General features: G+C 36.9%; 2 protein-coding genes, 3 long non-coding RNA genes and 1 pseudogene across 16 annotated transcripts; 4 read left to right on the plus strand and 2 right to left on the minus strand.

Moving 5' to 3' along the window:
- Positions 1-17,272: 17,272 nt before the first annotated feature.
- On the minus strand, positions 17,273-64,440 carry LOC114302175 (putative LRR receptor-like serine/threonine-protein kinase At1g53430; annotated as a pseudogene). Its single transcript, XR_014339221.1, has 23 exons — positions 64,269-64,440; positions 46,411-46,482; positions 46,041-46,109; positions 45,733-45,804; positions 45,557-45,628; positions 45,003-45,074; positions 44,815-44,886; positions 44,667-44,738; positions 44,465-44,539; positions 44,301-44,372; positions 43,615-43,686; positions 33,367-33,438; positions 31,611-31,685; positions 31,479-31,514; positions 27,116-27,148; positions 26,779-26,884; positions 26,437-26,488; positions 21,812-21,982; positions 21,163-21,280; positions 20,872-21,082; positions 20,506-20,760; positions 18,450-18,603; positions 17,273-18,009 (listed from the first exon to the last, which is right to left on the minus strand). The product of XR_014339221.1 is annotated as a putative LRR receptor-like serine/threonine-protein kinase At1g53430 (transcript).
- Positions 64,441-66,045: 1,605 nt separating this feature from the next.
- LOC114293620 (uncharacterized) lies at positions 66,046-69,802 on the plus strand. Of its 2 annotated transcripts, XR_014338713.1 has the most exons (5): positions 66,046-66,283; positions 66,491-66,545; positions 67,205-67,397; positions 67,466-67,536; positions 69,157-69,292. It is a non-coding gene; the product is annotated as an uncharacterized LOC114293620 (long non-coding RNA). The 2 variants fall into 2 exon arrangements; XR_014338712.1 differs by lacking the exons at positions 66,046-66,283; positions 66,491-66,545 and adding an exon at positions 69,429-69,802 and having other exon boundaries at positions 67,083-67,397; positions 69,157-69,261.
- Positions 69,803-74,353: 4,551 nt separating this feature from the next.
- On the plus strand, positions 74,354-77,601 carry LOC145797325 (uncharacterized). Its single transcript, XM_082884140.1, has 8 exons — positions 74,354-74,494; positions 75,151-75,916; positions 76,131-76,217; positions 76,316-76,618; positions 76,714-76,798; positions 76,887-76,976; positions 77,173-77,346; positions 77,462-77,601. The coding sequence occupies exons 2-4, from the start codon at positions 75,508-75,510 to the stop codon at positions 76,384-76,386; spliced, it is 567 nt and encodes a 188-aa protein (XP_082740266.1). The 5' UTR covers positions 74,354-74,494; positions 75,151-75,507; the 3' UTR covers positions 76,387-76,618; positions 76,714-76,798; positions 76,887-76,976; positions 77,173-77,346; positions 77,462-77,601.
- A 9,077-nt stretch (positions 77,602-86,678) lies between these two features.
- On the plus strand, positions 86,679-88,025 carry LOC145797326 (uncharacterized). Its single transcript, XR_014338714.1, has 4 exons — positions 86,679-86,786; positions 87,135-87,247; positions 87,340-87,419; positions 87,968-88,025. It is a non-coding gene; the product is annotated as an uncharacterized LOC145797326 (long non-coding RNA).
- Positions 88,026-110,035: 22,010 nt separating this feature from the next.
- Positions 110,036-121,349, plus strand: LOC114293612 (NAD-dependent protein deacetylase SRT1). Of its 10 annotated transcripts, none has more exons than XR_003640128.2 (7): positions 110,106-110,613; positions 113,438-113,546; positions 114,082-114,161; positions 114,478-114,556; positions 114,845-115,017; positions 115,626-115,700; positions 115,904-116,172. XR_003640128.2 is itself a non-coding variant. In XM_082884141.1 (6 exons), the coding sequence occupies exons 1-6, from the start codon at positions 110,576-110,578 to the stop codon at positions 115,962-115,964; spliced, it is 540 nt and encodes a 179-aa protein (XP_082740267.1). In that variant the 5' UTR covers positions 110,036-110,575; the 3' UTR covers positions 115,965-116,172. The 10 variants fall into 10 exon arrangements, 8 of the variants coding, with proteins under 8 accessions (XP_082740267.1, XP_028093531.2, XP_028093518.2 ...); XR_014338715.1 differs by having other exon boundaries at positions 115,607-115,700; positions 115,904-115,996; XM_082884141.1 differs by lacking the exon at positions 115,626-115,700 and having other exon boundaries at positions 110,036-110,613.
- On the minus strand, positions 116,927-118,348 carry LOC114293613 (uncharacterized). Its single transcript, XR_014338716.1, has 2 exons — positions 117,355-118,348; positions 116,927-117,259 (listed from the first exon to the last, which is right to left on the minus strand). It is a non-coding gene; the product is annotated as an uncharacterized LOC114293613 (long non-coding RNA).
- Positions 121,350-144,179: the final 22,830 nt, after the last annotated feature.

A 144,179-nucleotide genomic window follows, 5' to 3' on the forward strand; every position in this document is an offset into this window, starting at 1 on the left:
GAAGATTGATGGAAACAACAATGTCCCTACAAGCAATAAATGATCCTTAGAACGATAGTTATTTCACAGTGGACTGTCATTTAAAATTTGCAAGTAGTAAATGAAACAATACATTTCATTTTTGCTATCGTCAAATACATAGTGAAGAAGTTTTTGTTCCTCCGCCGATAACAACCCATCGCTGTCCAACATCGTCAACGAGTCCTACAAAAATAAACAGCCAACTAACAGTACACATTTCATAAAAATATTGAAGCTTACATTACAAGGTCGGTAGTCATAAAAAAGAACGTGAAATGATGTAAAAACTGTGAGCCTCAGAGTTTTCCTAACTTGTGATGTTTGGTGCGGAGTTTGTTAGAAATGTGTACTAACATATGGCAGCAGTCATAACTGCAAACATGCAATTCTTTGACAACTAGTACAATACAACACAGATGATTGTAAAATTACTAATTCACATTATTGATGTGGGCATGAATTGGGTATTCAGAACTTGTGGGGCATTAAAGGCAGTATTTGTACCTTGTTCACGTTGTCCACACCATCAACATCCACAGGTGAACTGCTGTCGTCAACTCCACTATCTGTTTTGCTATCGATGCACAATTGCATATCCCCGACCTCAGTGGCTTGAACTCCACTTCCGCGCATTTTTCCTTTTCTTTTTCCTTTTCGTCTTTCCTTTGCACTTTTTCTAACGATTCCAGTTGCTCCCAATGGTTTGCCAAGCTTAGCAGGAGAAGTATGCACATCACACGCCACGTTCTTCACGCCCACTGACTGAAGGTCAGGAGTGTATTTATCTTCAGTTTCATATGTTTCCCCTGACTGAAGGCCTCCCTTCTTGTTGTTGTCCCCACCTTCTTCGATGTTCAGCTTGTGCCCATCATGCAAATGACTTTTGTCCCTTGCCAAGGTTCCCTTCAAAATCTGTTGTTGGTGATCCACCCCTTGTACATCTGAAATATTACACTCCATTGGGTTAACTTCGTCAGATGGTTTGACCACGCCATCGTCATGTGACTCGACTCCAACAGCAGGGTCCACACCCTGTTTGGCCACGCCTGCCGGTTGCGGTGTAGAGAATATACCTTCGATGAGGTGGTGTAGCATTTGCTTCAGTTCACGTAAATTGGTTTGTTCAGTGAACGGTTCGTTGCAGCCCAAACTGAAACGTTGAAGCAGTTGCTTTAGCATTTCCTGCAGTTGAGCAACATTGGAGGAGAGGTTAATGATACACACATCATTGCCTTCCACCTAATCATACATACACATTCGTGAACTTAGTCTTACAAACCATCTTCAAATGATGTGGCTCAACTGTGTGAAAATTGCGTAATGCTTGGATGGATTACCTTGCCATTGCCAACAACTTGCTTGCCTTCGAAATGTCGTAACATCTCCATTAAATCTGTTTGGTTGTGGAGAACTTGCTTCATTATTTCCTTCAGTTCGCGAATGTCGGACTCCAAATTGCTCATACGGACTTCATTGTACTATCCTGTTTGTTGGTTCTCGACATGGCATGCATCCATGTCAGCATCATCGGCGTTACTGTAATCAAACTCCACCTAATCATAGAAACGCATAAATGAAGTCTGACATTGTATGTTGAAGACAAGTGGGTCGATGGTGTGAAATGTGCACAGTGGTAGGAGTGCTTACCGCAATTGTTGGGAAATTTTGCTTCCTTCTGATACGTCGCAGCATCTCCCGTATTTGGGTATCACCCCAATCATGAAGCCGCGGTGTGGACCGCGTCGTAGTCGAGCTTAGACAAACACAATCAAGGTACAACAGCTGTGGACATTAAGGGGCACACCATAATTAAGTTGTTCTTTCCACAAAAATGAACTATATTCAGTAACAATAACATTCATTATTCTCAATTTTGCAGTGGAACGTACATAGCACACCGATTTTGTTGAGGATGCTGTCAACTTTATAGGCACATATCATGCAATGTTTTTTGGGGAAAAAAATGTACATCACACCAAGGACTTTATTGATGAAACCAAGAAAAAAAATTTATGTACATGTTCCCCTCTTCGCAACGTAGTTTTAATTGGTTCCTCCATTGAGGTTCGACATACTTTTTGCCTTGTACTCTTTGTTGTTAAATTCATGACGGTAGTCACACAAAATATATTTTTGCAAGTACCATACATGGTCAGGAAGAGTGTTGTTTGTCGTACTCACAAAGCAGGTACCATTGTATGTCCCAATCAAGGCCAATTTGTTGAACCATGACAGAACAATGCATGAAACACATGAAGGGGGGAATGGAAAAAAAAATCAAGTTATTGGCATACCATTAGCAGGAAAACACATCCAGTTGCACCGAGATGACCTTTATACTTGCGAACACCGTTGTGAAGGAATTGCAGTGTCAACTTTGCCCAATTACAAGCTCGCATATGATTCACGTTCTGTACGGCATGAATGAACGATGGCTTCAAGCCGGTCATTGTGGTAGGACACAATATGGCCCCCAACACGTACAGCGCAAATTTTCGCCGAAACTCGTCCTCCACACCAGCAGTCTCGGTCAGATAAAGTCTTAACTTGTTCAAAGGAATGACCCCGTTAACAACTCCAACCTCATCGTAGATATTGGGATATGCTTCTAATGACCCAGCCAACTGCACGCATCGCCTTCACACCGTATTCTCAACAAAACATTAACTGCCTTACACGTGAGCCTGACTTGACAACCATGAACATTCAATGAACTACTGTCAGGATCGAAGTTCTATACCAACCATGCGCACAAGTCGTGATCTATACGTGTACACTTCATCCCCAGGAGGCCAGCAAACCCAATGTCAATGACTGCCTGCTTTTGTGCTTCGTTGAACCGGTTAACTAGCTCAACAATTGACTTCAATGATATGCGGAGTTGCCTTTTACCCTGCACATTTTTTACCCTTAAATTAATACAAAAATACAACCAACAATGTCAGCAAAGCAGGACCTAGCCAAATGCATTTACGAAAACATGAAGTACGTAATGACCTTTTCAGACTTCGGTGCACACGGTACTACTTTGGCGTGTTCCTCAGCGCTCGCCTTAGCCATTTCCGCAAACCACTTTTTCTCATCAGAGGGGAGTGCCTTCCACCTTTCCCCAATCTCCTTTCTGGTCTTTAACCAAGAAAATGACAGACGTACAAGACAAGTAACAACTATGAGTCCAAAATTACTGTAACTACAACTTTATGCCAAACGCAATCCGGGTGCATTGTTGGTAATTAAATAAGATTGCAAATACAAATAACAGTTGCAGCAAAAAGTCAGCGACAAAACGTAGCTGGACTTTTACAACGAATTGAAATTTACAAAAACAATAGGAAGGTGACATTATTACATGCTACAATCCTACAAACGCGAAAGAATCAGAAGCCCACTACGACCATTCAATACAACGTGTGGATAGCAACCCAGCGATGTGTTTCTATCATAGTGTATTATAGAGAATACAGATTTCGACACTCACCATTTTTTGTCGAGTGTTGTCTGGCCCTTGCATTTCCTTGAATTGTTGTTGGCTGCATGCAAGCATCGTGAAGCTTATCATCACTAAATGTTAAATATGAATACATATATATTTATATGCAAGTTTTTATGTCAAGCTGGCCCCGAAATCGGCATAAGACAGCTTTCGTACATCCGAGACTGAATCGACACCAATTTAAACATTTTCAGACATGCGGAACAAAACCAATTTGAAACATCACAAACTGAACTTTGACGAGGCGCGTAATTTCAGTACGAAAAATGTAATTCCAGATTGTCAAAATAAACAAATAGTACCTGTAACAAATGAATGGTGCAACTGGCCGCTTTCGACAAGAGCTAGCGATAGTGTCAGACATTTGGATATGTTGTTCGGCAATTGTCTTCAATCTTTTCCTTCCCCTTATGAAAGAGCAAATCATACAAATTAGATTGAAGGGAAAATTACAGGGGTGGTGTACACATTTTGTCCGTTGTCTAATTTGGATCGATGCACTTTAAACTACCTAAATTGTGACAGTCTATTTCAAATTTCGTGGACATTTTCGATCAAATTGCTAATGCTGTTTGTGATTTTTAAAACAAAGATTGTAATGTCAATTGATTGAGATTATGTAAGTTCAGTAAAGTTATAAGTTGACTACAACAAAAAGTACAGTTGCCACGTATATGCATATTTTCTGATACAAAACAGTGAAGAGTTGTAATCAAATGGACGTAATTGAAACAAAAGTTCAAAATTGATGCTGCAAAGTGAGGCCATTCAAAATTTGTGCAAAACAAATAACACAAACACAAAAGTACATGGGCTGCTGTAAGAATTGATCCGGAAAAAAATAGCGTATTCCTTGGTGATGGATTTCGTTTGTTTACAAACATATGTACGAAACCAACTGGTAGCAAGTCTTTAAGGAGAAAACTAACATTGTTGGTGCGAGGTGACCAATATCCATTAGATGCAATGACGACAACTCCTGCAAAGTATTCCAATCAATATTTACAAGAACACAAACAAACGGCTGCAACATGTGGCTGTTAACCTCAAAATTTTACGTAAACACAGACAACAACACGCAGAATTTCCCAACACATATACAGATTTTGAAACAGACAAAAGAAAGGACACACATCAAAATTTTGCATTTTGTTCACACAGCTTACAATTAAAATAATTATGTGTACAAGCGATAAATGCATAATTTCCCAAATATTGAAGAGGAAGGACTACATTATGTTTTTCATTTAGGGCTAAAGGACTACACGCACATACTTTTATGAAGGCCCGACTACAAAGGACAAAGAAGCAACTGAACTATTTCATGACGGGGTTAAACAATCAGGACACGATTCTACTGTCAGAGAAATTGGTGCTCATCCCAGGCACAAAAACCAGATGAAACACCATCCATCAAGTTGAGGGCTTCAATTTCCTACTGAGCAACTGGGCTGCAGAGAATCGAGGTGGCTGCATCCTGGCCCATGCTCCATTACCTTCGGGTGGTCAGATAGTGGGCAGATCAGAGAAGAATACTTTTCCGGGCGTACAAGCAAGTTTCATCAATTGTATGTCACAATGAAACAAGCAAGAAAATTGAAGCCCTCAACTTGATGGCTGGCCTTTCCAACAACTTAAGCGGCCGGAGACAATGGCTGAAAACCAATACCTTCTCCCCACCTGACTCGGACAAGCCTAACAGATTAAGGAAGAAGTTTGCCTTCAGTCCTTCTCTAATATCCAACTTTTCTAAGATGTGGTCCATCCGGGTATCGTCAATGCCCTCTGTTTCTGTGGTTGACGTGTCTGTAGGTGAACTCCTTAGGAGAGATCTCAACTGTGCGTGCACATACAGTGTGCTCCCATCTCAGGTGATGTTCAACTTCTTAACTACGTTGTTCAGTTCTTCAACTTCACGAACTGTTGTAAGGGTGAGGTGAAGAAATTCAGAAAAGTCAACAAGCCCAGGCAATTCACGAAGAAAATCTCATTCGTAGAAATGGACAACCTTGCCTGCCATTGCACGTAACTTTTGAATGACGGTTACCTTTCTCTTGAAGTTATCATCTTGCATATATATACAGCAGTTATATTTAAAGAGGAAGGTAGCTGTCATTCATGAGTTGCGGGCTGTCTGGACTTTATTGAGCGAGTTCATGAAATGCGTACTCTCATTTGTCTTTTTTTATGACCTTCGTGCAGAATGAGAATGGATGGGTACGTTAGTAATATTTGTTAGCAGGCAGTGGCAGTCTTGCTTGTTTCATTGTCACATACAATTGATAAAACTTGCTTGTGCGCCCGGAAAAGTATTCTTCTCTGATCTGCCCACTGTCTGAGCACCCGAAGGTAATGGAGCATGGGCTAGGATGCAGCCACCTCGATTCTCTGCAACCAAGTTGCTCAGTAGGAAATTGAAGCCCTCAACTTGATGGCTGGCCTTTCCAACAACTTAAGCGGCCGGAGACGATGGCTGAAAACCAATACCTTCTCCCCACCTGACTCGGACAAGCCTAACAGATTAAGGAAGAAGTTTGCCACTGCCTGTGAACAAATATTACTAACGTACCCATCCATTCTCATTCTGCACGAAGGTCATAAAAAAGACAAATGAGAGTACGTATTTCATTTCTACGCTGAATCAAGTCCAGACAGCCCGCAACTCATGAATGACAGCTACCTTTCTCTTAAAATGTAACTGCTGTATATATATGCAAGATGATAACTTCAAGAGAAAGGTAACCGTCATTCAAAAGTTGCGTGCAATGGCAGACAATGTTGTCCATTTCTATGAATGATATTTTCTTCGTGAATTGCCTGGGCTTGTTGACTTTTCTGAATTTCTTCACCTCACCCTTACGACAGTTCGTGAAGTTGAAGAACTGAACAACGTAGTTAAGAAGTTGAACATCACCTGGGATGGGAGCACACTGTATGTGCACGCACAGTTGAGATCCCTCCTAAAGAGTTCACCTACAGACACGTCAACGACAGAAATAGAGGGCATTGACGATGCCCGGATGGACCACATCTTAGAAAAGTTGGATATTAGAGAAGGACTGAAGGCAAACTTCTTCCTTAATCAGTTAGGCTTGTCTGAGTCAGGTGGGGAGAAGGTATTGGTTTTCAGTCATCGTCTCCGGCCGCTTAAGTTGTTAGAAAGGCCATCCATCAAGTTGAGGGCTTCAATTTCCTACTGAGCAACTTGGTTGCAGAGAATCGAGGTGGCTGCATCCTGGCCCATGCTCCATTACCTTCGGGTGCTCAGACAGTGGGCAGATCAGAGAAGAATACTTTTCCGGGCGTACAAGCAAGTTTCATCAATTGTATGTGACAATGAAACAAGCAAGACTGCCACTGCCTGCCAACAAATATTACTAACGTACCCATCCATTCTCATTCTGCACGAAGGTCATAAAAAAGACAAATGAGAGTACGCATTCATGAACTCGCTCAATAAAGTCCAGACAGCCCGCAACTCATGAATGACAGCTACCTTCCTCTTCAAATGTAACTGCTGTATATATATGCAAGATGATAACTTCAAGAGAAAGGTAACCGCCATTCAAAAGTTGCGTGCAATGACAGGCAAGGTTGTCCATTTCTATAAATGAGATTTTCTTCGTGAATTGCCTAGGCTTATTGACTTTTCTGAATTTCTTTACCTCACCCTTACAACAGTTCGTGAAGTTGAAGATCTGAACAACTTCGTTAAGTAGTTGAACATCACGTGGGATGGGAGCACACTGTATGTGCACACACAGTTGAGATCCCTCCTAAAGAGTTCACCTACAGACACATCAACCACAGAAACAGAGGGCATTGACGATGCCCGGATGGACCACATCTTAGAAAAGTTGGGTATTAAAGAAGGACTGAAGGCAAACTTCTTCCTTAATCTGTTAGGGTTGTCCGACTCAGGTGGGGAGAAGGTATTGGTTTTCAGCCATCGTCTCCGGCCGCTTAAGTTGTTGGAAAGGCTAGCCATGAAAGTGAACGCTTCAACTCTTGATTTAGAATTGGGTGTGGGAACGAATAGCTCTCTACAAAATTTGGAAATCGTCATCCTCATTTCAACTATTTCAATTGGCTTTCCTATGTTTTAAGTTGAATACCGTCAACTATGCATGAACTTCAGCACTGAAAGAAAGAGTTGTTTACTGTGTTACACGGACTTGGGTACGGGTGCCGGGTGCAGTATGTATGTATAGGTCCGACTCATTAAATCTTAACCCTACATTCAATGGTACGCGGTGTGGGGAAAAAATATCATATTTTTAATCTAATATGTGACATAAAATGGTACTATATGTAACTCACAGTGTCAAAATCACATTTATAGTAATTTCACAATAATTTGCACATATAATAATTGTGTTATATACAATTATATAAGAAGTGTCCGTTGAAAAGTATCCAACACATATCCCATACCCTTGTCCGACTCTCAGGTGTCCGACACAGGTATTTGATCTATTTTGAAGAGTCCGTGTACCACAGATTGTTTCTAAACATAAGTTCCGGCAATATAAAATCACCGAGTACTACAAAATTGAAAGCAGAATTCAACCGAGTGTGCTACCTGTTGCGGAAACAAGATTAGTCATTGTTTGTTTATCGAGTTTCTTATTTTTGCTTTTTTGGCTACTCGAAAAAAAAAATTGTTTTTCCCGTGCCAACATTACACAATTTTTTTTTAAAGTCTTCTTTCGTTATATATAACCCAACCTAACAAGTTCGCCATGTAAATGCAGAACACCTTTTATGCTTGTTGCTAACTACTATGATACCTATGTTCAACTTGCAGCATTGATAGCAGAGGGAAGACTTCCTATTCGAAAGGGAGAAAATACAAAAATCGAGTACAGAACAGTTCCTATTGGGTCCATTTCGGTTAGCAGAGGGAAGAGTTCCTATTCGAATAGCACAAAATACGAAAATGGAGTACAGAACAGTTCCTATTGGGTCGATTTCGGGTTGGGTGTGAAGGTTTATGCGAATGATAGAAGACAAACAAGGAGACAGATAATGTACCAGCACGAACTAAAGGAAATACCAACCGGATCAGACGAACCAACGGTGGTGCTCGATTAACCCTTGCGGTTGTGCTCCACCGACAAAAATCAACTTAAAAAAAGTATTTATGCATCCACTTCCATGGCTAGCCTTCCCAAGAACTTAAGCTCGGCCCTCAAATATTTTTCTCTGTAAAACCTTACAGCTACGGGGAAATGGAACAACGGAGAGACGGGCAGCGAGAAAGACAAACAAAGAGAGAGGTCCGAGATGGAAGAGAGACGGACGGGCCGACGGAACTTACACCTCTTCTGAACACTTCGGTATTTTTGAAAATTTTATACTTATTCTGACAACTTACACCTTTTAATGAAAACTGACATCATTTATAAATTAATTTTCTTCATAAAAGTTATACCTTGGAACTTATATCTTTACATTAATTTTCTTAATAAAAGTTACACCTTGGATCTTTTCTAAAAACGAAACATTCAGCTTTATTGGGATTGGTCTTCTTTAGGAACTTATATCTTTTGTAAAAACGAAACATTCAGCTTCGATGATTGGTCTTCTTCGAGAACTTATACCTTTTGTAAAAACTCACAAAGTTTACAACTATTCCTAAATTTTACACCTTTCCTAAAAATTTACACCTTCTCTCGGAAATATTTACAACTTCTTGAAAAATTACACATTTTGTGGAAAAACCTTTTTCATAAAATTTACACTTATTATTTCAAGTTACACCTTTAGTGAAAAACAAAACTTACATCTTTTCTATGGTCATTTACACCTTCTTCGGACAAACATGCAACATATTTGAAAAGGTTATACCTTTTGTCAAATAATTTCTTTTAACAAACTTTATCAAAAGCTTATTTTCCATAAAACGTGTAAATTTTCAAAAAAGGTCTAACTGTCTTCACCAAAGATATAACTCCTATTTAAAAGGTGTAAAAATTTTTTAACATGTTTGCTTCACAAAAGGAGTACCTTTTTAGAAGAGGTGTAAGCTTTTAAAATAAGGTATAAACTTGCTGAAAACATATTTTCCATAGAAGGTGTAAATTTTTTAAAAAGGTGTAAGTTTTGCTGGCAGAAAAGTTGTAATATCCCATAAAAGTATAAATTTTATGAAAAAAGTTATTCACAAAAGCAGTAACCATTCAGAAACGGTGTAAGCGTTCCCACAAAAAGGTGTAATCATTCAGAAAAGGTTTATGTTTTTAACAAAAGGTATAAATTTTATTCAAATACTCCTTCCATGCAAGGTGTATATTTTCAAAAACATGTATGTAGTTTTCACAAAACATGAAAGTTATGTCACAATGGTGTAACTTCCCATTGAAGGTTTAAATTTTAGGAAAATATAATTCAGATTTCCATAAAAGGTGTTAGCATGTTCAGAAAAGATGTAACTTATTTCAAAAAAGGTGTAAGTTCTATTCTCAGAAAAAGTGTAAGTTCCAATAAAACGTGTAAATTTTTTAATAGACATGATTTTTAATAAATTAGTAACTTCTCACAAAAAGTTTAAGTATTTCAATGAAAAGGTCTAAATTTTATAAAATAAATTATTTCACAAATGTGTAACCTTTCACAAATAGTGTAAGTTTTTTCACAAGGGATGTGAGTAACTTCGCAAAACGTGTAAGTTCCGTTTTTTCCCCCCAAAACCTGGAAGTTCCTAAAATCGAATCACACTGTATTTTTCTTGTTCAAATAATGGAAATGTGAGAGAGAAGGGCGTTTCGGAGGCCTTGGCCTTTCTCTCAGTAGAACTCCGTTTTAGAGACGACGAGTCTGGGAGGGCTTGGAATAGCGACTCCAAGTCCAAATCCAACCAAGTATGTCAATGTAAAAGAGAACCGTTTTTAATATAGAGCAACGGAGAGAGAGAGAGAGAGAGAGAGAGAGAGAGATAGACTGAGATCAACAGACATAGAGACCTAGATGGACACTGATCGACAGAGCAGCCACTCCGAGATCGACAGAGGGACCGAAATTGACAGAGATCGATGGAGAAGAGACCCACATGGACACAGACAAACCAAGATCGCTGGAGACAAACCGAGATAAACAGGGATCGACAGAGAGAGACTGACATCGACGGAGAATAGGTCGACATCGACACAGAGAGACCAAGATCGATAGCCAGAGAGAAAAAAACCTTTGATTTGCGGCGGCGGTGCCAGTGGAGGTACCGATCTCAGAAGGCTATGAGCACCGGAGGCCACCGACGCTTGGGTGGTCAGCGGGGGTCACGAACCCTTTGATTTGTTCAGTGGTTGTCCCAATTTGTTTATGAACACTTCGAAATGTTACTCCTTTTGTGTTTACTACGAATACTTTGAAATCAACACTTGATGTTACTCCTTCTGTGTTTACGAATATTTTGAAATGAACGCTTTATTACTCCATTTGTGGTTATGAACACTTTGAAATGTTACTCCTTCATACTTTTTGTGAAAATACTTACACAATTTTTGAAAAGTTATTCCTTTTGTTCAAGAATTTTTACCGTTTGTGAGCGGCAACTTAAAGCTTCGTCGAAAGTCACTTATACCATTTGTGAAAAAAAAAATTCATCAAATTTACACATTTTGCTTAAGCTTACACCTTTTCGTGGAAGGGCTTGCACCATTTTTGAAAAGTTACTCCTTTTGTGTAAGAATTTTTGGCATAACATTTATATTTTTTCTTCCAACTTACACCTTTTGTGAAAACCCAACTTAAAGCATCTTCGGAAGTCACTTATACCTTTTGTGAAAAAAAAAATTCATCAAATTTGCACCTTTTGCTTAAGCTTACACCTTTTCGTGGAAGTGATTACACCATTTTTGAAAAGTTACTCCTTTTGTGTAAGAATTTTTGGCATAACATTTATACTTTGTCTTCGAACTTACACATTTTGTGAAAGCCCAACTTAAAGCTTCGTCGAAAGTCACTTATACCTTTTGTGAAAATAAAAATTCATCAAATTTACACATTTTGCTTAAGCTTACACCTTTTCGTGGAAGTGCTTACACCATTTTTGAAAAGTTACTGCTTTTGTGTAAGAATTTTTGGCATAACATTTATACTTTTTCTTCGAACTTACACCTTCTATGAAACCCCAACTTAAAGCTTCTTCGGAAGTCACTTACACCTTTTGGGAAAAAAAAAATCATCAAATTTACACATTTTTCTTAAGCTTACACCTTTTCGTGAAAATACTTACACCATTTTTGAAAAGTTACTCCTTTTGTGTAAGAATTTTTGGCATAACATTTATACTTTTTATTCTAACTTATACCTTTTGTGAAAGAGTATATAAGCACAAAAGGAGTAAATGTTATGACAAAAATTCTTACACAAAAGGAGTATATTTTCAAAAATGGTGTAAATATGTTCCCGAAAAGGTGTAAGCTTAAGCAAAAGGTGTAAATTTCATTAATCTTTTTTTTCACAAAAGGTATAAGTGACTTCCGAAAATGCTTTAAGTTGGGCTTTCACAAAAGGTGTAAGTTGGAAGAAAAAGTATAAATGTTATGCCAAAAATTCTTACATAAAAGGAGTACCTTTTCAAAAATGGTGTAAATATGTTCCCGAAAAGGTGTAAGTTTAAGCAAAATGTGTAAATTTCATTAATTTTTTTTTTCACAAAAGGTATAAGTGACTTCCGAAGATGCTTTAAGTTGGGCTTTCACAAAAGGTGTAAGTTGGAAGAAAAAGCTTAAATGTTATGCCAAAAATTCTTACACAAAAGGAGTACCTTTTCAAAAATTGTGTAAGCACTTTCACGAAAAGGTGTAAGCTTAAGCAAAATGTGTAAATTTTATGAATTTTTTTTTTCACAAATGGTATAAGTGACTTCCGACGAAGCTTTAAGTTAGGCTTTCACAAAAGGTGTAAGTTCGAAGACAAAGTATAAATGTTATGCCAAAAGTTCTTACACCAAAGGAGTAACGTTTCAAAAATGGTGTAAGCACTTCCATGAAAAGGTGTAAGCTTAAGGAAAATGTGTAAATTTCATGAATTTTTTTTTCCACAAAAGGTGTAAGTTCGGAGAAAAAGTATAAATCTTATGACAAAAATTCTTACACAAAAGATTTAAGTTGGGCTTTCACAAACGGTGTAAGTTCGAAGAAAAAGTATAAATCTTATGCCACAAAGAGATGTAAGTAACTTCGCAAAACGTCTAAGTTCCGTTTTTTCTCCCGAAAACCTGTAAGTTCCTAAAATCTAATCACACTGTATTTGTCTTGTTCAGATAATGGCAATGTGAGAGAGAAGGGCATTTCGGAGGGCTTGGCCTTTCTCCCAGTAAAACTCCGTTTCAGAGAAGACGAGTCTGGGAGGGCTTCGAATAGCGACTCTGAGTCCAAATCCAACCAAGTATGTCAATGTAAAAGAGAACCATTTTTAATATAGAGCAACGGACAGAGAGAGAGAGAGAGATATAGACTGAGATCAACAGACATAGAGACCTAGATGGACACTGATCGACAGAGGGACCGAAATCGACAGAGATCGACAGAGAAGAGACCCACATGGACACAGACAGACCAAGATCGCTGGAGACAGACCGAGATAAACAGGGATCGACAGAGAGAGACCGATATCGACACAGAGAGACCAAGATCGATAGCCAATCTTTCAAAAAACCTTTGATTTGCGGCGGCGGTGCCAGTGGAGGTGCCGATCTCAGAAGGCTGTGAGCACCGGAGCCCACCGACGCTTGGGTGGTCAGCGGGGGTCACGAACTCTTTGATTTGTTCAGTGGTTGTCTCAATTGGTTTATGAACACTTCGAAATGTTACTCCTTTTGTGTTTACTACTTTGAGATGAACATATGTTACTCCTTCCGTGTTTACGAACATTTTGAAATGAACCCTTTGTTACTCCTTTTCTGGTTATCAACACTTTGAAATGTTACTCCTTCATACTTTTCGTGAAAATATTTACACCATTTTTGAAAAGTTACTCCTTTTGTGTAAGAATTGTTGGCATAAGATTTATACTTTTTCTTCAAACTTACACCTTTTGTGAAAGCCCAACTTAAAGCTATTTCGGAAGTCACTTATACCTTTTGTGAAAAAAAAAATTCATGAAATTTGCACATTTTGCTTAAGCTTACACATTTTCCTGAAAATACTTACACCGTTTTTGAAAAGTTACTCCTTTTGTGTAAGAATTTTTGGCATAACATTTATACTTTTGTACTTATATACTCTTTCACAAAAGGTGTAAGTTTGAAGAAAAAGTATAAATCTTATGACAAAAATTATTTCACAAAATGAGTAACTTTTCAAAAAAAATATAAGCACTTCCACGAAAAGGTATAAGCTGAAGCAAAATGTGTAAATTTGATGAATTTATTTTTTCACAAAAGGTATAAGTGACTTCCGAAAAGCTTTAAGTTGGGCTTCCACAAAAGGTGTAAGTTCGAAGCAAAATGTATAGATGTTATGCCAAAAATTCTTACACAAAATGAGTAACTTTTCAAAAAAAATATAAGTACTTCCACGAAAAGGTATAAGTTGAAGCAAAATGTGTAAATTTGATGAATTTATTTTTTCACAAAAGGTATAAGTGACTTCCGAAAAAGCTTTAAGTTGGACTTCCACAAAAGGTATAAGTGCGAAGAAAAGGTATTATAAATGTTATGCCAAAAATTCTTACGCAAAATGAGTAACTTTTCAAAAATGGTGTAAGTATTTTCACGAAAAGGTGTAAGCTTAAGCAAAATGTGTAAGTTTTCGTTTGTTTACACCTTTGTTAAGTCAACTCACAAAAGGAGTAAGTATTCATAAAAGGTGTAAATGATTTCACAGAAGGCGTAAGTTTTCAGAAAAAGGTGTAACTTTTCAGAAATCAGTTACGCCTTTTTCTGAAATTCCTTACGCCTTTCGTGAAAATATACCCCTTTTGTGAAAACTTATACATTTTTTGTGACCATTTACACCTTTAGTCATATAATATATTATTTTATTAATTTACCTGGAAGCAGGTCACCAAAGTGTAAGTTTTCAAATATTTTGATATAGCCCAATACATACAAATGTGTAAATGCAAAATAAAAAGATGTAAATGCCTTGCATACCATATGCAAGGCACACTTAAAAAAAGTCCTTTCATTAAATACGTTTACAATCAATATGGTAATTTCAAATTTGTCACTGATTATAAATGTGACAAAGAACTGCAATAATATGAGTTGGCTCATTTAATTGTATTTATAATTTTAAATTTTAAAATCCTTTATATAGAAAGAAAAAAAAAATTCTAGCCATATTTAATCTATATCTAATTTGAAATTTATTTTATTTTTTTTAAAAACAAATCCAACTATAATTGTAATCTTATATAATTTAAAATTTTAAAAATATTTATTTAAAGATATTAATCAAAATTTTATTTTTAAAAACTAAAAAATACATATAGCGTCCATACATAACATGGTATTATGCTAATAAATGAATATACTGTATATGAACAGACTTTTTACCAAAATCTTTTAGAATAATGCTATATTGTTGGCTTATTTTTCTTACGAAAGAAAATATCATAAATGCGAGCGTGCCAGTAAGGATTGAAAAACCCTTACAGATTAAATTTAAGCCAATTATCAAGTGATTGCGTTGATGGTTCTTTTGCCTCAACAAAAAGGACTTCAAAATTGCCAAGTGTAGAGAAAAGAAAAATTAAAAGAAGAATGAGGGACGGAGAAAGACGATTGAGTGAACAATTAAAGTAATAATTACTTATCTCTACTCCTATGCTTCGAAAAAGAAGTGCATAAAATGCTTTGAAAATGAAATGCTGAAAATAAATGCTTCGAAATATAAATCTATGTTAAACTACTCCTAAGATAAGGAAAATGACAAGAAATATTGAAATCAATTGTCTTTGATTTAAGTTCTGGCCCCTTTACAATGTAGCAATGAATGGCTATTTATAGGCAAATATTTGTAGAAAAAAACTTGCAGCAATAACCACCTAAAACTACTCACTCTTCCATCTTCATTCCCATAATGCCACATATCTCTCAATGTCTTTATAACTTCCTTTAACCTCCAATTCATGCTCCATATTCTTCGCTTTATTCTCCATCATCTTTTCACATTTCATAACTTCTCATAACCTCCAAATGAGTAGGAGGATGCCACATGTCCTGTAATTATATAAACAATAAATAATAATAAAAATTACAGATTTATGGTGCCAACATATATGTACTAACTAGTGTACTAACTTGTGTACTAATTGATGATGTGACATAATTTAAGAGGTTTTTGAAATTTGTAATAAGTATAATCAGTAGGATTAATAATAATGTCATAACTAGTGTTAAATTACACTGAACTCCCTTGATGCATAAAAAAATGCAATAAATTTCAAAATTTTGACATAATTATATTAGCCTCCTATTAGACTTTAATTCACAAAACATTCATAGCTCAATTTTATTAATAATTTATTAGTCAAATGAATCTAAAAACATAATAATATTGGTATTCTTTTTATATTTAAATGTATATTTTATCTCGATTATCTCAATCTTTACACTAATTATGTTGTGATATTTTTTTTAAATCTCATGAGAAGTCAATGTAATTTATCATTAATAAATGTGTGTAATTCATTTCTTTTGTATCTAATGATAAAAAATATCACCTAAAAAATATAATGTATTTCAAATGAATAAAGTTTTTAAAGATTGATTAGTAGAACCAATTATATATATATATATATATATTTCCAATGATTTATGGGTTCATAATAAAACTTAAAAGGAAAAAAATAATTCCGTTTTGCTGGAAAAGAAGGGATGGTTTAGCATGCTTCGCACGACACGTAGCGATGAATGCGATGGTACTGAAAAATGTATCACGCAGCATTTGTTTGCATTTTAGCTAAAAAGTTAAAAAAATTAAACTCCTATAAAAAAACTCAAAAAAATCATTTACAAACATATATCACCTTGTTTGGTTTATTCTTCTTTTTTGAAGATTAACTTTTTTTTATTTTTCATATTTTTATTTTGTTTTCATGAATTTTTTTAGTATTTTTAAAAAATAGCTTTTAGATACACATAATATAAATAAAATTAAAAAGTATTTATGAAAAAAAAATTTAAAAATTCACTAAATACCAAAAATATAAAAAAAAAATACAAAAAATATTATATTTCGTATTCTTGTGTATTTATTGATTTTTTAAAAATATTTTTCACAAATATTTTACTTTTTAAGCGCATATAAGTTAGGTACATCTAAAACGTAAAAAATTTACTTAAAATATTAAAATAATTTACTAAAAACATAAAAAATAAAATACTCAATTTTCAAAAAAATCAATCAAAACCAAATAAAGTTATATTGCCATAAGGTTAAATTTCTCCCAAGTTCAAATATAAATTTGAGAGAACTTGAGGAGCTTGCAAGACCAACCACAAGTCATGTTTCAATAGTCCGAATTGTTCATTTTATAAGACCATCCATGTATATCATTCATGAAAAAAATTAAATCAGTCCAATAATCCTAATATTTTTATTTTATTTTATTATGTTTATCTCTAAAAAAATGAAAAATTTACTTTTAAAAATATACTTATCGAAAAACAAGGAGCAGCACGTGATTTGTGTTTTTCAACAGATATTGAAGATTGTTTAAATTTTTATTTTTTGTAAATTACATGCACTTCATTATTATTATTATTGCCATTTGCTAAGAAAAGAACTTCAATAACCATAAAGATGATATAATAGTTTTTGATAATATAGCCATACAGATCAAGATTCATCACAAACACAAGACCATCTTCCAAATAAGCCTCAACTAAAACAAAAACAAACAGCCTACGACACAACAACAACAACACCAACCAAAAAAAAGAAAAAACTACATAACATATACTAATAAATAGATCATCGAACCAAAAACAAAGACTCTAACATAACCGACTCTTGCATTACAGAGTCTGACATGCATTCATATGGATTCATGCACTAAGAAAGTAAAGAGAAAAAAAAAAAATAGTAGTCAAAAAAACATAACCAAATGGACATACAACAGCAATGTCTATACATATGCAAAAACAATTGAGAGGATGTGTAACGAACACTTCAATCTCTCTTTTGCCACTGAGAACTCAATTTGAGTGGGTAAAGATCAGAGGCGGATGTGGTGTCAGTCCATGGCCCGTCAGTTGAGATACCGTGGCTATGGCTGTCACTCGTGCTCATTTCAGGGCTGTATTGGAACCGGTTATCTGTCTTCTCGGGCTCTATACCATCAATTGAAAACCTTTGAACCTCAGCTTTGCCTTCTAGCATGCTTACCACTGAAGACATTGTAGGCCTGATTGCTGCTGTGGCACTAGTGCATAGCAGAGCTACATTAAGCATCACCATCACTTGTTCTTTGTTGAAATCTGATTCCAACCTCGGATCCACTAGCTCCATCAAATTCCCTTTTTCCTTTAAGTCCAGTGCCTACAAACACAGAGGACAGTTTTGTTTTAATGAAAAATGAAAAGTTGCAAGCTTTTGATATAGAAATTCAATATCTAAAACACATTCTATTTTATTATTTCAAGAAAACCTAAAAATTTCCACACATGAAGAAATATGAGGAAGTCTCACATTTTATACTAAAGGAATTATTTATTAAAGCTAATTACTATATTAAAATGTTCTATAATTATGAACAGGACCACTCAAATACAAAGGAAATCCAAATAAGAATTAATTAACCAAATAAGTCAATTTTTCCCATCTTTAAGAATAAATATATTTCTTATTGATAAAGGATTGACCTCCTTTTTTATGCAAACACAAGCTTTTCAAAGAAAATTTTCCTTGATATACTTCTACCAATGCAAATAATTAAAACAACAAACAATATACAAAAGAAAGTAAGATTTACAAGTTACCAACTCAAGAAGATTAATGGAATCCTCCTTTCTCCTGGAACTACCAGTGGCACTCCTCCCAAAGACAATTTCTAAGGCCACAACTCCGAAACTATAAACATCTGCCTTGTCAGTTAAGTAACCCCACATTGCGTATTCAGGTGCCATATACCCACTGCAAAATACAAAATAAAACATCGCCATTGTTTTTGTGACATATTGTCATGTATATACCTCTATCAATGTAGTCAATAATATGCACTGCTTTATTTCCACAAGGGCATACCTAACATTTGGTCATTGCCTTTGAGGATTTCTGGGGAAACAAATTATGATACTAATTTTTTTTTTTTTTTTTGAAACTTTAGGCAGTGATTTCATTGGTTGCAACAACAATAATCATAATAATGATAATAACAAGAACATTATCAACCAAAAATATAATATAAATAATTCATTAACAAAAATAATTCAACTAAAACAAAAACAAACTGCCTACGACACAAAAAAAAAAAAAAAAAAAAAAACACACACACACAACATATACTAATAGATAGATCGTCGAACCAAAAACAAAGACTATAAAATATCGACTCTTGCATTACAGAGTGACATGCATTCATATGGATTCATGCACTACGAAAGTAAAGAGAAAAAAAAAAAAAATAGTAGTCAGAAAAACATAACCAAACGGACATACAGCAGCAATGTCTATACATACGCAAAACACAATACAGAGGATGTGTAACAAACACTTCAATCTCTCTTTTGCTATTGAGAACTCAATTTGAGTGGGTAAAGATCAGAGGCAGATTTGGAGTCAGTCCATGGCCTGTCAGTTGAGATACCGTGGCTATGGCTGTCACTCGTGCTCATTTCAGGGCTGTATTGGAACCGGTTATCTGTCTTCTCGGGCTCTATACCATCAATTGAAATACTTTGAACCTCGGCTTTGCCTTCGAGCATGCTTACCACTGAAGACATTGTAGGCCTGATTGCTGCTCTGGCATTAGTGCATAGCAGAGCTACATTAAGCATCATCATCACTTGTTCTTTGTTGAAATCTGATTCCAACCTCTGATCCACTAGCTCCATCAAATTCCCTTTCTCCTTTAAGTACAGTGCCTAAACACACAGAGGACAGTTTGTTTTAACGGAAAATGAAAAGTTGCAAGCTTTTGATATAGAAATTCAATATCTAAAACGCAATCAGGAGAATAGCCATTTATCGAAATTGATGTCGAAAAGATTCTATTTTATTATTTCAAGAAAACCTAAACATTTCCACACACGAAACATGAGAAAGTCTCACATTTTATGCTAAAGGAGATTATTTATGAAAGCTAATTACTATATTAAGATGTTCTATAATTATGAACAGGACCACTCAAATACAAAAGGACATCCAAATAACAATTAATTAACCAAGTCAGTCAATTTTTCCCATCTTTAATAATTAATATATTTCTTATTGATAAAAGGATTGACCTCCTTTTTATATGCAAACACGAGCTTTTCAAAGAAAATTTTCCTTGATATACTTCTACCAATGCAAATAATTACAACAACAAACAATATAAATAAGAAAGCAAGACTTATAAGTTACCAACTCAAGAAGATTAAAGGAATCCTCATTTCTCCTGTAACTACTAGTGGCACTCCTCCCGCAGACAATTTCTAAGGCCACAACTCCAAAACTATAAACATCCGCCTTGTCAGTTAAGTAACGCCACATTGCGTATTCCGGTGATATATACCCACTGCAAAATACAAAATAAAACATCACCATTGTTTTTGTGACATGTTGTTATGTATATACCTCTATCAATGTAGTCAATAATATGCACTGCTTTATTTCCACAAGGGCATATCTAAAATTAGGTCATTGCCTTTGAGGACTTCTGGGGAAAACAAATTATGATACTATTTTTTTTTGGGGGGGGAGGGGGGGAACTTTAGGCAGTGCATTCATTGGTTGCAACAACAATAATCATAATAATGATAATAACATGAACATTATCAACCAAAAATATAATATAAATAATTCGTTAACAACAATAAGAATTTGACAGCTTACGGAGTTCCCACAATCCTCCGAGTGCTTATGTGGGTATTCTCCTCTTCATCATCAAGCTTTGCAAGGCCAAAGTCAGATATCTTAGGATTAAGATTTTTATCAAGCAACACATTAGCAGCAACACATTAGCAGCCTTGATGTCTCTGTGGACAATCTTCAGTGTTGATTCATGTAGATAAGCCAAACCTTTTGCAATACCAATACAGATCCGGTGCCTAGTTGGCCAGTCTAGTGTTAACCGGTGTTCTTCAGGTCCTTCAGATTGCCAAATGATTAAAAACTCAAAAATATTAATACGCTAAAATATGTGTTTATTTTCTGATACCAAAAGCATGCAATGGAGAGAAGCATGAGGTTGAAATTTACCAAACAAAGCACGAGCAAGGTTGTTATTTTCCATGTACTCGTATACTAGCAACAGTTGATTTCCTTCAATGCAACATCCATAGAGCTTTACCAAATTAGGCTGTTGTAAGGCAGAAATCATGCCTATCTCATTCACAAACTCGCGATTTCCTTGCTTTGATTTGGAAGAAAGCTGCTTCGCAGCAATCACAGTGCCATCCAATAAAAGGCCCTTCATTTCAGAACAATGTCAATTACAAATAGTTGAATTACTATTAACACCAGGAAAAAAGTAAATCTACCACAAGATACCATGTACACCAAACCAAAACCACCCTCTCCAATCTTATTAGCAAAATCAAAATTCTTTGTGGCAGCTTTAATTTGCCTAAGGTAAATGAACCAGTATGTAGTTCTAGACCCTTCAGATCTGTGGAAGAAGCTCAACTAGATAAGTAAGCACATTCAATAAAGTCAAGAGGCTCATTCCTAATAATTTGCATTAAAAAAAAAAAAAAATCATCCTTATCTTCTATGCTCGGAGAAATCAACAAGTCCCACTTGACCTGGAGATAGTAATTTTGTCTAAATAAAGCACTCCCACAATGAGCAAACCAAACTTGTATTGCATCAATCCTAATTCCTAAGGCAGTGTTTGGTAGACTTGATGATTTTGGGCAGGCATGGAATGGCTATTCATCGACCTCCCAATGGAATGACCATTCTCCTAAATTGGTGAATGGTGAGTCAATTTGGAATGTACATTTCTTTCCTTTTTACCGAACCAAACATGGGAATGAATGTTCTAATCAAATGACAATTCCATTCCAACCTTAATTCTAGTGAACCAAACACTCGTTTGGATTCTAAAAAAAGTTCTGGACAATAAAAACTACTGAACCATGACATGTTTACACAATGTGCTTATTGGGGTAAATAACATAACAGACATTGAAAATACCATGTTCCATCGTATTATTGTGTTGTAGACATCCTTTCCACCAAAGAATATCCAGCATTAGGAAGATAGCAGATACTACTCCAGCCACAATTCCAACTATACTGCCTGCAGATATAGTATTTCCCTTTCCTGATACAGATGCATTACTCCCATTCTCTGATGGATCAAAACCTGCATGAACCGAAAACAGATACACCAACGAGATGAAATTGTTAAGGTGATTAATGAATGGGATCCAAGTGAACAAAAAACAATCAAAAGGGAAAAAGAACAATAATTTATTATCCCTTTTCTCTCTTTAAACTTCACATTTTAAATGTACAGAAAAACCTCATGCTTACATTTATTGGTTTTGCTAGTTTGCGTGACACTGTAGTAAAGGCTAAGACACAACTAAAATAATTCCATTACCATGTATGTAGTCACACGGTTACTCTTGTTCAAAAGTCAAAACTCAGGACTCCCAAAATTTGAATCACTTTTATTAACTAGCAATTGTAAATGAACATAAATGTAAAATCATTTTGCTTAGTTGGAATGTGGAATTATCCCAACAATAACCCAATCAAAGATGAGAAGGCCTGCAAAAAATGACCACATTTTGACATGAATAAAATCATTGAGATGTCAATTTCTATTTATAGGAGAATGATATCTTGCTGCCGGTAAGAAAATTTGTTCCATTGGCAATGTAATCAAAACAAACATAAAGAAGTGATAAAAGCAATTGCACTGTCCTCTTTTTCAACCTTTCACAGTTCAATATCATCAAAATCCATTTATCAGTATTATGATTTGCCTAACTATTTTAGAAGGCTCTCCAGAAACAGCATTGATATGAATGCATCTGATTTTGTGAATCATTAGACTTATAAAGGTAAAGGAGTAATCACCTAATACCGATAGTTGAAATCATAATTGTCATTATGGGAAATAAATACGGGAAACAGAAACGTGAAAAATGGTCAAAAAAATATTATAGGAAACTAGAAATGATAGGTCATATAGGATCGAGTAGAATATGTAAAAGCAAATATTTTAGAAGTCTTGAAATAACAATATAAAGCCTTTGACTACTTTCATACTCGATTAAAATACTAATGTTAAACAATATACGAAGAAACTTGCAACAATAGTTACATATTGTTGCTAAAAAATAAGCTTTGCATGCATGAAAAATAGAAAAAGTTAAGATAAAAGTGTGTCTAGGAAGTTTTTCCAACATTTCCTAAGAGCTTATGACAAGTTCTTTAAAATTCATGTTGGGTTTGTCTCCTTTCCAAAATCAAGTTTTCAAAGAACAAGTTCCTCCATCAAAGAGATTTCCTAGTAACTATGGTTGATACTTTAAAATGAGGTCATTTATTTACTAAACATTTAGTGAAAAGGAAGACTCATTATAATAAATATGTAATTCCATTTTCTGTGGTTTACTACAATCGATGCATGATGTAAGAAATAATGTGAAATTTGTTAAGATCGCAGTGGCCAGATGAGGTCAATCCCAAATCATTAACACAAGAAAAAACAAGGTAGTAGAAGTTGTACAACATACTACGAAATGGCTGAAATGAGAGGACCATATACTCCTTTAAAAGGGATACCAGTTGTCCCTCTTCCTTCCCAATGGAACCGTATATCTAATGTGCTTTTAGTCACTTTTGCAGTAAAATTTTGTTAAAATTTATCAATAAACCTACCACCACCACCACCTCACCTACTCCACTAAACCTAACCCACTACACCACTACCACCTCACCTACTCCACTAAACCTAACCCACTACACCTACACCTACATCTATATAAGGAACCATTTGTAATAGACAGAAAATATAAATACATCAATCAATAATATACATCAATTTTTCTTACATGGTATCAGAGCAAGGTTAAGCTCTTGGTATTCTTCGCCTTCCGGCGGGCGGCAACTTTGCCTTGACCGCCCGCCGGACCTCAACCAATTTGAGACCTCCATCAACTCGCAAGATCTCTCTCATACTTTCTCTTTCTAGAACAAGCCATGGCTCGAAACCATGCGGGTTGAAGCCAGATCTGTCATCAACTTTAACATGGTATCTGATCAGCTTTATCATGCAGCTCCAGATGGCGAAGCATCGTTACAGCACTCAACATTAGAGCTGTTGGGTTTGCCAGATTCTTTCCAGCAATATCAGGTGCAGAACCATGCACAGCCTCAGCAAGAGCAATGCCTCCCTCACCAATATTGCAGCTTGGTGTTAAGCCCAAGCCTCTAATCAACCCAGCACAAAGGCCACTGATAATGTCACCATACAGATTAGGCATCACTAGAAGGTCAAAAAGAGATGGATTTTTCACAAGCATCATACAGCAGTTGTCAATAACAACTTCCTCATATGTTATGTCAGGATACTTCTCGGCAACTTCGCAACAACACTTAAGAAAGAGACCGTCAGTTTTCTGCATGATGTTGGCTTTGTGGATTGCAGACACTCTCTCTCTACCATGGGCCTTAGCATAGTGAAAGGCATATTCAGCCACCCTCTTTTCCTTTCTTTTTCTCCACTAGCCGACATACACCTGCATAAAGAGCCCCTTTTCTTTTTTTTTTTTTATTTAATCCACCCCACTCCACTTTCTCTTATTTTAATATATCTCTATCTATATATATCTATGTTTCTTTTAATCTATTGCACAGCCCATTCTTATTAGTCTTATTATTATTCTTATTATTATTATTTTTTTGTTTCTTTTTTTATTTTTGCACAACCACAAAAAAAAAAAAAAAACAAACAAACAAACAAACAAAAAAAAAACAAAAAAAAAAAAACAACCAGGCATAAGACGACCTTGCACACCACACTCCTTTTATTCATGTCGGGGCTCCCCCCGTTCACCATTTTACATCAAAAACAAAAACAAAAAAAAAAAAAAAAAAAAAAAAAAAAAAAAAAAAAACACACACAAACAAAACCACCACACCCACAGTGGGATTTTTTCTTCTCTACTCAGCCGCCGGTCTTTTCTTTTTGCCTCCGTCCTGGGCGGCCCTTGCCGGTGTTGCCTCCGTGTTTCCCACTCCACTGGGCATGATCACTACTCCCGGCTCCTCCACTGCCGCATATGGCAGCCCTCCAAATCGGAACATCACGGTGGCCTTCCGCTTCAGCTCCTTGTTTTCCGCCTTTAGCACACTTATCTCTGCTCGTGCATCCTTATACATGCGTTGGAGCAGAGCTAGCTGGGAGTTTAACTGTTGCACCTCATTTGTCCTGCTCTGCAGCCGGTGCGACAAGTTTGTGACTGCCGTCATCGTCTCCACACAGGACTTCAAAGTATACTGATTGGCTTCAATGTCCGTTTGCACTGCCATTTTTTGCTCCACCGACCGCATCGAAAAGTCCAACGGAGCAAACACAGAGGTGTTTGGTTGCGGTTCACTGGCCACCGCACCAGTTACTTCTCTTGTGGGCTCGTTCAGTTCTGGAAAGAGCGTGAGCAGACCACGGGACGAGGAGGCCATGTTTTGGGTAGCTGGACGGGAAGAAGAGGCCATGTTGCTGAGTGTTTCAGAGACGGGTTGGTTACAGAGTGTTTACAGAGTGTTTCAGACTGCAAAGGTTCAGAGGTTTCAGACTGGTTTGTTATGCTTCCCAGCCTCAGCCTCCGCTTCGATTTATACAGACCCTGACGAAGCGGCAGACACGCGCATCATGCGCCGCTCGACGCTCGCCGACAACATGGGCGCGCCTTTTGATGGCCCGTCTTTTGATGGCACGCCTTTTGATGGCACGCCTTTTGATGAATTGGGCACGCCTTTTGATGGCACGCCTTTTGACAAAATTGGGCACACCTTTTGAGGGTGCAACTTTTTCAAGGGTCCGACAAGACTCTGTAAACTGTCCCGACATTGATTCCGGTTAGCTCCTTTATGGGTCCGACAAGACTCTGTAAACTGTCCCGATATTGATTCCGGTTAGTTTCTACAAGGGTCCGACAAGACTCTGTAAACTGTCCCGACATTGATTCCGGTTAGTTTCTACAAGGGTCCAGCAAGACTCCGTAAACTGTCACAACAACTGTCACAACATTGTCTACTACAACGGTCCGACATGACCCCATAAACTGTCTTCTACAACGGTCCGACATGACCCCATAAACTGTCTTCTACATCGGTCTGACACCGCCATCCAGTGTCCTCTACAACGTTATGACACCCCCATACAGTGTCCTCTACAACGTTTTGACACCACCATACAGTGTCCTCTACAACGTTATGACACCACCATCCAGTGTCTTCACCAATGGTCTGACACGACCATACAGTGTCTCCTATCCTCTTTTATTTTTATGTATTTTCTTGTTTTGTTCCTCTCTCCAAACTCAAGTTGGTTAGTTTCTATCCTTCTTGAGTTTGCGGGGGGCTGTTAAAATTTATCAATAAACCTACCACCACTACCACCTCACCTACTCCACTAAACCTAACCCACTACACCACTACCACCTCACCTACTCCACTAAACCTAACCCACTACACCTACACCTACATCTATATAAGGAACCATTTGTAATAGACAGAAAATATAAATACATCAATCAATAATATACATCAATTTTTCTTACAAATTTTGTATGGTTTCCTTACCAACCCCACCTGCTGCATGCTCAATATTAAAATCCTCCAGCACCCGCTTTCCCTGCAGCAATTTAATCCAATCACACATGAACTCCATATGCAGAAGGCAACTGTTTAAATTTCACTGTGGCAGGGATCTGTTATGTTAACCTTGCCAAAAAAAATTAATAATAATTCATTTCTTATAGCAATCGATGAAAAATCGAATGCTAAATACTTGGCTATAGCCATTAACACGGACATCACCTCCTTTAAGAGTACCACTTCAAAATGAGTTACCAACAAAAATATAATACGAGAAAAAGAAACCTTTCTACATCAAATTTTATGGGTGTGAAAGTATAATGTTACCTGAATGTAAACATCAAATATGCGTCTTCCTACACTGAAATATGTTTCATCATCAGTAAACGTGATATCTGCAAAGTGAAGGTTTACTGTGTAGTTTCCATTTAGTCAACAGAAACCATAAGGGATAGGGGAGAAAGCTGTGCATTCATGTACAACTCGGAATTCTTCATACAGAGGCTTGAAGTATTTGTCCAATGGTATGTCTTTAAAGGGCGATTATCTTCCACAAGGTCACCAGTGCTGCTAAATGCCCAATTAGTTGGGCTTATGAAAAGCCATGAAGACCCAGCTGAATCTGTATCTTTTTCATACGTTTTTCCATCAACAGCTACTTCACTTCCACCACAATTTATATGGAAAGAAGAGACATCTGAGACAAAAACATAACCAGATTATTTACCTCTGAAATAAAAAGAAAGATAGCAGACAAAGAGATCTAGGAAAGAATTACTCGATAACACCCTCCCCCTAACCCCCCAAAAAATAAACAATCAAGTACATTTTTATCCTTATTTGTGATTTTAATCTAAAAGAAGCTAAACATTTTTTTCTAAAAAAAATATTCTTTAAGCCACGATTTTTTATCCACTAGCTACACCTGGAAAGAAGACCAATGGAATCTCAACATCATATTTTCAGTTTCCAATCCCCAAGTGTGTAAGCCTTAAACTCAGGTAAATGCTTTACACGGAAATGATAAGAAGACGTAAAAAGGAGACGGAAAAAAAATAAAAAGAAGAATAGTATGACTGAGAGTTAACTGGTCAAAATATCAACACAAGGAAATAAATAATATTTAGACAACCAGGGAAGGTAAGAATTTCTGTCACGACCCCAAACCGCCCTTAGTAGTTTGGTGCCGTGATGGCCAATAATCCGAGATTACCGAAGGTCAACTTTCAAAATTCACACACAAACAGAGTATAATATATATATGGGGCTCACAAGTGCGGAAACAATAATTTAAAAAAAACAAGTGGTCCATAAGAGCAGTGCGTAAGTTACATGGGATGGCATACAACTTTACATAATAATACAACTTGGATACAAATACAATAAAGTACAAAATACATTTTACATCTTGATCAAAAGGCTTCTCCAGCCGACATGTGTAAATTACAAGCATTATAAGCCGAGAAGCATAATTTTCAAGACTGCAGACATGAATACAAGTTAGGCCGGCATAACAAAAACCCAAAACAAGCTTGCGAGTCACACCTAGGCGTCACCGCCTTCCTGCTCATCACCTACATATATATATAGAGAGGGTGAGCTTGGATACTCAGTGAATGGTATAAGAAATAAAGGGGTTTGCATGACTGGTATTCAAGTTCTTTATCAAACAATACATAACATAATTAGTGCAAGTCAAGGGATGAACCAAGTCCATCTTCCAAATCTGTCAAGTTTCAAAGGATGCTTACTAACATCATTAATACAAGTGATGACATCCGGGCAAACAACCCACGCGGTAAACCGTCGGTGGCAAACAAGACAAGACAAGCAAAACAAGGGAGATATCTCAATTTAATGGTGCCGTTGCATTATAGTCCCCTGACACTAAAGACTTGTGCTACTAATGCTTAGAGTCCCCTAGCACGTACGGACTTCCAAACTTTGTGCTACAAGTGCTTATAATCCCTTAGCACGTACGGACTTTCAAACTTTGTGCTACAAGTGCTTATAGTCCCTTAGCACGTACGGACTTCCAAGAATGCCATCAAAAGGCGTGCCCAATCCATAAAAAGGCGTGCCAGATATGATGGAGAGGCACGTGAGTGCCTTGGCTGGCGCGCCCGTTTGTTGTCTGGCGTCAAGTGGCGCGCGATACGCGTGGCTGCCTCGGCTATTTAACCAAGACGGAGGCTGAGGTTAAGGCAGAAGCTGAGACAGAAAAACTGAGAGAAACCTCTGAAAAATTCTTCCTTTGCTGAGAGAGAAACTCTGTAATACGCTGTAACACTCTGTTGCCCAGAAAATGGCTTCGTCTTCCCGTGGGCTGCTCACTCTCTTTCCCGACCTCAATGAGTCAACAAGAGAGAGAACTGGTGCGGTGGCCAGTGAACCTCAACCAAACACCTCTGTGTTTGCTCCGTTGAACTTTCCGATGCGGTCGGTGGAGCAAAAAATGGCGGTGCAAACTGATATTGAGGCCAATCAGTATACTCTGAAGTCATGTGTGGAAACCATGATTGCGGTCACAAACTTGTCGCACCGGCTGCAGAGCAGGACAAATGAGGTGCAGCAGCTAAACGCCCAACTGGCTCTGCTCCAACGCATGTATAAGGATGCGCGAGCAGAGATAAGTGTGCTAAAGGCGGAAAATAAGGAGCTGAAGCGGAAGGCCACCGTGATGTTCCGATTTGGAGGTCCGCCATATGCTGTAGTGGAGGAGCAGGGTGGAGTGAGCATGCCCAGTGGAGTGGGAAACACGGAGGCAACACCGGCAAGGGCCGTCCAGGACGGAGGCAAAAAGAAAAGACCGGTGGAATAGGCGAAGAAGTGAGGTCGGTTGGTGGCCGGTTGCAGAAAAGAAAACAAAGCTGTTGGTGTTTTTTTTTTTTTTTTTTTTTTTTTTTTGGTGTAAAATTGTGATCGGGGTGGATCCCTGAGATGAATAAAATATGGTTTGGTGTGCAAAGCTATATGGGATGAAAGGAATTGGAAAAAGATTAAAAATAATGTGAAAGAAAAATAAAGAAAAAATAATAAAAATATATTTGAAATCAAAAATGAAAGATGGGGGAAATAAGGAAAGTGGTTTGGAGAAAATAAATAAAAATAATGGAGTTGGAAATCAAACAGAGGAGAGATGATGTTTTTTTTTTTTTTTTTTTAAATATAATATAATAAAAAGATATATATATATATATATATATATAATAAAGAAAGTGGGGAACAAGAGTGTAATGAAAAGAAAAAGTGTAGGTGGGAACATCGTGGGTCACATGGGTGAGTAAAAGAAAAAAAAATAAAGAAATGAAAAGAGGGGGACAAAAGTTGGGTCACATCATCACATGGGTGAGAGAAAAGGGTAATGCAGTTTGCCCTTTCTTGTTGCTGGAGCCGACATGATTATTCCGACCATTGCATACAGAAGTAAGAGAATAAATCACATGGAGACTGGATTCTTGGCTTAAAGATCATCCTTAAACTGTGCATAAACACCTAAAAGCTTTGCTAGTTCTCCACTCTCATACGCTTCAACAGTATCATCTGAGCCTCCAATGTGTTTTCCATTAATGAACACCTGTGGTACAGTACGCCTGCCAACAATCTCACTCAGGGCATCCTGAATGTTCCACCCATCTTCTCTCTGATCAAGCTCAATAACATGTGGTGTTTGGTTCAACTCTTTGAAGACAGCTTTTGCCCTTTTACAATACGGGCAGTAGGACTTGGAGAAGATGACGATGGAGTGGGAAGAGATGGTCTTCTTGATAAAAGCACCTTCAGATTTAGATTCAGACGATGTTGTTGGTGTGCAGAGAAAGGGCACGATCAGCATCAAGGCAATGGAGATGATCATGAATTTGGATGAGTACAAAACTCCAGCAGCAAGAAATGTGGCAGCGGAGTGAAGGTATGTGTAGAGGTCCGGCGGACTAGGTTGAGGTCCGGCGGACGGCTAAGGTGAGATTGCCGCCCGCCGGGGAAGCAAAAATAGTAGGTTCTAAACCTGCTCTGATACCACGTTAAATAAATTGATGTATTATTGATTGATTTAATGTTCTATTTATTACAATGATTCATGATTCCTATATATAGAAGAGGGTGAGTGTGTAGTAGGTAAGGAGTAGGTGAAGTGGAGGTGGTAGTGGTGTAGTGGGTTAGGTTTAGTGGAGTAGGTGAGGTGGTAGTGGTGTAGTGGGTTAGGTTTAGTGGAGTAGGTTTAAGTGGGTGAAGTAGGTGATATGTTTTAACAAAGACATATAGCAAAATGATACATTTCTAGGTCTGCTGGCTGACTTAACCCTCTACAGGGGCACATGGCAGCGGCTGGTTGGTGCTACACAAAAAGGTGGCTGAGTGACAAGACAAAACTATGACAAAGTGTGTTCAACAAGCAAGATGGCATGGGCACTTCGGTAGGCAATGATCTCGGCTAAAAGCAAGGCATCGGCAAGTAAGGGAATAATGACCTCGGCTAGGAAGGACAACACTTGACTAAGCTGTGCCACACCTTGGCCTAGATGTGCCACACCTCGGTCTAGGTCATACCACTCCGGGACAAGATCACTTAGGTGCAAAGGTAACATCTCGGCCTAGATGATTCACACCTCGGCCTTGGTGATGAACACCTCGGCCTAGATAGTGACATCTCGGCCAACATGTTAGGGCGAAGGTGGAGGTCAAACAAAGGGGTTCCAAGATAATTCTAGACTGAAGACGACCTCGGCTAAACTCACACCAAGCAAGGCACTAAACATGCTGTAACACTTAAACGAACAAGGACAAGACTTGAAACGCAAGCTTACAAGACAGAATCACATGAATGCATATGAGTATGGTTAGGATAGCATGAGGGTTATTACAATTTCACTGACAGAACAACATGAGATTTTGAACCAGTCAACAACATATTATATTAGAATTTAGGTTACATAAGAAAGAAATAAACTGAAACACTGCCCAAATAATTTATGAAAACAACAAAAAATTATTATGAATGAACTTCTTCCAAAGTTTCAGAAATTTACGAAGCATTGTCCTCTGAAGAGCTTCCAAACAAGTTCCTGTAGAAAATAGAGAGTGAAAAGTTGAGCTGGATACACATAAATTTTTTGAGAGATTATGGTAGTAATTATTAAGTAGGACAAAAGCATTCTTACAATTTACTTTGTCGGCTTTGGCAAGATGAATTGACAGAATCAACTGATGAGCTTAAGTTGTTATAGGATAGATCGCTGCACACAGAATTCACATTAGGATTCTTCTTATCTTGAATGCAATATAAAAGTAAGAACTATGTTTCATGCATGCTGGTTGGAAGTGAAGTTATACTATTAAAAACAATTTACCTATCTTGGCCCCTTTTTTCCCCTCCACCAAACCCCAACCACCCCAAGTGTGTGTGGGTAAAAGCTGTAACCATCTGACAATCCAAAAAATGGGAGTTTTATTTCCACTCAGTTGTTAAGAGTCTTAAGGGATGCATCTAGTTGCTAATTTGTCCATCTGATTGTGGCATAATGTCTACATCTTCAACTCCAATCAAGGAAAATTTTATGATGCATCGATGCCTTCTAACATTGAGACAGCCAATTTTTCATTTGTTTTAGGTAATCGTGCAACAGAAAATGGAAGGTAGAATTTTTTCACCCCATGCTGGCAGGTGCCAACTCACAATTTTTGTGTGCATTTTGAAGATTAAGGAAATAAACTTGAAAGAAAAGTCTAAGTTCTAAATAAGAAGATCTGTTAGGGCTCTAAACTTATTACACATTAGATGTTTCAATAAAGTACACAAGATTTTGAGATATTTTCTTCTTCAATTTAAACATACAAATTGGCACAACACCCCTAACCTAGAAGAATATTTTAACCATCTATGCATTTAACCACTTATGTGGTCCAAAATTTTAATTTATTTTTGATAAATTACCATTTTGTGGTACAATATGCTATTGGAATTTGGAAATAGGTTTTTGGGCAAAATAGAAAACTGTTGTTTGCCCAAGGATCAAGGAATGAACTCCAGCAAGAAAGCTTCCATCTCGTTCTCATTCCTTTTTTCCATTCCCCCCCCCGATGGTGACATGAATGAACAATCTCGTCCCAAGTTCAAGGGCATTGGAAGTCAAATTGTTAATGAAGTTTTCTTTTTCTCCATGTGGAAAGTGCTCTAGCTTGCAAGACATCGTAATGACAAATTAAGAATTTACACTAACGGTGATACCACGAGGTGGTATCACCATCCAATCAGCAATCTTGATTTGCAGTAGGGACCATAGCATCGTTAGGTTAGTGGGAGACAAAGGTTGTCCACTTGGTGCAATTAGAATGGTTTGATCAATCTACAATTGAGCAGAATGTGAGAAAGAAGTTTCTAGCTATTAGTGGGATGGAACACTATATAAAGATGTCAAGTGGCAATAAGCAAAACGTCGAGCACCAACACAACTCAAGATCACCTCATATCATTTCAATTATCCAATTTATTTATTTTAATTCCCGTACTTATCTTTCAATTTCAATTCATGTTCAATTTCAATTGTATTTCATTACCAGTCTTCATTTTCCAGCACTTATTTCAATTCCATTTATTTTCACAGAGTTACAAAATTATAGCAGTCCTCTTCATTGAGACAACCCAAACCAAGGGGTCCATTCTCTTAATCACACACAATCAATCTTGATTAGAAGTCATGCTTTATTCCAATTGGATTGCATTCAGTCCTGGCATGCCTGGCACAAATTGCAATTCGGCCCAAGTGTTTCACACATCATGCAAACAAAAGCACACAAGAACCAACATGGAAAGAACTAATAATCAAAGTAGATTAATGATTTATTGCATGAGGAATGAGATTAGACAATTTTACATAACATTGACACCTTTATTAAGGGTTTGGAAGAGAAACTTACATTGACAACTTCAGTTTACTATCCAGCATCCAAGTAGGCACAGATCCATTGAGCAAGTTACCAGTTAAATAACTAAACAAAAGCGAAATCATCAATTAGTTCGGGCACTTAGATTTCTGCGCAACTGGAGCATTAGTATTGTGACAAGAAATACCGCCAAGAATCTCACACAAAGTATTGGGGGCCATACAAAATTTGAGCTTTTCAAAATGGATCACATGGCATTTGCACCCTCGAACGTTACAAAAGTGAATTTAAATCCAGATTTGATATTTTGAAGTGAAAATCCAATTTTTGGCCCGTAGAATCAAACTGTTACTAACATTTCCTCTCCTCTAGAGAGGAAGACATGCTTCAATTAATTAGAAGAGAATGAAGAAAAGGTCTATAGCTAGCAGCTAACTCATTTTAATGTGACCTTTTCAAGTTTAATTTTCAAAAAAAGAATGCATTCCTCCTCTTACATAACTCACACAAAAGAACAATCCATATTTTCATCAAAGTACGAATAAAGCCTAATTTTAGTCTCACACAGTCAAATACTTTGTTATTAGAATCGTATGATTCGTGATTCGATTCAATGGGTAATCGATACGAACAGGTTGTGTAAATCGCAAATAGCTATGAATCGTAGGTGAATCGGTGAGTCGTTGAACCGAATCAGTGAATCGTGAATCGATTCGATTTGCTAAAATCGACATTTGGTTTCTTTTTTGATTTCTTATTGTTGGAAAAGGGTTTACACAGCATTTTTAAGATCTTTAGGATTATTACATGCTATCTTTTGACTTTCTCCCTCCCTATTTACTCTCAAATACTAAAACCTTAGCGGAAAAAAATGAACTCTCTCTCTCTACAATATTCTAGTATTACATATTCAATTTTATCTAAACACTTGCATTTACAAAATGAATTTTTAGAAGTGAGATTTTTTTAAAAAGTCAGAAGATTTTAGTTTTTTAACCTTGTAAAAAGTTAAAAACACTGTTGTTGAGTTATTGTTACTTGGAAGTTAGAAATTGAAAGTTTGTCTTTGTTTGCTTTTTTTATTAAGAATTGTTGATAAGAAATATTATCTAAAAGGGAAAAGGGGAAGTGGTAAACATGGGAACCCGTGTTAATTTCTTACTTAGACCACTTGATCATCATTTAAAACAATTTTTTATTGATTTAAGTCTAAATATTTCATATTTATTAGATATTATACAATATAAGCAAAAACGTTCTACCCACTTTGAGCTTGAAACTCTCGACACAATTTTTTTTTTTATTTTTTGAATTTATAAAATACATAAATACGCATGTCATTCAATTATTGGTTATTGTATTTCAAATGTAATTAATAATTAATTATTTGGTTCATATGGTAATAATCATTAAATCACTTTAATTTGGAAAGTAAATCAATTTTTGAATCTATCTACATACTATCTATATACTATTATAATTGCAAAACTTTGTCATGTTATTCATTTGTCTATTACTTTTTTTTATCACTAAATTTTAAAAGCTAGCATTTTTAAGTACGCTTGAGTTCATTAATTTGTTTTATGAATTTCACGTTTTACCAATTCAATCACTTTGTTTGGTTTGCAAATTTCAAAATCCATATTTTTTTATTTTAATGATTTTTTAAAATATTTTAATTAATATTTTTATTTTTTAGATATATTTAATTTATGTACACTTAAAAAAATAATAAATAATTCATTTGTTTTCATCTCATATTTGGCCAAAATGCCACTAAAAAAGCCATTTCCCTAACAAATCAAATTAGTAAATATCATAATCCCATTGAAAAAAAAAAAAATTAAATGAAAATTTAAAAAATTTTAAATTAAGTTTAAAATAATAATTAACAAATATTTTTACAAAGTACCATATCACTACTCTTGAATAAATTCTTGGATAAAAGATAGTCCATGGGTCAACTTGATTTGATCCATAATAGGTTTTTCAAATGTAATTATATATTAATTAAAGTTTACAAATTTCATATAATCGATATTAATTGCTGGAAATTGTGTTCATGCATATAATATGATAGTGGTGTTAGTAGTAGATAGTGGCATGTATAGAATATGATAGTGGTGTGGGTGGTAGATAGTGGTATGTCTAGAATATGATAGTGGTGTTGGTTGTAGATAGTGGCATGTATAGAATATGATAGTGGTGTTGGTGGTAGATAGTGGCATGTATATAATATGATAGTGGTAGATAGTGGTAATATATAATATGTAAGTGGCATATAATGGGTTATGATGATGTTTGTAATATCTCCTATATAAGGAGTGTCATTTGGTCTTGTAAAATAAGAAGTTTTGAATATAACAGAAATATATTCCTTCTTCCTCATATTTTCGGAGTTCTTCTTCTTCATATTTTCTAAGTTGGTATCAGAGCAACAAAAAACACAGCAGCCCTAAAACCGTCATAGCCATGTCGGAAGTCACGTCCGGAACCACTTCAACCCCTGCCGCTGCCATTCTGGTGAAAATGTCCAACTCTCACTCTGTCCAAATCACCACCATCCGCCTAAATGGTGATAATTTTCTCCGCTGGTCACAATCTGTCCGGATGTATATCCGTGGGCAAGGAAAGATCGGTTACATCACTGGTGACAAGAAGGCTCCTGCTGTTAATGATCCACTGTTCGACAATTGGGACGCTGAAAACTCCATGGTTATGACATGGTTGGTCAATTCCATGGAGGATGATATAAGCTCTAATTACATGTGCTATACTACTGCACAAGAATTGTGGGATAATGTTAGTCAGATGTATTCTGACCTAGGAAATCAATCTCAAGTTTTCGAATTAACTTTGAAGTTGGGAGAGATTCGTCAAGGAGATGATTCCGTCACCAAATATTTCAATTCGTTGAAAAGGTTGTGGCAGGATCTTGACATCTTCAACACATACGAATGGAAATCGGTTAACGACTGCAACCACCACAAGAAAACTGTGGAAGACAGCCGTATTTACAAGTTTCTTGCCGGCCTCAACATTGAGTTCGATGAAGTGCGAGGAAGAATTATTGGCAGACCTCCTCTCCCATCCATTGGCGAAGTATTTGCCGAAGTCAGAAGGGAAGAGAGCCGAAGGAGCGTCATGCTTAAGAAAAAAGGTAATGGTGAATCAATTGAAATTTCTGCATTAATTAGCGATGCTGCGGCCAACAAGGCTGCAAATTACTAGCGCAGGTTTGATGATAAGCCACGGGTCTGGTGTGATTTTTGCAACAAGCCTCGCCATACACGCGAAACGTGTTGGAAGATTCCTGGCAAACCTGTCAACTGGAAAAGCAGCAAACAAGGAGAGAAGAATCATGGCTTTCCTACCGCTAATGAAGCCGATTCAAGTCCCTTCAACAAAGAGCAGATTGATCAACTCTTAAAGCTGATAAAATCCAACTCCTCAACCGGTACTCCTAGTGTTTTGTTGGCACAAACAGGTAGAAATCCTAAAGCCTTCTCTTGCCTAAACTTCTCTCCGTGGATCATAGATTCCGGTGCCTCCGATCACATGACTAGTTTTTCCCATTTATTTAGTACCTATTTCCCTTGTTCTGGTCATGACAAAATCAGAATAGTCGATGGTAGTTTTTCACCTATTGCAGGAAAAGGATTTATTAAACTAACTGAGAAAATTAATCTCAATGATGTTCTTCACGTCCCCAACTTAGCCTGTAACCTTTTGTCTGTCAGTAAACTATCTAAGGATTCTAATTGTCGTGTTACATTTTTTGAATCCCATTGTGAATTTCAGGACCAGAACTCGGGGATGATGATTAGGCGTGCTAGGATGCTTGAAGGTCTTTACTACTTTGATGAAGTACCTGTTAGTAATAAAAAAGCTCAGAGCTTTAATAGTACTAGTTCAATCTCTGTTCGAGAAAAAATAATGCTATGGCACTATAGGCTAGGACATCCTAGTTTTCTTTATCTGAAACATTTATTTCCAGAATTATTTAAAGGGATTGATTGTTCTTCTTTTCATTGTGAAAGTTGCATTTTTGCAAAATTTCATCGCTCTACTTATTTGCCAAAACCTTACCAGGCTTCAAAACCTTTTTATTTGATTCATAGTGATGTTTGGGGCCCTTCTAAAATCACTACTCTTTCTGGTAAAAGATGGTTTGTTACATTTATTGATGACCATACCCGCTTATGTTGGATTTATTTGATGAATAAAAAATCTGACGTGAAAAATTTATTCACAAATTTTTACAATATGATTGAAAACCAATTTCAAACCAAAATTGGTATTTTACATTCTGATAATGGAACAGAATATTTCAATGAGCAGTTGGGTGAGTTTTTGGAAAAAAAGGGGATTTTTCATCAATCTACATGTCGGGATACCCCTCAACAAAATGGCATTGCAGAACGAAAAAATAAACATCTACTTGAAGTAGCACGTGCTATAATGTTTTACATGCATGTTCCTAAATATTTATGGGGTGAAGCAATTTTAACAGCCTCTTATTTGATAAACAGGATGCCTACAAAGGTGTTAACATACAAAACACCTTTTGATTGTCTCAAAACTTTTTTTCCTGACACGAGGTTGTTTTCTGATTTACCCGCCAAAGTTTTTGGATGTACTGCCTATGTTCATGTTCCCAGTCAATTTCGTTCAAAACTTGACCCCCGTGCTATAAAATGTGTTTTTTTGGGTTATTCCTCAAACAAAAAGGGGTATAAGTGCTTCGATCCTCAAAACAAGAAATTTCATGTGAGTATGGATGTGTCATTTGTGGAAACAAAATCCTATTTCCCCAACACTTCTCTTCAGGGGGAGACAAGTGGAGTAGAAGACCGTTTTTGGGATATTTCTATCCCGCTCCCCAATGTCATTTATCCTACACAAAAACCACATCTGTCTGATAATGATCACTTAGGAGAACCAAGTTCTATGGTGCCTAGTCAAGAAGATTCTTGTTTAGGGGGAGAAGTACTACAAAATGATCTAAATCCTGAGCTTCAGGTTTATACTAGGAAGCGATTTCATCTGAGGAATAATGACCCGAACGTCCATCCTAATGACCCGAATGTCCACCCGAGTTCTGGCATCGAAATTTTAGGTAATCCTATTCCTTCTATTTCCGACCTTGATGTACCTATAGCAATTAGGAAAGGTGTCCGAAATTGCATTAAACATCCTATTGCAAATTACCTCTCCTATCAAAGACTGTCTAAAAACCATAGAGCTTTCACATCTAGGATTTCACACTTGTTTGTTCCAAGGAATATACAGGAAGCATTGGATGATCCGAATTGAAAATTAGCTGTCATGGAGGAGATGAATGCTTTAAGGAGAAGTGGTACTTGGGAGATAGTTGATCTACCCAAAGACAAGAAAACAATTGGGTGTAAATGGGTGTTTACGATAAAATGTAACACAGATGGAAGCGTTGGGAGATACAAGGCGAGACTGGTAGCTAAAGGCTTCACTCAAACTTATGGGATCGACTATCAGGAGACGTTTGCTCCTGTTGCTAAAATAAATTCCATCAGAGTACTGTTATCTCTTGCAGTAAATTCAGATTGGCCTCTACATCAACTTGACATTAAAAATGCATTTCTCAATGGTGATCTTGAAGAGGAGGTGTTCATGAGCCTACCGCCGGGATTTGAGCAGAGACTTGGAAGCGACAGAGTATGCAGATTGAACAAGTCATTATACGGACTCAAACAATCACCAAGAGCGTGGTTTGAACGCTTTGGGAAGGCAGTTATCAGTTGTGGCTTCTCGCAGAGTCAAGCAGATCACACAATATTTTATAAACATTCAAAAAACAGTAAAATTGCAATTTTGATTGTTTATGTTGATGACATCATTTTAACTGGTAATGATGAAGCAGAGTTAGCAGCCCTCAAAGAGAAACTCGCAAAAGAATTTCACATTAAGGATCTAGGAGCCCTCAAGTATTTCCTCGGAATGGAATTTGCAAGATCCAAGGAAGGTATATTCGTTAATCAGAGAAAATATGTTCTTGATCTCCTTGGAGAAACAGGTATGCTTGGTTGTAAGATGGCGGAGACTCCGATCGAGCCTAACTTGAAGTTACAAGCTGCTAAGGCTGAAGAAGTCAAAGAGAGAGAACAATATCAGCGACTTGTAGGGAAATTGATTTACTTGTCTCATACGCGGCCTGATATTGCCTTTGCAGTCAGCATGGTAAGTCAGTTCATGCACTCACCAGGGGCAGAGCACTTTGAGGCCGTTTATAAGATCTTAAGATATTTGAAAGGAACTCCAGGGAGAGGCTTACTATTCAAGAAACATGGACATCTTCAAGTTGAAGTATACACAGATGCAGACTGGGCAGGAAGTGTTACAGACAGGAGATCAACATCCGGATACTGCTCCTTTGTAGGTGGGAACCTAGTTACATGGCGGAGTAAAAAACAGAATGTGGTAGCTAGAAGTAGTGCAGAAGCAGAGTTCAGAGCTGTTGCCCATGGAATCTGTGAAGTAATGTGGATTAAAAGAATTCTTGAAGAATTAAAGCTTTCTCACCCGACACCTATGAAGGTCTATTGTGACAACAAAGCAGCTATATCTATAGCTCATAATCCAGTTCTACATGATCACACAAAACATATAGAAGTGGATAAACATTTCATCAAGGAGAAAATCAATGCTGGCATAATCTGTATGACCTACCTTCCAACAGGTGAACAATTAGCTGATGTGCTAACGAAGGGACTACACAAGAAGCAATTTGATAAGCTGACTAGCAAGCTGGCTATGGAAGATATCTTCAAACCAGCTTGAGGGAGAGTGCTGGAAATTGTGTTCATGCATATAATATGATAGTGGTGTTGGTGGTAGATAGTGGCATGTATAGAATATGATAGTGGTGTGGGTGGTAGATAGTGGTATGTCTAGAATATGATAGTGGTGTTGGTTGTAGATAGTGGCATGTATAGAATATGATAGTGGTGTTGGTGGTAGATAGTGGCATGTATATAATATGATAGTGGTAGATAGTGGTAATATATAATATGTAAGTGGCATATAATGGGTTATGATGATGTTTGTAATATCTCCTATATAAGGAGTGTCATTTGGTCTTGTAAAATAAGAAGTTTTGAATATAACAGAAATATATTCCTTCTTCCTCATATTTTCGGAGTTCTTCTTCTTCATATTTTCTAAGTTTAATCATATTTGAAGAATAAATCCATAAAATTTTTAGGGTTAAATTCGTTTTACCCCCTTATAGTTTGGGACTAGAGCACTTTACACCTTATAATACAAATATAACCAGAAAATCCCCTTGTAGTTTTGGACTAAAGTGCTACTGTTAGTTTTTCCATCCAAACTAATAGAAGGTAACACACACTACATAGTGGGTTTTGTTTTATGTAAAATTAGAATGAAATGAATACAACAAAAAGATAATTTTACCCTCATTTTGTCCAAACCTAAATTTAGATTAATATGTTAATCAAAATAAAATATAATATAATAAAATATAATTAAAAGTTGATCTAAAATATAAAATATAATTACATAAAATATAAGAATAAAAAAAAAGAATTGATATATAATGCAATTAAATTAAAATTAGATTAAAAAGTTAATAATTACAATAAATAGTTAAATATTTAGGATTAATTGTGATCTAAAATATAATTTAATCAAAATTAGAATAAAAATTTAAGAATTACAATAAATAATTAAGAATTTATATTAACTGTGATTTAATTGTATTAATACTATACATTATAAATTATATGTATGGGAAATGAGAGAGGAAGATAATAAAAAATATAAGATTTGAGGGTATTAAAGTCATTTCACATCTATAGTTAATGGTGTTAATGGTTGCATTTTAGTCTAAACTCACATGGGATGATGGGAGGCATATGGCCATTTTTAAAAGACATGGGGTAAAGTGCTATCAAGCCATACTACAGGGAGGTGAAATAGATTTTGTTCAAATTTTTATTTAAAGTTTAACGAATTAATAAATATGTAAAAAACAATATGCATTTTTTATTTTGATTTTAAAAATATTGAAAAATATATCTATGAATTAAAAATAAATAATACACAAGCCAAGCAACTTATGAGATTTGAGCGCTAAACAAGACAATTTATCAATAACTAAACCTAGGCTAAGAAACATTTATATAGAAGTTTACTAATAACTATAGCATAATTAGAATTTGAATTTTTTTAATGTAGATACACTTAAAAACTAGCAAACACTTCAATTTTTTTCATCTCACATTCTAGCCAAAACACTACTGAAAAAGCCAATACCCTAACGAACCCACTCATTTGGTAAATATCATAATTCTAATGAAAAAAATTTAAAATGGAAAGTCACAATTTTTAAAATTTAAAATTTAAAATAATAATTAACAAATATTATGAGTGAAAAGCACAACTTTTTTTTTTTGATGCACTTTAATGACTTCAAATATTTCTCAATGTGCATAGCATGGGTTTTCCACTAGTATTAAATATCTAAGTATGTAAATATATTTTTCTATGTAATTTAAAAAATGTGATCGAATCTTTATGATTCACAATTCGATTCGATTCGTGATTCGGTACAATTCTATTTCGATTCACTATTCGAATCCCGATTTGACAACTATGGTCAAATATTAGAGATAAAAAGTAGTATTTTCTTTTTCTGCTTTGCAACACAAAGCAGGAAATTTTCTCTTGTTACACACTTTTTCAAATAGTCCAAAGGGTTACAAGGTGCCTGTTTGTTTACTTCTTGCTTCCTTTCTAATAGTACCGCATGAGAAGACTCTCTGGGCCAAATTATTGTCCAGATTTATACCCAAATAACTTCCTTGGTTTCATATCCAAGACTCAAGAGTTAATCTAACATTCATTTAAGTCAATAAATTTCAAGCCAATCTGTTCAGGTTCATCGTTTAATGAATCTGATTTTTGGTGCCTTTTGATAATCAACATCCAAAACTTGGCATAAGGAAACTAATGGAGATAAGATTATATTGTCAAAGATATCAAAAGATATAGAAGATATTAGCATATATGGAGATATCATGATTTATGCTTATTATGATATTTTGCATCTTTGATTTATTTCAATTCCTTAACTAAAGGGCCTTGATTGTATCTCCCACTCTATACATATGGTGTATCATGTAAACAAGTTGAGTGAATGGAAGATGTAGACCTTTAGGGATTTGTGTGTGTGGATGTAGGCCAATATTGGTCGAACCTTCTCACTTCTCTTTTTTGTCTCTATTATCTATATATTTAACCTTATTGTCTTATTACAAAATCCAACTTGGTATCAGAGCCTACTGAATCCTAGGCATGTTTCTCTATGGAGAACTCTCTCACTACACATTTTTTGTTATCAAGGTGTTTTTCCCTCTTCCTTGAGGTGACCACTAGTTTGCTTGCTGTTGTGGTAAGCATACTATATGATTTTTACTTATTTCAAGGCTACTGGTGGGTTCGGTAACATTATTTTGTGATGCGCCGAGTTTTCTGATTACTTCTTTTTTAGGGTCCTTATGCTGATGTGGTAAGCACATATTTAGTTCTTTTTTTTATTTTTGGACTACTGGTGTGTTCAGTAGCACTCTTTGTGGGATGTCGTTTTTTGACCTTTCTGTTTGTGGTGATTTCTTGTTGCTTCGGTCTTTGTTGCTTTCTCTCTCTTGGTTGGTTTCTCTTACTGCCATCATGATTGATCCAATGTACGTTTGTCTATTCCAAGATGTTGATTCCTTACTATGTTCAATCAAGTTGTCATTGAAGAGAGTTATTACAATTGTTGTTGTCTTTTGGCAACGTCATTGTAGTTGTTTGTAATATATTTTACTTCAATCATTCCATGTTCCAACTTGAGGGGCAGTGTTGGAGATAAGATTATATTGTCAAAGATATCAGAAGATAGGGAAGATATTAGAATATATGGAGATCCCATGATTTATACTTATTATCACCTTTTGTATCTTTAATTTATTTCGATTCCTTAACTGAAGAGATTTGATTGTATCTCCCACTCTATCTATATGGTGTATCATGTAAACAAGAATATCAAGTTGAGTAAATGAAATATATAGTGTAGCCCTTTAGGGCTTTGTGTGTGTGAATGTAAGCCAATATTGGCTTAACCACATTAAACCTTTGTATTCTACTTTTCTCTTTTCTATTTCTATTATCTCTCTATATTCAACCTTATTGCCTTATTATAAAATTCAACTGGAACCAAACAAGAAAAAGAGGGCTTACATGGAATTTAAAGTGCTTAGATCATGCAAGTTGCTTGGAATTTCTCCACTTAGTTTGTTAAAGCTAAGGTCTCTGCAAAAGAAATCATAAAGAAAAAAGTTTAGAATGACTATTCAGAATAATTTTTACTTCACAACAATTTCATTCCAATAAAATAGACTCTGAAGCAGATAACCAATACAATGAATTGAAATTTTCAACCCCACAAAAGTAATTGTACATTTTTGCAACATGATGGAGTATTTGGCGGAACAACAAATTCTCAGCTGATCAATTGCTACCTTTATCTCTGAATTAAATTATAAGACATTTGTCCAAAGTCGAGTAGTATAAAACATTGCCAATATAGGTTTCATTTCTTCATTATTTGGTTTGTTATAAATCTAAATTCAATAAAATCCTTCAACATTTGAATTTATCATCACTACTACTAGTAGTTGTACATACACACATGCTACTTGAGGTTCCTTCAATTATCAAATATCTGATCTACAGGGTCAAAAACTGGGTTTGTTTCACTGCCATAAAAAGTTACATTACATACCAACACAAGATAGCTAATTTACGAGACATGACATTAAATTATCCTTGGACAAGCAAGGACCGAAAAGCTCTTATAAGAGAACTTACTATTACTACTGCACATGCTAAGAGATGATGGGGAAAAGGTATAAAAATATACTAACAAAGTTTTTAATTTAGTCAATGTCCCAAGATACACCGGTAAGCTTCCATTAATGTTGCAACTTTTCAATATCCTGCAATGCGATCAAGAATGCACGAGTTCAACTCACCAAGAAGACATTTTCATACTCTCTCTAAGGCTATGATATAGAAGCATCCAACTTACAGTCTAATCAGTTTTGTCATGTTACCGACGGATGGAAAATTAGACACTTTGCTTCCATTCAAGTCGCTAATTCTCCTACAAATTGTATTTCAACCAAGAACAAAATAAATGAAACATCGGTTACCAAGAAAATTATTATTCAAACACCACCAATGCATACAATATGGATAAAATCTGAAAGAGTGAAAGGTTTCTCACTAACAAGTCGGTCATATTAGTCAGAAAGGCAATGCCAGAAGGAATTGAACCATCCAAACCACTAGCCTGAATCAATCTGTCATTACCATATATTTATTTAAATATGTTGTTGAATGAAAAACAAGTGACATCAAAACACGTCCAGGACTCACAAAGTTTCAAGATGTATCCAGTTTTGGATGAAATTGGGTATGCTTCCTGTAAAGAAGTTGTCCCCAATCCGACTGTGTTGTGGTAAACAATAATCGAACAACAGATTTCAAAATATAAACATTGGTAACTAGTTTAGGATTATCAAAATCCCACAAAAAATAAAAATACAAAAATTATAAAAACTCACAAGTCCTTCAAAGTGGTCAGCTTTGCTAGTGTTCCCGACAAGTCCCCAGAAAAATTATTTGAGGTTAAATACCTTCAAAAAAAAAAAAAAAAAAATTTAGAGGTCATCCGAAGGATCAATCAACCAACTGGGTAGTCCTAGTTGGCGGGGTCCATGACTCTCATATACAATGTCATGGGTTTAATCCTCAATGATGGACGTTAAAAGTTCATTTCCCACTCCTTTGAGGCCACCCTAGGGCCTAGGCCCCGTAATTACTAAGTGTATATGCAGGATGGAAGACTACATATACCGGGAATTGGGAATTAGCTGGGGTGAAGACCTGGACACACTCTGTGAGTTAAAATATATATATATACACTTATCGAAAGGATCACTTGTCCTTAACTTTGGGTGCCAACCAATGGATCCTCCAAAAGCCCAATCTATTAGAGTAGGGCATAAGTTGTAACATATATTTCAACACTATTAGGACTAGCACATTTATTTAACAACTTTATGACGTAACATATTTAGAAAGGAAGGGGGAATAAAAGCAAGTAAAAAGGTATTACAGTCTCGTAATGCTGGGAAGGTTACCAAGCTCCTGAGGAAGGTCTCCAGACAGTTCATTGAACTCAAGGATTCTACAAGTATCAAAACTCCCAATCTTAACAAGAGTGTGAGTGAAATTCTTCATATGCATAAAAAATAATTAAAAATAAAAAGATATGAGTGATTAGAATTTCACAGGCCGTTAAGTGTGGTGATGTTTCCAATTTGTGATGGGATTGGACCTGTTATTCGGTTTCCAAGGAGGGATCTGCAATAACACCATTTTTAGTATTAGAAACATGAATAGAAAAACTTCGAGGTTGCATTTAAATCTTAAAATTGTGAATTGATTTATAGAGGATAAATAAAAAATTTCTTTTTGCTTTTCTTTTTAATCTGCAAATCCATTCATAAATAAAAAATAATAATAATAAAAATAAATAAAAAACACAGCACAAAATGACATATATGTATGTGTCTCATTAAATTTGTGTATTTACATACATGTCTACCAGTGGCAAGGAACCCCATTCTGGAGGGATAGTACCATTAACGTAGTTAAGGCTGATGTCACTGCACAGAAGAGAGTAATCAGCAAATAATGACCAATTCTACTGTATATAGCGGTGTAGAATGAAAAAGCAATTACAAGTTTTTTATCGATGGACCAGATTCGCTAGAACACTTGCACCTCACTAGAAGGTCAACAGTTCGATATACCTGCATTTGGTTCTTACTTTCCTTGAATTAGTTAGGATATTTCTCTCCCACTTTAGGAATTTACATGTAATTGTATTTTATGTTGAATTTGATTCTCATTGTAATTACTGATCCATTGTTTGTGATACCTTGTAAGGGGAAAGTAAATACTTACAATTCTAGGAGATGAGGGAGTTTGACCAATTCTGGAGGGAGAATGCCGCCAAGATTTTGTGATTTGAGAACTCTGCACTTCAAAACAAAAATTAGTTTACTCATACTACTTGCGACATATGGCAATAAGGATGAAATCATGGAAAACCTTTTTTTAGTTTCCCTTTGAAGTACACACCTTCTTGCAGCGTTTGTATTATGAATTTATGAAGAAATTTGTTAGGGATAAATAAAAAGGAAAATATATATATATATATAATTTCTACTTCACACACCTCTTTCTTTTTCCTCTCGGTGGGCAAATCACTCCTCAAAGTAATTTTTACCATCGGTTTGGTTGGATCTCCTATTGTAAAGATAAATTATAATAATATTTCTTAAACTTAACATTTAATATAGAAATACTCCTATCATTCTGAAAATTACATCGGCTCGAAGTTTATAGATGCATTGCAAATTACACCCTCCATCAGTCAACACTTAAATCAAGGAATTTTGTTTATGTCAGCAATTATTTTTTTTTAAATGCCAGTTTTAACCTTGTATCTCACTCAACCAAGACAAAAACACCACCATTCCAGACAAACCAAGCAAAGAGCAGCCTCCTATGTACAATTGTCACCCCTTCTCTCTCTATAAATCAACACTTACATGATTTGAGTTGATGACTACAAGCACAAAACCCACTTGGGATTTTCATCAAACAGTTCGCCCACACACTTTCTCAATTTCGAATGTTGCCTCATATGCTTCGATTCGCATACATAATCAATGGAATCTAAAAATTCAGATTTCATGCAACCCTCAACATCACCAACCAACCAAGCAAAACCCAGATTTGAAATTAAAACAAGCATAATCAAACATGACATATATTTATATATATATATATATATACATACATAAAAGGAAAGAAGAGAGGGAAAATTGCCGAAGACCTATTAGTCCCGCAAAATGGTGGAGATGAGAGAGCGACAGATTTGAGGCAGGAGAGAAAAGGGCTTCGGACTAGAAAAGAAATAAAAGACAGAAGAGACGTTGGCGGTGGTGGATGTGGCGGTGGCGGTGGCGGTGGAGGGAGAGGAATAATGTCGTTATTTCAAGAATTAGCATGAGGGGTAATATCGTGATTTCATCATTTGACAGTGCTTGTACCGGCTAATTCATTTACGCTTCATTTGTTACATTTTGAATATCAATTCTGGAAAAAAAATAAAATGTTTGAGTATTAATTTTTATTAACAAAAATCTCACTCGACAATTGTTGTCTGAATATTTATATTTTGTTCGGAAGTAAATATTTAAAGATTTGTATTTTGTTTGAAAGTTAATAAACACGATATAAATGATGTGAACTCATACAAAATTTGGTATGCAAATAAAATCATCTGTATGCCCATTCTTTGGTGGAGAAATTATTTAAGGTTCCCAGAGTGCTATGTGCATATACTCATTAACTAATCATCATTCAATATATTACATCATGTTTTTCAATCACCAACACAATATCTCACATATCCATCTTCTCCACCAATCACAATGCTATAGAATATCACGTATCTATATTATGTGATTATTGAATAATTACCCTCTTTTGGGAGTGTAATTTATTTACTACATTTCTTAGTATTAAAATTAGAAACACAAAATAATTATTTTGTTAATGGAAAAACTAGCTTTTTATAATTAAAGAATAAAATAACACAACTCCATACGTTTTGAGTCATGACTAAAAAAAAAATTATATCTAAACATCACATGAGACATAACTAAAGATTACATGAGTCATAATTAAAATAATGTCACAATTAAAGAAGAAAATTGATCATAACTAAATAAGAAAATGATGTACTCCCTCCGTCCCAAAATAATGGTCTCTTTTGGGGAATCCAACTTTTTTTGATAGTACAATTACTGCACTTTAAAAAAGTTGATTTTTCAAAATTACCCTTTGATGGTACATTTTTTTGAGGAATATCAATGTCATAATTGTACTTTTTATATTGTTTATGAATTTAAAAGAAGGGCAAAATAAAAAATTTATATTATTTTTGTACTTGATTTTTGAAGAGTGACTAATATTTTGGGACAATAAAAAATGGAACAAGGGACTAATATTTTAAGACGGAGGGAGTATCTAAAATATGATGTACCATTTTCAAGGGGTGAATATAGTAGAATTTCCCTTTTGTTAATAAACAAACATTAGTAATTAGTTTTTTAATTCATTAGCCTAACCAGAAATCAATGTATTTTACCCTTGAAACAAGCTCAGATAAGTATATCATCTTTACTTTGAGTCTTATGGCATAAGAGCTTCAGTTAGGACACTAATGTACAAATAATTATATTAGTAATGGTGATAGAGCTTCAGTTAAGACAGTGATGTACAAGTAAAACAGTGGGGCAGGCAGGATGGTGAGATGGTAGAGGCTGTTAATGTAAATTATGTAAATGTAAATTACCACTACCACTCACTCCACCTACCACCTCCACTACCACCCACTCCACCTACCACCTCCACTACCCCCTACACCTACTCCTCACCTACTCCCAAATCCTCTCCTATATAATAGGAATCCTTGTAATATACATAAAAAACATCAATCAATCAATAATACATATACATGAATTTTAACATGATATCAGAGTAAGGTTAGCTCTTGGTGATCTTCACCTTCCGGCGGGCGGCAACCTTGCCTTCACCGCCCGCTGGACCCCAACCATGCTTATTGAAACCGTGCGACTCCTGCGACTCCCTCTCCGCCCTCCTCTACCTCTCCCTCGCCTGCCACCCCAGACTCTTCGTCGCCGACCTCGCCCTTGGGGCTTCCCTCTGCCTTCAGGGACTCTCGGTGCTTCAGGCCGGCCTCTCTCTCTCCACGTCGATGCCTTCATACCTGAAGGATGCCACAAGTTCCTCGTTGTCATGCTCATTTATGCTGTCGTTGCCAAGACTGTTGGAATCCGCGCGGTTTGGCTCTTATGAGGCCTTGCCTACTGTGGCTTCTGCTGCTGTCGCCGACTCCAATCACCTCCAGATGGATCTCTCTCCTTTGCTTTGTCCAAGCGATTCATTCAACAGTTGGGCACCTTTTCTCTTGGTTGAACTTCCACACAATATACCCCGGTGGCTATACTACAGACGTCACGTGTCTATCTCCTCGAGCAATGGAGAAGAACGTTTATTTTACTGTGGCATGGACAGCCTGACCTTCCATCATTTTCTTCCACCAAACACCCACCTTTATTTTAATATTTCCAACCATTTTTTTTAAACTTTTCTTACAGCAACTCCTCTGCAGCACACACTCCACACACACACGGTTTAGAGAGGGATGAGACCACATACACTACACAACTGACACACACATGCACTTTATGATGAAAATATATATATATATATATATATATATATATTTATCAACCCACTCACCGACTCCCCTAAAACAAAATAGAATCATCATCTAACCTCCACCAAAGACATAATCATCATGCTGCCCATACACCATCCTCTAAAATAATAATTCTCCATACACTCACAATTTGTCCCATTCTTTTTATTATTATTATTATTATTATATATTTTTTTTTCTTTTTCATCCCACTGTTTCAGAACCCTTTAACAGTCTGTTCCCACTCCCACTTTTATTCTTTTTTTTTTAATCATTATATATTCATCATCCCCATGCTCATCATTTCATCACCATCCCCTTCTTTATTTATTTCTTTCTTTCTTTTATTTTTTTTTCGATTCCCTTCTTTTCTCCACAAAAAAAAAAAAACACCAAAAAAAAAAAAAAAAAAACACAACAAACAACCAATTTATAAATTTGCACAACAACCCACTTTTTTATTCATCTCAGGGATCCACCCCGATCACCATTTTACACCAAAAAAAAAACAAAAAAAACAAAAAAAACAAAAAAAAAAAAACAAAAACAAAAACAAAAACAAAAACAAACAAAAAAAAAAACAAAACACCAAAAGCTTTGTTTTCTTTTCTGCAGACGGCCACCCACCGACATCACTTCTTCGCCTATTCCGCCGGTCTTTTCTTCTTGCCTCCGTCCTGGACGGCCCTTGACGGTGTTGCCTCCGTGTTTCCCACTCCACTGGGCACGATCACTACTCCCTGCTCCTCCACTACAGCATATGGCGGCCCTCCAAATCGGAACATCACGGTGGCCTTCCGCTTCAGCTCCTTGTTTTCCGTCTTTAGCACACTTATCTCTGCTCGCGCATCCTTATACATGCGTTGGAGCAGAGCCAGTTGGGCGTTTAATTGCTGCACCTCATTTGTCCTACTCTGCAGCCGGTGCGACAAGTTTGTGACCGCCGTCATGGACTCCACACATGCCTTCAAAGTATATTGATTCGCCTCCACATCCGTTTGCACTGCCATTTTTTGCTCCACCGACTGCATCGGAAAGTTCAACGGAGCAAACCCAGTGGTGTTTGGTTGAGGTTCACGGGACACCGCACCCGTTATCTCTCTTGTTGACTCGTTGAGGTCGGGAAAGAGAGTCAGCAGACCACGGGACGACGAAGCCATCTCTCGCAACAGAGTGTTACAGACTATCTCTCTCAGCACAACGAAGCGTTTTTCAGAAGTTTTTCTTCGCAAGTTGTTTGTCTTCTGCCTCGGCCTCAGGCTCCGTTTTGGTTAAATAGCCGAGGCAGCCACGCGCATCGCGCGCCTCTTGACGCCAGACAAACGGGCACGCCAGCCAAGGCACTCACGTGCCTCGCCATCATATCTGGCACGCCTTTTGATACATCGGGCACGCCTTTTGATGGCACGCCTTTTGACAGATTGGGCACACCTTTTGAGGGCACGACTTTTGAGGGCTCGATATCTACATCTATGTATATTTTTTGGGCAGCCTATATACACACTCATACAGTGTCTTCTACACCAGTCAGCTTTATCAATCCCTTTGTTTCAACCTCAAATAGGTTTCTATCTTCACACCTATTTGAGTTTGAGGGGGGGTTATACATAGTATCATGTATAAGTCGCTCATGGCGCACTCCCTAAGTCGCCCCCTTGGTGCACCACCACAACCTCTGCTACAACGGTCCGACATGACCCCATAAACTGTCTTTTACATCGGTCTGACACGACCACACAGTGTCTGCTACAATGGTCCGACATGACCCCATAAACTGTCTTCTACATCGGTCCGACATGACCCCGTAAACTGTCCTTCTACATCGGTCCGACATGACCCCGTAAACTGTCCCGACATTGATTCCGGTCAGCTTCTACATCGGTCCGACATGACCCCGTAAACTGTCCCGACATTGATTCCGGTCAGCTTCTACATCGGTCCGATATGACCCCATAAACTGTCCCGACATTGATTCCGGTCAGCTTCTACATCGGTCCGACATGACCCCATAAACTGTCCCGACATTGATTCCGGTCAGCTGCTACAACGGTCCGACATGACCCCGTAAACTGTCCTGCTATAACGGTCCGATATGACCCCATAAACTGTCTTCCCTATCGTCTGACACGACCACACAGTGTCTGCTACAACGGTCCGACATGACCCCGTAAACTGTCTGCTACAACGGTCCGACACGACCATACAGTGTCTCCTATCCCATTTTTAATTGTCAGCTTATTTTTCTGTTTTGTTACTCTCTCCAAACTCAAGTTGGCTAGTGCCTATCCTCCTTGAGTTTGAGGGGAGCTGTTAATGTAAATTATGTAAATGTAAATTACCACTACCACTCACTCCACCTACCACCTCCACTACCACCCACTCCACCTACCACCTCCACTACCACCTACACCTACTCCTCACCTACTCCCAAATCCTCTCCTATATAATAGGAATCCTTGTAATATACATAAAAAACATCAATCAATCAATAATACATATACATGAATTTTAACAGAGGCGGTGACATTGGTGGTAAGATATTGTGTTGAAGTGGCGGCGGCAATAACAATAATGTTGGTGGTTGGACAGTGGCAATGGTAATGCATTGATCACTTTTGTGAGATTTTGAAAAATGAGTTTTAGTTTTTTGTAAGTGTAAAACATTTTTCATTTTAATAAATAATAAAAAAAAATCAGGGATATTCAACACCAAAAAATATATAAGAAGGAAAAAAATCTTTAAAACAAACTCTTGACTAAGAAAAGGTGGCACTTTCTCAATTTTTTTGAAATTAATGCCCAGTAAACTATACAAACAGAAAAGTAATTGGGGTTAGACCTATGGGGAGGTATTTCGGGAATAGCGCCACGTGGCCAAGGTGTTGTTGAGATGTCAGCCAAGGTGCCACGCGGGCGAGCTTGCCGAGGTGGTTACAGTGTTGCTGAGATATGGTACGGCAATACTGAAATCCGAGATATCTGGATAGAGGACAAGAATCCTAGATGAGAAGAGACACTTAGTTCAGATAAGGATAAGGCACACGGGTGGTTTATCCATATCTAATTAAGGGTTGGTTTGGGGTGTACTAAAAAAGTGCACTTTTTGTCTTTTTACGAAAAGATGTGCAGAAAAGTAGAGAGGTGATGTGATGGAAAAAAGATAAAAAGATAAAAAGATGGATTATATAGTAGATGACAAACAAGGCTTAAGTGTCTGAGATAAGCATTGTGCTTGAGTCCTATGAAGTGAGACTTCTAGGGGACAAGGGCACCGGAGACTATAAAAGATAGGCATCCCCATGGGTCGAAAGAATGTTTTATTTTGTGAGTTTAGTACTTGTATGATATTTTGAAAGATAAGATTGACTGACTTGATCGTCGGAGTGTCCTCAAGTGGACGAGCTACCGTAGTATTCTCATTTTCTTGTTGGCAGGTGGTTGGCTTAATCTATTCTGCCGCATGCTCTCCAGCTAAGTTCCCTGTTTGGTTGTGAGGTCGGAAATCAACACCCACAATTTGGCGCCATTTGTGGAAACTTAGTAAGTAAAAATAGATTGCCACTAACGGACAAGAGGTGAGAGTCAGGGACGACATACACAGTAAGGAGGAGAAACATGTAGATCCTAATGCCGGAGGAGGAAGCAACGATAAAGAAGTGTAAGAAGTGAATCCCGAGGCAAACAGTGTCGCCAAGGGTTGAAATGGCCCGAGAAGAGGAAATCGAGATGAGTACTACCATGAAAGCAATCTTTAGGTATGGAAGGATAGATGCCTGAGAAAAGACAAGGAATTGAAGGACATGGTGAACAAGTTGACAGACCTGCAGACGGTAGTCAACTTCATGATGCAAAACAATGTGATGCAGTTGGCGTTTCCCTTGCTAGATACACCGGCACCAGCGGCTAACACCGATGTCTGAAAAAAGGATAGAAGGCAGTGCCAATTGTCCCACAACATGGCAAGTGACAGGGGAATTCACATCGACAATCACGAGATGCCGAATGGACAGAGTTAAGGCAAGGAGAATCTCAAAGGACACCACAGACAAAAGAGACCTATATTAGGGGATCTCGGTAGATCCATGGACAAAATCTCTACTTTGATGATGCAGTGAACATAGAGAAGTCCAAAAGAACCCACTCTAACCCAGGAAACAACGCACCAAAGAGGCTGAAATCGACTGACAGCCGAGCTCTCGAATAGGCAAAGGAGGGCCTGAGAGATTACCTCAAGAGAAAGAAGCACAAGGCCAAGATCACATCCAACGCACAACCGAAGTCCTCGTTCTCGGTGGAGCTGGATGCGTTTGAGGCACCGAAGAGGTTCAGTATGCCGAAATTTCAAATCTATGATGGTAAGTCTAACCTAAATTTTCATGTTGGATTATACTTAAATGCAATGGCTTTGTGGAGTAGGAACGAGTAGTTATTGTGCAAAGTGTTCCCATCAACGTTTAGGGAGATAATGTCAGATTGGTTCTACAAGTTACTGAAATGATGTGTAAAGACCTAAGAAGGCCTGGCTGAGATGTTTGTGGCCAGGTTTGTTACCAACAAGTTATAACTATTGAGGGTAAACTCCCTACTGGCTCTAAAGATTAGCGATGGTGAAGGCCTCAGGGCTTATGCCAAAAGATACTACGAGGTTTACAACCAGATTCCAGTTTGTAACCAGGAACTTGCAGTCGGTTTTTTCAAGAACAGCTTGGATGATGATTGCCCACTTCGGAAATCCCTTGCAGAAACCCTCCCGAAAAACATGGAAAAGCTCGTGGCATGGATCAAAAAGTATGCCAGAGCAGAGAAAGACAGGAAAGCCAAAAAGACAAATGTAGCGAGACAGGAGAAAAGAAACGGCTCGCCAAAGCGTAGCCGAGGAAACAACGGCGCCAACAAGCTAGAATTGAGATTGAATGTTATGCAGGTAGTAAGCACAGTTTTCAAGATCCCTATTTACAAGATCTTGGAAAGAATTAGAAACCAGCTATACTATAGGTCATCACAAAACATCCCAGATGAATACATGGGTAGAAGCACTGGGAAAAATTGCACCTACCACGAAGAGACCGGGCACATGACTCAAGGATTCCAGGCTCTGAAGTCGCACCTGGAGGATTTGGTTAAATAGGGACACCTGAGAGACCTAATTGATAAAGCAAAACAAAAGAAGAACAGACAAAACTAGCCTAGGCGTTGACACCACCACCACCACCATCACCATCACCATCACCATCACCACAGGCAGAAGGACCACGAGTAATCAATGTGATTCACTTGAAGGTCAATGAGAATGAAATTTGAGGAGAGACTCAGAAAGTAAGGCATCTTCAGCATATCTACCAAGTCCAGCAGAAGAAGCCTCGGACAGATGGACATCAAGGGCCGATGATATTTTTCACTGAAAAAGACTTAGATATGGTTCAACATCTGCACAACAATGCTCTGGTGGTGACATTGAAGATCAGAGACTACCAGGTGAGACGCATCTTGGTTGATTAAGGCAGCTCTTGTGACATAATGTATGTCAGATGTTATAGGGAACTTGGCCATCACAAGGATGATTTGGAGCAATCCGACAGCCCCATGGTTAGATTTAATGGGACCCCAACATGGCCACTGGAGACCATAATCTTAGAGGTGCAAGCTAGAACCAAGACAGTCACTCAAAATTCACAGTGATAGATACCCCATCTCCATACAATATCATCTTGAGAAGGCCTTGGTTGCATGCTATAAGGGTTGTTCCCTCAACATTGCACCAATTGTTGAGATTCCCAACCGAGTACCGGACTGAAGAGGTAATGGGAGATCAAGTGCAGGCGAAAAATCCCTCAATGGCAGCAATGAAGTATTCCTGTAATATTAAAGAAATAGAAACAATAGAGATTGAAGACAAAGACCAGGAGGTCTTGGATGATTTCGGTAAGAAACCTGCTAACAAGAATGAAGAACCTTTGAAAAAGGTTCTAGTACAGAAAGTAGATAAAGAGCGATTCTTCCTCTTCAGTTCGGGTTTAGCCGAGGAAGAAGAAAGAAAATTGAAGAATTTCTTAAGAGAGAACATCGAGGTGTTTGCCTGGACACCCTATGAGATGCCGGGAATCAGCCCTGAGGTCACTTGCCATAGATGTAACGTGGACAGGTCAGCCAAACCTGTGATCCAAATAGCAAGGAGACCTACTTTGGTCCATGTATAGGCAGTTGAAGAGGAAATGGAGAAGCTGTTGGAAGCACATATAATCTGAGAAGTAAACTACCCAACGTGGTTGTCCAACACAATGGTAATAAAGAAGAAGAATGGCAAATGGAGGGTTTGTGTAGACTTCACAAGCTTGAACAAAGCTTGTCCGAATGACTATTTCCCTCTACCCAAGATTAATAAACTTGTAGATGCCACATCGGGGCATGAAAGGATGAGCTTTCTGGATGCATATGAAGGTTATCACCAGATAGCTATATATGCCCCAGATGAAGAAAAGATAGCGTTGATTACCCTCAAAGGACTTTACTGTTACAGGGTAATGCCCTTTGGGCTGAAGAATGCAGGAGCGACATACTAGAGGCTGGTTACTAAGATGTTCAAGCACCTAATTGGGAAGACCATGGAAGTCTACATCGATAACATGGTAGTTAAGAGTAAAGAACCTAGAGATCATTTGGCCAACCTAAAAGAAGTCTTTGACATATTGAAGGCATATCGGCTTTGCCTGAATGCCTCGAAGTGCGTATTTGGGATAGGATCCGGTAAATTTTTGGGGTATTTAGTAACTAGTAAAGGAATTGAAGCAAGCCCAAATTAGGTCAAGGCCATCTTTGATCTGAAGAGCTCGACAATAGCGAAAGAAGTCCAGGTTTTGATTGGCAAGGTAGCAACTCTAAACAGATTCATCAGCTAGAGTTCAGACAAGTGTAAACCATTTTTTCAGTTATTAAAGAAGGCCACAAATTTCTTGTGGACGGAAGAATGCGAAGTCGCCTTGGCCGACTTGAAGAAATACCTGACAACCCCGCCTGTGTTGTCACACCTAGTTGTAGGAGATGAACTATTTTATACTTGGCAGTCTCGGACCACGCCGTCAGTGTCGTGGTTGTCTAAGAAGAAGAATAAGAGCAGAAGGCAATGTACTATGTGAGCAAGACCTTGGCAAATGCAGAGACCAGGTACCTGTCTTTGGAAAAATTAACGCTTGCTCTGGTAATGGCTTCAAAGAAATTGAACCATTACTTTCAAGCTCACAAGATTGTGGTATTAATGGAGCATCCATTAATGTCTCTACTACAACATGGAAATCTGACAAGCAGAGTAGCACGATAGGCTGTAGTTCTAGGTTAGTATGACATAGAATATAGACCAAGGACAACAATAAAGGGTCAAGTTTTGGCCAATTTTGTCGCTAAGTTCACACCAGAAGCATGCCCGAGGCCGATGCCTGTGAACCTCAGCCTAGGATGCCTAGGACAACCGGAAGAAACATAGCTAGGACCATAGAACCCTATCCCAATAGGACAAAAGAGAGATTAGGAAAAATCGAAGCCTTGTAACATTTACATCGGCGACTCCTCCCGCCTCTTTATCGATGGCAGCTCATACCGATAAGGAGCGGGACAAGAGTGGTGTTGGTTTCACTTGATGGACGAATGATAGAACAATCCATCCATCTAGGATTCAAAGCCTCAAACAACGAAGTAGAGTATGAAGCACTAATCGCAGGACCAAACCTAGTAGCAGCAGTTGAAGCTGAAGAGATGGTAGTCTACGATGACTCCTAACTTATTGTTAATCAAGCAACGGGTGAATACACAGCCCGAGATGAGAGAATAATGGCCTATGTCAAGGAGGTCATCAAGTTACTAGCACAATTCCAAAGTTGTCAACTGCAACAGGTTAGCCAAGATGACAATAGCAATGCTGATGCCTAAGCAAACCTAGTCAGTGCCATAAAGTCAGACGAACCAAGAACAATCATGGTGGATTATCTATTACGCCCAAGTATAGAACCTTTGATAACAGAGTATGAAGTAATGTGTATAGAGATGGGTCCAAGATGGATGAACGCCATAGTTAAGTTTTTCAGAGATGGCAAGCTGCCAGAAAACAGAAGGGAAGCTCACAAGACAAGACTGAAGTTGGCTAGATTCTACCTATCAACAGAAGGCCATATGTACAGAAGATCTTTTATTGGACCTTTACTGCTGTGTGTGCATCTTTCCCATATAAAAGAATTTTTGTACGAGATCCACGATGGAGTATATAGAAGCCATGCAGGGGGCAGGTCATTTGCTTATAGAGCTATATCGCGGGGATTCTGGTCGCCCTACATGCAAAAGAATACTGAAGCATATGTGAGAAAGTGCGAGAAGTGTCAAAGCTTTGCACCTTTGATACACTAGTCTGTTGGCGATCTGAATCTAGTGTCCAGTCCTTGGTCATTTGCCCAGTAGGGCATGGATCTTATTGGCAATTGCCCAAGGCAACTAGACAGAGGAAGTTCCTACTTGTAGCAACTGATTACTTTACAAAGTGGGTAGAGGCTAAACCTCTTACCAAAATCTGCGATGTAGATGTAAAAAACTTTATCTGGAAGAACATAATCACCATATTCGGAATCCCAAGAGCCATTGTGGCAGACAATGGCACTCAGTTTGACAGCAAGCCAATCAAGAACTACTATTTAACCAGCTTCTCCTAAAGCAATGGTCAAGCTGAGGCATCTAACAAGACTATCCTAGATGGAATCAAGAAAAGACTAGAAGTTGCCAAGGGTAAGTGGGTAAAGGAACTGCCAAATGTCCTATGGACATATCGCACGACGCCGAGAAGATCTACTGGAGAATCTCTTTTTGCCAATCATTCCACTCGAGATCGGCATCCCTGGAATCAGAACCCAAGAAGTGGAGAATAGAACAAATGAGGCATTCCTTACCTGAGATCTAGACCTAATTGAAGAAAGAAAAGAAAAAGCAGCAATTCGGATGGGGGCATACCAGCAGCAACTTGCCAAGGCATACAATAAAAAGGTCAATCATAGGGAGTTTCAAGTTGGAGACCTCGTCCTAAGAAACGTCGTTAGCAATAAAAAGGATCCCAGAGAGGGCAAGCTTGACCCAAATTGGGAAGGACTATATTGGTTTATCTCGGTCGCCGACAATGGTGCATACCGGCATGAAGACATTGATGGCAAGGAATTGCCAAGACCATGGAATACCATCAATTTAAAGTTCTTTTATCATTATTTTTTTCTTCTTTTCATGTAAACAATTTCTAGCCGAAGTACAAATAAAATACTAGTTCGATTTTATCTTTTACAAAATATTGTTAAAATTTATGATTGTGAGATAAGACTGAGAAAGTCTTAAAGCGATGTTCCTACGGAGAACAATGCAATTAACTTAGACTTGCCATGATAGTAGAGTTGAACTAAGTACAAGGCGATGTTTGAATATGAAACAAGATGAAACTAGCCATGTTTTGATTAGTTTGTGCGAAAAGCCAAGGTAGATAATACACTCAGTATACTAAGGTCAAGCCTTAAGTGTTTAGTTTGAGCGAGCCAAACACGATGACGTTGGTCATGAGTGTCTAAGTTAGACTTAGGCTAGAACCAGATGATACATCTTTAATGTGAACATAAGTAATACTTAGGTTCACATTAGGGGGCAGGAGGCATGAATGAGTCAAGTGAATATAACACATGTAAAAAAAAATTCAAAATTTTACAAGTTAAAGTTATCCGAGATGGCTTAAGTTATATCTGATATATAATAATCTGAGATGATTGATCCGAGATAAGCATCCAAGTTGTTATACTTAGAAGGATGTGAAAGAGTCAAGACACGAAAAAAAAAAACACAAGGCATAAGGAGACACAAGAAGAAATAGCAAGAATACATTCAATATTGGGCAAATTACACTAACGGTCCTTATAGTTAGGGGCTTGTGTCACTTTAGCCCCTAACTTTTCAATTGTAACACATTTGACTCTGAATTTTGAATCTTATTCCAAATAAGGACAATTGAATATATTATTGCTTAATTTCAAGGGCAAAATCGTCAATTTGATAAAATATAAACTAATTTGATAAAAATAAATGTCAAAAAATATTTTTGAATATTTAAAAATTATTTCTACCCACTAAAGATAAAATTATGTAAAATTGATAAATATTTTAGACATTTATTTATTTATTTATATTAAATTAATTTTTATTACGTGTTTAGATAATGGTCGTGTAATGGGTAATTTTTATTTTCATTAAATTAGTTTCTATTTTTTCAAATATCAAATATGGCGACAACTTTAATATCATTATTAAACTAATCCATTAAATTAAAAATTCAAAACTAAAAAAATTTCATATATTAAATATATTGATTACACATTGTAATCTTAACAATCACCCATTACATGGTCATCATCCAACCACATCATAAAAATTAATTTTGTAAAATAAATGAATAAATAAATGTCTAAAAAATTTATAATTTTTACATAATTTTATCTTTGATGGGTAGAAATAATTTTTAAAAATTTAAAAATAAGGACAATAAAGGCAAAATCTTCAATTTGATAAAATATAAATTAACTTGACAAAAATAAATGTTAAAAAAATATTTTAAAATTTTTAAAAATTATTTCTACCCATCAAAGATAAAATTATGTAAAATTGATAAATTTGTTACACATTTATTTTACAAAATTAATTTTTATTATGTGTTTGGATGATGACCATGTAATGGGTGATTGTTAGGATTATAATGTGTAATCGATATATTTAATATATTAAATATTTTTAGTTTTAAATTTTTTGGTTTAATGGATTGGTTTAATAGTGCTATTAAAGTTGTCGCTATATTTGACATTTGAAAAAATAAAAACTAAGTTAATGAAAATAAAAACTACCGATTACATGATCATTATCTAAACACATAATAAAAATTAATTTGATATAAATAAATAAATGTCTAAAAGATTTATCAATTTTACATAATTTTATCTTTAGTAGGTAGAAATAATTTTTAAATATTCAAAAATATTTTTTTGACATTTATTTTTATCAAATTTGTTTATATTTTATCAAATTGACGATTTTACCCTTGAAATTAAGCAATAATATATTCAATTTTCCTTATTTGGAATAAGACTCAAAATTCACGGTTAAATGTGTCGCAATTGAAAAGTCAAGGGCTAAAGTAACACAAGCCCCAAACTATAGGGACTGTTCGTATAATTTGCCCTTCAATATTTAGAAAAGAAGGACTTGCATTCAAAAGGAAAAGAAATCTTGTTCAAAGTACATCCCAAGGCACCTCGGCCACCAAAAACAAAAGCATTCAAGACAATGCAAGATTTTCAACTGTTCAAACAAAAAAGTAAAAATAAAAAAGAAAGGGCTTCAGGAATTGGATCTGGGGGTATTGTTCTTGGTCTGTTCCACCTCGGCAGTTGGTTGTGTATCGGCCTAGGTAGACAGGATAGTAGACTTTTCGACCTCAACATCGACCTTGATCTCGGCATCGATCTCCCGCAGGGTCTCATCAAGGCTCTTGTCAGCGGCTTTAACCTCGGCTACAGAGATGGCATTCGATAGTAAAGGGCTTGTGGAGACCTCGTCCTCATCCTTATTGGTCAGGTCCAAAACCTGATCGTTAAGCGCTGGAGACTTGGGCCCAGTAGCATTTACCTATTCAGCTTTAGAGGACTTAACCCCAGCAGTGGCGTTAGTGTTGATCTCCTCTTCTATTTCTTCTTCCTTCTCCTCCTCGGATTGAGTTGGGAAAGGAGGGAATGGCACTTAGAGCTAGCTAAAATCTCGCAGGGGAGAATCCTTGAGCACTGAAAGTTTGTCTAAAGCCGCCGACCAATCAAGGAAGAAGCCACGGTTGTAGGCCTGGCTGACTTGCTACTTGTACTGTTCTCTGACATCAGCTTGGCCTTCAGCATACGCCTTTTCATCAACTGTTTCGATCTCGGCATCCTTGGAAGCGAGAGCCTCGGTAAGAGCTGTCTCGGTCTTGGTGACCTTCTTGACAGATGCCTTGGCTTCAGCTTCTGCCTTTTGCTCAACCCTTCTGGCCAAGTTACACCTATCCAGCAGCTTCGCCCTTGTCGTCTCGGCTTGGTTAAGACGGTAAAGCTAATCAGTGGCCTCTTAGGTCTTTTTCAGGAGATATTTCTTCATTAACTTAGCCTTGTAAACAAAGGCATGGGCATGCTGCATAGACTGCAAAACAGAGAAGATACATTGGTAAAGTAGTGAAAATAATTCTAAGTATGGAAACTATTGAACTGAAAATAGGAAAAACACTTACCATAATAGAGTTCTGCATTATGTAGGCGAAATGCTCGTACTCATTAAAGTCACCGATGGCCTGCATATCGATGGAAAGAAGCGTGGTTGAGGATAAGGCAACGACAATCTCAAGCTGGCAAGCTGCACTCTTACTTAGCTTGATGAGGCGACCATCAATGGTAATGTTGGGGACAAATATGTCAGAAAAGTCATCGGCAACAGAGGACTTTTGTTTTTTTGGTGGCAGGACATCGACAGAGTTAATAGAGGCTTGCCTCTTTTCAGCCTCAGCAAGTTTGGATATCAAGATTTCATCTTCAGGATCTTTCTCTTTAGAAGATGGTGTGACAGTGACCTTTGCCTTGGCCTTTTTTACCCATTTTGGGCTTCTCAACGGAGGAAGGAGATGGGTTTGATTGAGCAATCACCACGTCAGGTATACCAGAGAGCAAATCATCGGCAATGGTAGGTTTTCGGTGCCTTTCCTTTGATAAGATGGCAATGGTGACACCAGGGCTGAGTTTGAAGGCAGGAAGAGCAATTGACAGGTTGGCGGGATCGTACACTGGCTGATTGAGGCGTCTCCTACTCATGGTTCTACCTGCAGGACCATTAAAGGGACGTTAGCGTCGTTTGTGTTCTGACAGTGGAATGTTCTGTGATGGAGCCGATGCTGACAGTTGGTCGGCTGGTTGGGAGCTGGAACCTTGATCTACCTAGGGAGAGGCAGTTAAGGTTGATGTAGAAAGAGTCTTGCTTCTTCATGGAGTGTCGGGATAAGTGATTTATAAGTTGTTGCATAGTTCGAAAGGGAAGGAACTTTTTGATCTTGATGGGCAAATCAAAGAGCCTCTTAAGATTGGCTCTGGGAATGTAGACTTTTCAAAAATTCTTGTTGGATTGAGGAAGAGCTACAGGAAAATAATGTATGGTCAATAAAACAGTGAAGCAGAGAGCCTAAACAGATGATGTGCTAAAAGTGCATGTTCTAGAAGATGACTTTCTCTTGTGATCTCCTAGGATGCTTCTGGGGAGTGGGAAAAGGTGGAGAACATCATCTTAAGAAAACTCCCAATTGCTCGAGACAATAAGGTAGTCCTCCCCGACACCTTTATTGGAATCGGGGAGGTCAACAATCAGCTTGTATGCTGTGGATCTCAACTTCAGGTAGTAGGTAATGCCATTTTTTGACTCAATGGTACACATAGTGTAGCAGTATTGGACGTCTTGGAGGTTGAGTTAGGCTCTATGTCGGCAGTTAAGCCCGATTATTCCGTTGATTACACGGAAGATATTGATAGCTAGTTGCATAGGGTTCAGCTTATAGAAGTGGAGCATTTCTCTAAACAGGATATTTAGAGGAAACCTAATTCCCCCCTTAAGGATGGACACCATAGGGAAGGGCATATAGTCTTCTCCTGGCATTATGGAGTCATCTTTTCCAGCTAGTCTAATATGGACATTGGTAAGGATGTTAAACTCTCGACGAAAGACTTCTATTTGGGTAGGACTATCTACCCTCTACTTGTGCATACCTATGATCTTGGCTTAAGTGGTTTTTTGACTTTTCTGAGAGAAAAAGGGTTTGAGTGGGTTTAGGGACCCCGGCGTGGTTCCACTAAGTAGGGGGTTAAGAATTTTGGGATCCTAGAAAAGGCTTGAAGGCAAAATCTATTACAATTTTCTTAGTGTATACGGTTCTAACAAGTCCTAAGCCTAGATCTAAGGAGCATTGGGAGAGTAGGCAAGAATCTATGAAATGTATGAACAATAAGGATTCAGAATTGAAAAATAAACACAAGAATGCAAGCAGAAACTCAAAATAGGACAAACAAGCAAAGAAAACAAGGTTCAAAGCTTGAAATAAGGGTAAAACAACACAGATTTCAGATGGTTCAAGAACTCAGGAAAAAGTAAAACGTGTTCAAACATATTTGATGAATTCAGAGCAAGAAAAGGTAATTCAGTACCAGTGTGCAAGAGTGAGAGAAGATGTGCGAAAAGCATATACAAGGGCATATAGAACAACAGAACACAAGTTTAGGCCATCAAATGGTGATATAAATGCAACTACAAGTGTAATGTGTGTGGTGTGCAACAGTTAAAAATAGAAAAATATTCAAGAACAAGGAGGAAAAACCGAAAGTGAAACCAAGAGAAATCAGGGACTTACAGAATATGAGTAAGGAAACAAGCGCCGAAGATGTGTTCGCTGGAGTCAGTAGATGCATTTGGCCAAAACAGACTGTCGATTTGATCGTCGGAGACAATGAACATCAACAGCCGCAGAAAGGTTTTAAGGTTTGGCTATGGAGTCTAGAGAGAAAAGATCTGAGTGAAGAGAGAGAATGAGATAAATTTGAAAATGAAAGGACAGAAGTGAGAGGGGAAAGTTTTGTTGAAATTTGAAAAGGCGACAAAACTGGCCTAGGATGACGTGCCTATCAGATGGTGTGGAAAAGAAGTAAAAGGACATATCTGATGCGTGACGGGTATGAAGCAATAGAGAAAGGACACGTGGATAAAATGGTTGAGGCCATTGTGTATGACAGCTCATGTGTAGTTGAGATTCTTGAAATTCTTGAACTAGTGGGGCAAAGACCTCGGCTAGCGAAGCGATCTCGATGGAGATGTTAAAAAAAAACTTGATTCTTAACTCTTTTTGAAATGGGTACCTGAGTATCTCTAGCATGTTGTTTAGCTGACATGTTAGAAGATGAAATGATGTAGGTTCCATTACCTCAGGTTGCCGAGGTAGCAGAACCTAGAGGGCAGTTGTGGGGAGGTATTTCGGGAATGGCGCCACACATCCGAGGTGCTGTCGAGATGTCGGCTGAGGTGCCACAAGGGCGAGCTTGCCGAGGTGGTTATGGTGTTGCGGAGATATGGTGTGGCAATATTGAAATCTGAGATATCTGGATAGAGGACAAGAGTCCTAGATGAAAAGAAGTACTTAGTTCGGATAAGAATAAAGCATATGAGTGGTTTATCCATATCTAACTAAGAGTCCAAAATAAGTATTGTGCTTGAGTCTTATGACGTGAGACTTCTAGGGGGACAAGGGCACTAGAGGCTATAAAAGATAGACACCCCGGTGGGTCGAATATATGCTTTATTTTGTGAGTTTAGTACTTTTTTGATATCTTGAGAGATAAGATTGACTAATTTGATCGTCGAAATGTCCTCGGGTGGACGAGCCATTGAGGTATTCTAATTTTCTTATTGGTAGGTGGTTGGTGTAATCTATTTTGCCGCATGCTCTCCATCTAAGTTCCATATTTGGTTGTGAGGTCGAAAATCAACACTCACAAGACCTTTCAGCTCAACACTAACCATCATCTATTCCTCTTCATTATTGATATATATATATTTTTTTTAGTTGTTGAGAACACATTATTAATGATAGTGAGAATTTTTTAAGGAATTATATATATATATATATATATATAATGGTTGAGTTTAACGAGGATTTTTTACTTTAAAACAAAATATCATGAAGATTATTTTATTTATAACAATATTAGAATCATATCATTTTTATAATGCTTTTTTTGTATAAATTTTATGCACATGTAGAATTTTTCTTTAAAAAGGACAAACACCACATTTTAATTGCTGAACTATCTCATGCTATGATTTAATTTTTATATAACATCACCTGATTGCTTTTGTTCTTTGATATAATGTGGGTGTTTGAGAAGTTGCTGTTTTAGTAGATTATTTTAGTTTTTAATTATTTTAGTAAATTAAAATTTTTATATTTAGAAAGATAATTAGATTTTTTTTATAATTGAATGTGATATTTATGAGAGAAAAAATAAAATAATTATAAATTTAATGTAACAATTTATTTTAATCTATTTTATCATTTTGTAAATTTTAACCAAAAAAGAGCATTTCCCAAACACCCCCAATAGTTATAGAAAAAAGAAGAGTTGAAAGGCCCAATCACTTGCTCCTACTTGCTTCCTAATGTTTTACAACGGACAAATTGAAGCGCTTGGCCTCTGTTTGTTTGCTGGCTCAATGGCTTCTCCAAAAATTTTGTGCTACAATCGAAAGCGGTGGCTCGGTGCTGGTAGTTGACAGACTACATGTCAGTGAACCGCTAATGAAGCTAACCCAGGGCTTCCATTTGTGCCCTGGAAAGCTTCCGTTTTGGCGGTGAATATATATATGCACACACTGGTATGCTATGCTTACAGTTTGGAATTCATTTTCTACATACTCCTAGCAGTGGCTCATGAATTCGTTTTCAATCATTCGCTTTCAATCATTCGCGTGCGAAACCCCTCTTCCATCAATTGTGACAGAGCTTTTATTCAGGGAAAAACCTTTTGATTTATCTTTCTCTCCTCTGGTATGTACTTCATTTGTTCCTTTTTCTTTAGTAAGGTTTTGGAGAGAGTGATTCTTAATTTCGTTGACCCAATCAATGGAAGCATGCCAGGTATTCGCTAAAATTCCTATAAGAACGTTCGTTATGTTTTTTCTTTTCATTTTTACCCTTGACTGTTTACTTTGTTTTTGGTAGACGCTGTTTGCTACCTTATTTCAAACTTGCCTTGATGAAATGCTATATTTCTTTTGCATCTTTATTGATATATTTGTCTGGTACTCATCATGTACTCTCATGTTCAAAGTTCTAAATATATATATATATATATATATTGCTGATGAAAACAAAAAAAATTGATTTCAGTTATAAAAGTTATTACATAGGTGTTTCCTGATACACGCCATTGCTTTTGTTTGTGGCATGTGTTGAGAAAAATTCCTGAAAATCTAAGTCATATAGCGAACAGGTCTGAAAATTTTATGTTGAAATTTAACAAATGCATTTACCAATCTTGTACAAATGAAGAGTTTGAAAAGAAATGGGGGAAAATGGTTGATAAATTTGAGCTCAGGAATGATGAATAGCTTCAATCACTGTATCGAAATCGTAAAAAGTGGGTTCCTGCTTGTATGAGTGGTACCTTTTTAGCTGGAATGTATGTGTACTACTGAGCAATTAGAGTATATATCGTCTTTGTTGAATAAATACATACACAAGGAGTCTACATTTAAGGAGTTTATTGATTAGTACAAAGTTTTTTTGCATGATAGGTGTGAAGAGGAAGCCAGAGCTGATTTTGAAACACATCACAACCTGCCTGTGTTAAAATCTCTATCTCCTTTTGAGAAACAACTGTCAACAGTTTATACACATGCAATATTAAAGAAATTTCAGGTTGAGGTTTTGGGAACAGTTGCTTGTAGTCTGCGAAAGGAATATGATGCTTTCTTCTTGCAACTCTTTGTATGATTCTTTTTTTTTTTTTTTTTTTCAAATCTTCATTTCTAATTTGCTTCATTTGGTGCTGTTAGGTTATTGTTGGATACGACATGGGTTATGCTGAAGTTGAAGTGCTAAGAGTTTATTGTTGATTTTCTTTTAGGTAGTATCTTCATTTTCGTAATTGTCTATTTGTTTTTTCGCTTCTTGGTTCTACTAGCTATCTAATATTCATAATTTGAAATTTGATTCTTGGTTCTTCAAATACTGATAAGAACCAGACCTTGGTAGATTCGATAATATTAGTACATATAAACAAAAGGGAACTAAAATTAAAATGTGTTTTTGCTTTTTTCAGTGTTAGAAAATATTAATAGGTAATCATTGTTGGTGGGAGATTTGATTAGTAACTTTAAATAATTGTATAGTTGGGTGTATTCAGCCACCATATAGCATGGTTGCTAATACAATTAGTTTGTGGTTTGGATTGTTGTTATTGAATTTTTCATTTTGTGAATAAATAGAATGTTGAATGTGGCATTAGGTTTTGCAGCATGTCAGCAATCCATACACAACCATCTTTATGCAATAGATGGATCAGAGTTGAATTTATGTTTTCGTAGATAGTTTATTGAAGGCCATGGTATTGCAGGACATGGTGGAAAGTATTTTCCTTTAATATAAGGTGATTTTATTTATGGAGAGAAATATAGGAAAGATAATGTTTTAAATACAATTGAGTTTATTGTTCCATGTGGGAAAAAAGATTCATGGCTTTTATTTCATTGAGTTAATTACTCTGTGTTCTATGATTGAGGAAATAGTGAAAGATATATTTTCTAACCAATATAAGTGAATACATATATTATATTTCCACTCAAAATAAACCACCCATTGAATTAGGATTATGAGTACAAGCTTATGCTCTGTTTGGTTGCTCAAAAAGTAGAAAAGAGAAGAAAAAAAAATAGTATTTCAAATCTTATATCTCTCAGTTTTCAGTATACCAACTGAGCTTATCCTGGGATTTGGTTAATGGGAATCCTGTTACAACTTGCGTGGACCCATTTTTAGTAATAAGATCCTTATGTTAATAGTTTTCAAAGTGTCTGGTTTAGTTAGGAATTGCTCATGGGAAAATAATAAATTTTAAATATTATAGGCCCTTTTTTTTTTAAACTCTTAGAATCACATGAGGGTGTAGGAATGAGAGATTCCCACTAAGTGTTTTAATCTCATTTTGCATTGGAAAGGTAACTTTGTCATGCAACCAATAGTTGCAGTCAGATTCAAATCAAGAGAGTGAGGAAATCCCCAATTTGGAGATAAACACTTTGCTCTAATCAAATCTATATTCTTTTGGGGGAAAAAAAAGAGAAAGTACAATGGTTTTTACATCACCTATTTATAGACTGCAACTAACAAGTTAGTTAACAAACACTTATGCTGTGTTTGGTTGGTGAATTTGAGGAGGGATTTAGAAAAGGAAAGAAAAAAAGGTGTGTGAAATTAGGTGAAATGTAAACATATTTTATTCACATTTCATTTATCTTTTTCCTTTTTCTTTCCAAATCCTTCTCCAAATCTCCCAACCCGTTAAGGACTTTATTCTACTACATTACATGGATTATCCAGACGACAGAATGGAGACCTGGAATGTCTTATTCTGCTCCTTCATTCTTGAAGTGTTCTTTGCCAATTTTTTTTTTTTTTGGTAGTCAATTTACCATTGTCTATTTTGAAGCTGATGTAATTTTTTTTTTCTTGTTTGGATTTATGTCAGCAACTTGCTTCTCAGAGGTTATTTGATGTCCATGCGAAGGCTATTGGTGACATTCATATTGATGATCATCACTCAAATGAAGATGTTGCACTTGCCATTGGAACGGTAACCTCCTGAAATTGATTAATCATTATTCCTTTTATGTGATGTAACACAAAAGCTATAGTAGTGAGCATTCTATTTTCCATGCTATCTTCCTTTCTATCTTCCTTTCTAATTAATATTCTATTTTCCGGCCATGGTTCTTTTGGCCATGGGAGGTGTGATGGTAGTTCTCGATCGGTTCAGCGAAACAGCATGGTGGCAGTGTTCCTAACGCATGTGACATGATTTTTGATGCTATGGATCAGTGTTCTTCAAGCGTGTGTCTTGTCTTTAGTTTGTGCGGGTTATTGAAAAGATGAGTGCTGTAGCTTTTGGTGGAATAGAAAAGTGTGGGTCGGTGAGATGAAAAGTGATTTGGGTTGAAAAGAAGGGTGTGGCTAGTTGAAAAGAGGAGTGCAGTAGCAGCATGGGTGTTTTTGCTTTGGGTTGTGTGGGTTGATTTTGTGGGATTTCATGTATTTTATTTTTTAGTTAAGTCATTAACTTTTTTTATTTTTTTGATTTGTCTTTTATTTTTGTTTTAAAAAAAAAAAATTGTGAGGCTGAGGGGTTGGTTGTATGGATGCGAGTAGTAGTAGTAGAGATAATTTGTACTTTCGAATCTGTCTTAATGTATGTCATCTTCCTGTATTTTTAATTTCATGTTGTTAATAAATTTTTTCTTTGCTGATCAAAGGAAAAAAAAATGGTCTATTATATTTTTGTTAAAAATTGCTTATCAAGGATCATCTTAGGGTTTTAGGAATTGCTTTTATTGCTGATTTTGTATCATTAATTTGGTGATACTTCCTGTTTTTTTGTGTTCTTTTTACATGTTGAACTGTATGTCCATATGCTATGTACAAAGTAATGACCTGATCCACTTCCCAAGGGGGTCTAAAATTTGGGTCTTAAAACTTTACTACTTAACGCAAGCTTTTACGGGTTAACGCAAGCTTTACTCCAGGCACTTGGTGATTGAAAAGGAATTAACCGTTTTGGTGACTTCTCTACTCCACTTGACGAAGCACTAATACATGTTTCATTGGTATGTTGCCAGCATATATGAAACTGATTATCAATGAATTTCTATAAAATAATTAATGATATCACACTAAGGGCTCATCTGGTACTTTGTTGCGGTGGTTTGAGTGCAATTCTTGATTACCAAAGTGCTTTATGTATTCTTGGTTGCACTAAATCACTTTGAGATAACAAGGAATAGAGACTAAAATCTCTTCTTGGTTACATGTCATTTTACTTCTACAAAAGCTCTTTTCAAAAATTACTTTAATAAGAAACCACTATACTGTCATATGGATCCTAAGTGTGTGAACTGTGAAGATGAAATTCTTGATTGCTTGCAGAAAATATTAGCAAGTGTTATACTATATGAACGCATGGACATTGACAAGTGTATCTAGAGGGGAATGAAATCTAAAATTCTTTGAAGTAGTATATCGATATTGTTGATTCAAATGAATGCAGAGAAATTGAGCCTATGTATGAAATCCACTAGACTGTCACTTTTGCCTTCTAATGTAGTTAGAACTAAAAGAGGAAAAAGAAAAGATAGAAAAATTCTACATTCTCTAATATCAGAAATAATATATTCTTTTGTTACCTTAATATTTACAAATTTCATTCTAAGTCTTTGTTAGTTGACAAACCCTTATTTTTAAGTGTAGAATAAATGTGTACACAAAGATTTCTCGAGTACATTTTCACACCTTTCATGTATTTGAATAATATCTCAAGTCTAAACATGTTGTCCCAACCAACCATGCGACTAGGCGCGCGGGGGCCAACTTATAGGATAGAAATATTCATTATATTGGCTTTGTTTAGGTTGGTTATTTTAATTGATTATTTGGTTTTTTGATTATTTTATCTTGGATGAAAAAGTTGTGTTTGAAAAGTTAGTAGGCTTTTTTTTTTGTAGATGATTTGATAATTGTGAGTAGAAAATAAAATGATTATGGATTGGATGTGATATTTTGTCTTATTGATTATTTTAGCTTATTTTATTTTTTAGTGGGCTATTTTAATCCAACTATCTTCCTAAACAAGGCCAATGTGTTTCTTCCGTACACAAATATATATATATATATATATAAACTGGGTTGATTATTATTATTATTTTTTCCAAGATGACAAATAACATGTATATATTTAAATTTCAACGCAAGTTAGTATTTTTCTATAGACAAAGTATGAAATTTCACTCACTTTGATACCTGAGTGTCCATTTGGACAATTCTCTTGGTTATTGGTTCAATTATTTTATAAGATGAAAAAAGGGAAATTTTTTTAAGGTCCTTAATAATAATAATTTAGAGGATAAAGGACACCCAAAAAAATAGTGACGCATCAGGTCCCTCAACAACTTGGCGCGTGTTTTTAATTATTTTGTGGACCAAAATACCCTTCCCAAAATCAACACAGAAACGAAACTCATTCCGACGTCTGAGTTCGATTCCAAGCATCCAGCATCTTCACGAACAGGAGAACAGCAGAATTAGGGTTTCAACATCATCTTCACCATCGACATTAGAGTTTCGTTATCTTCTGCAAAAATCATTCCCATTCATTCCTCACAAATTTCTCTGACCGTCGTTAAAGCTTCGTTTTCACTGCTCATCGTCATCTCAGTCCATCTTTGTTACGTCGTATCTTCATCTCAGGCCATATCAGCTCGTCATTCAAGTTTCATCCTAACTCTGGTAAGTTTTTCTACAATACAACTAGATTTTCTCTGGAAACACAGTTAATAGCATTTTATATTAACCTTCCATAAATTAGGGTTTCAATTTCGTAATAAAAAGCTACCTGAATTTGGAAAAAGTTATTTCTGTGTGTTTTGAACTTATTCTTGAACATGTTTGTGTGATTTTATCTGTAAATTTCTCTGGCATTTGAATTTCTCTGATTTTTGCTTGATGTATGTTTTTTCTTTCAATTTTCTCTGGCATGTTTATTTCAAAAAACAATTTTTTGTGTTTTTATCTTATTCTTGAATATGTTTCTGTAATTTTGTCTATAAATTTCCCTGCTCTGTAAATTTCTCTGTAATATGTATTTTTAATTAGAATGTCTTTCTTTCTCTGGAATGTCTATTACTCTCTTGCCTCTGTCTAAATTTCTCTGGTATTTATAATTTTCTCTGACCACATCACATCACTTTCCTCCCTTGTGTGTCTCTATCATGTTTAATTTTCTCTGGAATTTTAATATTATGGACTGGAATGAATGTTTCTTCTTTGAATTTTCTCTGCCATGTGTATTTTGAGAAAAAGTTATTTCTCTGTATTTTGATCTTATTCTTGAACATGTTTCTGTGATTTTGTCTATGAATTTCTCTGCTTTGTAAATTTCTCTAGAATATGTATTTTTCTCTGGAATGTCTATTACTCTCTTGCCTGTCTAAGTTTTTCTGGTATTTATAATTTTCTCTGACCATATCACACCACTTTCCTCCCTTGTGTGTCTCTATCATGGTTAATTTTCTCTGGTTGTGTATGTAAATTTCTCTGGTATTTTAATATTATGAATTGAAATTTTCTTTGGAATGGAAATTTCCTCAAGAATGTGTAATTTTCTCCGGAATGTATATTTTTCTCTGGTCTGTTTATTTTGTTCAATTCTTGGTTTCAATGTGGTGTAATTTTCAGTGGCATGTTTACATTACTTTGTTTATTTTATCTTGCTAATTGTGGAATGAAAATTTTCTTTGGCTTGCCATGTTTACTTTTTTCTATCATTCATTTTCTCTGGTATGTTTACTTCAATATGTGATTTTAACAATTATTGAAAATTTCTCTCCCATGTTTATGATGCTGTGTTGATTTTCTCTGACATTTAATTTTTAATGTCCAATTTTCTCTGGCATGTCCAATTTTCTGTAATTTTTCCTTATCTGTAATTTTCTCTGACATCTCCAATTTTCTCTTTTTTGTAATTTTCTCACTTATCTGTAATTTTGTCTGACATGTCCAATTTTCGCTGGCATGTTCAATTTTCTCTGGGATTTAATGTTGACATCTTTATGTTTTAATCATTGTCTAGAAATGGCAAAACGTAAAAGCAGCGAAACACCGGAAACACTAAGCAAAAAACAGAAACTCTATCAGTCTTCTTATGGGCTAAGATAAAAAACCAGCAACAAAACACTGGAAACACCAAGCAAGAAAGAACAACTCTCTCAGTCTTCTTATGATCTAAGATAAAAAACTAGCAGCAAAACACCACAAACTCCTCACCAAAACACACAAGTCCAATGTGATGAAGCAACTAGCAACCAGATGAGTACCTCAACTTCAAAAGACTCAAGCTCAAGGGGGAAAAAACCTGTTAAACTCCACAGAAAGAGAGCTCACTGTAGCATTCAATTCCGATCCAACCTCTCATCTGTCGTCTCCTTTTTTCAAACACTTAAATTCAATTCAAAACAACTTCTAGAGCTTCAAAAGACCCCATTCTGGTATTTGATGCAAGCTCTAACCACTGGAAGAATGGATACAAAGAAATCTAGGAAATCCGATGATGATGTAGTTGCCATAATCCAATGTTACAATGAAAAAACAAAAGCATTCACAGTTGGTAAGAAGAACCTGACTTTTACAACAAATGACATGACCTTGATTTTTGGTTTGGAAGGAGGTAAAGGAGCCATGTCATTAAGATACTCTAAAAAGCCAAAATCTGCATTCCTCAGGAGAAGATTCCAAAAGGACACAAGGCTCACTGGTCCTGTTCTTAAAAATGCCTTGGTCAAAGCAATGAAAGGCAAGTAACCAACTGACTTCAAAGATGTAGCAATCATTGTTATATTGTACTTGTGTCTCACCCTATTTTTTGCAATAAGTGGGAATTCAATAGGGTGGGTTTTTATAAAGTATGTGGAACCTCTTGAATCAATGAAACAATATGATTGGCCAGAAGCAATCACATCAACATTGATTGATTCCATTATGGCATTGTACAAAACTCTAGAAAAAGTTACAGGGTGTGTCATTGCATTGCTGGTAAGTATAATATCCATTCAAATTTGCATTTATCATACTTACAAATTTGTGCATTTAGAAAATTTTATTTACTTTAATTTTCATCACAGTATTGGCTATGTGAACATGCAACTATCATTGACTCGGAAGACAGTAACACAACTGACTTCCCAAGATGTGCCAAGTGGAACCTGCAAACCTTGACGAAACAGCTGCAGAAGACACCAGTCCACTCTCTTGCACCTCGACAGGTTAGATTCCTATTGCTACTGAAATCTCAGTGAAATTCTAAAATTTCTCTGACCACTGCTTTGTTTCCCTCCTTGTGCATTGATTGATTAAGATCAATTTTCTCTGAACTATCAATTTATGTTTTCTTCTTTGGTTACCACTGGTCTATTTCTGCAATTGTAATCAATTTTCTCTGCCATCCAAATTTCTCTGACCACAATTGTAACACATTAACTTATATGCCCTGACTGATTTTCTCTAATATTTGAATTATGTTGGTTGTTTCATAATTTTCTCTGGCCCATAAAATTTTATCTCCGTGTGTGTAATTTTCTTTGCCCATAACTTATGTGCCTTGCATCTTTGATAAACACTATTTATTTCTACCATTCTAATGAATTTTCTCTGGAATCCAAATTTCTCTGACACAATTATAGTCAAACGTTAACTTATATGCCTTGATTGATTTTCTCTGATATCTAAATTATGTTGCTTGTTTCATAATTTTCTCTGCCTCATAAAATTAACTCGTCTCTAATTTTCTCTGGCCCATATAATTTTCTCTGAAGTTTGTTTCCCATTAGTATCATTTAGATGAATTTTATTTTCCTTATTTGAATTTTTTCTTTCAGTGAATTTTGTAACATTTCTTTAATAAAAGAGTCTCCTGTTACAGATAGATAACAAGCATCTAGTCAAAAACCCATCAGAGGAGTTCTGTCTTGGTAAAAACACGAAGAAAGAATCAAAAAAGACAATTGTCAAATTCAAGGAGACATTACAAGATCCATCTGAAGAAGGAGGGAATAAAGAAGCAGAAGGAAACATAGAAGAATACGAAGCTAGCAATGGACAAGAAGATCAAGCAAGCAGTGGAGAAGAAGAAACCAGAGAAGAAAGTGAAGAAATAGAAGCAGAAGACAAAGAACAAAATGAACAGAAAGAAGAAGACAGTGAACAAGAAGATGAAGAAGAAGATGAATAGCAAGAAGAGAACAAGGAGGAAAGTGATGAAGAAGAACGTAATGAGCCGATGGACCAACAACGTGATATCATTTGTGGCTCAACAGTGCATCAACCTCAAGAATTTGAGGAATCAAAGGATGCCCAAATTGCTGATCTACGTCAAAGACTGAAGGCACTTTCTCAATCTAAAAAAGAAGAAGAGAGAAATTGGATTAAATTACTTGTTGAAAAGGATATTGCAATAAGAATCCTGACATCACTTCACTCAGAACTTCAAGAAAAAGAAAGCACAATCCAAATAAAACTAAGGATGTTGGAGGTTGAAAAAGAAGACGATACAAAAACAATTCAACAGTTGATGTGTTCAAATTCGGAGCTTGAAATTGAAAATGCTAAATTACATGAACAAGTTCAAGAACTATCCGTCCAACTAGCAACACAACCATACCGAACACCAACACAACTTCAACCACAAGGTCAGTGAAAATCTTGAGCCACAAAAAGTTATGTTCTTGTGTCAACATAGCTCAGAGAAATTTCTATTTATTATAATTTTCTCTGTCATTGGTAATTTTCTCTGGAAGTTATATTTCTCTGAACACATTAGTTATATTTCTACTGCTCATTTCATTTTCTCTGTATATTTTCTTATTCCATTTTTGGGGCTTGTTTGATTTTCACTGTGTATAGTTGGAATGCAAGTGGAACAACAACTAACAACCCAACAAGAACAAATGGCACACAAAGAACAACCGAAACAAAAGACAAAAGTCTATGGTAACTGGAAAATATTGAATCAAATAAATTTACATATTGAAATATCATCTGTTACTTCAGAGAAATTTCACTTTTACTAATATTTTCACTGTCTACAGTAAAAAAAGATCCGACGTCAATGATAAAAAATTTAAAGGCAAAAAAAGGAAGGAAAAGCAGCACGATCTAGAATTCCAATATGCCAAAGATGCGGAAGTGACTAGAGCTTCAAAACAAGCTGCAAAGCAAGCTGAGCAAAGCACGAAGGACAAAGAAGTGCTTGATGCTGATGCGTACGTCTTGCCTCAACCTATAAACATCAGAAAATCTTGGGTCTTTCCACAAACTCTTCCGATTTCAAGATTGATAAAAGATCATGCAAAAGACATCTTGTAGCACATATCAAATGTGTCTGGACTTGAGTAAGTACAATAAACAAAATAGAAGATAACAAACAACAAATTACAAACTTATATTGCATTAACAACAATTAAATCCCTTCTTTGTCATCTTGTAGGGCTTTAATTTGGACAAGTGAGTTGAATCTCATTACCTTTGAAGACATTGGAAACCTAATAAAGTAAAAAGAAATTGCCAACAATGTAAGTCTTTCCCTTTCATCAAAATTTCTCTACAATGTTCCATCAGCCTTTATAAACCAATATTACAATTATAAATCATATTTTTCAGGTCATTGATGGCTATGGAGAGATCCTTTTGGCTGACCAAATGAGAGAAAGACAACAACCAACCTCATTTTTTTTCACATCCATGAGCTTAGTATGTTACTACTATTTTATTTGATTTTCTCTGAAATTTACTTACTACTTTCTCTTCTTAAGATACTTCTTGAAGCCGGTTGTGTCACTAGTCATAACAAAACCATTTTTTGATTTTCTCTGAACACAAAATTTTATCAAGATGACAGAAAATCAATCTTTTCGAGTGTCCTTATTTGATAAGCATATTGAAACAGTACAGGTTCCTTAATTTCCCAATAAATACTGGAGGTAATGAGAAGTCCACACATGGAAATCACTGGACCTTGCTTGTCCTGGACAAACAAGACAATTTATGGAGGTTCTACAACTCACGGAGGCCAAGGAGAGATGATACAGAAGACAAATATGTCAAAGATGCAAAACAATTGGTAACGAGTGCAAATTTCTATGATCCATCATAATCTTTATGTGATGATAATTTTCATAGAATCCCATTGATTTGTCTGTAAATTTCTCTGTTATTTAAAAATTATTTTTTTGCAGCAAGATTACGTGGAGAATTTTTTGAAAGCTTGCCTTGAAAGAGACGCTTAATCACAACCCTCTTTCAAATTAATAAACTCACAAAACACAAGTTACGACTTTGAGTATGTCAACAATGCTCCACAACAAGAAAGTGATTCGTAAGTTTCATACATCTATAAATAGGATAATCTGATTTGCATGTTTCTTAAAACTAACCATACCTATAATTTGTATGTAGTCTGGATTGTGGCCTCTTTGTCTGCTATATAATGAAACAATATAGCAAGCATGAACCTATCAGCTCCAAATTGTCCACACAAGAGATAAGGTTGATGAGGGTAGAACTCATAGAGAGATTTGTGACCGAAGTTGGCCGGTCATGGACTGAACCAATTGAAATACCTCAAGAAGAACCACAAATGTAATAGTGAAACTAGTGAAAGGAAGACAATGTACATGTCCACGCAGAGAAAATTGTCTCACATATATGTATATATTCATACAGTATTAACCATTCAGTTTTTTGTTGATACATTGAAGGAATGATGATCCTTGACATATATGTATATATCATTTCTTGACTAATGTAAATTTCATTTTTTTTTTTATTTTGACTAATGTAAATTTCATACCTATCGATGGTTAAATATATATATATATATATATATATATTTTTATTGTGATTGTCAACACAATCCACACAGAGAAAATTGTCTGCAGAAATTTCTCTGGTATGAACTACCAGAAATTCACAGAGAAATTTAACTTGTATCGTCCAAAGGGGATGCCTATATGATCATGTAATCTATAATACTTTGTGTTGGTACAAAACAATCACCAAACTCAACAAAACACAAAGCACACAGTAATTTTATCTGCCACTGGAAAATTTCACTGAATGAATTTCAAATTTCAAAACACAATGCCCAGATAGTTTTCTCTAATAGTGGAAAACTTCTCTGGATGAAATTGACGGATTCGAATGGTGACAGAAAATGGAATTTTTGAGTTATGAATTTCTCTAGGTTGAGTGATTTGGAGAGGAGGAATTTCTCTGAGTTGGTGAGGAAAATTTCTCTGGCTTTGACAAAAATTTCTGAGTTGAAGTGAGTCCAGAGAAATTCTTCCCTGGTCCAGAGAAATTCTCAACTCAGAGAAATTTCAAAAGAGCTTAATTTTGTTTCTTGGTTGTACAATAATTTTTTATATGCTCTGTCTGGTGTGCACATTTCTTGAAATGACTGATATGAAGTTACCAGAAATTCACAGAGAAATTTAACTCATATCTCGCCAAAGAAGGTGCCTATATGATCATTTAATCTTTAATGCACTGTGTCAGTACAAAACAATTATCAAATTCAAAAAACACAATCCACACAGTACTTTTCTCTGCTATTGTCAAATTTATGTGGATGAATTTGAAGCTTCAAAACACTATACACAGAATTTTCTCTGCCATAGGAAAATTTCTCTGGATGAATTTGACAGGTATTACAAACCCACTGCCTATAGTATATATCAATAAACACAATGCACACTTTAACTGATATTGGAAAATTTCTCTGGATGAATTTGATTGATATTATTATATACACCGTCTAAAAAATACATTTCACATAACAAAATACATAAAGTAATCATCAAATGTATTATTCAATCAATAAAATGTATAATCCTCAACTATTTAACAAAGGTTTCTTGTATGTCCTCTTATTATGGTGACCAATACTCTCACAACGACTACACTTAATCACCCTTTTAAACTCTCCAGTAGAAGCAATTCTATTCTTCTTTGGCCTCCCAGTTGGTCTCTTGCTCAATGGAGGTAAAATCATAGCATCTTCAATGCTACACATAGGTTTTTCAACAGTTGGAATTGGGCCAATCGAAAACGAGTATGCTTGATGATACATATCAGCATGAAAAAATGGTTCAACAAATGAATTCAAATTCTTTCCACTCCTAGAAATTGCAGCAACAGCATGTTGACATGGATACCCATTTATTTCCCATTTTCGACATGAACAAGTTCTCAACCCAAGATCAACCATAACCGAAGGAAAACAGTGCACTTTAAAGACATTATCGGATGATAAACTCACATCCCATGTCCTCCCATCCAAAAAAGACTTCTCCAACACACTATCCATACGAGGACATAGAACTTTATTCCATTTACTAGAGAGCTGCCTCCTATTAGACCTCATATTCATGATTTGCAACCGTATCATGTCCACCAAATTTGTTATTGGCAAGTGCCGAGCTTTTCGTATCCATGAATTGAATGACTCAGCAACATTTGAATACATCTCACCATAACGTTTCCCCGCAAAATATGCATCACTCCAATTTTCATATGGTAAACTTCTCAAGAAAACACTCACAATGTCTCCTCCCTCACTTTTTAATTCGTTTAACTTGAAATGAAATGATGCCTTTGTTGGAGCATATGCACATTCTGAAAACTTGGACACAATCATCTCCCTAACCAAATTTGTGTTTTCACATGACAACTTATCCCTCAAATTTCTCTTTAGATGTTCAAGACAAAATCCATGAAAGCAGTTAGGGAAAAACCTAGAAATTCCCTCCACTATACCATAATGTTGATCTGATATGAAAATTATCACCCTTTCTGATCCCAATACTCCACATAAATGTTCAAGAAACCAACACCAATTGTCTTTATTCTCAGCATCAACAATAGCAAAAGCTACAGGAAAAAAACCTACAAAACAAATAGGAACAAGCATATTAGATATACATATGCAAAGAAAAATAGAACAATAAACAACCAGAGAAGTTTGACACTACCAACATCCAGAGAAAATTCACTTAGTGCCCAACTCCAGAGAAAATTCATACATTGGCAACATCCAGAGAAAATTGACTTAGTGACCAACTATAGAGAAAATTCACACAATCATAATATCCAGAGAAAATTCACTTAGTGACCACCTACAGATACAATTCACACAATGACAACATCCAGAGAAAATTCACACACTGACCAAAATCCAGTGAAAATTCTCACAGTGGCCACAACCATAAAAAATCCACACAGTGGCCAAAACCAGAGAAAATTCAAAGTGTCAGAGAAAAATCACATTCACTCAATTCCTACATGTATAGAAAATTCACATACTTAGATAAAATTAGATATATTTACAATTACCTTCATTCCCATCTTTCCCTGTTGCAGCAAGCATAACTCCTTTGTATCGTCCTTTCAAAAATGTTCCATCAAGAAAAAGTAATGACCGACAATATTTGAAACCAGCAATGCATGCATGAAAAGCCACAAACACTCTTTTGAAATGCTTGTTATCTTCAAAGTCTAACTCAAAACGACTACCTGGATTGTTCTTCAATGCCTCATCAAAATACCACCGTAATTGATCAAATGACAAATAAGAATCCCCATATGTACTACATTTTGCTTTTTCAACACCCAACCAACCACAGTTATAACTGATTGAGACCCCATACTTGTCTTTTATTTCTTTGACAACATCCACTGGACGAGTTAAAGGTTTTGCACTTACCTCTTCAAGTATCAGCCCAGAAACTAAGCTGGAAGTCATCCTAGCATGTTTACTCGTACGAACCGCCACACCACACGTATGTTCATTGTTCAAAGTCCTTATGTAGAAGAACCCATTTGTTTTTTCAACTGAAGCATGCACACGCCACATACATCCCCTTGATTCCTTATATGCACATTTTGCCATAACTCTCAGCTTGTCATTTTTAACATACGTAAACTGAAAACCAACCTCAATAGCATACTTGCATAAAAAAGTACGGAACTCAACCACACCACCCTCAAACTTTTGTCCAACACTCGTAATATTATTTCGCCAACCAGCTGACAATAACACATTTTCTTGGTGAGAACAAAACTTAGAGAGTGAATTCCTTTTAATATCCACCAGCCTATCACACTCACCATCCACAACATCTACCCAATTAAGGGAAAGTCTACAGTACATTTTGTTTTAAAAATGTATGGTACATAGAAAATCAATGGCTCAGATTGAGCTACATCATTAAAAGTGACCTGGTAAGCAGGTCACTTTTTATAGTTATGAACCAAAATCATATTTGTTCATAACTAGAATCAAATTAATCATAACTTAGTTATGAGCTCTCATCATTTATCTCATAACCATATCTCATAACCAACACCATTTTGTTGATAACCAATATCACATATTTCATAACTACAATCACATATCTTATAACTACATCTCATAACCAATATCCTTTAGCTCATAATCACACCACTTTGATCATAACCACTATCACATATCTCATAACTATTAATCACATATCTCATAACTACTACTCATATAGCTCATAAGCACATCTTCTAACTAATCCCCCTTTGACTCATAACCAACATTACATATCTCATAATCAACACCCTTTTGCTCATAACTACATCACTTTGATCATAACCAATATCACATATCTTATAACTAATAACCACATATCTCATAACCAAACACCCTTTTGACTCATAACTACATCACTTTGCTCATAACCAAAATCACATATCTCATAATCAACAATCATATATCTCATAACCATTACCCACATATCTCATAACCAACACTCTTTGGCTCATAACTAACATCACATATATCATAACTACTAATCACATATCTCATAACACCCTTTGGCTCATAGTCACACCACTTTGATCATAATTAACATCACATATCTCATAACCATTAGTCATATATCTCATAATCAATACTCTTTGGCTCATAACCATACCACTTTGCTTATAACCACTAATCACATATCTCATAACCAACATTTTTTGGCTCATAACCACACCACTTTACTCATAACCACTAATCACATATCTCATAACCAACATTCTTTGGCTCATAACCACACCACTTTACTCATAACCACTAATCACATATCTCATAACCACATCTCATAACCAATACCTTTTGGCTCGTAACCATACCATTTTGATGATAACCACCATCACATATCTCATAACCACATCTTATAACTAACATCATTTTCACCCATAACCCCTAACTTTGATCATAACCAACTCAAAACCACTAACCACATATCTCTATTTTAGATTTATTTTAGTCATAGTATCTACTAAATACAATAAAAAGGGTAATATACAAACAATATACATTTTAAAATATTTATATACACATAGACATACATATAAATAATTTGACTAAATTTTAATAAAAAATGTGTTGAAAAATTTTATCTATGATTTGATTTTATTTATTTATACTAAATCATTGTGCTCTTAAATTTTTTTCCAAACTTTTCCTCTTTTATTTCCTCGTTCTATTTTCTTTCCCTCGATTTGTCCTAGTTGTGCCTCAGCTCTCTCTATTTCTTACTCAAACTCCTCTATTTCGCTCAAATTATCAAATGACCAACATTGATAGTTCTTTCTCATTGGATTTTTACTCTTTCAACCTCAATCATCTCTCTCTACTCCTGTGTCTCTGTACAAGATCCTTGAGCTCGTCATTGCTCTCTTTGTCTACTTCAACTATATTGATGGTGATATTTCTATATTTACTAAATGCATCTATCTCGAAACTCTAGTTCCTCCACATTAATGTCATGCATACACAAACCTTTGGCCCAAGTATTGATTCAAAAGGTTTTGTTGTTTTCAATTTGTACACACATATGTGTTCTATAACTGTTGGAAAATGATTTTGGGTATATATAACTAGTGGTGTGTGGTCGTTCAATGGGTGTGTAATAAAAATAAAAATTTTGATTGGAATATAATTTTAATTACTTGTAGGATACATGTTAGTTACAAGTGATAATTATGCGAGGTTATTTTGGATAAATAAAAAAAATTGTGACATTACACTAGGGGTGGCCATCGGCTCAATGGCTCGCTCAACCCAGGCCAATATTTTTAGGGTTTGAAAAAATTATTTTGCCTATAATACTAGGCTGGGCTAAAATTTTGCACCCATTTAATATTCGAGTAAAGCTGCAGGTAGAGTTACAACCATGTTCATTTATTTATATAAATAGTAATTATAATTTTATAACATTTTAATTATAAGACAAAGTAAAAATATATATAAGACAAAAAAAAAACATATATATACTTCTTTGTATGAATTAAATTAAAACACTTGTTAAAAATCCTTTTCATTTTACCATTTAATTTTGTTAAGATTCTGAATTCAATGATATATAAAAAGATTTAAATAATTTAATATACATTCAAGAAAATAATAGTTTATATTTATTGAATTAAGTGACCGGACTTGGAATTTGAACTTTTTTAGGATCGGGTTTGAGATGGTTAGATTAGTCTCGATGTCAGATTGAGTTTGGGATGACACATATCCTAACTATTCCTCTTTTTCTTTTCTTGTTCTATTTTATTTCTCTCGATTTGTCTTAGTTGTGCTTCAACTCTCTTTATTTCTCACTCAGACTCCTCTATTTTACTCAGATTATCGAATGATTAACACTGGTATTTTTTTCTCGCTGGATTCTTGCTCTCTCAACCTCGATCACCTTTCTCTACTCCTGTGTCTCTACACTAGGATCCTTGAGCTTGTCATTACTCTCTCTATCTGTTTCAACCTTATTGTGGTTGATGTTACAAAACTTTGTGACTTAATTACAATATTTGTGATTTTTAATAATTTTGAACAATCTTGTTACGCCAATTAGTGATATCATTATGTATTTTGTGTTTTATGTTATGAAATTTTGTGACTTGATTACAATATTTCTGGTTTCTAAAAATTTTAAATATTTTTGTTACACTAATTAGTGATGTGGTTATACATTTTGTGGTTGATGACTATAATAGACAAAAATAGACAATGATTTATATTAAAAACAAATAAAAAAATTAAGATTTAAATTGATAAATAAAAAATTAATAATTTATTTTATTATAATACTCAAATCATGATTTATTTTTTGTAATTGTTACTAGTAAAAAAATTTATCAATTTTATCATAATTTTCCCTCCAAATAATTTTTGTCAAAAAAATTGGAACAAACCCTCGAAATTTTGTCCAAACCAAAATTCCCTCCTATTTTTTTTGACAAACCCCTGGACCTTTTCTTCAGACCTAACATTTGGAGAAATTACGCTCTCTCTCTCTCCAATCGTCGCTGCTGCCCATTGCCACAGCTAGCGATCATCACCACATCCAGGTAAGTCCCACACCTTTCTCTCCTATTCTGTTTTATTTCGGACAACTGATTTTAACCCTCTAGGTGTCATTCTCTGTCAAGGGATCCTACACTTCCTGCCATCGTCTCCACTACCTTCGTCTCCACAGTTATCTCCAAATTAAACAATCTATTGGGTAACGCCCAACCCCCTGAAGCGACGACAAAACCGTCTCCACCACCTTCGTCTCCACCGTCATCTCCAAATTAAACAATCTATTAGATAATGCCCAACCCCCTGAAGCGACGATGAAACCCTAGATGTATTTGAGCTCGATTACAAACTAGTTTGTATGTAGTTCATAATTGCCCAAAGCCCTTACTTTTACTGTATTATCTTCGATTTGTCTGTGCTGAGAGGAAATTTTCAAATTTAGGGTTTTCAAGCAGAGGATATGGAATTTTTTGTATGATTAAGTAAAAAAAATCGAAAACCCATCTTCATTCAGTCCCATTTCCTTTGAAGAAAGACTTGATTTTGTTTTTCCAGGTGTAATTTATGAGATTAGGTTGATTGTTTGTGTTATTTAATGTTTTTGTGGTTGAATCTATGTTGCTCTAGACTTGGTAGGTCCACTACACTACAAGAAAAGTAAGCTTAAAACACGGAAGCATTTGTAAAAGGGGAAAAAATATTGTTAATGTTTTCAAATTGTACCTAATTTGTTTTCTCATATGATGCACTAGATTGTAGATTTTGACTAGAATCTAGGCATTGGTATGTATCTATTATCTATCTTTTCTAATAAATTTAAGATTAGTTCTATTTCCCATTTTGTTGATAGAGATTGAATGCATTGTAAACAGGGAAGCGACCGCGTTATAAGGTAAAAGGGGTAAAAATATTATTAATGTTTTCAAATTGTACCTTATTTGTTTTCTCATATGATGCACTAGATTGTAGATTTTGACTAGAATCTAGGCATTGGCATGTATCTACTATCTATCTTTTCTAATAAATTTAAGATTAGTTCTATTTCCCGTTTTGTTGATGAGGAGTGAATGCATTGTAATTCAATGGCCAACTGGGTGCCACCAGTATCATATTGATCAGAATGATAGCTTTTTGAGTAAATGTTTTGAGCTGATTGTGTTTCCACAGGTAGATAGGGGATCAAACATTGGAAACTTGGGGTTGTAAAACATTCAAGCTCAAATAAGAATGGTGCTAGCATTTATGTTGGCATCCCTCATGCCTTGGGTTCATAACAAGCCATGTTTTTATCTGGTACTAGGTAGCTCCAATGTGGATGAAGGATTGCGTGGTTACCTAACAAAGGTATTTGATATAACAGATTTTTGGTTCTTGAGCAAACTACCATTTTGTATTGCTAACCTTGATTACACCAGTTATTTAATATATAAAAAAAAATAGTTTATATATGACTCCATCAGTTGGGTTACATATGGGAATAATTTGGGGATATTCTTCAATGGTTTACTCAATTCATTTTTCCATTGTGTTTGTTTAACTCATAATGGGTGTTGATAAATAACTTGGTTTTATGTTTTTCCACTGCATCTGGTTCCATCTTTCTTTCGTTAGTAGCCTTTATCTATAATTTACTTGTTTTCCTTATGAGAACTGCATTATTACTATTATTTACTTTTTTTTTTGTTCAATACTATTGTAGTCCAGCAGATATAACAATTGGAAGTATTAGTGAGCATGATCTTCGTACATTTCTGCGATGGGCTGCCACCCATCTTGGATATGCATCTTTAGCAGAAATTGAGGCTGCTCCCCCCACTGCTGAATTGGAGCCTATACAGTCCAACTACAGCCAGGTATTGAATTAAGCACATTTCTATATTCTTGTCCTTGATATTTTGTTCTTCTTGTATGTGTATTTCTTCTGTTGTCAAATTTTATTTCATTAATGCATTGATGTTCTTGATGTTGACGGCATGCAAAACTTCTTTCAAGTTTACATTTTTGTTGGTTATCATCTGGAATCAAAAGAAGTTCCTAGAATTATGTAGGTCAAAATCTGAGCTACATTTTTTTTTTGGGGTGTGGAACAGCTGGGTAAAGTGGACATGGGAATGACATATGAGGAACTTTCAGTCTACAGAAGGTTGTGAAAGATTTTCCACTCCGGTCCTGTATCCATGTTCCAGGTTTGTTTTAAATTTCCTAATACTTAAGTAAGACCTCAAAATAGAAAGCATCATTATTTATAAGCTTCCATATATGAAATCATTCAAAGGATATATTTAGGTCATGCATGCATGAGTTTGACATATCAATGCATGTCGTAAATATAAGTTTGACATTAAAAAATATAAATATTAGAAAAATTCGTTGTAAATAGAAGTCTTGGTATATCTCAAGCGTGAAACTTTTTGACATTCAACTTTCAGAAGATTAAGTGAGCTTGTTTCATTATGCATGATTAAATATATAAGGTTGTTGGCTTTAAATTTGTTCATATTTTTTTTATTTGTTACGATTTCATCTTCTTTTAGAATTTCTGCTATAAATGGGGTGCAAAACTGACTCCATCAGAGGTGGCTGATAAAGTGAAGCACTATGGCAAGATAAGTGGAAGAAGTCGAGGGTTTGGCTTTGTGACGAGGAGGTTGTTTTTCTGTCCTTTTAATTTTTTTTTTAAAAATAATCTCTAGCATGATGTTCACATTTTGATTTGGGTTTAATTTGATTTGATTGTAGAAGTAAGCAAAGCAGGGCCTCTGGTTGAGTATGAGCGTAGAATTGCCGCGAATGATCTTGTGGATGGGGATAGTAGTCAGGTTATATTGCAATCAATTCACTCTTCATGTTTGATTATAAGGTTCAAAGGAAAAGCTAGTAGTTTGTATGTCTTTTCCAAATTTTCTCCAACCTAGAAGGTTAAGTTTCTCATATTCGATCGGAATTTTAGGTGAAGTAGCTGTGTATCAATTAGTTATCATGAGCATACCACTACCTTTTGGTGTACCATTCTGGATTTATAATTTATAAACATTAATTTGTCAATTGTTGTGGATTTACATATAGGAGTCTTTAATACAATTAAAAAAAAAAATAGTTAAACATTTTATCAATTTATACAATATATTCTTTAAGAAATTTAAAGAAAAATTAATGTTAAATAGTTTCTTCTAGAATGTATACATGTGGCTGTTATTACCAAAAATATAATTAGAAAATAGTTAGGAACACTCTTATAAAATTTCACATCACTCAACTCTTAACTTTTGTTTAATTGGTTGTTGAGTTTTTGAATATGGGTTAAATTTATCTAACGAATATTGCTTCAATAGTGTACTAACATGCCATTTCAACTTAATGTTTCTAGGATGATTTCTTACCAAGAATGTCAACCCCTTGGAACATATATTTAAATTTCTCTTCAGGTGAGTTGTGTTCCTTTTATACGATGACTTTGAGAAGCCTTTAAATCTTTGTTTTACTTTTACTATTGTCTCTTTAACTTGGCCTTAATTCTTTGGACACATGGTTAGAGATTTAGACAAAAACATGTGAGAAAAAAGGCAAAAACGGGCCGTTTGGGGGGCGAAAATTGGAAGCAGCCTTGAGATCACCATGGTCACCTCAGCCTAGATTAAACAAACTTGTGAGAGCAAGTGGTGTGTCACTAGGAAGCACAGTTAGAGAATTAGAGACAAAAATGTGAGGAAAAAAATATGACAAGTATCATTTTAATTTTTACCTTTACTTTCTTGTTCATGTTACCTAGCTACTTTCCATAGATCTTTTTTTTTTTGGGGTCCAATTTTACAATCATTTGATGTGCAAATATTTTCATAAAAACATTACCTGACATTTTTTTTATCTTTTTTTTTTTTGGTACAGATGGATGAACTCGTGCAACAAGCTGAAATTGTATAGGACTAGTTGGCATTTGTTTCGTTTTTTGAAAGATTATATATTTTTGGATGTGTATGAAAAATATTTGGGTAGACCATTAAATAAATGCGTATGGATAAAAATTTAAAACATAATAACAAGTACTTGTTATGTTTTAAATTTTTAAGCTGGATGGATGTGAATTGGATGATTATATAGATTACGTGACATTTTGGATTGGACGATTATGTAATTTTGAATTACTTCTAGATGAAAACTTAAAATAGTTGATGATTTTAATTAAAAAGGTTTAAGAATTGGATGATTTATATATTTTGTTGGATGTTCATGATTCAATTGATTTTGTTGGTTTGAATTATTCTTGCAACTTAGAGGTTATATTGAATGGATTGAATGAATTATTATATTTTGATAAACAAAAAGGATTGAATTGGCGATCAAAAATTGGTTTTGTTTTTTCTCTTTTGGTGACTAAGTGATTAGTCGGGAATAAAAAATTTTAGAATCCAAAACTTGTATACAAAAAAATAAAAAATAAAAAAATAAAAAAATAGAAGCCAAGTATGAAGGAGAAGATTAAGATTAGGTATAGGAAAACACACCACCAACCTTGGCCAACTATTATGTTTGCTCTATAATCCCTCTTTAAAATCAATAACTCTCCTTGGTAGCTTCCTTTGATATTCTAAAGCAAGAGTTCAAAACTCAAATCTAAAGGTATGTGATAAAACAAAGTAGACAAACACATTTGAGCAAAAGAAAGTACTATTTAAGTACTATATATATTTTCTGTTAGGCTTATTGTTTCTAGGGTAATTCTTTTAGTGAATAAACATAATGCCTGAGTCAAGTTTCCTCATTGAATCTTAAGAGGACATTTTTTTTTTCCATTCATAGTCATATGAGTTGGAAAAAGCCAGGAGTACTTTGGCAAGAGAGGTCCTGAATCACAAACCCACCTAACCTTGTACTTACCCACCTTGCTAGTATGTGTCCACACATGCAAGCTAGAATAACTATAGAACTCTTGAACAAAAATACTAGGGCTGGTGTACGTTTATGTCAAGGGGTACTACAACATTCTTATCTCTATCATCAACATGGAGACATGGGACAATGGAAAACTTAAAGCACCCATACAAATTTTAAAGCAAATATAAGCTTAGAAAAGCCATCCATTTAAAAAGAAAGTTTTAAATTAAAATTAGCTCCCATGGAACACTTTCATATGGCAAGCCATGATGAACAATCTTCAATTGCGAAAGAGAGAGAAAACTATACCAAAGTGAATAAGATTATGACAAACATAGCAGCTACGGAAAAAATTATATGTTCACCGTTAAAAAGTAAACAGAAACAATAGTACCTATCAATTTGTTTTCTTCTTAAAAAGTAACTAGCACAACAATGTATGCGTTTTTTTCTCTAGAAAGATAGTTATTAAGTAACAAAATATATAAATAAAGCACGATTAGAATGTACCATACAACATTGATTGCTTGGAGATTTCGGGAAATCCAGAAGGCACATTTCAAAAAAAGGCCATATGCTTTCAACGTTCAATGCATACAAAATACTATTTTAAAATGGAATCCAAAAGGCTTTGTCTAAAAATTAAAATAAAACATTTCTACAACTTACACTAGAATGTTGAATTGGAGCACAAATTCCCATTAGTCCACATCCAAGATGCTCTATACCATCTTCAAATAATTGGACTATGTTATAAGTCAATTTTTACCTTGTTCTTTCAATAATCAAACAATAGCAACATGTTTTTTGTAAGAAAAAAGTACAAAATCTGCAATAGCACAAATGAATAGAACATGCAAGTGATGCAGACATATTTTCCAAAACCATAATTAATTTTTTTTTTCTTGCATACCTATTGAAAGGTTTTAATTTGCAACTGCAATCACTGCCAAACTTCCAAAGCATGGGTAAGTTCTGTCAATGGCCTATTGGCATAATTGATGAGTCATAGGTACTAACATTTCAATAAGAATAGTTGAAAACAAAAGAAATAAAAAATGGCATACTACTACAAAAGTTGCTATTTAAAAGCAACTTTAACTTAGAAGTCAAGAGAGAAGGTCAAATAATGTTTCCCTGAAGAGTAGGTAACACAAAACCATTTACTAAGGGCTATTAGTCTTGGGTCCTCCAGGTACCACTCCTCATTTCCCCATTATGCTACCTAATTAGACTCTGTAGATTCACCGTAAATCTAAAATTGGTAAAAAAAAATTAATACAAGAGATATAATTACTAATTTATTAAATATATGATTTCAAGGTCTAAAGATCGATACAAACAATCAAGAAAACTAATGGGTATAAGGGTAGATTATATGTATGCATATATACATACCTATATGCATATGATATGCTATCTCTATGTGTGTATATATATATAAACAATGCCCAAATAGTACACATTAATATGTGTTGGGGAAGGAAAAGATTGGGTACACACCTAACGTTTGACATAGTACACAGAGTGGCTGCCTCGAGACTTAAACTCATAACTTCAAGGTTATTAGGCTAAGATTTTTACCATTGAACCAATGGTCACCCCTGTGTGTGTGCGCACATACATATATATATATATGTATATCTTAAATATACAAATATGAGAAAGTAACATTTCTCATACGAAAGTAAGTTTTCAGTAAACCAAAAAATAGGTAAACAAGAAGTATTATCATTGAATCTGTAAACAATGTTCAAGATTATCATTATCAAAGGGTTCAATAAAATCACAATACACATGCACACAATGAAATGATTTTCTAGATAATAATTTTTGAAGAATTCATCAAGAAAATTGGTTGCACCTGTCTTCAACTAGCCTAAGTTGAAAGAAAAGAATTCATCAAAAACAATTATTTATATTTTTTGGAAAATTTTGATAAAACTCTAATTTGAACAAGAGTGTTAAGATGAGTTGGGTTTTCCCATATCACACTAATCTTGCACACAACTTTCAAATCCAAAATTTCATATTAGGAAGTACTAAACAATCCAAGAAGGCTCTTTTGATTCCAACATATTAATCAGAAACTCAAACAAGGTCTACAATTTCTTACATATCTATTGGTTTTCATAACAAAATCATATGATCAAAACAAGACCCAGATAAATTATTCTATCAAACAACACCATTCAAGCTCGATCCACAGATCATTTTAAGATAAGTAAATACACCAATTAGATTATATTATTTTATTATAAATTTTCTTTTACACATTATTATGTTAAAATTAGTGTTTGTTTTATATGTCTAGATTTTTTATTTTACTTGTGTCTAATAAAAATTTGGATCTGCCAAACTTTAAAAAAAAAAAACTAAAACTTAAAAGTAATTTTGTAGCTTAAAAACAGAGAAAATTTATTTTATATAAAAATTTACATTGTAAAAAAAACTCGTTTAGATTTTTCTCTTTAGGTGCACTTTTAGATTTTCTCAAAAAAGCTTGAGTTGGGTCGCCTATGTGTTTAATCAGCATGTAGACGTATAATGCAATAGCAAAGAGAAAGCAATTAAACAAATGCCAATATGATTGAGAACAGATGTTAATTTTGAATGTGAACAAAACTTAATATCATCAGCTATTCACTTTTTAGGGTTAGGGTTTTGAAATCAAAGCCCTATCTTGGGTGGTTACAGATGTTAATTTTGACTGAGAACAAACCTTAATATTAGATATTCAATAAGGGTTAGGGTTTTGAAATCAAAGCCCCAATGGCACAGCTATCTTGGGTGGCTGTAAATAGGAACATACTTGACCTATAGAAGAGAGCTCTCGTAAATATTCAATTCGACTAGAAGGGAAAATATTTGTTGACAAACCCATAGTGGAGACGTGAACATAGTGATGGCTTGTGAAGAAGATTTCGACAACGGTGGCGTGGATCGCCGACGGGGCTAGTGGTCTTTGGCCATCACGGAAGCTTCGGCTATGGTGGAAGAGAAGAGAAAGGTGAAGAGCAAGAGAGAGAGGCCAATCGTTCTTCTCTCGCTATGGTGGAAGAGAAGAGAAAGGTGAAGAACGGTGGCCCCGACGCTTGACCGTTGGACTTCGACAATCGCTGCAGCTTCGGCTATGGTGGAAGAGAGGAGGGAGGAGAAGAGAAGAGCAAGAGCACGAACCAGAGCAAGAGAGGGAGGCAACTGACTTGGGACCCTTGGACTTCTGATTTACTTTGCTTGTTTGGCAACCGGTTACACCGGTTGTCAATTCAAAATTAAATTATTAAACTAATTTAGTTATATGATAGTTTTGAGATAATATGGAATATATAAATAACTAAATATAACTAAGTTATGAGTTAATATGAGAATAGTTATGATTTATATGATATTAGTTATGATATCAAATCACATAATCTCATAACTGATGTATGGTACATCCAAATGTACCATAGCATCACCACCCAATTAAACCCCACTTCATCCTTTTCATTAGAAGTACTACATCTAGTAACTGAAACATCAATTATATCAACACCGCGTGCACAAACAACCCTCAATATATTCAGAAAATCAATATTATTTCGAACCATACAATTCGGATGGCCCACAATAGAATATGAAATACACATAGTCTCAGGTTTCAAATTCTCCCATGTTTTACACAAAATGCCAACCAATTCCTCAAAATTCAATTCGCATGAAACATTAATGACAATAGTATCATTCCCATATTTACACAGCAACAACACTGCACTGTCCATTGAAACTGAAAGAAAAAACAAGAAAAATAATTTGTTTAACATAAAAACACTTCACAAGAACAACATAAAAGTCCAGAGAAATTTCTAAAAATTATAATTTTCTCTGGACTTAAAATAAAAGTCCAAAGACATCTACAAACTTATATTCACCTTCAATATGAGAAAAAATAAAATCACAGAAACTTAATGAATCTAGAGAGAATCACAGAGAAATTCACTGCTAACTATTAAACACAATCATAGAAAAAAATCACACAAAATATCTGTTATGAAATTATAGGTTTCTATGTGATTTTCACCTCACTACAAGCTAACAATTTTCTATTCGTCATTCTGCAATATTGCACTCATAGAAAAATCCAGAGAAATTTACAAACTTATATACACCTTCAAGATAACAAAAAAACACTGCATTGTCCATCTAAACTGAAAGAAAAAACACAAAAAATAACTTTTCCTTAGAGAAACAAAAACTTCTATTCATCTTCTACAAACATATAATTTTCTTTGAACTACAAACTCAAAGTGAGTAACAAACTTATAATTTTCTCTGAACTACAAATAAAAGTCTAGAGAAATTTATGAACTTACATTCACTTTCTTAGATTCTATCTGCATTAGAAACTTCTCATAATATGTCCATATGCACTTATAATTTTCTCTGTGATTTTCATTGGATTATAATAACAAACTTATAGTTTTCTCTGGACTATACCAACAAAAGTGCAGAAAATGAAATTTCTCTGGTTTGAAAAAATATAGAACAAAACATATCATTGATTAACATGTTGATAAAAAACAGAGCACGAAAAATGAACTCTAAACATCAAAATCAACTACACTGTCAACACTCTTTGAAATTGATCAAAAAACAAAGAATGAAAAATTATTTCCAAAAATAAAAATCAACTCTATCAAGCTGGCCTCTCTCTAAAAAAAAATTCAAAACAAAAATCAACATCCATGTGGAATCTAAATCAAACCTGATTCAACTCCACTCAAAAACCTACACGATTAACACACTGTCAACACTCTTTGAAATTGATAAAAAAAACAGAGAATCAAAAATTAATTCTAAAAATAAAAATCAACTCTATCAAGCTGGCCTCTCTCTAAACAAAAATTCAAAACAAAAATCAAAATGCATGTGGAATCTCCATCGAAAACAAACCTGATTCAACTCCACTGAAAATCTACGCGATCAACACACTGTAACACCATTGAAATCTTAGACAAAATCTCCGACGGAATCTACACGATTGTAGAAATCTTTCTCGTCAACTCCACTGAAATCTCCAACAAAATCTCCACCGTGAAGTCAACAATATAATATTCAAAAAAATTTCTCGTCAACTCCACTACAATCTCCGACAAAATCTCCACTGCGAATTCGGTTTCCAAAATCTCACCGTTGAAGTCAACAATATAATATTCAAACAAATTTATGTTATAAAAGAAGGGTAATTTAGGTACTTTACAACCTAAAATAAATTTGAAGGACCTTAGCCATCAAAACATATTATTTTGGACCTCTCCTCCTATCAAAAGTAGAGGAGGGACCTTAGGCCAATTTTCCCTAACCTAAAAGGCCCACTCGTAAAATTGGTGAATATTAAAAGCCCTCACCGACATGTGATTTTATTGGGTTAGGAAAATGGGCATGACTCACACTCCACTGTAAAAATAAATAAAATTACCATATCAAATTTTTTATTTTTTTAACCTAAACCTAAGCCCAGCACAATTACCACAAATTATGTAAGGTGTAAGCTTCATAATGATGGAGAAATAAATTAGCACAAAGAGTATTAAATTTCTTTTTATAAGAGTTGAATTTAAGACTTTACACTATAAAATGAGTCTAGATCCTCTCCAGTCACTCTCTGCAGCTGTTCTTGCGAGGACGGCTCAGATAGAGCCATGTCACTCTACAAAGAAATGAATAGCTCAGATTTGTTTCTTTGAACAAAAAAACTTTCAAAACACACCCACACTGAATCATTCCCTTTTCTCTGACACTCCTTTCCTCTCCATCACTGCACGCTCACGTCACGGGTCACATCCCACCACACTCACACTCTCTCCCCCTCTCTCTCTCTCTCTCATTTCTAATAAAAAATTTAAAAAATTATTTTAATCTTTTTTATTTTATTTTCATAATATATATATATATATAATTTTTAATATACAATTTTAATTTTATAAAATTAATATCATTGAAAATATACTTTTAAAATGAGACTAATATTAAATATATTTAATAAAAATTTAAAATAAATAAAAAGTAATTACGATGTTTAGTTATGTTTTCAAATTATTATTTTTTAAATATAAAAATTAATTTGATGAAATAAACACACAAAAATCATATATTTTTTCAAATTCTCAAAAACAATCTTCATTCCAAAAAAAATCATATGAAAATAATGACTTTTAATTTAATTTTATTAATCAAACGAGTTTATAATTTTTTTTAAAGGAAATAAAAAAAATTTCATATTTGATTTACACCTATGCATAGATTATAGCGATCCCAGTTGTCCCTTTACTGTTCTGTTGTATTCCGGACTCAGTTCCGTGGAGTTGGTAGTTGTATCTATCTTGTTGTCATCCTTTAATTCCATTTGTTCGGGTTTTAGGATGTATTGGGCAGAGTTGTTACAGGTTGGTTAGGCTTTGGTTTCAATTCTTTGTTGCCCAGTTTTTAGGAGGTTCGCTTGAGCGGGTCTTTTTGCGCTCGAGCGGAGATTGCACACTCCTAGTTTTTCGTGTCCCTGCAAAACTTCTGCAGGTGTGATTTTTACGCTCGAGTGGGTTTCTTTACGCTCGAGCGGACTGGTTTTCGCCCTCGAGCGGATGTACTTTATTCTTGTGTCTTGGTGCTCAAGCGGGCCTTCTTGCGCTCGAGTGGACCTAGTTTTTTGTTCTTTACGCTCGAGCGTTGTGTTCTCCGCTCGAGCGGGAATGTCGTATATCAGTTGGCAGCTGGGCATTTTAAAATCACTTTTTACATTCTCTCTCTCTCTCTCTCTTACTTTCTAAAAAGTCATTTTGAGAGTTCCTCTCTCTAGAAACTCCCTTCTCTCTAGGGTTTGATCTAGTTAGAGTGTTTCATTTTCCTTCGGCCTTTGTAAAAGTTGGGTTGATCGTCGAGGGCTACACATTGATCCGAGAATATTGAGTTTTGGAGCACGTTGAGTTTCTTCACCTTCTTTCCTTGAGCTCCGAATTTGAGGTAGGGATTCCTACTCACTCTTATGGTCTTTGACCTAGATTTTTGGTTGTTTTGATAAAGTGTTGAAGTTGGATAAATTTTGGGACTTAGGGTTTCAAAATGTTAAAAGAGGATTTGTTATTTTGAGTCTAAAATGTGTATTGTGGGTTCAAAATAATGATATCATTGTCGGTTGTTGATATTTAGACCATTGGGTCAATATTTGGAAATCGGGTGGAAAACCCTAATTTTGGGAAAATTGTGACTTTATGGAATTGAGTTGGAAATAATGAAATTGGTTCATTATATGGTTGAATAGTAGAGTTAGATTTATTAATCGTTCACTTTTGAAAACATTAATATTTATCTGTTGGAGCTTTTATTATCTGTTTAGAAATAATTGCTTGGGCTACCGGTAGAGGGTAGTTTTGATTGTTGTAGACAATGGATGATGATTAGGCAAACTAAAACTAATCAATTGGATATGTCATAGAGTATAACGGTTGATAGAATACATTAACGTTATGTATTGATTGATTATGTATATGACCTTTGTGTATATACGTTGTGTGTGTGGGAGGAGATAGGGGATGTACTTCACAGTTTAGGGGAAGATAGAGGATGGACATCTAAACCGGATGTTGTTTGAGAGAAGATAGGGGATGGACTCCACTGATACAGCTCATATGCTTGTCAGATAATGTGTTGATATAGCTCATATGCTTATCTTTGGAAGTGTTGATATAGCTAATAAGCATATATGTTGAAATATGGATACAGCTTGTATGCTTATCTGTTGAGATGTTGATACAACTAGTATGTTTATCTATTGTAAAAAAATGGGAAATGTTTAATATGAGTCACTGTCTCATATAAGTGGTTGGCCAGGTTCTGAGCCGTTGATGTAAATTGTGAAATTGATAAGTAATGGAAATTGAAATGAAACATGAACTTAGTGGTCATGAAATGGAAATGGGTTATGAATTGGTTTATGGAAATTGAACATTTATCAATTGCTAATGTCTTAGTCATTGCTCATACTGTGTTTAGCATATCTCTACTGGGCGTTGGCTCACCCTTTATGGGACATTATTTTCAGGTACAGGTAGTATGCCACATCCAAGGACATAGCTTGGATGAGGATGAGAGTTGAAGACTCCTTTTGTTTATTTTGTTTGTATTACATGTATATCAAGCCAAGGGCTTATTTTGTATAGAGTTAGTACTCTTCTTTTGTGTAACCAGGTGTTGACTTGGAAAGCTGTAAGCCTATAGGGCATTTGCTTTTGTTGTTAACATGTAATACAGTATAAGAATTACTCTGATGAATAGAAATAGTTGATTTCTTTTATATCAATGCATGTTTAAAGTGATAGGTTTTACGTATTTTTTTGAGGGCGTTACAACTTGGTATCAGAGCATACCGGGTTCGAATACTTTGGGTACGTGGGAAGTGATTAGGATCACAATGGGTTTGTCTCGCTTGATAGAGACTTAGATGTAGTGTCATATGCTATGTGTTTAATTGATAACATGGTTGTGTGACTATGTGGGTATGGAATGTAGTTTCTAGGATGTTGATTGGATCCTTGGGTTTCTGGTAGTCTTGTTGGAAAGCACTTGATCAATGTTGTTTCTAACCGGAACTCTAGTAACGCCTCGGGACTATCATTATCCGGAAATGAAATTCGTAAGTTCTTATGTGTTTATGTGCTTACGTGGAGTGAATTACAGTTGTCCATGTATTAGGACGCGAGTGTTTAGTTTTGGCACATTTATGAATGTGCTAACGTTCTTCGTTACCTTTATTAGGATGTCAGGACGAGGACGTGGTAGACGAGGCAGACATGGTAGGCAGGAGATGCCTTTACCGGATGATATTCCGGCACAGCAGGAGGGGGTTGGTCAGGCCAATGTGGCCGAGCCAGCAGGTCAGGAGGCTATGGGCACTTTAGCCCGAGGGATAGCCGATGCTTTGAGGGAGTCTGTGGGTATTTTCCGAGCTGAGAATCCAGTTCAGGCTCCAGTTCAAGCCCAGGTTGTTGAGGCAGGGCCTTCCTTCTTGAAGAGGGAATTCTTCCGGTCCAATCCGGACGAGTTTGTTGGGGATCTGAAGGAGCCACTTAAGGCTGACGAGTGGTTGAAACAGATGGAGAAAACGTTCGAGATGCTTAGCATCGAGGACGGGACTTTAAAGGTGACCTTGGCATCCTTCCAGCTGAAGGGAGATGTGGGTCAATGGTGGAAGTACGAGAAGGGCAGTGTTGGTGGTGCATGGGAGACGTTTGTGAATGCTTTCCAGGAGAAGTTTTTATCTTCGGCTGCTAGGGAGAAGCTGAGAGAGCAGTTTTGCCAGCTTAGACAGCAGGGCATGTCAGTGGCCGAGTTTGAGGCTACTTTAACTAGTCTGTCCAGGTTTGCACCCGAACTGGCGGCGTCCGAGGAACGCCGTTGTTTTGAATTTGAGCGGAAGTTGAGGCGTGGACTCAAGTTGAGGGTTGGAGGGTCCTTTATCCGAGAGTACAGACGTTTGGTTGATGCTGCTGCTCATATGGAGATTATGATGCAGGAGGAAGAGGAGGGGCAGAAAGGCTCCAAGAGGAGCCAAGATGGTCAGGGTGACGGCAGGAGACAGAGGGGTTCTAACCCTCAGCAGTCTCAGGGTGGTTTGGATAGATCGACCTTTCCAGTGCCGAGTACGGGCTCTGGGAGAGGTAGTCAGGGAGGCTTGACTTGTTTTGCGTGTGGCCAGCTGGGTCATAAGTCTTCGGTTTGCCCGCAGAAGGGAGGGGGTCAGCGAGCTGCTTCTTCTTCAGCTAGACCTCAAGGCCAGAGTCAGGGCAGGGGCCAGCCTTTGTCTTGCTATCAGTGTGGTCAGCCTGGGCACCTGAAGAGGTTTTGCCCACAGTTGAGTGCCACTTCAGGAGTGTCTGGTTCTAGGCAGACGCAGAGTTATCAGCTAGCTCAGTCTGTGCAGGCCTCGAGGGCCAATCCGGGAGCTTCGTCATCTCAGTCAGTGCAGCAGTCTTTTGCTTCTAGAGGTGAGCAGGTAGATCAGGGGCCTACAGGGCGCGTGCATGCTGTTACCGCGTAGGACCTAGTACCGGCTCCATCAGTTGTGAGAGGTACCTTCTTGTTTTGCAACTCGGTTGCTAATGTATTGATTGATACGGGTGCATCTCATTCTTTTGTGTCTGCTGCATTTGCATCTGTTTTGGAATTGGAGTTGGCACAGTTAGCATCTCCTATATGTGTAGTATCGCCTATTGGTGGTGAGTTGATCTTGAAACAAGGTGTTAGAGGTTGTGATATAGAGGTCGCCAACCATAGGCTTCCTTTTCCTTTTGTTGTAATGCCCATGAAGGGTTTTGATGTTATTTTGGGTATGGACTGGCTATCGTCATATCGGGCTGTTATTGATTGCTACCGCCAGAAGGTCACGGTTTGTACCTTGAGCGGGGAGTGTTTCCATTTCTTGGGGGATCGGGTTGGTAGTGTGTTGCCACCGATGTATGATCTGCAAGGGCGGAATAAGCTTAGTGGTCTACTTGCTAGCTTTATGAGTGGTGAGTGTGATGAGACCCAGATTGTATTGCCGAGGGTGGTTTGTGAGTATTCGGATGTTTTTCCCGAGGATCTCGTTAGTTTACCACCTCACCGAGAGATAGAGTTCTCTATTGATTTAGTGCCTGGCACAGCGCCGATTTCTATGGCACCTTATCGTTTTGCCCCAGCCGAGTTGAGTGAGTTGAAGATTCAGCCCCAGGAATTGCTAAATAAGGGTTTTGTTCACCCTAGTGTTTCGCCGTGGGGAGCACCGGCCCTCTTTGCTAAAAAGAAAGATGGTGCCTTGAGATTGTGTATAGACTACCGGAAGTTGAATCGGGCTACGGTCAAGAATAAGTACCCTATGCCCCGTATAGATGATCTGTTTGACCAGTTGAAGGGTTCTCGTTGTTTCTCTAAGATAGACTTGAGATCGGGTTACCACCAGTTGAGGGTCAGGGAGGAGGATATTCCTATGACGGCATTCTGTATGCGGTATGGCCACTATGAGTTTCTGGTGATGCCGTTTGGGCTCACCAATACACCGGCAGTCTTTATGGATTTGATGAACCGGATCTTCCGGGAATTCTTGGATCGATTTATAGTCGTTTTTGTGGACGACATTCTTATCTATTCGCCTTCTAAGGAAGAGCACGAGGAACACTTGAGAGTGGTGCTTGAATTGCTTAGAGCCCATAGGCTATATGCCAAGTTTGGGAAGTGTGAGTTCTGGCTAGGAGAGGTCAAATTCTTAGGCCATGTGGTATCCGGGGAAGGGGTGTCTGTTGATACATCCAAGGTAGAGGCAGTGCAAGATTGGGCACAGCCTAAGAGTGTGTTTGAGATCCGCAGTTTTCTGGGATTAGCTGGGTATTACCGTCGGTTTGTGAAAGATTTCTCCAGGCTAGCTTCGCCGTTGACTAGATTGACGCGAAAATGGGTCAAGTTTGTGTGGAGTGAGACTTGCGAAAAGTCGTTCCAAGAGTTGAAGATTAGATTGACCACCGCTCTGATTTTGATTATTCCGGAGAGAGGGTTGGGTTATGCGGTTTATTGTGATGCCTCACGAGAGGGTTTGGGTTGTGTGTTGATGCAAGAAGGGAAAGTGGTAGCTTATGGCTCACGTCAGTTGAAAATACACGAGAAGAATTACCCTACACACGACCTAGAGTTAGCAGTAGTGATCTTTGCCTTGAAGATTTGGAGGCACTACCTTTATGGTGAGAGGTTCGAGATGTTCTCGAACCACAAGAGTTTGAAGTGCCTGTTTACACAGAGAGACTTGAATTTGAGGCAGAGGAGATGGATGGAGTTCATTGAGGACTATGATTTTGAGTTGCACTATCACCCGGGAAAGGCCAATGTTGTGGCCGATGCCCTTAGTAGGAAATCCATTAGTGATGTAACTTGTATAGCCATCCGGGAATGGGAGATGTTGGGTGCACTTGGCGAGTTTGACTTGCTTCTAAGTGAATCAACTGAGGCTACGGCCTTGTTTTCTGTTGTTGCGCAGCCTACACTTGTGACCCGAGTATTAGAGGCACAGAGAGGTGACCTTGAGGTAGAATCCCTTCGAGAGAAGATCTCAAATGGGAAGGTTGAGAAGGGTTTGACGGTGTATCCCAACCTGAGTGTGAGATACCGAGACCGTTTGTTTGTGCCAGAGTCTTGTCGAGAGGAAGTACTCCGAGAGTTCCATCATTTACGTCTTGCGGTGCATCCGGGAGGCACTAAGATGTATCGGGATTTGGGTCGCCAGTTTTGGTGGTTGGGTATGAAGAGAGATGTGGCTGTTTTCGTGTCTAAGTGCCTTACTTGTCAACAAGTGAAGGTCGAGCATCAGAGGCCATCGGGTTTGTCGCAACCCTTGCCTATTGCCGAGTGGAAGTGGGAGCATGTCACTATGGACTTCGTTGTAGGTCTTCCGAGGACTCAGCGGGGTAGTGATGCCATTTGGGTGGTTGTAGACCGGTTGATTAAGTCGGCACATTTCATTCCTATGCGCGTGAGAGATTCGGTAGATCATCTCGTCGACTTGTATATTCGGGACATAGTGAGATTGCACGGGGTCCCAATGACGATCGTCTCAGATAGAGATCCGCGTTTTACTGCTAGGTTGTGGCAGAGTTTGCAGAGTGCCTTGGGCACTAAGTTGACCTTTAGTACGGCTTATCATCCTCAGACTGACGGGCAGTCCGAGCGTACTATTCAGATCCTTGAGGATATGCTTCGAGGTTGTGTCCTTGACTTTAGTGGGACGTGGGAGAGGCACTTGCCCTTGGTGGAGTTTGCCTACAACAACAGTTTTCAGTCTAGCATCGGTATGGCACCGTTTGAGGCCTTGTATGGCCGACCGTGTAGGTCTCCAGTGTGTTGGCCGAGGTGGGTGATGCACCTTTGTTGGGTCCGGAGTTGGTTAGGGAGACGACGGAGAAAGTTGAGCTTATCCGTAGGAGGCTTGTTACAGCCCAGAGTCACCAAAAGAGTTATGCCGACCGTAGGAGGAGGCCTTTGGCGTTTGAGGTAGGTGATCATGTCTTCTTGAAAATATCACCTAGGCGAGGTTTGATGAGGTTCAGGAAGAGTGGGAAGTTATCCCCTCGGTTTATTGGTCCCTTTGAGATCCTTGAGAGGGTTGGCGAGGTTGCTTATCGTTTAGCTTTACCGCCGCAGTTGTCCGGAGTGCATGACGTGTTTCATGTGAGTATGCTTCGAAAGTATGAGCCGGATCCGTCCCATGTGTTAGATTGGACCGACTTGGAGGTAGATGAGAATGCCTCGTATGAGGAGAGACCGGTTCGGGTCTTGGATAGGCGGGATCAAGTCCTGCGTGGCAAGACCATTCCTTTGGTGAAGGTTTTGTGGAAACATCACGGAGTGGAGGAAGTCACTTGGGAACGTGAGTTGGAAGTCCGCGAGAAATATCCGGACTTGTTTGTTGATGTGTAACCATGTATTGGTAATTTTGTAATATCGTTGAACTTTAAGAACATTACATGTGTCTTAAGTTGTAAAACATTGTGAATGTTTTGGTTAATGGAAGTTTGTTTTAACATTGCGTATGTTAAGTATATTGTGGAAATGCAAGCATGATGATAATGTTGCATGTATTATGGAATTGTGGAAAATGAGTTGAAATTGGTAAATTTCAAAAGAATGCATGTTGATAATGCAGGTTGTTATGAATAATGTGATATGCCTCTTGAAAAGAGATGGGATTGACCGGTAATGGGTCGGGTTATTTAATATTATGTTGTGATAATGTTGGGAATTGAGAAAATCTTGTTTTTGAAAAACTTGTATTTAATTTCGAGGACGAAATTCTTTAAGGGGGGAGGTTATAGCGATCCCGGTTGTCCCTTCACTGTTCTGTTGTATTCCGGACTCAGTTCCGTGGAGTTGGTAGTTGTATCTATCTTGTTGTCATCCTTTAATTCCATTTGTTTGGGTTTTAGGATGTATTGGGCTGAGTTGTTACAGGTTGGTTAGGCTTTGGTTTCAATTCTTTGTTGCCCAGTTTTTAGGAGGTCCGCTCGAGCGGGTCTTCTTGCGCTTGAGCGGAGATTGCACGCTCCTAGTTTTTCGTGTCCCTGGAAAACTTCTGCAGGTGTGATTTTTACGCTCGAGTGGGTTTCTTTACGCTCGAGCGGTAGCGCTGGAGCGGGTGCTATGGCGCTCGAGCGGGTAGTACCTTTGGGTGTAAGTTCTGGGAGGGGAAAATCAACGCTCGAGTGGATTGGTTTTCGCCCTCGAGCGGATGTACTTTATTCTTGTGTCTTGGCACTCGAACGGGCCTTCTTGCGCTCGAGCGGACCTAGTTTTTTGTTCTTTACGCTCGAGCGTTGTGTTCTCCGCTCGAACGGGAATGTCGTATATCAGTTGGCAGCTGGGCATTTTAAAATCACTTTTTACATTCTCTCTCTCTCTCTCTCTCTTACTTTCTAAAAAGTCATTTTGAGAGTTCCTCTCTCTAGAAACTCCCTTCTCTCTAGGGTTTGATCTAGTTAGAGTGTTTCCTTTTCCTTCGGCCTTTGTAAAAGTTGGATTGATCGTCGAGGGCTACACATTGATCCGAGAATATTGAGTTTTGGAGCACGTTGAGTTTTTTCACCTTCTTTCCTTGAGCTCTGAATTTGAGGTAGGGATTCCTACTCACTCTTATGGTCTTTGACCTAGATTTTTGGTTGTTTTGATAAAGTGTTGAAGTTGGATAAATTTTGGGACTTAGGGTTTCAAAATGTTAAAAGAGGATTTGTTATTTTGAGTCTAAAATGTATATTGTGGGTTCAAAATAATGATATCATTGTCGGTTGTTGATATTTAGACCATTGGGTCAATATTTGGAAATCGGGTGGAAAACCCTAATTTTGGAAAAATTGTGACTTTATGGAATTGAGTTGGAAATAATGAAATTGGTTCATTATATGGTTGAATAGTAGAGTTAGATTTATTAATTGCTCACTTTTGAAAACATTGATATTTATCTGTTGGAGCTTTTATTATCTGTTTAGAAATAATTGCTTGGGCTACCGGTAGAGGGTAGTTTTGATTGTTGTAGACAATGCATGATGATTAGGCAAACTAAAACTAATTAATTGGATATGTCATAGAGTATGACGGTTGATAGAATACATTAACGTTATGTATTGATTGATTATGTATATGACCTTTGTGTATATACGCTGTGTGTGTGGGAGGAGATAGGGGATGTACTCCACAGTTTAGGGGAAGATAGGGGATGGACCTCTAAACCGGATGTTGTTTGGGAGGAGATAGGGGATGGACTCCACTGATACAGCTCATATGCTTATCTTTGGAAGTGTTGATATAGCTAATAAGCATATATGTTGAAATATGGATACAGCTTGTATGCTTATCTGTTGAGATGTTGATACAACTAGTATGTTTATCTATTGTAAAAAAATGGGAAATGTTTATTACGAGTCACTGTCTCATATAAGTGGTTGGCCAGGTTCTGAGCCGTTGATGTAAATTGTGAAATTGATAAGTAATGGAAATTGAAATGAAACATGAACTTAGTGGTCATGAAATGGAAATGGGTTATGAATCGGTTTATGAAAATTGAACATTTATCAATTGCTAATGTCTTAGTAATTGCTCATACTGTGTTTAGCATATCTCTACTGGGCGTTGACTCAGCCTTTATGGGACATTATTTTCAGATACAGGTAGTATGCCACCTCCAAGGACATAGCTTGGATGAGGATGAGAGTTGAAGACTCCTTTTGTTTATTTTGTTTGTATTACATGTATATCAAGCCAAGGGCTTATTTTGTATAGAGTTAGTACTCTTCTTTTGTGTAACCAGGTGTTGACTTGGAAAGCTGTAAACCCATAGGGCATTTACTTTTGTTGTTAACATGTAATACAGTATAAGAATTACTCTGATGAATAGAAATGGTTGATTTCTTTTATATCAATGCATGTTTAAAGTGCTGGGTTTTACGTATTTTTTGAGGGCGTTACATAGATTGAATTTCTGTTTTAAAGAAACTAAAAAAATTTACATCTATGCACTGAAGTCATTATTTTCATTTTTTTTTGGAATGAAGATTGTTTTTGGGAATTTCAAAAATATATGATTTTTGTGTGTTTATTTTCATCAAAATAATTTTTATATTTTAAAAATAATAGTTTGAAAGCATAACTAAACATCGTAATTACTTTTTATTTATTTTAAATTTTTATGAAATATATTTAATATTAGTCTTATTTTAAAAGTATATTTTTAATGATATTAATTTTATAAAAACTAAAATTTTATATTAAAATATATATATATATATATATTATGAAAATAAAATGAAAAAGTTTAAAATAGTTTTTTTTAAAAATTTTGTTAGAAATGTGATAGAGAGAGAGTGTATGTGATTTTAATTTTTTATTAGAAATGTGATAGAGAGAGACAGACAAAGAAAGTGTGTGTGTGATGTGAGTGTGTGTGTCAGTAAGGGTGCAACTCGGGTGGGTTCAGTCGGGTTGAGAGATTGTTCAAGCCCAACCCAAGTTGTTCTAAGATCTGTCCAAGCCCGAATTATAACCCGAGATTGCCTCCCTAATCCCGATCCAAGTTGAACCTGAATTGCCCGACTTGCTCGAATTGCCCGAATTGTAAATAAATTTCAATTTTTTTTTCATTATTAAATTATTAAAATTTGACTCAGTTTACATTTTTTTATATAGAAAATCATTACTACTATCAAAACAAATAATTTATGTAATGTAAGAGAGATGCCGCTATAGTAGCATTTACAATTTATAAGTGAAAATTAAAAAAAGTAAGATTTTATGTTATTCGTATATATAACATATATTCAATATAATTTAATAATTTAAATTACTTTAATATCATGTAATGACTAATAATTTATATATATATATATATATATATTTAATATTTTTACATATCTATATATGTATAATTCGGGTTTCGGGTTGTTCGGGTTGTTTGATGTCTTTGCCCGAGCCTGCCCAAATTTAATTCGGACTTTTGAATTTTCGAATTTGAAAATATCTTGTCTAAGTCCTAAAAAAATTCGGGCTAGGTTTAAATTGCTCGGATTGAGCCAGCCCGAATTGCACCCCATGTGTTAGTGAGAAAGGGAGGGAGAGAGTGCGTGCGCACTGTGAGTGTATTTTTTTTTTTTTAAAATGGGGTGATGTGGCTCTATGTGAACCGTCTTCGAGAGGAACAGAGAGAGAGAGAGAGAGAGAGAGAGATTGGAGAAGATCCGAACTCACTGACAACCACTAAGTCAAATGTCTAATTCAATCTTCTTGATTAGAACTTTGTGAATAATTTTAAAATTTGTTGGTTATAAATCTTCAAAAAGTAATTCAAAAAAAAATATATATAGATTAGATATATTCGAAAGTGATTCACTTCACATTAAATTAATTACTTTCTAAATTAATTTTTTTTATTTTTTTTATTTTTTTTTATTTTTATTTTTTTTTTATTTTTTTTTTCTAGTTTCACAATTTGATTTATATGATAAAATACTATTCAAGCCAATTGCTTCTCTTTTTTTTTTTTTTTTTTTTTTCCTTCTCTTTTTCTTTATTTTCTTATCTTAAACAAATTAATAGATTAATTTGTTGGTACAAGCATATAATTGATAAGATAAACGCCCTTCAAAATTTACTAAATATGTTGAATATATAAAGTTTGATCTTTTAATGAGTTATTTTAAAAGCCATACCATTCAAACTGTAACTTATCATTTTAGCACAATTAAATTTCACATCTAACATTATTTAATTGATTTCTGCATAGCAAACTTTGGTAGAAAAAGACAATTGAGTTTTTAGCAAAACAGGTGATGTGCTAAAAATAATTGAACCAATAACCCAAGACAATTGTCCAGTTTTTAGTCAGACACATCAACTTTCATAATTTTTCATACAACTTAAAAAAGTCATTTCTAAATATATTTAAATTTTTTCATCTTATAAAATAATTGAACCAATAACCCAAGAGAATTGTCCAAATGATCATGTAAAGGACACTCAGGTATCAAGGTGAGTGAAATTTCATACTTTGTCTATAGAAAAATATTAACCTGCGTTGAAATTTAAATATATACGTATTATTTGTCATCTTGGAAAAAATAATAATAATAATCAACTCAATTTATATATATATATATATATATATATTTGTGTGCGGAAGAAACACATTGACCTTGTTTAGGAAGATAGTTAGATTAAAATAGTCTACTAAAAGATAAAATAAGCTAAAATAATAACGACAATGCTACGTAGCTCAAATTTTGTGGCTCAAAAGTGGCTCAAATGGCCAAAACGACGTCGTTTTGAGTACAGAACAACATAAAAATGGCCAAAACGACGTCGTTTTGGCCATTTGAGCCACTTTTGAGCCACAAAATTTGAGCTACGAGACATTTTCCAATAATCAATAAGATAAAATATCACATCTAATTCATAGCATCAAAAATCATATCGCATGCGTAAGGAACACTGCCACCATGCTGTTCCGCTGAACTGATTGAGAACTACCATCACACCTCCCATGGCTGAAAGAACCATGGCCGGAAAATAGAATATTAATTAGAAAGGAAGATAGCATGGAAAATAGAATGTTCACTACTACAGCTTTTGTGTTACATCACATAAAAGGAATAATGATTAATCAATTTCAGGAGGTTACCGTTCCAATGGCAAGTGCAACATCTTCATTTGAGTGATGATCATCAATATGAATGTCACCAATAGCCTTCACATGGACATCAAATAACCTGTGAGAAGCAAGTTGCTGACATGAATCCAAACAAGCAAAAAAAATATCACATCAGCTTTAAAATAGACAATGGTAAATTTGACTACCAAAAAAAAAAAAAAAATGGCAAAGAAGACTTCAAGAATGAAGGAGTAGAATAAGACATTCTAGGTCCCCATTCTGTTGTCAGGATAAGCCATGTGATGTAGTAGAATAAATTCCTTAACGGGTTGGGAGACTTGATGAAGGATTTGGAAAGAAAAATGAAAAATGTAAGTGGAATGCGAATAAAATATATTCACATTTCACCTAGTTTCACACACGTTTTTTCTTTTCTTTTCTTTTCTAAATTCCTCCTCAAATCTCCCAATCAAACACAATATTTGTTAACTAACTTGTTAGTTGTGATCTATAAATAGGTGATGTAAAAGCCATTGTACTTACTTCCCCCCCCCCCCCCCCCCAAAAAAAAAGAATATAGATTTGATTAGAGCAAAGTGCACTGGTTTCTCTCTAATTTATCCCCAAATTGGGGATTTCCTCACGCTCTTGATTTGAATCTGATTGCAACTATTAGTTGCATGAAAAATTACATTTCCAATGCAAAATGAGATTAAAACACTAAGTGGGAATCTCTCATTCCTACACACTCATGTGATTCTAAGAGAAAAAAAAAAAAGAGCCTATAATATTTAAAATTTATTATTTTCCCATGAACAATTCCTAACTAAAGCAGACACTTTGAAAACTATTAACATAAGGATCTTATTACTAAAAATGGGATTCCACGCAAGTTGTAACAGGATTCCCATTAACCAAATCCCAGGATAAGGCTCCACTGATTGAAAAAATTCTTCTCCCTCAGTTGGTATATTGAGAACTGAGAGATATAAGATTTGAAATACTATTTTTTTTCTCTCTTTTTCTACTTTTTGAGCAACCAAACAGAGCATAAGTTTGTACTCATAATCCTAATTCAATTTCAATGTGTGGTTTATTTTGAGTGGAAATATAATATATGTATTCACTTAAATTGGTTAGAAAATATATCTATCCCTATTTCCTCAATCATAGAACACAGAGGAATTAACTCAATGAAATAAAAGCCATGAATCCTTTTTTCCCACATGGAACTATAACCTCAATTGTATTCAAAACACTACCTTCCCTATATTTCTCTCCGTAAATAAAATCACCTTATATTAAAGGAAAATACTTTCCACCATGTCTTGCAATACCATGACCTTCAATAAACTATCTACAAAAACATAAATTCAACTCTGATCCATCTATTGCATAAAGATGGTTGTGTATGGATTGCTGACATGCTGCAAAACCTAATGCCACATTCAACACAAAATGAAAAATTCAATAACAACAATCCAAACCACAAACTAACTGTATCAGCAACCATGCTATATGGTGGCTGAATACACCCAACTATACAATTATTTAAAGTTACTAATCAAATCTCCCACCAACAATGATTACCTATTATTATTTTCTAACACTGAAAAAAGCAAAAACACATTTTACACTACTAGAAATGGGTATAAAACATGGAACCTTTTGCGAGAGTTTATTTTCTGTCACAAAAAATAACCTTTTGCGACGGTTTATACCCCATCGCCAATAGTCGTTTTTGCGACAGCAATTCCTGTCTCAGAAGGAGGAAAGGATATGTTGGATGGTTTTTGCGATGGCAAACCATTAATGGTCGTGAAAGACCTATTTTTTTGAGACAGCTTTTTATCCCCGTCGCAAAAAGATTTTTTTTCCATGCCTTTGTTGTGTCGTGGCTAATGGACCAAAAAAAAAAAAAACTTCTTATTCTCTCTCTATCACGCTTGTGTCTTTTTGTCACGCCCTCCTTCTCCTCCGCCTCTCTCTCTCTCTCTCTCTCTCTCTCTCCACCGTCGTCGGCACAGGAGCACACGATTACCACCGCCATTGATATCACCATCGAAAACCAGCAGCCATTCTCTGAAATTGAGGAGACGCAATCGAAGGGGTGTGAAATTGAGATCGCTGGCCAAAGTTAGGCTAGAATCGACAGAGGCGGCAATTGAGATGCGTAGTAGGGGCGGAATGTAGTGGGGGAATCAGAAATCCTAATTTTATTTCTCTTCTCTTCTCTCTCTCATATATATATATATGTATAAGCAATTTCAAATCTCTCTCTTTCTTCAATTCAATTTACAGAACATGATGTTTTGCTTTGTTTTTCTTTGATTGCTTTCTCAGAACTCAAAAACAAAAACAAAAAGGGTTTTCTTGACAACTCCATTCGATTCATCTGAAATTCTCGTTTTCTCCGAAATGGGGTTGTGGGATTCCCTCATCAATTGGCTCTGTAGGTAATTTACTCCCTTCTCTTCTAATCTTCCATATTTTTTGTCATTCTTCAGATTGTCTCTCTCTTACTTTCTTGGAAATGTTGTTCATGGTTTATTAGGTTCAACCTGGTCTCACGAGGTTTCTTACGTGGCCCTTTAGAGTTGCCCCACAATTATTCGTAACAAACACTACAAAAATTCATAAATTGACCTCAAAAATTTCTCAAGTTTCTTATGATAGTGGACTGTGCATAGTAGTATTTCCTTTAGAAAATTGAACAAAATAGGCTACCAAGAAAAAATAAAAAAATAAAAAAAAAACTCTATGCAAGAAATACTATTTGTAAATAAAAATATTATCTTAGTATTTTTGTAATATGAATATATGTGTTTGGTTTGAAATAAAAGGATTACAAAAGATTGTCATTATGCATGAAACTGAAAGTGAGAGAATTCAAGTTCAAAGTATTATTTGATTTCCTCTTCTTTTTTTTTTAAATAAAAAATAAAAATAAAAGTAAAAAATTACTCTTTGCTCCATAACCTTTGAAATTGAGATCACTCTGAAATTAAGATTCTATATTCAACTCCACAACATCAGCCCCAAGCAACAGTGTGGCATTGCAAATATGAGATGGGCTTGTTACCAACAAAACAGAGCACCCAAGTGCTAATTGTCGGGGGGAAAAAAATCCTAGTGTTTAGATCATAATATTATAGGAATACCACTACATTTGAAATCAATAATTATCCGAGAATGCATAACTAATGATTAACTAATTAACTAATGAACACACCGCAAGAACCACCATTGTCTATGACCGATAAACAAAATTTCATATATTCAAGACCGACCATTGTCTTTCCTATATATTCTACTTTTTCAAACATTGTGTCCCCTTTTAACTTTTCTGCTCTCTTTGTCTCTGATTCGCTGTTCTACTCTTTATAGATGCCTCAATAAAACCAAACTTGTATCTCAGGTACATATCTCCTCAAACTAAGAAGCACGAGCATGACATGGACACGACACGTGGGGGACACGTGCACAATATATAATTATATATATATATATTTATTTATTATATATATTTTCCTTCTTAGAAGTGTTTGTGCTTTTTAGTCCCCAAATTAGTGAATTAAATTTTTCTTAACTATTCCATTCAACTTCCTTTTTTATTTTTTATTTTTTATTTTATTGAAGCATGACCAAGCATAATGGCAAAATTGATTGATATAGTCGACCCCACTTGACCAACCACACAAGGCTTAGTTTAGTTTGGTTTGGTATATTCAACTCTTTTCTTGATATCGAGTTATGACCAATGTTTTCATTCCAATGAATCTATTGCTACATTTGATATGAAAGAAAACATTGTTCTTGAAATCTCCTTTACGCTGTGTTTGGTTGGGGGATTTGGAGAGGGATTTGGAAAGGGAAAGGGAAAAGATGTGTGAAACTAGGTGAAATGGAAGTATATTTTATTCATATTTCACCTACCTTTTCCATTTCCCTTTCCAAATCCCTTCTCAAATCCCCCAACCAAACACAGCATTAGTGAAGTTGTTATTTGGCCTTATGCCTCCTATTCCCAAATTTCAGAGGCTACATGTGTCTATATCCTTTAATATAATTGCTTAAAGTAGTTATAATTGGTTAGTATTATCAAAATTTACTAGACCATACTGATCCATGGTTAGAATCAATGTCGTCCACTTTTCTTGCAAATACACTAAATTGACTACTTGAAAAGATTATCCCAGGTTTTTAACTTATGTTTGACCTTTTTGTCAGGGTAGTATGAAATATAATGAGTACCAGAACCAGTACATATATGTTTTATTATTGAAAAGAAATTCAGTCTTGTATTGTTACTTTTGAATATACGTTGTCACATATTAACTATCAATTAGAGACACATGTCAGCTATATAAGCTTACACTATATTTTGGGTCAGGCCATATAGTCTATATACTACTTCCTGTTTAGTGTACAGTTTGATCCGTGTTGTGACTTGTGTTACATAATTTATGGTTCTAGTTCAAATGGAGTATGAGTTTGCTAGCAGTTTATGCTCTAGAGATTATTTAGGTGCACGTTTAATCTCTTCAACTAGGGAATTGCCAAGTGCCATCAAACACAACATTTGTGATATATGAACAATTGGTTAATTTCAAAGAAACTTTTCCTATGGAGAGTCACTTTGATATTCTTTTAGGGGAAACAATATTGCAAGATTGGGAGATATAACCATCAGAGGACTATGATTATAGATTTGACTATGATAGGAGTGAAGGAAATGGTTTCTTTCCCTTCTGTTCCTTTCTTTTTATTTCATTCTACATTATGTTGTTCTCTCTTTGTGTTTCAGTCATAGTTCATGTCAATTTGAATTTTATATCTTAGGAGGAGAAATACAAATTTTTATTTTTTTGAAGACAATCACTATTGCTTTGCTTACTATCCTCTAGTTATTTGAGTATACAACATGATATTTTCTCTACTTTGGGCTTTCTGAGGATTATTACGTTTGGAAAACTGATAATTTAAGAGTTTGCCATACATGTGCTGATTTTGCTTCCCTCATTGGGTTTTTCTTTTTGCAATTGCAGATTGAAAAACTTGCCATAATGATACAGAAGGTTTAAACTTAACTCACTCATCTCCTTCTTGGCATATAGACTTTTGTTTGATTGTCTTCTAAACAAAAATTTCATCTCCTTCTTTGGTGATATGGCAGAGTAAGCATCTAGTGGTGTTCACTGGTACATATTAGATTATTACATAGTTGAGTCAGTTTTCTGCTATTAAAAGTTGTTCTTATAAATTTAATTTTTTGTGAAGGTATTTTTGGGATTTTGAGGTGGAAACTATTGGACTGAAGGAGACACCACGTAGTTGTTCCAGTGATGGTTGTGGTGCAAGACTTAAAGACACTGTTGTTGACTGGGAGGTACTAATTTCTTGTGTTGTTTGTTTGCATTACTGTTGAGGCTATTGATAGATAAATACATTTTGTTTGTTTGTTTGTTTGTTCTTTTTTATTTTATTTTATTTTATTTTATTTTTTTTTTTTTGGGGGGGGGGGGGGGGGGGGGAGAGGTGGTTCAATGTACACATGGAAAGGAAGTTAATTAATTGTAGTGCTCATAACACTCAAATGTATCTCTTTTGGCTTTAATAGCAATTGAAAGGAGTGCCATCAATTTTTTTGGAAAACGACATGGAGTAATTCTATTTCCATGTAATCCTCAGAAAAGTGGCATTCTTGAGTATCCTCATGACATGGGGAAGGTTTCTTAGATACTTTTTGAGATTGGTTCATCCACTGTGAAATATGTTTTTATGTTTCTTCGCTGCCTTCTTTGTAAGATGTTAATTTAGTTCTCAAATTTTATTGCCTATATATGAGCAATTTGATGCAAAGTGGTATGTTAATAATCCATCCATCTCTCTCTCTCTCTCTCTCTCTCTCTCTCTCTCTCCAGGATGCTTTACCACCAAAGGAGTTGAATCCAGCAGAGAAACACTGCAAAGTGGCTGATGCTGTGTTATGCTTGGGGACAAGGTAATTTCAATATCTACTTTTTAAAAATTCTTTTTGAAGTACGCATATTAAAGAAAGATGCCATAGCATATAAGAATTCTACAAATGTACCAAAAAGTAAAGACTCCTTCTAAAGCCCATCCCCAAGATTTAGTTCTCCTATGAAATCTACCAAACAATTTGAAGAACCACAGGTTATCTATGACTTGATAATACGATCTCTCTCTTTCTTCTCTCTCTTTTCTTCCTTAGCTCCTTGGCAAACAGTTGTGTTGTGTATTGTGTATTATCCTTCTTTTTTGTCATTCAATGATCATGAGAGCAGCTACTCGTGCAGTTTGCAGATAACTCCTGCATGCAATTTGCCTCTAAAATCACTCCGTGGTGGGGGAAAGTTCGTAATTGCGAGTCTTCAGGTATTTCCTATACAAGTGCTATACAGCAACTTATCAGGCCGGAAATTGCATTTGCAGCTCCATGTCAATTAAAATTGAAAGCTCTGTTTTCTTTCAATTTTTAATGCCCTATCCTGTTCAAGAATTTAAGAAATTCTACTTTCATAAACATTATTATTGGTTATGTACTTCATATGGTTTCCTATTTGTCATGATGCATATAAACCTTTACATGACGCATCGTCAAGATATGGCGTGATGGTAACAGAGAGAAAGAAAACTGAGTTTAAAGGAAGGGATTTGGTGCAGGATCTTGGTAGGCTTGTCAAAGGTTCTATAGAACCAGTTAGAGATTTTGTATCTGGGTTTGAATTTGCACTTGGGGCTTTGGGTTCATTGCTATCTTCTGTAGAACTACTTGCTGAGGAGAGAAATTATGGACGTTATAGTATTCGACAGTACAATCTTCACAGCTACATGAGGTTAGATTCTGCTGCCACGAAGGCTCTAACTGTTATAGACAGCAAAACTGATGCTAACAAAACTAATGATTGAAAAAGCGTTTGTGAGTTAGAGTTGAAAAAGTGTAAACTTAGTCAAAAAGGACATTTGGGGCTTGAAAAAACAAAACTATTGATTAATTAATGATTATGTCATCAGGAAAAATAAAAATGAATCTAGTCATTGGATTTCTGAATCTATACAGTTGACAGCTGAGGTTACAATGCTTCTTAAGCAATTGGATTTCCCGATTTGTGTTAAAACTATTTTTAAGTTTTGTCAAACTTATTTATTACTTGCTTTACATGTTTTATTCTTTTAAGGAATCTAGTCATTTTGTCTGTTATTGTATTACGAAATAGCCTTAATAAATATTGCCAAATATTAAAAGTGAAAAAGATAATTCTACATATTATTAAGCTGGAAACTTTATTTCCTACAAATTTTAGGGTTTGTGGGCTAAATATTAGAATTCTGTTTGTTCACTCAAATTATTTGGAATGCAATTATATTTAGAAAGATTAAACAACCATGCTTGTGAGTGATGTATTGATGCATACACCATGACAGTTTGGCCATGTATTGATAGGTTGACAGCTTGAAAGAAAAACTCCTTGAAAAGTTAGAGCAATTCATTGTCGACCTTGAACTTGATTCTAGAGAAGTAAGCAATGCTTCATTGGATCATGATGGACCTTTTGAATAAGGAAATTACCCTGATTCAATTCCTTCTGCTACTTCTGCTGTTTTATAATTTTTTTAAGCTTCAAATTAATTATATTGTAAATAATATATATATATTTATTATTATTATTATTATTATTATTATTATTATTATTATTATTATTATTATTATTATTTTTGCAGATGCTACTCTTTTGAATACGTGATGATATCTTTGCATATCGATATTGGAGCTTACTGTTGATACTAAAACAAAATATAATATATAGGTTTTTTTATTTGTACTGTTGATACTTTTGTTTTGTTTTAGATACAAATTTGAGTTCTTGAATTATCAAAAATTATTAATATTGTTGAAGGATGTTTTATATATTCTTGTAAGGAATGTTTGGTTGACATTGTATTGTTACATGGTACATATATATTATTATTTGTATATATGATTTTGTGAATGTGGATATGTGCGGATGTGGATGTGAATGTATTTTATTTTAGAGAATATTAATAATTTGTACAGGGAATGAATTAATAGAATATATATTTATTTTATAAAAATAATTATTTTGTGACAATAATAAACCGTTGCTACTGTAATCATCATTTCCTTGCATTTTATCTGCGACAGGTTAACCTATCGCATATACATATAAGTGCCATCTTTAGCGACGGTTTAAATTGTCGCGAATACATTATTGATTTAATTCTTTTTTTTGCGACGTTTAAGACCGTCGCTAATAATACTTTTTGCGACGTCAACTACCGTCTCTAAAAAAAATTTTGGTGATGACATCCTAAACCGTCGCTAAAAGTGATATTTTTTTCGCTTTTTTTGTGTCAGGTTAAACCGTTGAAAAAACCATTGATTTACCGTCACTACAAGGAAGCGATGGTTTGTAACCATCGTAAATACCTTTTGTCATGCCCCGTTCTGCCACCCCCCATTTCCTGTCGCTACTCCATTGCAATTGCGACGATATGTGGATCTTTTGTGACGTTTGAGACTGTCACAAAAAGTCCGATTTTTAGTAGTGTTAATTTTTTGTTCCCTTTTGTTTATATGTACTAATATTATCGAATCTACCAAGGTCTGGTTCCTATCGCTATTCAAAGAACCAAGAATCAAATTGCAAATTACGAATATTAGATTGCTAGTAGAACCAAGAAGTGAAAAAACAAATAGACAATTATGAAAATGAAAATACTACCTAAAAAAAAATCAACAATAAACTCTTAACACTTCAACTTTCAACATAACCCATGTAGCATCCAACAATAACCTAACAGCACCAAATGAAGCAAATTAGAAATGAAGATTTGAAAAAATAAAATAAAAAAAAGAATCATACAAAGAGTTGCAAGAAGAAAGCATCACATTCCTTTCACAGACTACAAGCAACTATTCCCAAAACCTCAACCTGAAATTTCTTGAATATTGCATGTGTATAAACTGTTGACAGCTGTTTCTCAAAAGGACATAGAGATTTTAACAGAGACAGGTTGTGATTTGTTTCAAAATCAGCTCTGGCTTCCTCTTCACACCTATCATGCAAAAAAACTTTGTACTCATCAATAAACTTCTTAAACGTAGACTCCTTGTGTATGTATTTATTCAACAAAGACAAGACGATACATACTCAAATCGCTCAGTAGCACACAAAAATTCCAGCTAAAAAGGTACCACTCATACAAGCAGGAACCCACTTCTTACAACTTCGATAGAGTGATTGGAGCTATTCATCATTCCTGAGCTCAAATTTATCAACCATTTTCCACCATTTCTTTTCAAACTCTTCATTTGTCCAAGATTGGTAAATGCATTTGTTAAATTTCAACATAAAATTTTCAGACCTGTTCGCTACATGACTTAGATTTTCAGGAATTTTTCTCAACACATGCCACAAACAAAAGCAATGGTGTGTATCAAGAAACACCTATGTAATAACTTTTATAACTGAGAAATAATTTTTTTTTGTTTTCATCAGCAATAATTATATATATATATATATTTGAACATGAGAGTACATGATGAGTACCACACTAATATATCAAAAAAAGATCCAAAAGAAATATAGCATTTCATCAAGGCATGTTTGAAATAAGGTAGCAAATAGCTTCTACCGTAAACAAAGTAAACAGTCAAGGGTAAAAAAGAAAAGAAAAAACACAACGAACGTTCTTATAGGAATTTTAGCGAATACCTGGCATGCTTCCATTGATTGGGTCAACGAAATTAAGAATCACTCTCTCCAAAACCTTACTAAAGAAAAAGGAACAAACGAAGTACATACCAGAGGGAGAAAGATAAATCAAAAGGTTTTCCCCTGAATAGAAGCTCTGTCACAATTGATGGAAGAGGGGTTTCGCACGCGAATGATTGAAAACGAATTCATGAGCCACTGCTAGGAGTATGTAGAAAATGAATTCCAAACTGTAAGCATAGGATACCAGTGTGTATATATATATATTCACCGCCAAAACGGAAGCTTTCCAGAGCACAAATGGAAGCCCTGGGTTAGCTTCATTAACGGTTCACTGACATGTAGTCTGTCAACTGCCAGCACCGAGCCACCGCTTTCGATTGTAGCACAAAATTTTTAGAGAAGCCATTGAGCTAGCAAACAAACAGAGTCTCCTTTCATTTTTCTATAACTATTATATAAAAGAACAAAAGCAAGTAGGCGATGTTATATAAAAATTAAATCATAGCATGAGACAGTTCAGCAATTAAAATGTGGTGTTTGTCTTTTTTAAAGACAATTCTATTTATACATAAAATTTATACAAAAAAAAAAGTACTATAAAAATAATGTGATGCTGATATTGTTATAAATAAAAATAATCTTCATGATATTTTGTTTTAAAATAAAAAGTGCTCGTTAAATTATATCATTATATATATATAATTCCTTAAAAAACTCTCACTATCATCAATAATGTGTTCTCAATAACCAAATATATATATATATATATATATCAATAATGAAGAGGAATAGATGATGGTCAATGTTGAGTAGAAAGGTCTCGTGGGTGTTGATTTCCGACCTCATAACCAAATATAGAACTTAGCTGAAGAATACGTGGCAAAATAGATTAAGTCAACCACTTGCTAACTAAAAAATGAGAATACCACGGTGGCTCGTCTATCCGGGGACACTTCAATGATCAAATCAATCAATCTTATCTCTCAAGATATCAAACAAGTACTAAACTCACAAAATAAAGCATACCTTCAACCCACGGGGGTGCCTATCTTTTATATCCTCTAGTACCCTTGTCCCTTAGATGTTTCACTTCATAGGACTCAAGCACAATGCTTATTCGAACTACGTGCCTCTTCTCATTTAAGACTCTTGTCCTCTATTCAGATATCTCAGATTCCGGTTTGCCACACCATATCTCGGCAACACCGTAACCACCTTAGCAAGCTTGCCCACGTGGTATCTCGGCCGACATCTCGATAGCACCTCAGCTACGTGGTGCCATTCCTAAAATACCTCCCCACAACTGCCCGTAGGTTCTATTACCTCGCCAACCTGAGGTAATGGAACCTACATCATTTCATCTTCTAACATGTCGGCTAAACAACATGCTAGAGACACTCAAGTACCCATTTCAGCGAAAGTCAAGAATCAAGTTTCTTTTTTTTTTTTTTTTTTTCTTTTTTTTAACATCTCCACTAAGATCGCTTCGTTAGCTGAGGTCTTTGCCCCACTAGTTCAAGAATTTCAACTACGCATGAGTTGTTATACACAATGGCCTAAACCATTTTATCTGTAGCGATCCCAGTTTTGCCACTTCGCTGAGTATGTTAGGGGTCGAGCTGCCCGGTCGGCTCAGGGGGGTCCAGGGGGCAGCGCCCTGGCAAGGTTGAGGGGCAGCGCCCCCAAAACAAAAATGCAAAATGCATTCGAAGTTGCTTGTTCGCTCGAGCGGGAGAGCAAGCTGCACGTGTGGGTTTCAGGGGAGAGTAGCTTGCACACTGCTAAAAAGGCAGGTGCGAGGAGTGAGGTGCGGTGGGTTGGTGAGATTCGACTTTTTTTCCCCTTTTCTTCTCTTTTTGGGCTGAAGTTAAATCACTATTGTATATCTCTCTCTCTCTAAAAACATTTCCCCTCACTTCTCTTTACATTTCCTACCAAAAACCTCACAAGATCTTTGATTTCTTCAAATCCTTTGGGATTTGGATCTAAGTTATTCATCAAAATTGGTTAGCTCCTCGAGGGCTTTGTTGTGTGCGGTGAAGATCGAGTTTGGACACCGTTGATTTTGGGGATTTCATCTCATTTCTTCTTCAAAACTTGAGGTAGGGATTTTCTTAGAGTTATATATATATTTTTGCAAGATCTAGATGATTTTCGAAATCATCCTTCGATAGCTTTGAAAATTGATTGTTAATTCAAGAAGTTGAGCGATTTTGAAAGTGGGTTTGTCTCTTGTTCTTTTAAAATGATTTTATAGGTTTTGATCTTCATTGATTGAAGAAAATATGATTTTGAAAAGTTTTCTTTCAAAAGATTTGAGTTACATTGTTTTGGTGAGAAAACCTAGAATTTGGAAATTTTTTTTAAAGAGACTGAAAATCCATGAATGATATTGTTATATTTATTTTGTGTGTCAAAATAAATGGATGTTTGAAATTTTTCTTATTTATATTTATATAAATGATGAATTTCAGGGAATATGAGAATTGTTGTTCATTTTGGAAATTATTGTTCAAAACGTTAAAATAGTCTTGAAATGACTAATTGTTGAGGATACTTGAGAAAAGAGAATTATGTTATTCCTTGGATGATGAATTGGAATAAAAGTATTTATATTCATCTTGTGTTATTGGCATATCAATTCATTTGATTACATTAAACTTTGAAAGTTGATTTTGAAAACTTGCATTGAGAAAAGAATATTGAGAAACAAGTTTTCATGGAATGATTTTGGGATAAATACGTTGGTAAATCTTGATAGGTAGTGTAGATGATATTGAATAAGTTGGCCTGAGCGTCCGGGGTGAAAGACCGAAAGCCCGTGCGGATAGGTGTCGAGTCTTTCGGTTAATACCGATAAAAATGACAAATCGGTAGTACTTGTATAGTCTACTTACAGACACCGACCTAGGAATTACTAGAGTCGTATTTACCGCTCTTGAAATGAATTGTTAAGTTTTGAAGAATTGAAATTGCATGACATCATTGAGCATGAGGGTTTTCAAAGATAAAGATGTGATTTTCTTTCAAAAGAGCATAGCATAGCATGTGCATTTTATCTCTTGAGACTTATATAAAATATATATACTTTGTTAAGGATTTTCTATTGGGCTTTTATGCTCACCCTACGGGATTTTTGTGCAGGAAAAGAAGTGGTGATGCCGCCTAACTAAAGGCAAGGAAATGTGTGTTGAGAGTACGAGACTGTCATTTTGCTGTGGCTTTGTGTGTAAGCCAAGGGCTGTATGTGTGTGGGTTTGAATAACTGTTTTGTGTAACCAGGCTCAAGCCTTGGAAACTTGTAAACCCTTGGGGGTATTTACTTGTTTATTTACTTGTTGTTGGATTAATGTATTGTTGCATGAAGAACTATTGTATCATGTAATGTAAGTTTAGAGATTTATATTCGATTTTACTTGAAAGAGCCATGATTGTTGTATTATCATTTGGGCTAGAAATTTGGGGTGTTACAACTTGGTATCAGAGCTATCGGGTTTGAACACTTGGAGCTCGTGGGAAGTGGTTTTTTAACCACAATGGGTTCATTTAGCATGCTTAGGAAGTGTTATGCATTTTGTGACTATGTGATAACATGCTTATGTGACTAAATGGATATAGGACTAGACTTTTGGGATATTGTTTGCACCTGTTAAATTCCTTGAGGTCTCATTAGAAGGGTACTTGATCAATACTCGTTCTACTAAGAATTCTTGGTTTTTTGTGGGACGGATTTCATCGTAAAAGAATAGTCCATATGTGTTTACATGACTAAGTGTTTATGTGGAGTGCAATTGAATTGTGTATATGGTAGAGAAATATATGGAATTGTTGTAGTCGAACGTGTGAGTCAAGTTACGAGCACATATGAGTTAATATGCTAAATTATTTCTCTTATGTCCTTTATTAGGATGTCGAGAAAGGGTCAAGTTCGTGGTGGTAGAGGTGGGAGGCATGGTAGGGCTCGCCGAGGTGTGCATGAGGTATCGGCCCATAGGGTTCCGGTGTAAGAAGAAGGGTTTGGCCATGCTAATATGGTCGAGCAAGCAGGGCAAGCTAATGTGGCCGAGCAGGTGGGACAAGCGGGTCAAACCGTAATGGGGGCCCTAGCTCGAGAAATGGCAGGGGCTTTAAGGGAGTCTACGAACTTGTTGAGGGTGGAGAATCAAGACCGAGAGAACACCGTGGAGTCAAGGGTGAGTTTCCTTACTAGAGAGTTCTTGCAGGCCAAATCGAATAAGTTCCATGGTGGTTTCGAGCCCAAGAAAGCGGATGAGTGGCTCGAACAAACTGTGAAGACATTTGAGATGCTTCACATTGAAGATAGTGAACTAAGAGTGACTCTAGCGAGTTACTACCTTAAGGAAGACGCAGGTCAATGGTGGAAATATGCCAAGGGTAAAGTGAAGCTGACATGGGAAGCCTTTGCGGTTGCTTTTCAAGATAAGTACATACCTCCCACTGCTAGGGAGAGATTGAGGCAAGAGTTTAAAGACCTCAAACAACTTGACATACCCGTGGCCAGTTTGAGGCGGCCTTCTCTAGTTTGTCCAGATTTGCACCAGAGTTGGTGGCAACAGAAGAGCGTTGTTGCATTGAATTTAAAAAGAAATTGAAAACAAAAATTACGTTCAAGCTTGTCAGAAATATGATTTGGGAATATGACCGTCTTGTGGAGACGGCGACACACGTAGAAATTTCCATACAAGCTGAGGAGGAGAGGCTTCGGAGTTCGAGGTCTAGAGGTCAAGAGTCTCAAGGAGACTATAGGCAAAACAAGAAGAGCAAGAACACCTATCCATCCCAGTCCCAACCACAGCAGTCTAGATCCACTTTTCCTTTGCCTAGTGCGGGTTTGGGAAAAAGTGCATCGAGTAGTTTTCTCGTGTTTCAAGTGTGGCCAAGCGGGTCACAAATCTTTCTCATGCCCACAGAAGAGAGGAGGGTAGTTAATGTTATCACCACCTAACCAATCTCAAAGTCAGTCTCAGTCTTAGAATAAAGGTCAAGGGTTTAATTATTATCAGTGTGGTCAGCTGGGGTATATAAAGAGACCTTACCCATAGTTGGAAGGCGCATCTGGCGCATCAGGGTCGAGGCAGACTTAGAGCCACCAGCAGGCTCAATCAGTCCAAGCTTTGGGAGTTAATCAAGGAGCCACTTCGGCTCAGTCAGTACAACAAGCCTATGCTTCGAGAGGGGAGCAAGTTAATCAGGGGCCACAGGGGCGTGTGTATATTGTTACCGTGCCAGAGTAGTTGCCAGAATCCTCAGTTGTGAGAGGCATTTTTGTTGTATGTAATTCTTTGGCTAATGTATTGATAGACACGGGTGCGTTTCATTCATTTATATCTATTGCATTTGCTTCTGCATTGGGGTTAAAGATAGCACGGTTAGTGCCTCCACTCAGAGTAGAGTCACCTGTTGGGGGTACAGTTGATTTAGACCAGGGTTGTCGTGATTGTGAAATAGAAGTTGCCGGGCGTCGACTTCCGTTTGCTTTTGTGTTGCTAGATATATCGAGTTTTGATGTCATTTTAGGCATGGATTGGTTGTGTTCTTATTAAGCTGTGATTGATTGTTACCGTTAGAGAGTTACAGTGTGCATTTCGGGTGGTGATCGCTTCTATTTTCTGGGGAATCGAGTTGATAGAGCCTTGTCGCCAGTTGTTAACCCTCGTAGTAGGAGCAAGCTTAGTGGCCTTCTTGCAACTCTCTTGGATAGTGAGAATGACGGGGCTTGTGTTGAGTTACCAAGGGTAGTTTGTGAATACCCGGATGTCTTTCCAGAAGATCTTACTAGTTTACTACCTCACTGGGAGATCGAGTTTTATAGCGATCCCGGGTTTACCCTTGTTGTACAGTGATCCGGACATGTGTCCCTGGATGTTGGTAGTTGATTATTATTTTGTTTACGTCCTTTTTACTTTGTATTGAGTTATAGGATGTGTTTGGCAGGTTTGTTACAGGTTGGTTGTGTTTGGGAGCCTAGTGTTGCTGCCCAGATTTTTGGACCTTCGCTCGAGCGAGGAGTTGGTCGCTCGAGCGAGAGTTGAGTTCGTGTCTGGTGGGTCAAGCCAGAGTGGCTTCGCTCGAGCGAGCGATGGCGTCTGGTTCTGGACCTGAGAGTTGCCTTTCTTGGCTCGAGCCAGCTTCCTCCGCTCGAGCGGTCTGGGTTTTTCTTCGCTCGATCGAGAACTTCTTGGCTCGAGCGAGAGTTTCTGTGTCTGGTCGCTCGAGCGACAAAGGCTTCGCTCGAGCGAGCGTGTTTTATATCAGCGGACAGTAGCGTTTTTGAACTTAACTTTTTTACTTTCTTTTTCTTCCAAAACCTAGATCCGAGACCCTCTCTCTCTACACTTGCACTCTCTCTAAGATTTGATCTCCCTAGGGTGTGAATCTAGCCTAAGGCCTTTGTTAAAAAGATAGAGGGTGTTGAGAGCTTCGATTTAATCTGAAAAAGTTTGGATTTGGAGCACGTTGATCTTCGAGTCTTTATCTCCTTTTTGGCTCAAACTTCGAGGTAGGGATACCCTACTCCTCTTTATGGGTTTTGTCTTTAAATTTTAGTTTTTTGAGATGTTGGGCTTGGTTTGGTAATTTTGTGAAAGTTTGGGGCTTTTGTGTAATTTTACAAAAGTTGGGGTTTTATTCATAATAAACCTAGATGCATGTTTGGAATAGAGGAATGGACTTATTGTTGAATCATTGATGAAAATGGGACCTAAGGGTTGAAATGGTAATTATGGAAAATGGCCTAATTACATTGTTTAATTAATTGGGATAATTAATTGGGAGAAATGAGGAAATGAAATGTTGATTGAATATCCATTTGTGCATTTATTTTCTGTATAGAAATAACTGCTTTGGGCTATCGGTGGAGGATAGTCGTGATTGTTGTAGACAATGCATGATGATTAGGCAAACTGAAACTAATCAATGGAATGTGTCATGGAATTTGACTGTTGATAGAATACATTAACTGTATGTATTGAGTGATTGTATATAGAACCAATGTGTTTGTATACGTTATGTGTAGAGGAGGAGATGAGGGATGTACTCCGCAGTTTAGGGGAAGATAGGGGATGTACCTCTAAACCGGATAGTGTTGGGAGAAGATAGGGGATGAACTCCGTAGACACAGCTCTTATGCTTGTCTAGAGAAGTAAAGATAGAGCTCATATACATATCTGTTGAGAATGTGGATACAGCTTATATGCTTATCTGTAAATGTGGGATATAGTTTTTATACTTATCTGTTGAAATGATGATAGAGCTGACATGCTTATCTGTTGAAAAAGGGAAAATGAAAAGTAACTCGGACTCTTAAGTCGTATGACATAAAATGTGATTTATGTGAATGTATCAGTGTTAGCCATTTATCAATTGCTAATATTTTAGTCATTGTCCATGGTTGGTTTAGTGTATTTCTACTGGGCTGTGGCTCACCCTATATGGGAATATCATTTTCAGGTACAGGTAGCATGCCATCTCCAAGGACATAACTTGGGAGGCTAGGGGCGGACATACTTTTGTCGTTTTACTTTTGATGTATTACATGTAACTTCAAGCCAAGGGCTTAATGTGTAAACGAGTTAGTACTCTTTTGTTATAACCAAGTGTTAACTTGGAAAGCTGTAAGCCCGTAGGGCATTTTGTTTTTGATGTTAACATGTAATATTTACGTAATGAAACTCTAATGAATAAAAGAATGAGGTTAGTTTATATGTCAATGCATGTCTTATTTGATGGGTTTAATGTTATTTTTTTGAGGGTGTTACAACTTGGTATCAGAGCGTACCGGGTTCGAATACTTTGGGTACGTGGGAAGTGATTAGTATCACAATGGGTTTGTCTCGCTTGATAGAGACTTAGACGTAGTATCATATGCTATGTGCTTAATTGATAACATGCTTATGTGATTATGTGGGTATGGGATTTAATTTCTAGGATGTTGATTGGATCCTTGAGTTTCTGGGAGTCTTGTTGGAAAAGCACTTGATCAATGCTGTTTCTAACTGGAACTCTAGTAACGCCTCGGGACTATCATTATCCGGAAATGAAATTCGTAAGTGCTTATGTGTTTATGTGCTTATGTGGAGTGAATTACAGTTGTCCATGCATTAGGACGTGAGTGTTTAGTTTCGGCACATTTATGAATGTGCTAACGTTCTGTGTTGCCTTTATTAGGATGTCAGGACGAGGAAGAGATGCTAGGCGTGGTAGACCTGTGAGGCAGGAAGTACCGTTACCGGGTGAGATTCCGGCAGTGCAGGAGGGAGTTGGTCAGGCCAATGTGGCCGAGCCAGTGGGTCAGCAGGCTATGGGTGCCTTGGCCAGAGAGATAGCAGGAGCTTTGGGTATTCTTAGAGCTGGGAATCAGGCAGCTGAGACAGGGCCTTCCTTCTTGAAGAGGGAGTTTTTCCGGTCTAATCCGGATGAGTTTATTGGGGATCCGAAGGAGCCACTGAAGGCTGATGAGTGGCTAGAGCAAATGAGTAAAACGTTCGAGATGCTTGGCATCGAGGACGGAGCACTGAAAGTGACCTTGGCATCCTTCCAACTGAAGGGAGATGCGGGTCAATGGTGGGAGTACGAGAAGGCTCGTGTTGGTGGTACTTGGGAGGCGTTTGTGAATGCTTTTCAGGAGAGGTTTTTGTCTGCAGCAGCTAGGGAGAAGCTGAGGGATCAGTTTAGCCGGCTTAAACAGCAGGGCTTGTCAGTGGCCGAGTTTGAGGCTACTTTTACCAGTCTGTCCAGGTTTGCACCGGAACTGGTGGCGTCTGAGGAACGCCGTTGCTATGAGTTTGAGCGGAAGTTGAGGCGGGGCCTCAAGTTGAGAGTTGGTGGGTCTTACATTCGAGAGTATAGACACCTGGTAGATGCTGCTGCTCATATGGAAATTATGATGCAGGAAGAGGAGGAAGAACAGAGGGGCTCCAAGAGGAGCCAGGATGGTCAGAGTGATGGCAGGAGGCAGAGGGGTTATAACCCTCAGCAGTCTCAGGGAGCAGTTTCTAGATCGACCTTTCCAGTGCCGAGTGTAGGCTCGGGGAGAGGCAATTAGGGGGAGTTTACTTGTTACAAGTGTGGCCAGCTGGGTCACAAGGTTTCAGTTTGCCCGCAGAAGGGTGGGGGTCAGAAAGCTGCATCTTCTTCAGCTAGACCACAGAGTCAGAGTTTGGGCAGGGGGCAGCCCTTGTCTTGTTATCAGTGTGGACAGCCTGGGCACCTGAAGAGGTTTTGCCCGCAGTTGAGTGCCACTTCGGGAGCGTCTGGTTCTAGGCAGACGCAGGGTTTTCAGCCAGCTCAGTCTGTGCAGGCCTCGAGGGCCAATCCGGGAGTTTCGTCATCCCAGTCTGTGCAGCAGTCTTTTGCTCCGAGAGGTGAGCAGGTAGACCAGGGGCCTACGGGGCGCGTGTATGCTGTTACCGCGCAGGATTTAGTACCGGCTCCATCAGTAGTGAGAGGTACTTTTCTGTTTTGCAACTCGGTTGCTAATGTGTTGATAGACACGGGTGCATCTCATTCTTTTGTATCTGCTGCATTTGCATCTGTTTTGGAATTGGAGTTAGCACGGTTAGCATCTCCTATTTGTGTGGTATCGCCTTTGGGTGGTGAGTTGGTTCTGAAACAGGGTGTTAGAGGCTGTGATATAGAGGTCGCCGACTATAGGCTTCCTTTTCCGTTTGTTGTCATGCCCATGAAGGGCTTTGATGTTATTTTGGGTATGGACTGGCTATCGTCATACCGGGCTGTTATCGATTGCTACCGCCAGAGGGTCACGTTATGTACCTTGAGCGGGGAGTGGTTCCATTTCTTGGGAGACCGGGTTGGTAGTGTTTTACCACCGGGGTATGATTCGCGAGGGCGAAGTGAGCTTAGTAGTCTACTTGCCAGCTTTGAGAGTGGTGAGACCTAGCTTGTGTTGCCGAGGGTGGTTTGTGAGTATTCGGATGTCTTTCCCGAAGATCTTGTTAGTTTGCCACCTCACCGAGAGATAGAGTTCTCTATTGATTTAGTGCCTGGTACGGCGCCGATTTCTATGGCACCTTACCGTTTTGCTCCAGCAGAGTTGGTTGAGTTAAAAGTTCAGCTCCCGGAATTGTTAGATAAGGGTTTTGTTCGCCCTAGTGTTTCGCCGTGGGGAGCACCGGCCCTCTTTGTTAAAAAGAAAGATGGTGCCTTGAGATTGTGTATTGACTACCGGAAGTTGAATCGGGCTACGGTTAAGAATAAGTACCCTATGCCCCGTATAGATGATTTGTTTGACCAGTTGAAGGGTTCCCGTTGTTTCTCTAAGATAGACTTGAGATCGGGTTACCACCAGTTGAGGGTCAGGGAGGAAGATATTCCTAAGACGGCATTCCGTACGCGGTATGGCCATTACGAGTTTCTGGTGATGCCATTTGGGCTTACCAATGCACCGGCAGTCTTTATGGACTTGATGAACCGGATTTTCCGGGAATTCTTGGATCGGTTTGTGGTCGTCTTTGTGGACGACATCCTTATCTATTCGTCTTCCGAGGAGGAGCATGAGGCACACTTGAGAGTGGTGCTTGAGTTACTTAGAGCCCATAGGCTGTATGCCAAGTTTGGGAAGTGTGAGTTCTGGCTGAGGGAAGTCATATTCTTAGGCCACGTGGTATCCGGAGAAGGGGTGTCTGTTGATACATCCAAGGTTGAGGCAGTGCAAGATTGGGCACAGCCTAAGAGTGTGTTTGAGATCCACAGTTTTCTGGGATTGGTTGGGTATTACCGTCGGTTTGTGAAAGATTTCTCCAGATTAGCGTCACCGTTAACTAGACTGACTCGGAAGGGAGTCAAGTTTGTGTGGAGTGAGACTTGTGAAAAGTCGTTCCAAGAGCTGAAAGTTAGATTGACCACCGCTCCGGTGTTGATTATTCTGGAGAGAGGGTTGGGTTATGCGGTTTATTGTGATGCCTCACGAGAGGGTTTGGGTTGTGTGTTGATGCAAGAGGGGAAAGTGATAGCTTATGGCTCACGTCAGTTGAAAATACACGAGAAGAATTATCCCACACACGATTTAGAGTTAGCAGCTGTGATCTTTGCCTTGAAAATCTGGAGGCACTACCTTTATGGTGAGAAGTTCGAGGTATTCTCGGACCACAAGAGTTTGAAGTATCTGTTTACACAGAGAGACTTGAATTTGAGGCAGAGGAGATGGATGGAGTTCATTGAGGATTATGATTTTGAGTTGCATTATCATCCAGGAAAGGCCAATGTTGTGGCCGATGCCCTTAGTAGGAAGTCCATTCGTGATGTAGCTTGTATAGCCATCCGGGAATGGGAGATGTTGGGAGCGCTTGGCGAGTTTGATTTGTTACTGGGCGAATCTGTTGAGGCTGCGGCCTTGTTTTCTGTTGTTGCGCAGCCCACGCTTGTGACTAGAGTGTTAGAGGCACAGAGAGGTGACCTTGAGGTAGAATCCCTCCGAGAGAAGATCTCCAGTGGGAAGGTTGAGAAGGGTTTGACGGTGTATCCCGACCTGAGTGTGAGATACCGAGACCGTTTGTTTGTACCGGAGTCTTGCCGACAGGAAGTACTCCGAGAGTTTCACCATTCGCGCCTTGCGGTGCATCCGGGAGGTACTAAGATGTATCAGGATTTGAGTCGCCAGTTTTGGTGGCGGGGTATGAAAAGAGATGTGGCTGTTTTCGTATAGAAGTGCCTTACTTGCCAGCAAGTAAAGGCCGAGCATCAGAGGCCAGCGGGTTTGTTGCAACCCTTGCCTATTGCCGAGTGGAAATGGGAGCATGTCACTATGGACTTCGTTGTGGGTCTTCCGAGGACTCAGCGGGGTAGTGATGCTATTTGGGTGGTTGTAGACCGGTTGACTAAGTCGGCGCACTTTATTCCTATGCGCGTGAGAGATTCGGTAGATCATCTTGCCGACTTGTATATTCGGGACGTAGTGAGATTGCACGGGGTCCCAGTGACGATTGTCTCAGATAGAGATCCTCGTTTTACTACTAGGTTGTGGCAGAGTTTGCAGAGTGCCTTGGGCACTAAGTTGACCTTTAGTACGGCTTACCATCCTCAGACTGACGGGCAGTCCGAGCGTACTATTCAGATCCTCGAGGATATGCTTCGGGGTTGTGTCCTGGACTTCAGTGGGACGTGGGAGAGGCACTTACCCTTGGTAGAGTTTGCCTATAACAACAGCTATCAGTCTAGCATCGGTATGGCACCGTTTGAGGCCTTGTATGGCCGACCGTGTAGGTCTCCAGTATGTTGGGCCGAGGTGGGTGATGCACTTTTGTTGGGTCCGGAGTTGGTTAGGGAGACGACGGAGAAAGTTGAGCTTATCCGTAGGAGGCTTGTTACAGCCCAGAGTCGTCAGAAATCTTATGCCGACCGTAGGAGGAGGCCTTTGGCGTTTGAGGTAGGTGATCATGTCTTTCTGAAGATATCACCTAGGCGAGGTTTGATGAGGTTTGGGAAGAGTGGGAAGTTATCCCCTCGGTTTATTGGTCCTTTTGAGATCCTTGAGAGGATTGGCGAGGTTGCTTATCGGTTAGCCTTACCGCCGCAGTTGTTCGGAGTGCATGACGTGTTTCATGTGAGTATGCTTCGGAAGTATGAGCCAGATCCATCATATGTGTTGGATTGGACCGATTTAGAGGTAGATGAGGATGCCTCGTATGAGGAGAGACCGGTTCGGGTCTTGGATAGGCGGGATCAGGTCCTGCGCGGCAAGACCATTCCTTTGGTAAAAGTCTTGTGGAAACATCACGGAGTGGAGGAAGCCACTTGGGAACGTGAGTTGGAAGTCCGTGAAAAATATCCAGACTTGTTTGTTGATATGTAATCTTGTAGTTAAATTTTGAACTATTGTTGAACTTAAGAGCTTTTATATATGTCTTAAGTTGTGAAACATTGAAAATGTTTTGGTTATTGGAAGTATATTTTGGAACTTGCCTCATATGGAAGTTGAATGTAACATTATATATGTTGAATATATTGTTGAAATTGGAAAGATAGTGCATAATGTTAATGCATGTTGAAAGTACATATGTTATTTACATATTGGGAATTGTCTCTTGTTAAAGGGATGGGATGACCGATAATGGGTCGACTTGTCGAATGTTAAAATGAGTAACATTGTCTAAAATGGAGGAAAACCTGTTTTTGAAAACTTGTGCTTAATTTCGGGGACGAAATTCTTTAAGGGGGGAGGTTATAGCGATCCCGGGTTTACCCTTGTTGTACAGTGATCCGGACATGTGTCCCTGGATGTTGGTAGTTGATTATTATTTTGTTTACGTCCTTTTTACTTTGTATTGAGTTATGGGATGTGTTGGGCAGGTTTGTTACAGGTTGGTTATGTTTGGGAGCCTAGTGTTGCTGCCCAGATTTTTGGACCTTCGCTCGAGCGAGGAGTTGGTCACTCGAGCGAGAGTTGAGTTCGTGTCTGGTGGGTCAAGCCAGAGTGGCTTCGCTCGAGCGAGCGATGGCGTCTGGTTCTGGACCTGAGAGTTGCCTTTCTTGGCTCGAGCGAGCGTCCTCCGCTCGAGCGGTCTGGGTTTTTCTTCGCTCGATCGAGAACTTCTTGGCTCGAGCGAGAGTTTCTGTGTCTGGTCACTCGAGCGACAAAGGCTTCGCTCAAGCGAGCGTGTTTTATATCAGCGGACAGTAGCGTTTTTGAACTTAACTTTTTCACTTTCTTTTTCTTCCAAAACCTAGATCCGAGACCCTCTCTCTCTACACTTGCACTCTCTCTAAGATTTGATCTCCCTAGGGTGTGAATCTAGCCTAGGGCTTTTGTTAAAAAGATAGAGGGTGTTGAGAGCTTCGATTTAATCTGAAAAAGTTTGGATTTGGAGCACGTTGATCTTCGAGTCTTCATCTCCTTTTTGGCTCAAACTTCGAGGTAGGGATACCCTACTCCTCTTTATGGGTTTTGTCTTTAAATTTTAGTTTTTTGAGATGTTGGGCTTGGTTTGGTAATTTTGTGAAAGTTTGGGGCTTTTGTGTAATTTTACAAAAGTTGGGGTTTTATTCATAATAAACCTAGATGCATGTTTGGAATAGAGGAATGGACTTATTGTTGAATCATTGATGAAAATGGGACCTAAGGGTTGAAATGGTAATTATGGAAAATGGCCTAATTACATTGTTTAATTAATTGGGATAATTAATTGGGAGAAATGAGGAAATGAAATGTTGATTGAATATCCATTTGTGCATTTATTTTCTGTATAGAAATAACTGCTTTGGGCTATCGGTGGAGGATAGTCGTGATTGTTGTAGACAATGCATGATGATTAGGCAAACTGAAACTAATCAATGGAATGTGTCATGGAATTTGACTGTTGATAGAATACATTAACTGTATGTATTGAGTGATTGTATATAGAACCAATGTGTTTGTATACGTTATGTGTAGAGGAGGAGATGAGGGATGTACTCCGCGGTTTAGGGGAAGATAGGGGATGTACCTCTAAACCGGATAGTGTTGGGAGAAGATAGGGGATGAACTCCGTAGACACAGCTCTTATGCTTGTCTAGAGCAGTAAAGATAGAGCTCATATACATATCTGTTGAGAATGTGGATACAGCTTATATGCTTATCTGTAAATGTGGGATATAGTTTTTATACTTATCTGTTGAAATGATGATAGAGCTGACATGCTTATCTGTTGAAAAAGGGAAAATGAAAAGTAACTCGGACTCTTAAGTCGTATGACATAAAATGTGATTTATGTGAATGTATCAGTGTTAGCCATCTATCAATTGCTAATATTTTAGTCATTGTCCATGGTTGGTTTAGTGTATTTCTACTGGGCTGTGGCTCACCCTATATGGGAATATCATTTTCAGGTACAGGTAGCATGCCACCTCCAAGGACATAGCTTGGGAGGCTAGGGGCGGACATACTTTTGTCGTTTTACTTTTGATGTATTACATGTAACTTCAAGCCAAGGGCTTAATGTGTAAACAAGTTAGTACTCTTTTGTTGTAACCAAGTGTTAACTTGGAAAGCTGTAAGGCCGTAGGGCATTTTGTTTTTGATGTTAACATGTAATACTTATGTAATGAAACTCTAATGAATAAAAGAATGAGGTTAGTTTATATGTCAATGCATGTCTTATTTGATGGGTTTAATGTTATTATTTTGAGGGTGTTACAAGTTCTCCATTAAATTAGTGCCTAGCACGGCACCGATTTCCATGTCACCGTATAGATTTGCACCCGCCGAATTGCATAAGTTGAAGATTAAACTTCAAGAACTTTTAGACAAGGGCTTCATTCGCTCTAGTACATCGCCTTGGGGAGCGCCGGCTCTCTTTGCGAAGAAGAAGGATGGGTCATTGTGGTTGTGTATTGATTACCGCAAGTTGAATAGAGTTACAGTTAATAACAAGTATCCTCTACCCAGAATAGATGATTTGTTTGACCAACTTAGAGTGTAGCGATCTCGGTTTCAATCCTTCTTTCATGTTTTGCCACTTTGACTGGGCCGGTCGAGGATCGAGCTGCCCGGTCAGCTCGCGGGGGTCTAGGGGGCAGTGCTCCTTGGCGGGTCCGAGGCTAGCGCCTTGGCGAGGTCGAGGGGCAGTGCACCCAAAGGAAAAATACAAAATGCATTCGAAGTTGCTTGTCCGCTTGAGCGACCATTTATGCACTCGAGCCGAGAATGTTTGGTTCTAGAAGTTTGACCTGTCTGCAAAAGTACTAGAAAGGTGTATTCGACACTCGAGCTGGGCTTTCCATGCTCGAGCGGACCATGTTATATCAGTTCGTGAATCTGATATTTCATATCACTTTTGTATATATATCTCTCTCTCTAAGAACATTTCCTCTCCATTCTCTCTACTTTTCCTTACGCTAAATTGGATCAAAACCTTGATTTCTCAAGATCCATTAGAGTTCTACCATAGGTTCTTCATCAAAGTTGGTTAACTTTTCGAGGGCTTCGTTGTGTGCGATGAAGATCGAGTTTCGACACCATTGATTTTGGGGGTTTTATTTCATTTCTTTTTCAAAACTTGAGGTAGGGATTTTCTTAGAGTTATATATATGTTTTTGCAAGATCTACATGATTTTCGAAATCATCCTTCGATAGCTTTGAAAATTGATTGTTAATTCAAGAAGTTGAGCGATTTTGAAAGTGGGTTTGTCTCTTGTTCTTTTAAAATGATCTTATGGGTTTTAATCTTCGTTGATTGAAGAAAAGATGACTTCGAAAAATTTTCTTTCAAAAGATTTGAGTTGTATAGTTTTGGTGAGAAAACCTAGAATTTGGGAATTTTTTTTAAAAAGACTGAAAATCCATGAATGATATTGTTATATTTATTTTGTGTGTCAAAATAAATGGATGTTTGGAAAATTTCTTATTTATATTTATATAAATGATGAATTTTAGGGAATATGAGAGTTGTTGTTCATTTTGGAAATTATTGTTCAAAACGTTGAAATAGTCTTGAAATGACTAATTGTTAAGGATCCTTGAGAAGAGAGAATTGTGTTATTCCTTGGATGATAAATTAGAATAAAAGTATTTATATTCATCTTGTGTTATTGGCATATCAATTCATTTGATTACATTAAACTTTGAAAGTTGATTTGAAAACTTGCAATGAGAAAAGAATGTTCAGAAACAAGTTTTCATGGAATGGTTTTGGGGTAAATACGTTGGTAAGTCTTGATAGGTGGTGTAGATGATATTGAAGAAATTGGCCTGAGAGTTCGGCGTGGAAGAGCGAAAACCCGCGCGGATAGGTGTCGAGTCTTCCGGTTAATACCGATAAAAATGACAAATTGTAGTACTTGTATAGTCTATCTGCAGACACCGACCTAGGATTACTAGAGTCGTATTTAACACTCTTGAAATGAATTGTTAAGTTTTGAAGAATTGAAATTGCATGACATCATTGAGAATGAGGGTTTTCAAAGATGAAGATGTGATTTTCTTTCAAAAGAGCATAGCATGGCATGTGCATTTCATCTCTTAAGACTTGTATAAAATGTATATACTTTGTTAAGGATTTTCCATTGGGCTTTATGCTCACCCTACGGGATTTTTGTGTAGGAAAAGATGTGGTGATGTGGCCTAACTAAAGGCGAGGAAATGTGTGTTGAGAGTATGAGACTCTCATTTTGCTGTGACTCTGTGTGTAAGCCAAGGGTTGTATGTGTGTGGGTTTGAATAACCGGTTTTTGTAATTAGGCTCAAGCCTTGGAAACTTGTAAACCCTTGGGGGTATTTATTTGTTTATTTACTTGTTGTTGGATTAATGTATTGTTGCATGAAGAACTATTGTATCATGTAATATAAGTTTGGAGATTTATATTCCATTTTCCTTGAAAGAGCCATGATTGTTGTATTATTATTTAGGCTAGAAATTTGGGGCATTACATAGAGGGTCTCGTTGCTTCTCAAAAATAGATTTTAGGTCGGGATACCATCAATTAAGAGTCTGGGAGGAGGATATTCAGAAGACGGCCTTTTGTACTCGTTATGGCCGTTATGAATTCCTTGTAATGCCTTTTGGGTTGACCAATGCACCGGCTTCCTTTATGGATTTGATGAACAGAATTTTTCGAGAATACTTGGACCGTTTTGTGGTTGTCTTTGTGGATGACATCTTGATTTATTCAATCTCTGAAGAGGAACACGAGACTCACTTGCGGGTAGTGCTGGGTTTGCTTAGTGAGCACCAATTGTATGCCAAATTTGAAAAATGCGAGTTTTGGTTAACAACGGTGAAGTTTTTGGGGCATGTAGTGTCTAGAGAGGAAGTGATTGTGGACTCCTCAAAGATAGATGCCATACAGGATTGGGAACAACCCAAGAATGTTTTTGAAATCCGGAGTTTCTTAGGATTAGTGGGTATTATCGACATTTTGTAAGGGACTTCTCTAGACTAGCTGCACCTTTGACTAGGTTGATTAGGAAGGGGATCAAATTTGTGTGGAGTGAGACTTGTGAAAAGTCATTCCATGAGCTTAAGACTAGGTTGACTACCGCACCGATTTTGATAATTTCGAAAAGGGGTTTGAATTACATTGTCTATTGTGATGCGTCCGGGGATGGACTTGGTTGTGTCTTGATACAAGAGGGAAAAGTTGTGGCCTATGAATCACAACAATTGAAAACTCATGAGAAGAATTACCCCACCCATGATTTAGAATTAGCGGCGGTGATTTTTTCCTTTTAAATTTGGAGGCATTACTTGTATGGTGAGAAATTTGAGATTTTTTCTAATCATAAGAGTCTGAAGTATTTGTTTTCTCAAAAAGGCTTGAATTTACGACAACAGAGGTGGATGGAATTTATAGAGGATTATGACTTTGAGTTACAATATCATTCGGGAAAAGCCAACGTGGTGGCCGATGCTTTGAGTCGAAAATCTGTGAGTAGTTTGGCAAGTGTGGCCATTTAGGAATGAGATATGCTAGATGTTATTGGTAAGTTTGATTTCTACTTGGGTGAGTTTGGAGAGAATGCTACCTTGTTTACTTTGAATACTCAACCTACCTTGGTTAGTAAGGTCATAGAGGCACAACAAGGAGACCATGATTTGGAATCAATCCGTGTTAAGATTTCTAATGGAAAGCAAGAGAAAGGTTTGAACGTTCACTCGGATCTGAGTGTACGTTACCTAGACCGTTTGTTTGTGCCAGAATCTTGTAGAGAGGAAGTACTTCGGGAGTTCCATAACTTATGCCATGCAGTACACCTGGGAGGCACTAAAATGTATTATGATCTTAGTCGTCAGTTTTGGTGGAGGGGTATGAAACGGGATGTCGCTTTATTGGTATCGAAGTACCTTATTTGTCAACAAGTGAAGGCCACACACCAAAGACCAGCGGATTTGTTACAACCCTTACCGATAGCCCAGTGGAAATGGGAGTGTGTTACCATGGATTTTGTAGTTGGGTTTCCTAGAACACAACGAGGCAATGATGCCGTTTAGGTGATTGTTGATAGGTTGACTAAGTCTACACATTTCATTTTGATGTGCACCAGCGACTCAGTTGAACGCTTGGCAGAGTTGTACATTAGAGAGATAGTTTGACTTCATGGAGTCCCTGTGACTATTGTGTCGGATAGGGATCCTCGTTTTACTATTCGGTTATGGCAAAGCCTTCAAGGGGCATTGGGAACTAAGTTGACTCTTAGCACCGCTTATCACCCTCAAACCGATGGACAGTCGAAACGTACCATTCAGATTTTGGAGGACATGCTTAGAGCTTATGTCCTTGTTTTAAGGGGCCTGGGAAAGGCACTTACCATTGATTAAGTTTGCTTACAACAATAGTTACCAAGCTAGTATTAGGATAGCACCATTTGGGGCCTTATATGGCCGACCTTGTAGATTATCGGTTTGTTGGGCTGAAATGGGTGATGCACCGTTACTGGGTCTGAAAATTGTTAGAGAGACAACCGAGAAAGTTGTTCTCATTCAGAAGAGGTGAGCTACGGCCCAAAGCCGACAAAAGAGTTATGCCGATAAGAGGAGACAACCTTTATCATTTGAAGTTGGTGACCATGTGTTTCTAAAAATCTCACTAAGGCGGGGTTTGATGAGATTTGGTAAGAGTGGTAAATTATCTCCAAGGTTCATTGGGCCTTTTGAGATCTTAGAGCGAATTGGGGAAGTGACATACCGGTTGGCTTTACCGCTACAACTTTCGGGAGTTCATAATGTATTTTATGTATCTACGCTTAGGAAGTATGAACCCAACCCTTCTCATGTTCTCGATTGGGTTGACTTGGAGGTAGATGAGGATGCCTCTTACGAAGAATGACCGGTTCAAATATTAAATAACCAGGACCAAGTGCTACGGGGCAAAACTATACCGTTGGTAAAGGTGTCGTGGAGACACCATGGGGTTGAAGAAGCGACGTGGGAACGGGAGGCGGAAGTCCGCTCCAAATATCGGGATTTATTTGAAAATGCTTAAGTTACTTTTCTTTATAATATTCCCTAGTGTTGAGGGAAACGTATTTAAAGTTGTTAACCACATGTTGATATGTGCGTTGTTGTTTTAAGCATAAGGTTGTTTAGAGTTGCCATTACTTTTTGGGAAATTTCATGTTTATGCGTATTTGGCAGGTTGTTGTTAATGAGATAACCATGGTGGAAATGGTGAAATTTGGTTGAGAGTTAGTATTGTGATTTGAAAATGAAATAGCGTGGTTTTGATTGTTAGAAACCCTTTGTTTGGGTAGTTTGATTTGAAATTTCGAGGACGAAATTCTTTAAGAGGGAAGGTTTTAGCGATCCCAGTTTTGCCACTTCGTTGAGTATATCGGAGGTTGAGCTTCCTGGTCAGCTCATGGGGGTCCAGGGGGCAGCGCCCCTTTGCGGGTCCTAGGGCAGCGCCTTGGCAGGGTTGAGGGGCAGCACCCCCAAAACAAAAATGCAAAATGCATTCGAAGTTGCTTGTCCACTTGAGCGGGAGAACAAGCCACACGTGCGGATTTTAGGGGAGAGCAGTTTGCACACTACTAAAAAGGCAGGTGTGGGAGTGAGGTGCGGTGGGTTGGTGAGATCCGACATTTTTTTCCCTTTTCTTCTCTGTTTGGACTGAAGTTGAATCACTTTTTTATATCTCTCTCTCTAAAAACATTTTCCCTCTCTTCTCTCTACATTTCCTACCCAAAACCTCACAAGATCCTTGATTTCTTCAAATCCTTTGGGATTTGGATCCAAGTTCTTCATCAAAGTTGGTTAGCTCCTCGAGGGCTTTGTTATGTGCGGTGAATATAGAGTTTGGACATCGGTGATTTTGGGAGCTTCATCTCATTTCTTCTTCAAAACTTGAGGTAGGGATTTTCTTAGAGTTATATATATATTTTTGCAAGATCTAGATGATTTTCGAAATCATCATTCGATAGCTTTGAAAATTGATTGTTAATTCAAGAAGTTGAGCGATTTTGAAAGTGGCTTTATCTCTTATTCTTTTAAAATGATCTTATGGGTTTTGATCTTTGTTGATTGAAAAAAAAATGATTTTGGAAAGTTTTCTTTCAAAAGATTTGAGTTGTATAGTTTTGGTGAGAAAACCTAGAATTTGGGGATTTTTTTTAAAGAGACTGAAAATTCATGAATGATATTGTTATATTTATTTTGTGTGTTAAAAAATAAATGGATGTTTGGAAAATTTCTTATTTATATTTATATAAATGATGAATTTCAAGGAATATGAGAATTGTTTTTCATTTTGGAAATTATTGTTCAAAACGTTAAAATAGTCTTGAAATGACTAATTGGTGAGGATACTTGAGAAGAGAGAATTATGTTATTCCTTGGATGATGAATTGGAATAAAAGTATTTATATTTACGTTGTGTTATTGGCATATCAATTCATTTGATTACATTAAACTTTGAAAGTTGATTTTGAAAACTTGCATTGAGAAAAGAATGTTGAGAAACAAGTTTTCATGGAATGGTTTTGGGATAAATACATTGGTAAATCTTGATAGGTAGTGTAGATGATATTGAATAAGTTGGCCTGAGAGTTCGGGGTGGAAGAGCGAAAACCCGCGCGGATAGGTGTCGAGTCTTCCGGTTAATACCGATAAAAATGACAAATTGATAGTACTTGTATAGTCTACTTACAGACACCGACGTAGGGATTACCAGAGTCGTATTTACCGCTCTTGAAATGAATTGTTAAGTTTTGAAGAATTGAAATTGCATGACATCATTGAGCATGAGGGTTTTCAAAGATGAAGATGTGATTTTCTTTCAAAACAGCATAGCATGGCATGTGCATTTCATCTCTTGAGACTTGTATAAAATGTATATACTTTGTTAAGGATTTCCTACTGGGCTTCATGCTCACCCTACGGGATTGTTGTGCAGGAAAAGATGTGGTGATGCCGCCTAATTAAAAGCGAGGAAATGTGTGTTGAGAGTACGAGACTCTCATTTTGCTGTGACTCTGTGTGTAAGCCAAGGGATGTATGTGTGTGAGTTTAAATAACCATTTTGTGTAATTAAGCTCAAGCCTTGGAAACTTGTAAACCCTTGGGGGTATTTATTTGTTTATTTACTTGTTGTTGGATTAACGTATTGCTACATGAAGAACTATTGTATCATGTAATGTAAGTTTGGAGATTTATATTCGGTTTTCCTTGAAAGAGCCATGATTGTTGTATTATTATTTGGGCTAGAAATTTGGGGTGTTACATTATCCACGTTTCATTTCCCTATTGTTTCGTACTTGTCACACATCAGATGTGTCCCTTCACTTCTTTTACACACTATCTGACAGGCACGTCGTCCTAAGCCAATTTTGCTGCCTTTTTGAATTTCAACAAAACTTTTCCCTCTCTCTTCTGTCCTTTCATTTTCGCATTCATCTCTTTCTCTCTCTTTGCTTAGATCTTCTCTCTCTAGACTCCATAGCCAAACCTTGAAACCTCTCTGCGGCCGCTGATGTTCATTATCTTTGGCGATCAAATCGTCAGTCTGTTTTGGCCAAATGCATCTACTGACTCCAGTGAACACATCTTCAGCGCTTGTTTCCTTACTCATATTCTGTAAGTCCTTGATTTCTCTTGGTTTCATTTTTGGTTTTTCCTCCTTGTTCTTGACTATTTTTCTATTTTCAACTATTGCACACCACACACATTACACTTGTAGTTGCATTTATATCACCATTTGACGGCCCAAACTTGTGTTTTGTTGTTCTAGATGCCCTTGTATATTTTTTCGCACATCTTCTCTCATTATTGCACACTGGTACTGAATCACCTTTTCTTGCATTGAATTCATCAAATATGTTTCAACATGTTTTACTTTTTCCTAAGATCTTGAACCATCTGAAATATGTGTTGTTTTTCCCTTATTTCAAGCTTTGAACCTTGTTTTCTTTGTTTGTTTGTCCTGCTTTGAGTTTTTGCCTGCATTCTTGTGTTTATTTTTCAATTCTGAATCCTTATTGTTCATACATTTCCTAGATTCTTGCATATTCTCTCAGTGCACCTTAGATCTAGGCTTGGGATTTGTTAGAATCGTATACACTAAGAAAATTGAAACAGATTTTGCCGTCAAGCCTTTTCCAGGATCCCAAAATCCTTAACCCCTTACTTAGTGGAACCACGCCGAGGTCCTTAAACCCACTCAAAACCCATTTTCTCTTAGAAAAGTCAAAAAACCACTTAAGCCGAGATCATGGGTATGCACAAGTAGAAGGTAAATAGTCCTGCCCAGATAGAAGCCTTCCATCGAGAGTTTAACATCCTTGCCGATGTCCATATTAGACTAGCTGGAAAAGATGACTCCATAATGCCAGGACCCTTCCCTGTGGTGTCCATCCTTGAGGGGAGGAAATTAGGTTTCCTCTAGATATCCTGTTTAGAGAAATGCTCTACTTTCATAAGCTAAACCCTATGAACCCTAGATATCATGTTTCCTTTACCTTTCGTGTAATTAACGAAATAACCAAGCTTAACCACCGACATAGATCCCAACTCAACCTCCAAGATGTCTAGTATTGCTACACTATGTGTGCCATTAAGTCAAAAAATGGCATTACTGACTACCTGGAGCCAAGATCCATAGTATACAAGCTGATTGCCAACCTTCCTAATTCCAATAAGGGTGTTGGGGAGGACTACCTTATCGTCTCAGGCAATTAGGAGTTTGCTCAATATGATGTTCTCCACCTTTTCCCACTCCCCAGAAGTATCCTAGGAGATCACAAGAGTAAGTCATCTTCTAGAACATGCACTTTTAGCACATCATCCATTTAGGCTCTTTGCTTCACTGTTTTATTGGTCGTACATTATTTTCTTGTAGCTCTTCAACCCGACAAGAATTTTCAAAAAGTTTACATTCCCAGAGCCGATCTTAAGAGGCTCTTGATTTGCCCATCAAGATCAAAAAAGCTCATTTCCTTTTAAACTATATAGTAACTTACAAATCACCTCTCTCGACACTCTACAAAGAAGCAAGACTCTTTCTACATCAACCTCAAGTACCTCTCCCCAGGTAAATCAAGGTTCTAGCTCCCAACCAGCCGACCAACTGTCAACATTAGCTCCATCACAGAACATTCCACCATCGGAGCACAAATGACGCTGACATCTCTCTGACGTTCTTGTAGGTAGAACTAGGAGCAGAAGACGCCTCAATCAGCCAGTGTACGATTTCGCCAACCCACAAATTTTTCTTTCTGCCTTCAAACTCGGTCTGGTGTCACCATTGCTATCTTATCAGAGGAAATGCGCCGAAAACCTGCCATTGCCAATGATTTGCTCTCCGGTCTACCTGACGTGGTGACCGCTTAATCAACCCCATCTCTTTCTTCCGTTCAAAAGCCCAAAAGGGTAAAAAAAGCCAAGGCCAAGGCCAAGGCCAAGGTCATTTTCACGCTGTCTTCTAAAGAGAAGGATCCTAAAGATGAAGTCTCGATATCCAAACTTGCTGAGGCAGAGAAGAGACAAGCCTCTGTTGACTCCGCCGATGTCTTACCACCAAAAAAACAAAAGTCCTCTGCCGCCAATGACTTTTTGATGTGTTTGTCCCCGACATTACCATTGATGGTCGCCCTATCAAGCTAAGTAAGTGTGCAGCTCGCCAGCTTGAGATCGCCATTGCCCTGTCATCAGCCGCGCTTCTTTCCATCAACATACAAGCGATCAGTGACTTTAATGAGTATGAGCACTTCGCCTACATGATGCAGAACTCTATTATGGTAAGTGTTTTTCTTATTTTCAGTTTAGTATTTTCTATACTTAGAATTATTTTCACTGTTTTACTAATGTATCTTCTTTGTGTTTGCAGTCCATGCAACATGCTCATGGCTTTGTTTACACGGCTGAGTTAATGAAAAAAGATCTCTTGAAGAAGACCCAAGAGGCCATTAATTACCTTCACCATCTTAACCAAGTCGAGACGGCGAGGGCGAAGCTGCTGGACAAGTGCAACTTGGCCAGGAGGGCTGAGCAAAAGGCAGAAGTTGAAGCCAAAGCATCTGCCAAGAAAGCCGCCAAGGCCGAGACGGTTCTTGCCGAGGCTCTCGCTTCTAAGGATGCCGGGATCAAAATAGCTGATGAAAAGGCGTATGTTGAGGGCCAAACTGATGTCAGAGAATAGTACAAGAAGCAAGTCAGTCAGGCCTGTAACCGTGGCTTCTTCCTTGGTTGGTCGGTGGCTTTAGACAAACTTTTAGTGCCCAAGGATTCTCCCCTGCGGGATCTTAGCCAGCTCCAAGTGTCATTCCCTTATTTTCTAGCCCAATCCAAGGAGAAGGAGGAGGAAGAGAAAGTAGAAGAGGAGATCAACACTAACACCGTTGCTAGGGCCAAATCCTCTAAAGCTAAAAAGGCAAATACTATTGGGCCCAAATCTCCTACCCTTAACGATCAGGTTTTGGACCTGACTGGTGAGGATGAGGATGAGGTATCCACAAGCCCCTTACCATTGAAGGCCATCTCTATAGCCGAGGTTAATGCCGCCGACAAGAGCCTTGACGATACCTTGAGGGAGATTGATGTTGAGGCCAAAAAGTCTGCTATCCTGTCCATCCAGGCCGACACACAGCCAACTGGTGAGGTGGAACAAACCAAGAACAATGCCCCCAGAACCAGTTCCTGAAATTTTTTCTTTTTTATTTTTACTTTTTTGTTTGAACAGTTGAAAATCTTGCCTTGTCTTGAATGATTTTGTTTTTGGTGGCTAAGGTGCCTTGGGATGTACTTTGAACAAGATTTCTTTTCCTTTTGAATGCAAGTCTTTCTTTGCTAAATGTTGAATGTATGCTTACTATTTCTTCTTGTGTCTCCTTATGCCTTGTGGTTTTTTGTTTGTTTTTGTTTGTTTGTTTGTTTGTTTGTTTTTGTTTTTTTTTTTTTTTTTTCATGTTTTGACTCTTTCACATCCTTCTAAGTATAACAACTTGAATGCTTATCTCGGATTATTATATGTCAGATATAACTTAAGCCATCTTAGATAATTTCAACTTGTAAAATTTTGAATTTTTTTTTACAAGTGTAATATTCACTTGACTCATTCATGCCTTCTGCCCCCTAATGTGAATCTAAGTATTACTTATGTTCACATTAAAGATGTATCGTCTGGTTCCAGCCTAAGTCTAACTTAGACACTCATGACCAAGGTCATCGTGTTTGGCTCGCCCAAACTAAACACTTAAGGCTTGACCTTAGTGTACCGAGTGTACTATCTACCTCGGCTTTTCGCACAAACAAACCAAAACATGGTTGATTTCACATTGTTTCATATTGAAACATCGCCTTGTACTTAGTTCAACTCTA

The sequence above is a fragment of the Camellia sinensis genome, chromosome 8 (genome assembly GCF_055761805.1).
Source record: "Camellia sinensis isolate YWXY chromosome 8, ASM5576180v1, whole genome shotgun sequence".
Lineage (NCBI taxonomy): Eukaryota > Viridiplantae > Streptophyta > Magnoliopsida > Ericales > Theaceae > Camellia > Camellia sinensis.

Excerpts from the sequence above, each read along its gene's own strand:
- LOC145797325 (XM_082884140.1), top strand. The coding sequence starts at position 75,508 with ATGGACCAACAACGTGATATCATTTGTGGCTCAACAGTGCATCAACCT. Across the intron at positions 75,917-76,130 it reads AACACAACTTCAACCACAAG|TTGGAATGCAAGTGGAACAA; the intron begins GTCAGTGAAAAT and ends CACTGTGTATAG. Across the intron at positions 76,218-76,315 it reads ACAAAAGACAAAAGTCTATG|TAAAAAAAGATCCGACGTCA; the intron begins GTAACTGGAAAA and ends CACTGTCTACAG.
- LOC114293612 (XM_028237717.2), top strand. The coding sequence starts at position 110,576 with ATGGGGTTGTGGGATTCCCTCATCAATTGGCTCTGTAG. Across the intron at positions 110,614-113,437 it reads CTCATCAATTGGCTCTGTAG|GTATTTTTGGGATTTTGAGG; the intron begins GTAATTTACTCC and ends TTTTTTGTGAAG. Across the intron at positions 114,557-114,844 it reads TCGTAATTGCGAGTCTTCAG|GATCTTGGTAGGCTTGTCAA; the intron begins GTATTTCCTATA and ends GATTTGGTGCAG.